This window comes from Macaca fascicularis, chromosome 19, assembly GCF_037993035.2.
Source record: "Macaca fascicularis isolate 582-1 chromosome 19, T2T-MFA8v1.1".
Taxonomy (NCBI): Eukaryota; Metazoa; Chordata; class Mammalia; order Primates; family Cercopithecidae; genus Macaca; species Macaca fascicularis.
Window position 1 is genome coordinate 45,849,538 of NC_088393.1, and position 125,463 is coordinate 45,975,000.

The following is a 125,463-nucleotide window of genomic DNA, read 5'->3' on the forward strand; positions in this document are numbered from 1 at the left end:
TGTAATCAGTGGCTGAGGCAGGAGAATCGCTTGAACCTGGGAGACGGAGGTTGTGGTGAGCCAAAATCGCGCCATTGTGCTCCAGCCTGGGTGACAAAGAAAGACTCCGTCTGGAAAAAAAAAAAAATTCAAGACCAGCCTGGTCAATGTGGTGGAACTCCACCTCTACTGAAAATACAAAAATTAGCCGGGCATGGTGGTGCACCCCTGTAATCCCAGTCACTTGGGAAGCTGAGGCAGGAGAATCACTTGCACTTGGGAAGTGGAGGTTGCAGTGAGCCGAGACTGTGTCACTGCACTCCAGCCTGGGTGACACAGTAAGACTCTGTCTCAAAAAAAAAAAAAAAAAGTAAGCACCACAATAAAACAATAAATAAATAAAATAAAATTCTGAAAAATTGCAAACATACAAATTAGTTGCAAATACAGCACTATTTTAGTAAGTTGCTAATATGAAGCCCCATGAGCTCTGAATACTCTAACGAGTATTTTTTCTTTTTTCTTTTTCTTTTTCTTTTTTTTTTTTGAGACGGAGTCTTGCTCTGTCACCCAGGCTGGAGTACAGTTTTGCAATCTTGGCTCACTGCAACTTCTGCCTCCTGGGACCAAGTGATTCTCCTGCCCCAGCCTCCCAAGTAGCTAGGATTACAGGCAAGCACCACCACACCCAGCTAATTTTTGTATTTTTAGTAGAGACAGGGTTTCACCACGTTGGCCAGTCTGGCTGGTCTCGAACTCCTGACCTCATGATCCACCCACCTCAGCCTCCCAAAGTGCTGGGATTACAGGCATGAGCCACCATGCCTGGCTTTTTTTTTTTTTTTTTTTTTTGAGATGGAGTCTTGCTCTGTCACCAGGCTGGAGTGCAGTGGCACGATTTCAGCTCACTGCAACCTCTGCCTCCTGGGTTCAAGAGATTCTCCTGCCCCAGCTTCCTGAGTAGCTGGGACTAAAGGTGCGAGCCACCATGCCCAGCTAATTTTGTATTTTTAGTAGAGACAGGGTTTCACCATGTTGGCCAGCATAGTCTCCATCTCTTCACCTTGTGATACGCTTGCCTTGGCCTCCCAACGTGCTGGGATTACAGGCGTGAGTCACTGTGCCCAGCCAAGTATTTTCTATCAAGTAGGACTAGCACCCATCAATATCAGGAAATCAGCACTGAGTCCCCACTGCCGTCATCAGGTCTTCAGACCCCATTCGAGCTCTGCCAGGCATTCCAATAATGTCCCTTGCAGCAGAGCACCCACTTCAGAAACCCACAGTGAGTTCAGTCATCCCGTCTCTTTCCCTCCATTCCCTCAGTCTGGAACAGATACCGTGGCATCCTTTGTCTCTCAAGAGCTTGATACTTTTGGAGGCTACAGGTCAGTGACGTTTCCTTAGCTGTAGATTAACTTCATCTGTAGGTTAACCATTTTCACAGAAGAACCGCAGAAGTGGCGCTGTGCACATCCTATCAAGGGGCATGCGGTTTCCCCTTGTCTCCTTACTGGTGACATTGAGATGGGTCATTTGATTAAGGTGGTACCTGCTGGGCTTCACCATAATATTAACTTTTTTTTTTTTTCTTGAGACAGAGTCACTTTGTCACCCAGGCTGGAGTGTAATGTCACCATCTCAGCTCACTGCAACCTCCACCTCCCGGGTTCAAGCAATTCTCCTGCCTCGGCCTCCTGAGTAGCTGGGACTACAGGCGCCCGCCACCATGCCTGGCTAATTTTTGTAGTTTTAGTAAAGACGGGGTTTCACCATGTTGGCCAGACTGGTCTCGAACTCCTGACCTCATGATCCGCCCGCCTAGGCCTCCCAAAGTGCTGGGATTACAGGTGTGACCCATCACGCCTGGCCCAAACTTAACTTTCTGACCTTTTTTTTTCTTTTCTTTCTTTTTCTTTTTTTTTTTTTTTTTTTTTTTTTTTTTTTTTTTTTTTTTTTTTTTGAGACGGAGTCTCGCTCTGTCACCCGGGCTGGAGTGCAGTGGCCGGATCTCAGCTCACTGAAAGCTCCGCCTCCCGGGTTCACGCCATTCTCCTGCCTCAGCCTCCCCAGTAGCTGGGACTACAGGCGCCCACCACCTCGCCCGGCTAGCTTTTTGTATTTTTTAGTAGAGACGGGGTTTCACCGTGTTAGCCAGGATGGTCTCGATCTCTTGACCTTGTCATCCGCCCGTCTCAGCCTCCCAAAGTGCTGGGATTACAGGCTTGAGCCACCGCGCCCGGCCTTCTTTCTTTTTTAAAAAAATTAATTAATTTTTTTTTTTTTTTTTTACACAGGTCTCACTCTGTCACCCAGGCTGGAGTGCAGTGGTGCAGTCATGGCTCACTGCAGCCTCAACCTCCTGGGATCAAGTGATCCTCCTGCCTCAGCCTCCCAAATAGCTGGAACCGTAGGCACATGCCACCACGCCCAGCTAATTTTTAATTTTTTGTAGAGATGGGGTCTTGTTACATTGCCCAGGCCGATCTCCAACTCCTGGGCTCAAGCAGTCCACCTGCCTCAGCCTCCCAAAGTGCTGAGATTACAGGAGTGAGCCACCACACCCTGCCAACCTTTTGTCCTTTGTGATTAGTAAGCACTTGGTGAGGAGATTCTTGGAAACAAAATACCTCATTCTTTATCACACTTTGATCATGTCTGTCAGCTCTTGGTTCACACTGATATGGACTCACACCTTCCTTATTTATTTTTTTTTTTTTTAATTTTTTTTTTTTTTTTTTTTTTTTTGAGACGGAGTCTCGCTCTGTCACCCAGGCTGGAGTGCAGTGGCCGGATCTCAGCTCACTGCAAGCTCCGCCTCCCGAGTTCACGCCATTCTCCTGCCTCAGCCTCCCGAGTAGCTGGGACTACAGGCGCCTGCCACCTCGCCCGGCTAAGTTTTTGTATTTTTAGTAGAGACGGGGTTTCACTGTGTTAGCCAGGATGGTCTCGATCTCCTGACCTCGTGATCCGCCCGTCTCGGCCTCCCAAAGTGCTGGGATTACAGGCTTTTTTTTAATTTTTTGAGATGGAGTCTCTCTGTGTCGCCCAGGCTGGAGGGGTGATCTCTGCTCACTGCAACCTCTGCCTCCCAGGTTCAAGCTATTCTCTTGCCTCAGCCTCCTGAGTAGCTGGGACTACCGGTACGCACCACCACGCCTGGCTAATTTTTTTGTATTTTTAGTACAGACAGGGTTTTGTGATGTTGGTCAGGCTGGTCTTGAACTCCTGACCTCAGGTGACCCATCCACCTTGGCCTCCCAAAGTGCAGGTGTGAGCCACTGTGCCTGGCCTCACTTTCCTATTTTGTTCACTGTTTCACCACCCATGGCTCTCCGTGTCACAGATATCACCTGGGGGAGTCCTTCAAGCTGGATCCTATATCTTTGCAATGTGCCCCAACACTGTGAACAATTTCGCATTTTCTGATCCTAGTCGTTCCAGCACATTTTGTACTTTCCCTGTTCAAGCCTTGAAGCAGCCATTTCTTTTTTTTTTTTTTTTTTTTTTTTTTTTTTTTTTTTGAGACGGAGTCTCGCTCTGTCGCCCAGGCTGGAGTGCAATGGCGCGATCTCGGCTCACTGCAAGCTCCGCCTCCCGGGTTCACGCCATTCTCCTGCCTCAGCCTCCCGAGTAGCTGGGACTACAGGCGCCCACAACCGCGCCCGGCTATTTTTTTGTATTTTTAGTAGAGACGGGGTTTCACCGTGGTCTCGATCTCCTGACCTTGTGATCCGCCCGCCTCGGCCTCCCAAAGCGCTGGGATTACAGGCGTGAGCCACCGCGCCCGGCATGAAGCAGCCATTTCTACCAGGGTCCCTTAGTAGAGACAGGCATAGCCCTGAGGAACCAAATCTGGGCACAGCGTGCTCACTGCTATTCAGGTGTCTCTACTCCCAGCCACTCCAGCACACAGAGGGGACATCTGGGAACACGTATGTGTGTCTATGCACACACAGATGCACGTATACATATTGACATCTGTAGTTATATCTCTTTCAGACAGAGATAATAGCAAGGACAGACACCGTATGATTACCGTATGATTCCCTCCTATGACACCTGGAGTGCAGTCAAATTCAAAGAGAGAGAAAGGAGCACAGTGGTTGCCAGGCACTGGGGAGAGGGGATGAGGGGTTGGTGTTTAATGGGCACAGAGGTTCAGCTGGGCAAGATGAATAAGGCCTGGAGCCGGATGGTGGTGATGGTTGTGCAACAGTGTGAATGCATTTAATCCCACAGAACTGTATATTTAAAACTAAGGAAAATGGCAAATTTTACATTCTATTTTATTTTATTTGAGACACAGTCTCACTCTGTCACCAAGCCTGGAGTGCAGTGGTGCGATTATGGCTCACTGCAACTTCTGCCTCCTGAGTTCAAGCATGAACTCGTGCTTGAACTTCTGGCCTCAAGTGATTTGCCCGCCTTGGCCTCCCAAATGCTGGGATTACAGGCGTGAGCCACTGTGCCCGGCCTCTATATATTTTATCTTTTTCTTTTTTTTTTTTGAGATAGAGTCTCCCTCTGTCGCCCAGGCTGGAGTGCAATGGTGCGATCTCAGCTCACTGCAACCTCTGCCTCCCGGGTTCAAGCGATACTCCTGCCTCAGCATCCTGAGTAGGTGGGGTTACAGGTGCTGGCCATCACACTCGGCTGATTTTGGTATTTTTGGTAGAGACGGGGTTTCACTATGTTGGTCAGGCTGCTCTCGAACTCCTGACCTCGTGATCCGACTGCCTCGGCCTCCCAAAGTGCTGGGATTACAGGTGTGAGCCACCGCACCGGCCATTTTATCATATTTTTTTTTAAAAGAGGCGGGGTGCAGCAGCTCATGCCTTGTAATCCCAACACTTTGGGAGGATAAGGCAGGAGGATTACTTGAGCCCAGGAGTTAAAGACCAGGGTAACATAGTGAGACCCTGTCTCTGAAAAATACAAAACATTAGCCGGGCATGTTGGTGCACGCCTGTGGTCTCAGCTACTCAGGAAGCTGAAGTGAGAGGATTGCTTGAGCCTGGGAGGGGAAGCCTCCAGTGAGCCAAGATCGAACTACTGCACTCCAACCTGAGTGACAGTGAGCCCCTGTCTCAAAAAGGAAAAAGAGAGAGAGAGAAAGGAAAGGAAAGGGAGGGGAGGGGAAGGGAGAGGAGGGGAGGGGAGGGGAGGGAAGGGGAGAGGAGGGGAAGGGAGGGGAAGGGAGGGGAAGGGAAAAGAAAGAGAAAGAGGAAGGAAGGGAGGGAGGGAGGAAGGAAAGGAGGGAGGGAGGGAGAAAGGAAGGAAGGAAGGAAGGAAGGAAGGAAGGAAGGAAGGAAGGAAGGAAGGAAGGAAGGGAGGGAGGGAGGGAGGGAGAAAAAATGAGAGAGGTCTAGGCAAGGTGGCTGACATCTGTAATCCTAGCACTTTGAGAAGCTGAGGCAGTATGACTGCTTGAGGCCAGGAGTTTGAGACCAGCCTGGGCAACATAGTGAGACCCCGTCTCTACAAAATAACACTAAAACTTAGCCAGGCCTTGTGGGGGTGTGCCTGTAGTTCCAGCTACACAGATGACTGAGGCGGGAAAATCGCTTGAGCCTAGGAGTGTGAGATGGCAGTGGGGCCATGATCACGCCACTGCACTGGGCAACAGAGTAAGACCCTGTTTCCAAATTTAAAAAATGGTGACAGTGGTACATTTTATGTTATGTATATTTTTATCATATTTAAAAAGAGTCCAGGCCGGCGCGGTGGCTCACAACTGTAATTCCAGCACTTTGGCAGGCCGAGGCGATGGATCACTTTGAGACCAGCCTGGCCAACATGGTGAAACCTGTCTTTACTAAAAATACAAAAATTAGCCAGGTGTAGTGGCAGGTGCCTGTAATCCCAGCTACTGGGGAGGCTGAGGCAGGAGAATCGCTTGAACCCGGGAGGCCTGAACCCGGGAGGCGGAGGTTGCAGTGAGCGGAGATCACACCACTGCACTCCAGCCTGGACTCTAAATAAACAAACAAAAAAAAACATGTTAAATTAAATAAAAATAAAAATAGTACAAACCTGCCCCACCAAATAACCCATTCCTCAAACCATTAGCTCATGCTAATGCCTCCACTTCCAGTCCAGCTCCACGGGGCTGGTGCCTGCCTCTCCCTTTCTGTATCTGTAACTGCCTCCTGGAAAAAGAAAGCAGTCCCAGTACTCATCTCTGACTCCCACACGGCACCTCCCCCACAGGCCGGCTCCAATGCCCCTCGGTCAGCAGCCACCCCACGTAGTGTCCTCTTCCCATGCCGGGAGCTCAGGCTCCCTCTCATGTGTCCTGCTGGCCCTCACTGGGCACTTACGGGCAGCCTGTGCCGAGCGCTCTTCATCCTGCTCAGCCCTGACCCCCAAACACCTCCCCCAAAGACATCCCGCCCCAATCAGCCCATTCAGGGCCACCAGGACCTTGTTCAGCCCCACATAATGGCTTTAGGGCCCAATTGTTCAGCAAAGGAAGGAAAGGAAGGAAGAAGAAAAAGCTATGCATGTATTTTACTGTTTAAGCATTGAAATGTACAGGAATCACGAGGAAACTTACAAGAATTACTTGGACGAGTTTATAGAGCAATTGAAACACTGAAAAATGAATAACCTCTAAAATTAAGCATTCAGTTTAAAATATTTAAGAGAGTTTAATTAACGAAGTTTATAAATGGAACTGAACACTAGAGAATAGCCGTTTTCTTAGCAGCAATTGGATTCTTCTATTAATATTTACTATATTTATAAAAATAGAGTTGTAGGATTTCCAATGGGCATAAAAGCTTAAGAATAAAGTGAGTTTCTGTTGTTTTTTGTTTTTGTTTTTGTTTTGTTTTGTTTTGTTTTGTTTTTTGATGGAGTCTTGCTCTGCCGCCCAGGCTGAAGTGCAGTGGTGTGATCTCGGCTCACCGCAACCTCTGTCTCCTGGGTTCAAGTGATTCTCCTGCTTCAGCCTCCCAAGTAGCTGGGATCACAGGTGTGTGCCACCACAGCCAGCTAATTTTTTTTCTTTTTTTTTTTTTTTTATATTTTTAGTAGAGACAGGGTTTCACTATGTTGGCCAGGCTGGTCTCAAATTCCTGACCTCAGGTGATCCACCGTCTTGGCCTCCCAAAGTGCTGGGATTACAGATGTGAGCCACTGCGCCTGGCCAAGAACAAAGTGAGATTTCTTTCTTTTTTTTTTTTTTTTGAGAGGAAGTCTCACTCTTGTCCCCCAGGCTGGAATGCAATGGCGCAATCTTGGCTCACTGCAACCTCCGCCTCCTAGGTTCAAGCAATTCTTCTGCCTCAGCCTCCTGAGTAGCTGGGATTACAGGCGCCCGCCACCATGCCCGGCTAATTTTTTATATTTTTAGTAGAGACGGGGTTTCACCATGTTGGCCAAGCTGTTCTCGAACTCCCGACCTCAGGTAATCCGCCCGCCTCGGCCTCCCAAAGTGCTGGGATTACAGGTGTGAGCCACTGCGCTCAGCTAAAGTGAGAATTCTAAGTGTCATTTTCATCATTGGAATGTTGATTTACAAAAAGCAGTCCCTGAATTACCTTCACTGTGTACAAAAAATAACCAAAATGTCACCAACAAAATGACATTCATGGAGCCTGAATTTTTATTTTGTTTTATTTTTTTTGAGACGGAGTCTCGCTGTGTTGCGTAGGCTGGAGTGCAGTGGCCGGATCTCAGCTCACTGCAAGCTCCGCCTCCTGGGTTTACACCATTCTCCCGCCTCAGCCTCCCGAGTAGCTGGGACTACAGGCGCCCGCCACCGCGCCCGGCTAGTTTTTTGTATTTTTAATAGAGACAGGGTGCCACCGTGTTAGCCGGGATAGTCTCGATCTCCTGACCTCGTGATCCGCCCGTCTCGGCCTCCCAAAGTGCTGGGATTACAGGCTTGAGCCACCGCGTCTGGCTGAATTTTAAATCTCTACAACCACCTAGTGTGCAATTAGTTACTTTTCATCTAAATTATTTCCTAAAAGAGGCATAAAGTCAGAAAAATCAGTCTACTCCCTCTTCTTTATTTGAGACAAATGAACTTTGGTGGCCAGTCAGCGCTCAGGAGTGGTCAGGCCCAGTGGCTCATGCCTGTAATCCCAGCAGTTTGGGAGGCTAAAGCAGGCAGATCGCTTGACTCCAGGAGTTCAAGACCAGCCTAGGCAACATGGTAAAACCCTCTCTCTGCAAAAAACACACAATTAACCAGGCTTGGTGGCGTGTGTCTGTAGCCCCAGCTACTCGGGAGGCTGAGGTGGGAAGATTTCTTGAGCCCAGGAGGCTTAAGCTTAGAAGGTTGAGGCTGCAGTGAGCGGAGACTGCACCACTGCACTCCAGCCTGGGTGACAGAGTGAGATCCCCATCTCAAAAAACAAAACAAAAAAATGGTCAGGAGTGACACTGGCCGGTGGCTTCCTGGAACAAGAAAAGAGGCCACTATCTCCTGGACACCAGGAAACTTAATTGAGGAGGTGGTTAGATAGGTCTCCACAGTTCTCAAAATCAGTGAACTATAGTATCTGCATCTTTTATTTTATGGGAAGGATACCTTCATAGAAAGGCTATTGAGAAATACATACATTTTTTATTATTATTGTATATATTTTTTGAGACAGAGTCTTGTTCTTGTTGCCCAGGCTAGAGTGCAATGGTGCTATCTTGGCTCACTGCAATTTCTGCCTCCTGGGTTCAAGCGATTCTCCTGCCTCAGCCTCTCGAGTAGCTGGGACTACAGGTGTGCACCACCACACCCGGCCTACATTAACTATTTAAAATTGAAAAAAGGCGGCCAGGTGCGGGGGCTTACACATATAATCCCAGCACTTTGGGAGGCTGAGGCAGGTGGATCACCTGAGGTCAGGAGTTCAAGGCCAGTCTGGTCAACATGGTGAAACCCCATCTCTACTAAAAATACAAAAAGTAGCCGGGCATGGTAGGCAGGCACCTGTAATCCCAGCTACTCGGGAGGCTGAGGCAGGAGAATCACTTGAACCTGGAAGGTGGAGGTTGCAGTGAGCCAAGATCGAACCACTGCACTCCCACCTGGGCAACAGAGTGAGACTCTGTCTCAAAAAAAAAGAAAAAAAGAAAAAAGGCTCATGAAAACACTACTTCAGGCCAGGCGCAGTGGCTCACACCTGTACTCCCAGCACTTTGGGAGGCTGAGGAGGGCGGATCATGAGGTCAGGAGTTCGAGACCAGCTTGACCAACATGCTGAAACCCCGTCTCTACTAAAAATACAATAATTAGCCAGGCGTGGTGGTGGGTGCCTGTAATCCCAGCTACTCGGGAGGCTGAGGCAGGAGAATTGCTTGAACCCGGGAGGTGGAGTTTGCAGCAAGCCGAGATTGTGCCACTGCACTCCAGCCTGGGTGACTCTATCTCAAAAAAAAAAAGAAAGAAAAAAAGAAAATATTGTTTCACAACTGATGAGAAAGATAACCAACACTAATGAATAAGAGCCCATCAAGGATGCATATCTCAGTTACAGGAAAGGAACCAGCCTTTTAGACTGATAACAAATTGACTACAATCATTTGGCCAATCACTTAAGACAAGTTGGGGCTTGCAGGTTGGTTGGGTGTGAAGTCATATCCAGCCGCAGTGAAGTGATAAATAAAAAGATGTTCTTGGGAAACAATAGCGAGGTACAGAATGATGCATCAAGTTACGTAAGGAGTGTCTTTTCTTTTTGTGGACTAAGGTCTCACTCTGTTGCCCAGGCTGGAGAGCCGTGGTATGACCATAGCTCCCTGCAGCCTCTGACCTCCTGGGCTCAAGCGATTCTCCTGCCTCAGTCTCCCAAGGAGCTGGAATTACAGGCAGATGTGCACCAACCCACTGGGCTATTTTATTTTATTTTTATTTTTTGTAGTGATGAGGTCTTGCTGTGTTGCCCAGTCGTGAGTGTCTTCTTTAGAATGGTCAATAATGTTAGAATGACGGAATCCACCATTCAGGGGAACGTTCTCGGGAACTAACTGAGTTGGGCTGGTGGTGTGATCAGCGGACACGCCACTGTCCTCTCTCTTCGTGCCCATGACATGTCCTTGGCACAAAGACCCCTCTGGAGCTGAGGGCCTGGCCGCTTCCTTGGCTGAGAGGTGGCCCCCTGTCCAAGCCTCAGTTTTGTCCTCTGAAAAATGGGGGTGCTTGCAGCCCCCACCAAAATGCAGCTGCCAGCCTCCCTCTCTGAGCTCATGTGCCAGAGAACTGATCCTCCAGCTTGGTGCCTTGGAGTGTGTGGGGAGGGGCGAGAGGCTGGGGGCCTGGGACACAGAGGGTGGAGGATGGTTCCGGGTCTGGTGTCTCCACCCAAACTTTCCACTGCCAGCCTGCCTGTGCGCAGCCCTCTCAGCAGCCTGCTGGGTGGGGCAGGAGCCAGAGTGGGGAGTGGAAAATGTCCAGGAGGGCTGCTGGGCTGCTAGGAGTGGTTTCTGCTCTGCTCCCACACTATCCCTGTCTTTCAGAAGCATCTTTCAGCCCTGCCCGCCCCTCCCCCAAGCCAATTCCCAAACCTTAGTTCTCTTCTAGAGTCTTAGACCCAAGGGGGCTGTTTCGGGGCTGGCGAGAGGGTCCCCACCTTGCTCTGCTTTTGATCGAGATGGTGATGGGGTGCTAGGCCACCCACCACCCCAAAACCCGCCTCATCCTGACCTGCAAACTTGGTGGCATGATGGTAGCAGTCTTGGAAGGAGGAACAAGAGAGACTTGAAGGAGACAAGTGGGACAGGAATACGCAGTAGACAGAGTTAGAGGCAGAGACGGACAGAGTGAGACAGCCAGTCCCAGAGACAGAACCCACAGGAGAGGCACAAGCAGAGGTGAGGAGAGCCAGAGGTCGGCGCAGCGGGTCCTGCATGGCTCATGCCTTTGGCAAATCACTTCCCACCCCAGCCTCAGCCTCCTCCTCTGTACAATGGGAGTGACTCATGTTCCTCCTATTGGAATGGTGGGGTCCCAATCAGTGATTTCCTGCATATCCTGGGCAGCCCAGGGGCCTAGGAAATGACAGGCATAGTCCTAGTGGATCCCCTCCTTTCACCTCTCCTGACTGAGGACTTCCATGAAGTGGGCACACTCCAGGACCCAGGGGTGCAGCACTGAGGGGATCAGGCAGGCCCCCTGTGAACCCGTGAAGCTTCCCCGTCTGTCACTATCACTCCTACTGCGGCTGCTGTTCCATTGCAGAGGCAGAAGCTTAGATTTCAGCGCCGACATCCTCAGTCCAGGCAGGAGGTTCTTAGCTGGAGAGAAGGATCTGGAGTTCCCACCCAGATTGGCCTCCCAGGACCTAATACGTCTGTGTCTAAAATAAGAGAAATTACTTCTTTCAGACAGGTTTGAAAAGAACAAATAATTACATGAAATGAAATAGAGGCTCTCCGTGCGCCAGGCAGTGGGAAGGCAGGGCTGGAGGGGCAGTGGCACGAGGAGCCTTCTCTGCTGTGAGTTTATTATTGTTAAATGGTCCCTCTTATTATCATCTCCTAGGAGGGGCAGTGCACCTGGGCCCTGGGTGATGGAGGGGATCAGGGCCCCCAAGAAGAGGTGCCACTCCCGCTTCGCCAGGCTTGCCCCAGGGCCAGGGTCTGTGCCAGGTGTGGGTGGTGGGTGGGAAGAGGTGGGGTGAGTCATCAGGGCCAGCCCCGCCCTGCTTTTATTTAAGGTCCCCAGCAGTCCCCAGCACCACGGCTGCCTGACCCTGTCCCAGCCATGTCCGTGAGTGCTCCAGAGGCCCAGGGCGGGGCCGAGTAGGGAGGGGGCTGGGGGCTCCTCTTTCAAAGGAGCAAGTGGGCAGTGGGTGCGCCATGGATGGACCTGGGCTGTGGCCTCTGGGTGACCGCCCTTCCTGATTGTCCCCTCTACCTCTTTGTGGCTTCCTCTGGGTCCCTCTTTGAGGATTTTTGTTTTTCTTTGTCGCTCTCCCCATCTGTTTCTCTGTCTCTGGTCTCTTTCCTGCCTCTCTGCCACCCTTTTCTCTTCCACTGATTTCTGCCAGTCTCAGTCCTGATCGACTCCTCTGAGGGGTGACCCACCTTCTGCCTCCCTCCTCAGTCTCACTGGCTCACAGTGGCCCCTGCACTCCACTCTTGCAGAACGCTCCCCACAAGTCCTTGCTGCCCGAGGGCATCCGCCCTGGCACGGTGCTGAGAATTCGTGGCTTGGTTCCTCCCAATGCCAGCAGGTGAGACCCCAGGCCCTAGGGGTAAAGGGTACAGGTCTCTAGGCTCAGCTGACCCCCAATTTTTGCAGTCCAGAAATAGGGGCCCTAGGCCATCTGTATCCACCAGGCTACGAGTCCGGGGCCATTTCTGACCTCAAATCTGATATATTCACTTATTTGCCCCATGCCTTTGTGGCTGGGGTCCCTAAGTTTCCCTAAGAATTTGAGGTTCCTGGGTAATCTCAGGGTTCCTAGATACAGTCCTATGACTTCCATGTCTGAGTCCCAGGGAACTCTGGGAATACTCCAAGTCCTGTAGACACCTGGACCCTGGGAGTCTTTGCCAAGCCATCCTTTGACTTCCTGGCTAAGGAACTTTGGGCCTTCTGGATTCTGGGGCACCCTGGAAATACTGGGCTTCCTGGTATTCTTCTTTGTCCTGTAGAACCTGAGGGTTCCCTGGGCATCAGGAGCGCCCTGGCCATCACCCAGACCTCCTGGGCAGCTCCCAGGCTCTTTGGAAATGAGGGCACCCTGCCCTAAGCATAGTGACTTTGGTCTGGGCAGGTTTCTGCCAAGGGCCTCATGACATTTTGGCTGCCTTGGGAATCTAAGCTCCCTGGTCATTAGTCAGCCACCTCTCCTGCTATGTGTGCCTGTCTTCAGGTCCCTGTTAATTTGGGGGTGCTCTGGGAATGGGGAGTCCCAGCCCATAAGCCTTTTGAAGGACTTTGGTCTGGGTGGTTTATTTTTTGTTTGTTCGTTCGTTTTTTTGTAAGATGGGGTCTTGCTATGTTGCCCAGGCTGGTCTTTAACTTCTGGGCCCAAGTGATCCTCCCTTCTCCACCTCCCAGAGTGCTGGGATTACAGGGTGAGCCACTGCACCCAGCCAACATTTCATTTACTTATTTATTCAAAGTGAATTGTAGACATCAGTATTCCTCACCTTCAACATTTCTTGGTCTGGGTGGTTTCTGAGCCCTGACGGCCACCAACCCCACTTCCAGGTTCCACGTAAACCTGCTGTGCGGGGAGGAGCAGGACTCCGATGCCGCCCTGCATTTCAACCCCCGGCTGGACACGTCGGAGGTGGTCTTCAACAGCAAGGAGCAAGGCTCCTGGGGCCGCGAGGAGCGCGGGCCTGGCGTTCCTTTCCAGCGCGGGCAGCCCTTCGAGGTGCTCATCATCGCGTCCGACGACGGCTTCAAGGTGCGTCTCTGAGACAGGGGCGTGGACGCCAAGACCTAGGTCCCTGGAGCAGAGGGTTGGGCAAAGCCAGGCTATTGGTAGAAGGCAGGGAGGTTGGGGCGGGGTGAGGGGGGTAGGGAAGGCGTGGCCAAGGCAGAGAAGGGTGTCGTTCGACCCTCTCTCTCGCCTAAATAACTCCCACTTGGGTCAGAGAGACAGCAGGGTCAGGAGGAGGCGAGCACCAGCCCAGTGTCCAAGGGGTGGGCGTCCTAGCGGGAAGGCGTGGCCCTGACTCGCCATTCCAGACCCTACTCCCAGTTCATTCCTTCCTGAGGTCCGGGGTTTGAGGCATGGGAAAGAATGGGTTGGAGACAGCGCCCAGGAAGTCATCCTAGCTAAAGGGTTGGGGGGTGGAGGTGGCGGCAGATCCTCCGCCACCCAGACCTTACGCGAATTCACCTCCCTCCTCTGCGCTTTAATAGCGGGTAATGGTCGCGGATATAATAATATCCATTACCAAGATTAAAAAAGCCGTTTTTTACTGCGCCATCCAGTAAACTCGTTTGATCCTCACGCAAGAGTTAGAATGAACAATAGGCCCATTTTCCTAGTGGGGAAACTGAGGCCCAGAGGGGATGAGTGATTTCCCCAGGGCCACCCAGCATGGGCCTCCGGAATCCTCACCACCGACCCTCCCTGCAGGCCGTGGTTGGGGATGCCCAGTACCACCACTTCCGCCACCGCCTGCCGCTGGCGCGCGTGCGCCTGGTGGAGGTGGGCGGGGACGTGCAGCTGGACTCCGTGAAGGTCTTCTGAGCAGAAGCCCAGGCGGGCCTGGGGCCTTGGGTGGCAAATAAAGCGTTAGCCCGCAGCGCGACTGTGTCTGTGTCCCATTCACTGAGATGAGCAAACTGAGGCCCAGAGAGGCCAAGATACTGGCTCGGAGCCTCACAGCGAACCCGATGCGGAGGCGGGTTCTGAGCCTGCCTGTGCTTAGGACACTTTCTGTCTGCGAAGGCATGAGAGTCGCTATCTGGGAAGGAGTGGGTCTGGGGCGTGTCCTGACGCAGCATTTATGCAAAGCAAGCCAGGCCGAAATGTGGTCTGGCGGATCTGCTGGCGTTCGGGACGCGGAGACGCTCATCACAGGTCCTGGTGTCCCCACTGCACATCTAAGGGGCGCCAATATGGGTCCATCTGCAAAGGGGGCGAATGAGTCCCACCTTTCTGGTCACCTGTGGGCCCCAGTCCTACGCGTGGAAAGCGTGTTCTAATATCCCCGGATCCCTGGGTCCCGTATCCCCCTGCAGCTCATCTCTCCCACCCTCTTCTCTCCTGGCCTCCCGCCCCCAGAGACGTGCCGGGTGGGGCTGGGAAGCCCGACGGGCGTCTCCGGCCTCCCACTGTAGGGAGTCGACCTGTTCCGACTCGGGACAGGTACCCGCCTGCGCACCCTCGGGGCAGACGCGATGGCAGCGGCCCCGGCTCCGCGGAGCAGCAGGGAGGACTTGAAGGACGGCGCGGGGTTTCCGTGGCGCAGCGAGCCCCATTCCCACGCGCCCTCCACTCTCCCCCACGGCCCCGACCCCGGCCCTAGCCCTGGTCACTGTGACGGGAGGGGAAGGGGACGCCAAGTGCAGCCCGACCCCAGTGTGACTTTCAGGGTTCAGTGCGTCGCTGGGGCTCCCCTTAATGGCGGGGTTGGGGTGGGAGATGCTGGGAGCACTGTGCTCCCTGAGCCCGCACCCTCGCCGAGGCACCCTCGCCGAGGCACCCTGCAGCGGCCGTGGGTCTCAGCCCGGGACCGAGGAGGCAGGCCAGGGCTGAGATCGGAAGCTGCACGTGGGTGTTCAGGGCCGGCTGTTCCGGAACCTTAGTCCCGAGCCACAGCTTGGTGGGCGCCCCAGGGCTTGGGCTTCGATCCCTGCCCTTGAACCTCCGACCCCCTGGCGTCCGCCTTCGGCATTGCATCCTGGACCGAGGCGGACGCAGGAAGCTGGGGTGGTTCTTGGCCTGGCCTGAATCCGATTCTGGAGTCGAGTGGGGACGCCAGGTTCGCTGCAGGGCCCAGGCGCGTTCAGGACCTGGGGTTTTAGGCCCCTGCGACCTTCGAGCTGAGCGGTCACTTCCCGTGACTGGCCCTGGAGTGAGTGGGCGGCGGTCAGGAGGGAGCCCCGCTCAGGCGAGGAGACCTGGAAGAGGCCGGATTCTCGTAGTTCTCCGGGGCTCCTGCTTGAATGAGTTCGCTCTTATTTCATTTGGCTGTGACGAGTGGTTTTAAAATATCAGTTTTTTCATAAAGATAATATATGCATCTGGTATACATTTCAAAACATACACTGAAATGAACACACATGATTGGCACAAGTGGTGAATGTGGTTGGGTCTTCGGATTAGATGATAGCGATCCAGCCGTGTTAATGTCCTGATTTTCACCGTTGACTGACAGTGTACATGTGGGAACCTGTCCCTGTTTATGGAAAATATAGTTAGGTATTTGGTGGTGCACCATGTTTGCGACTTATTCTCAAATGGTTCTGAGGCAGGAAAATAGGGTCTGGAGGCAGGGAACATAAGGCGGATTCACACTTCAGCTATGACAGGAAACATCCTCTCTATTTACATGGGGCGTACAGCAAGTAACCAATGGAAACCTCTAGAAGGTATTTAAACGCCAAAAAATTATGTAACCCAGCCCTTGAGCCCCTGTGTTCCCGGTGCACCCACACTGTGGGGTATATTTTTATTTTCAATAAATCTCTGCCTTTGTTGCTTCATTATTTCCTTGCTTTGTTTGTCCATTTTGTCCAGTTCTTCATTCACGAGACCAAGCCCCTGGACACCCTCCATTGGTAACAGTTCATCAAAAAAAAATTTTTTTTTTTTTGAGACAGAGTCTCACTCTGTCGCCCAGGCTGCACTGCAGTGGCCGGATCTCAGCTCACTGCAAGCTCTGCCTCCCGGGTTTACGCCATTCTCCTGCCTCAGCCTCCCGAGTAGCTGGGACTACAGGCGCCCGCCAGGTCGCCCAGCTAGTTTTTCGTATTTTTTAGTAGAGATGAGGTTTCACCAGGTTAGCCAGGATGGTCTCGATCTCCTGACTTCGTGATTCGCCCATCTCGGCCTCCCAAAATGCTGGGATTACAGGCTTGAGCCACTGCGCCCGGCCAAAAATTTTTAAATAAAAATTTTTTTTTGTTGAGGCAGGGTTTTGCTCTGTTGTCCAGGCTGAGTGGAGTTGTGGATAAGGGCTTACTGCAGCCTCAACCTCCCAGGCTGAAGCCATCCTTCCACCTCAGCCCCCCAAGTAGCTGGGACTACAGGCACGTGCCATGGTGCCAGGCTAATTTTTTTTTTTTTTTTTTTGGATTTTTGTAGAGCCAGGGTCTTGCTATGTTGCCCAGGCTGGTCTTGAATTCCTGGACTCAGGGGGTCCTCCTGCCCAAAGTCCTGGGATTTCAGGCGTGAGCCACCACACCTGGCCTGTTCATCAAAAATTGAGATTTGTACTGTAGTTACAACTTTCTGTATATTTGTTATTTCAAAGTAAATATATATTTGTTTGTTTATTTATTTAGAGATGGAGTCTCACTCTGTTGCCCAGGCTGGAGTGCAATGGCATGATCTCGACTCACTGCAAACTCCGCCTCCCAGGTTCAAACGATTCTCCTGCCTCAGCCTCCTGAGTAGCTGGAGTGCACCACCATGCCCAGCTAATTTTTGTGTTTTTGTAGAGACAGGGTTTCACTATGTTGGCCAGGCTGGTCTCAAACTCCTGATCTCAGGTGATCTGCCTGCCTCGGCCACCCAAAGCGCTGGGATTACAGGCATGAGCCACCATGCCCGGTCCTATTTTTATTTTTTTTACATTTTTTTGAGATAGAATCTCGCTGTGTTGCTCAGGCTGGAGTGCAGTGGCGTGATCTCGGCTCACTACAACCTCCATCTCCTGGGTTCAAGCAATTCTGCTGCCTCAGCCTCCCGAGTAGCTGGGATTACAGGCGTGCACCACCATGCCTGGCTAATTTTTGTATTTTAGTAGAGACGGGGTTTCACCATGTTGATCAGGCTGGTCTCAACACCTGACCTCAAGTGATCCGCCCGCCTTGGCCTCCCAAAGTGCTGGGATTACAGGCTTCAGTGACCACACCCAGCCACATATGCATTTTCCTTTTTTTTTTTTTTTGAGAGGGAGTGTTGCTGTCTCTCAGGCTGGAGTGCAGTGGCATGGTATCAGCTGACTGCAACCTCTGCCTCCTGGGTTCTGGCAATTCTCCTGCCTCAGCCCTCTGAGTAGCTGGGATTACAGGTGCCCACCACCATGCCCGGCTAATTTTTGTATTTTTAGTAGAGACGGAGTTTCACCAAGTTGGCCAGGCTGATCTCAAACTCCTGACCTCAAGGGATAGTCCCGCCTCGGCCTCCCAAAGTGCTGGGATTACAGGTGTGAGCCACGGCGCTTGGCCCACATGTGTATTTTCTACAGGCTTCCTTTTGGGAGGCTGAGAGGCAGGCCGATCACCTGAGGTCAGGAGTTTGAGACCAGCCTGGCCAACATGGCAAAACCCTGTCTCTACTAAAAATACAAAACGATTAGCCAGGCGTGGTGGCACGCGTCTATAGTCTCAGCTACTCGGGAGGCTGAGGTACAAGAATCGCTGGAACTCGGGTTGTAGGGGGAGGTTGTGGTGAGCCAAGATTGGGCCACTGCACTCCAGCTGGGCGACAGAGACTCTGTCTCAATTAAAAAAAAAAAAAAAAAAAAAAAAAAAGGCCTTCTTTCTGTTATGTTTATGAAAATGCTGTTATCCATCTTCATTTCTTGTGCATTGTTTCAAAAATCTATGTGCATTTAAACACATGCACATGTAGTTTTACTTTTTTTCCTTCCTCACATAAAGGGTAGCACCCTCTACCCACTGAACCTTTTGGGGGGTTATCCACATTTGTGTTTTGCTTCATTAATTCTCCTGGCGCCTGAGTGCCCCATTGTGTGGAGTAACAAACAAGGAATGTTACCTGAGCCCTCCTTGATGCCTGACTGTTTCACATCATTCAATACATCCAAACAGTGCTGCACAGAACGTTCTGGGACCTATGTCATCCCTTTTTTTTTTCTTGAGACAGAGTCTTGTTCTGTTGCCCAGGTTGGAGTGCAGTGGCATGATCTTGACTCATTGTAACCTCCACCTCCCAGGTTCAAGCGATTCTCGTGCCTCAGCCTCCTGAGTAGCTAGGATTACAGGCATGTGCCACCATGCCCAGCTAATTTTTGTATTTTTAGTAGAGATGGGGTTTCACCATGTTGGCCAGGCTGGTCTCGAACTCCTGACCTCAAATGATCTGCCTGCCTTAGCCTCCCAAAGTTATGAGGTTATAGGTGTGAGCCCCTACGCCTGGCCATTTTTTCTTTTTTGTCATCTCCTTTCTGATTATAAAATATATACCTGCTGTGGTGGCACAAGCTTGTGACAGAGCAAGACTTCCTCTCAAAAAAAGAAAAGTAAAATAAATATATTAGTGTGCTTCTTTCTTTCCTTCTTTTTTTTTTTTTTTCTTTTGAGACAGAGTCTCCCTCTGTCGCCCAGGCTGGAGTGCAGTGGCGCAATCTCAGCTCACTGCAAGCTCCGCCTCCTGGGTTCAAGCGATTCTCCTGCCTCAGCCTCCCAAGTAGCTGGGATTACAGGCACCCACCACCATACTCAGCTAATTTTTTGTATTTTTAGTAGAGATGGGGTTTCACCATGTTAGCCAGGATGGTCTCCGTCTCCTGACCTCAGGTGATCCACCTGCCTGGGCCTCCCAAAGTGCTGGGATTACAGGCGTGAGCCACCGCACCTGTTTTGGCCTGTTTTGTTTTTCAATATCAACTTAATTGAGGTGTAATTTACACACAATAAAATTCCTCCTTTTTAGGTTACAGTTCCGTGAATACATCCGGTTGTGTGGTCATCCGGTCAAGGTACAGGACATTTCCATACCTGTCCCAACCACACCCTTGTCACCTGGGTGGCAGCCACTGATCTGCTCTCCAGCTTCATAAATTAGTTTTTCCTGCTATAAAACTTGGCATAAAAGTGCATTACTCTTTTTTTTTTTTTTTGAGACGGAGTCTCGCTCTGTCACCCAGGCTGGAGTGCAGTGGCCGGATCTCAGCTCACTGCAAGCTCCGCCTCCTGGGTTTACGCCATTGTCCTGCCTCAGCCTCCCGAGTAGCTGGGACTATAGGCGTCCGCCACCTCGCCCGACTAGTTTTTTGTATTTTTTTAGTAGAGACAGGGTTTCAACGTGTTAGCCAGAATGGTCTCGATCTCCTGACCTCGTGATCCGCCCGTCTCAGCCTCCCAAAGTGCTGGGATTACAGACTTGAGCCACCGCGCCCGGCCTCGTTTTGTTTTTTTTTTTTCTAAATAAACATCTGACAACTGTTGCTTAGTGTAATGTTTTTGAGGTTTATTCGTGTGTTTGCATTTCTTTTTGTCTGAGTTGCAACTTCTGGGCCTCAGAAAACAGTACCCCCAAATGGGCTGAGCACAGTAGCTCATGTTTATAATCCCAGCACTTTGGGAGGCCGAGGCGGGAGCCTTTGAAGACAGGTGTTCCAGAGCAGCAGCCTGGGCATCAAGGTGAGACCACATGTTTTTTTTTTTTTTTTTGAGACGGAGTCTCGATCTGTTGCCCAGGCTGGAGTGCAGTGGCGGGATCTTGGCTCACTACCTCCGTCTCCCGGGTTCAAGCGATTCTCCTGCCTCAGCCACCTGAGTAGCTGGGATTACAGGCGTGTGCCACCATGCCTGGCTAATTTTTTGTATTTTTAGTAGAGACGGGGTTTCACCATGTTGGCCAGGATGGTCTCAGTCTCCTGACCTTATGATCTGCCTGCCTTAGCCTCCCAAAGTGCTGGGATTACAGGCTTGATACACTGCACCCGGCACCTGTCTCTTAAAGAAAGAAAGAAAATATAAATAAATAAATAAATAAATAAGAGGGCCAGGTGGCTGGGCACGGTGACTCATGCCTGTAATTCCGGTAATTTGGGAGGCTAAGGCAGGTGGATTACCTGAGGTCAGGAGGTCAAGACCAGCTCAGCCAACATGGCGAAATCCCATATCTACTAAAAATACAAAAAATTAGCTGGGCCTAGTGGTGCATGCCTTAGTCCCCACTTGGGAAGCTGAGGCAGGAGAATCGCTTGAATCCAGGAGGCAGAGGTTACAGTCAGCCGAGATCGCACCACTGCATTCCAGCCTGGGTGTCAGAGTAAGACTCCATCTCAAAAAAAAAAAAGAAAGGAAAAAAAGAAAAGAAAATGAAAATAATACTCCAAAATGAAGGCCTCAGCAGCAGCTTCAGTAGCAAAAGTTTTCCTTGGACCTTTTCCTGCCCTCCTGTCACTCAGTCCCATTGTCCCCAAGGCTAGCTATGAAAACTAGAATTTCTCTTCCCCAAAGGCAGGTCATAAAAACCAAAACCCTTTTGCCCAAAGCCAGCCATAAAACCTAAAAATATTACTTTAACTTTTCTTCCACCCTATCTGTATAAAAGCTGACCATAGGCCAGCGTGGTGACTCACGCCTGTAATCCCAGCACTTTGGGAGGCCGAGGCGGCCGGATCACCTGAGGTCAGGAGTTTGAGACCAGCCTGACCAACATAGTGAAACCCTGTCTCTACTGAAAATACAAAATTATCCGGGAAATTAGCCGGGTGTGGTAGCATATGCCTATAATCCCAGCTACTCAGGAAGCTGAGGCAGGAGAATGGCTTGAACCCGGGAGGCAGAGGTTGCAGTGAGCTGAGATTTCGCCGTTGCACTCCAGCCTGGGCAACAAGAGCGAAACTCTGTCTCAAAAAAAAAAATAAAAAAATAAAAAAATTAGCTGGGTGTGGTGGTGCACATCTATAGTCCCAGCTACTTAGGAGGCTGAAATGGGAGGATCGTTGAGTGGGGGATGTTGAGGCTGCAGGGAGCAGTGATCACGCCACTGCACTCCAACCTGGGGGACAAAGGGAGACCATGTCTCAAAATAATAATAATAATCTGACCTACCTTACTTGACTGTGAGTCATAAAACTCCCATTCCAGAGAGGATCCTGCCCCGTACCTCCACCAAAAAAATACACACTCAAAGAGCCAAAAAAAAAAAAAAAAACAAAAGCAAACAAACAAACAAAAAAACCTAGACAGAAAGGCCTTGTTGGTTCTCCCCACTCAGTGTACTCACATTAGATCATACCCTTTTTCATCAGTCATCTTTCTTTTTTCTTTTTTTTTTTTTTTGAGAAAGAGTCTTGCTCTGTCGCCCAGGCTGGAGTGCAGTGGTGCAATCTCAGCTCACTGCAAGCTCCGCCTTCCGGGTTCACACCATTTTCCTGCCTCAGCCTCCCGAGTAGATGGGACTACAGGCACCCGCCACCCTGCCCGGCTAAGTTTTTGGTATTTTTAGTAAAGACAGGGTTTTACCGTGTTGGCCAGGATGGTCTCGATCTCCTGACCTCGTGATCCACCTGCCTCGGCCTCCCAAAGTGCTAGGATTACAGGCGTGAGCAACCGTGCCCGGCCCCTCCAGTCATATTTCTGTAGGGCTGTCCATACTTTATTAAGCTAGGCCAGGTGTGGGGGCTCATGCCTGTAATCCCAGCACTTTGGGAGGCCAAGGCGGGTGGATTACTTGAGGTCAGGAGTTCAAGACCAGCCTGGGCAACATGGTGAAACCCCGTCTCTACTGAAAATACAAAAATTAGCTGGGCATTGCGGCGGGCGCCTATAATCCCAGCTACTCGGGAGGCTGAGGCAGGAGAATCACTTGAACCAGCGAGACAGTGGTTGCAGTGAGCCAAGATGGCGCCACTGCACTCTGGTCTGGATGATGGAGTGAGACTCCGTCTCAAAACAACAACAACAACAACAACAGCAACAACAAAACTTTATTAAACTAAACATAGAAGTAGACGATTTCCTCTGTATCTTTGGGTCATCATTCTAAAGACTCTCATATACACGTTATATATGAGAGTATAGAAATATAGATATATGTATATGCCTTGTCTTCTGTTAACCAACCTCATGTCAATAATTCTTCAACAAACCTTTAGGGGGTGAAGAACCTTGGCCTTCTACATAATCCATTGTATGACCATGGTTCACTTATCCAGTCACTTGTTGATGGGCAAATTTGTTATATTTATTTCCCAATTGTTTTTATATTTTCTATTTCATTGATTTTCACTTATTTATTTGAGTTCCTTCCTTTTGTTTTTTTTTTGTTGTTGTTGTTCGTTTGTTTGTTTTTTGAGATAGAGTCTTGCTCCATCGCCCAGGCTGGAGTGCAGTGGTATAATCTCGACTCACTGCGACCTCTACCTCTTGTGTTCAAGAGACTCTCCTGTCTAGCCTCCCTAGTAGTTGGGACTACAGGCACCAGCGATCACATCTGGCTAATTTTTGTCTTTTTAGTAGAGATGGTGTTTCACCATGTTGGTCAGGCTGGTCTTGAACTCCTGACCTCAGGCAATCCGCCTGCCCCAGCGTCTCAAAGTGCAGGCATTATAGGCATGAGCCACTGTGCCCAGCCCATTTGAGGACTTTCTTTTCATTTTTTTTCTTTTTTTTTTTTTTTTTTAGTGACAGGAACTTGCTCTGTCACCCAGGCTGGAGAGCTGGAGTACAGTAACGCAATCATGGCTTACTGCAGCCTTGAAATCCTAGCCTCAAGCAATCCTCCCCGCCTTGACCTCCCAAAGTGCTCAAGCCACCGTGCCTGGCCTTTCTTCCTTTCTAATACATGAAGCTATAAATTTCCCTCTAAATACTATGGTTAGCTGGATCTTGTATATCCTTAGATCCTGTGTTTTTATTTTTTATTTTTATCTCAAAATCTTTCCTAAATTCCCTTTTGAGTTTTTCTTTGACACATGGGTCATCTGGAAGTCTGTTTTTTATTTTTTATTTTTTTTTTATTTTTTTTTTTTTTTTTTTTTTTTTTTTTTTTTTTGAGACGGAGTCTGGCTCTGTCACCCAGGCTGGAGTACAGTGGCCGGATCTCAGCTCACCGCAAGCCCCACCTCCCGGGTTTACGCCATTCTCCTGCCTCAGCCTCCCGAGTAGCTGGGACTACAGGCGCCCGCCACCTCGCCCGGCTAGTTTTTTGTATTTTTTAGTAGAGACGGGGTTTCACCGTGTTAGCCAGGATGGTCTCGATCTCCTGACCTCGTGATCCGCCCGTCTCGGCCTCCCAAAGTGCTGGGATTACAGGCTTGAGCCACCGCGCCCGGCCCTATTTTTTATTTTTTTATTATTATTTTTTGAGATGGAGTCTCGCTCTGTGGCCCAGGCTGGAGTGCAGTGGCGCGATCTTGGCTCACTGCAACCTCTGCCTCCCGGGTTCAAGTGATTCTCCTGCCCCAGTCTTCCAAGTAGCTGGGGTTACAGGCGCTCGCCACTATGCCCAGCTAATTTTTTGTATTTTTGGTAGAGACTGGGTTTCACCATGTTGGCCAGGCTGATGTAAAAAACTCCTGACCTTGGGCCGGGCGTGGTGGCTCACACCTGTAATCCCAGCACTTTGGAAGGCCGAGGCGGGCGGATCACGAGGTCAGGAGATCGAGACCATCCTGGCTAACACGGTGAAACCCTGTCTCTACTAAAAATACAAAAAATTAGCCAGGCGTGTTGGCAGGTGCCTGTAGTCCCAGCCACTTGGGAGGCTGAGGCAGGAGAAAGGCATGAACCCAGGAGGCGGAGTTTGCAGTGAGCTGATGGGAGACAGCGAGACTCCATCTCAAAAAAAAAAAAAAAAAAAAAAAACAACAACTCCTGACCTCATGATTCTCCTGCCTCAGCCTCCCAAAGTGTTGGGATTACAGGCGTGGTCACCATGCCCGGCCAAAAAATATGGAATGCTTCATGAATTTGCGTGTCATCCTTGCACAGGGGCCATGCTAATCTTCTCTGTATCATTCCAATTTTTAATACATGTGCTGCTGAAGCGAGCACTATTTCTTTATCTTATTTTAATATTTTGTATTTTTTAAGAAACAGACAGAGTTTTGCTCTGTTGTCCAGGCTACAGTGCAGTGGCGTGATTATGGTTCACGGCGTGTTGAACTCCTGGGTACCAGCCAACCTCCTGCCTCAGCCTCCCTAGCAGCTGGGCCTACAGATATTTGCTATCACATCTGGCTTACTTTTTAAATTTTTTGTAGAGACAGGGTCTTGCCATGTTGCCCAGGCTGGTCTTGAACTCCTGGGCTCAAGCAGTCTTCCCACCTCGTCCCTTAAAGTGCTGGGATTACAGGCTCATGCCATTGCACCCAGCCATCATTTTATTTGCTTATCCATTTGAAGTAAATTGTAAACATCAGTATTTGTCACCCCTAAACATTTCAGCAAGTATATCATTAGGTAGAGTACAATATTTGTTTATGATTCTTTCTTTGTGGTAAGCGTTGTGGAAAGATTCTTTGTTTATATCGGTGAAATGCACAAATCTAAAATGTACAGTTGGCTGGGCACAGCGGCTCACACCTGTAATCCCGACACTTTGGGCGGCTAGGGCAGGAGCATTGCTTGAGCCCAGGGATTCGAGACCAGCCTGAGCAACATAAGGAGACCCCCGTCTTTACAAATATATATATTTTTAATTAGCTGGGCATGGTGGTGCCCACCCTGGGAGGCTGCGGTGGGAGGATCACTTGAGTCCCAGAGGTTGAGCCTGCAATGAACTGTGATCATACCACTGCACTCCAGCCTGGACAATAGAGTGAGATCCTGTCTCAATAAAAACAAAAATAAAAAGAGAATTTAATAAAATAAATAAATTTAAATGTAATAAAACAAAACAAAATATATGAGCCAAGGAGTTCTAACAAATGCACAGAGCTGTGTGACCTAAGGTATGGAACATATCCATCACTCCAGAAAGTTGCTTTAGACATGCGAACATTTAAACTTAGTTTGAGTCATGCTTATAACCGGTTTTACAGCATTTTATCCAATTAATAATATAGAGGGTTTAATTCATCACTTTGTGGTTTGTCCTGAAGCTTGCTAACCCATTACATCAGAAAGCCAACCCAGCTAATTTGAAAGTGGGTGAGTCAGTGAATGGTGAATAAGTAAACACAAGAGTGAATAAAGAATAGAGGGATGAATGAAAATGTAAAGAAATCAGCTGGATGCAGTGGCTCACGCCTGTAATCCCAATACTTTGGGAGGCCGAAGTGGGCAGATCACGAGGTCAAGAGATTGAGACCATCCTGGCCAACATGGTGAAACCCTGTTTCTACTAAAAATACAAACATTAGCTGGGCATGGTGGCACACGCCTGTAGACCCAGCTACTCAGGAGGCTGAGGCAGAAGAATCGCTTGAACTCAGGAGACAGAGGTTGCAGTGAGCTGAGATCACACTACTGCCTCCAGCCTAGGAAACAGCGCGAGACGCCTTCTAAAAAAAAAAAAAAAAAAAATCAATGAATAGGCCAGGCACAGTGGCTCATGCCTGTAATCCCAGCACTTTGGGAGGCCAAGGCGGGTGCACCACCTGAGGTCAGGAGTTCAAGACCAGCCTGGCCAATATGGCAAAACCTTGTCTCTACTAAAAATACAAAAATTAGCCGGGTGTGGTGGCAGGTGCCTGTAATTCCAGCTACTTGAGAGGCTGAGGCAGGAGAATTGCTTGAACCGGGGAGGTGGAGGTTGCAGTGACCTGAGACCGCACCATTGCACTCCAGCCTGGGCGACAAGAGCAAAACTCTGTCTCAAAAAATAAACAAAAATAAAAACAAAACAAGAAATCAATGAATGATGAAATCAGCAAAAGAGTGATTTGATGAATGCATGGTTGGGTGGATAGATGGAGAGATGAAAAGATAGATGAGTGGATAACTTTCCAGCTTGAGTTGGAAAAGGGTAAAAAAATAGACAATGAAGAGATGAATGGATAATTGGATAGAAAGAGATGGAAAAGTGATGAATGGCTGAATGGAGGGATGAATGGGCATATGGAGGACAAATGGATGAGTGTGATGAAAGCAGAGAATTACATGGACAAATAGAGGGATGAAGAAATGAATCGATGGACGAAAGTTAGATGTAAGGATGGCTGAATGAATAGACAGATGGACTGGTAGATGGTTAGATGTTTGGATGGATGGAGAGGATGACGGATGGTTAGATGCATGGGTGATGGATAAAGTGTCGAATGAAAGAATGGTTGGATGTTTGGATGAGTGGGTGAACATATGGTTGATTGGATGTTTGGAGAGATTGACCATGAGATGATGAGTGCAGAGGTAAATGGATGGGTGGATGGGTAGGTGGATAAAAGGTTGGATGAAAGATGGTTGAACCATCTGATCAATGGATGGATTGATGAGGTCTAGATGTTGGATGTTTGATTGATGGATGGTTGGATGGACTTTTGGTTGGATACATGGAGAGATTAATAGATGTTGGGATACATGAGTGGAGAGATGGATGCATGGATGTATGGAACGAGAGGCTGTATAGTGGTTAAGTGTGCAGATCCTTGGGAGCCAGACCAGCTGGATTTAAATCCTCCTTCTGCCATTTATGCACTGTGTAATTTGGGCAATTTGTTTCATTTTCCTTTGTTTCCTCATCTGTTACAGAGGGATGATAATAATTGTTTCTACCTCTTGGGGTTGCTGTGAGAAATGAATGAGCCCTAAATCAGTGCTTGGGGCATAATCAGGTTTATGATGATGGGAGGATGGATGGTCAGATGACTGGATGAAGGATAGATGAAGTGCATGACTGAATGAAGGAAGGGAAGAGTAGTGGGGGAGCAGATGGAGACACACACTCATGAGACACCCTCAGACATTTTATTAGGGGCTTAGAAAGGAGTCCTAGGGGATCATTCTATTTTCCCATGAGTTATGGCCCCAGGAATAGATTAGATCTGGACATAGGACAAGGTAACATCACCCTGGATTTCCACCGTGTCTACCCTCTGAAAGGCCAAGAAGCGATGGGCGAAGTCAAAGAGGTGCTGGCCATTGGCGAAAACCTTGAAGCGATCCAAGCCACAGCGAATGGACAGCTGCAGGGAGAGTGGGGGGCGTGAGGCCAGGGCCAGGACCAAGGCCCTGGAAGGAAGTGGGAAAAGAGAACCCAGACTCACATCAAAGAACTGTCCGGGACCAAATGGGTTATGCGTGATCTTCCTCTCCTCGGATCCCCACGAGCCTTTCAGAAGGCTGTTCCGGACCACGGTACCGTCGCCCATGCGGGGATTAATGTGCAAAGCTATGTCCCCCGTGGAGCCCACCTTGAAGTTGATGGCAAAGCTGGGGACAGAGAGGGAGCAGGGAGTCAGATGGAGTCCAATGGGGAGGGGCCTGTGGGCTGGACCTCTGAGTCCCTAAAGGAGGAGGGGACAGAGGGTCTAGACTGTTGGGTCTGAGGAGGGAGGAGGGGGCTGGGGGTTCCCACCTAGTCTACGTTATACCTCTTGCCTGTGGGGGGCACATAGCCCTTGATGATGATGGTTCTTCGAGCCGTGAGCCCTCCTTGCAGCCTCCCGAAATATGGCACAGGCTGTAGGAAGAGAATGGGGGGGTCCCATTCTCTCTCAGCTTAGCAGAGCCAGATGTGGGAATAAATTTTATTTTTCTTTTCTTTTCTTTCCTTTCTTTTTTTCTTATAAGAGATGGGGTCTCACTCTGTCACCCAGGCTGGAGTGCAGTGGCATTATCAAGTCTCACTGCAGCCTCAAACTGCTGGGCTCAAGCAATCCTCCCATCTCAGCCTCCCGAAGTGCTGGAATTACAGGCATGAGCCACCACGCCCAGCCTTGCAGGAACAAATTTTGTTTTCTTTTAGGCAGAGTCTCCCTCTGTTGCCCAGGCTGCAGTGGCACAATCTCAGCTAACTGCAACCTCTGCCTCCCGGGTTCAAGCAATTCTCCTGCCTCAGCCTCCCGAGTAGCTGGGATTACAGGCGTGTGCCACCACACCTGGCTAACTTTTGTCATTTTAGTAGAGATGGGGATTCACCATGTTGACCAGGCTGGTCTGGACCTCCTGACATCAAGTGATCCACCTGCCTTGGCCTCCCAAAGGGCTGGGATTACAGGCATGAGCCATCATGTCGGGCCAAGAACAAATTTTCTTCCTTTTTTTTTTTTTTTTTTTTTTGAGACAGAGTCTCGCTCTGTCACCAGGCTGGAGTGCTGTGGCACAATCCCAGCTCACTGCCACCTCTGATTTCCTGGTTCAAGTGATTCTCCTGCCTCAGCCTCCTGAGTAGCTGGAATTACAGGCGCCCGCCACCACGTCCAGCTAATTTTTGTATTTTTAGTAGAGACGGAGTTTCACTATGTTGGCCAGAATGGTCTCGCTCTCCTGACCTCGTGATCCGCCTGCCTTGGCCTCCCAAAGTGCTGGGATTACAGGCGTGAGCCACCATTCCTGGCCCAAGAACAAATTTTCTGAGAGGCCCTACTCCTCCTGGAAAACATCCCCAACCCCTTCCGCTCCCTAAACCTGACCACCAACTCCATCTACCCTCTCCCCACCTCCCACCCCAAACACCCTCAGCCCACTCTCTTTCTGGCTGTCTCAGGTTCCCCAAGGATCCGTGCCCCCCCGCCCCCACTGACCATCCATCTCTGTTTCCCCTAAGCCATACCGGGTTGAAGGTTGGGGGTCCTTCCATGGTCTGTGAAGTGAGGAAGAAGCGATATTATTCTCCAAGAGTCAACAGATATCTATGACACACCCATTAGACTCCGGCGTTTCTCCAGGTGCTGGGTTAGTACACCTGGGACTGCAACCCCTCTTAGCTTCCCCCACCCCAATTCTCACCGTTCCCACTCCCCACCCGGGGGCATCTCAGCCCTCCCACTCACGGGCAGGCTGTTCAGCTGTTGATGGCAATGTCCGGGACCCTGAACGATGGACAGAAGGCGGGAAGGGTGAGGGGGCTGAGGGACCCCCACTAAGGGGGAAGACCCTCACCCGTCAGCAAGTACTTACAGGGTAAGGTGGCATCATTGGGGGTCCCTGTGGGCACAGAAAGAGAAAGCGGTTATGAGAGGGTCCCCACATTTGGGACTGAAAGATGTCGAGGGTGCCTGCCCTGGGGTCGCCCACCACCACCACCACTGTGCCAGGGAACTCTGGCATCAAAGGGTGGCACCCCAATCACAGATTCATGGAGAGGGGCACCCCATGTTGAGGGATTGCTGATGCCCAGTGAGTCACCCCAAAGTTGTAGGGCAATGCCTGGTCCATTCCGTTCTCTGTACCCTTCCCCATGCTGTTCTCCTGCCGTCCCGGGGCCCTCACTCGCTGACCTTGATCTCATTTTCCGCCTCTGTCTCTGTGTTTCTGTCTCTCTCTCTCTGTCTTGGCCACACCTCAGCGCAGGGGCTTCCTTCTGCCTAACACCTTTATTTATTTTATTTTATTTATTTATTTATTTGAGATGGAATTTTGCTCTCGTTGCCCAGGCTGCAGTGCAGTGGCACAATCTCGGCTCACCTCAACCTCTGCCTTCCGGGTTCAAGCGATTCTCCTTCCTTAGCCTCCCAAGTAGCTGGGATTACAAGCATGCGCCACCACGCCCGGCTAATTTTGTATTTTTAGTAGAGACAAGGTTTCTCCATGTAGGTCAGGCTGGTCTCAAACTCCCGACCTCAGGTGATCCGCTCGCCTCAGCTTCCCAAGTCTAACACCTTTAACTTTTACTCTCTGTCTCTCCCTTTCTGTTTCCTCGTCTTTTCTCCTCCTTGTAATCAACTCCTTTCTGTCTTGACTTCTATTCTCAGCCAGCTATCCCAAAAACCCTTTAAAAGTAGCTTTATATAGCCGGGTGTGGTGGCAGGTGTCTATAATCTCAGCTACTTGGGAAGCTGAGGAAGGAGAATTGCTTAAACCTGGGAGGCGGAGGGTACAGTGAGCTGAGATTGCGCCACTGCACTCCAACCTGGGCCACAGAGCAAGACTCCATCTCAAAAAAAAAAAAAAAGTAGCTTTATATGCCAGGCACTGTGTCTCACGCCTGTAATCACAGGACTTTGGGAGGCTAAGGTGGGTGGATCACCTGAGGCCAGGAGTTAGAGACCAACCTGGACAACATCGGGAGATTCCTCCCCTCTGTCTTTACAAAAAATTTAAAGAGGCCGGGCGCGGTGGCTCAAGCCTGTAATCCCAGCACTTTGGGAGGCCGAGACGGGTGGATCACGAGGTCAGGAGATCGAGACCATCCTGGCTAATATGGTGAAACCCCGTCTCTACTAAAAATACAAAAAAAAACTAGCCGGGCGAGGTGGTGGGCGCCTGTAGTCCCAGCTACTCGGGAGGCTGAGGCAGGAGAATGGCGTAAACCCGGGAGGCGGAGCTTGCAATGAGCTGAGATCCGGCCACTGCACTCCAGCCTGGGCGACAAAGCGAGACTCCGTCTCAAAAAAAAAAAAAAAAAAAAAAAAATTTAAAGATTAGCTGGGGATGGCGGCGTGTGCCTGTAGTCCCAGCTACTCAGGAGGCTGAGGTGGGAGGATCACTTGAACCCAGGAAGTCAAGAATGCAGTGAGCTGTGATTGCACCACCACACTCCAGCCTGGGTGACAGGGCCAGACCCTGCCTCAATAATAATAATAAATTAAATTAAATTGAGAAACTTATTTTAATTGCTTGTTATTTATTTTTAATGATGGTGTTAAGCCACCTCTTGGGAATTCATTCACTATCGTGTATTCTTTTCCCTTCCTTATCCTCACTTCCTGACTCACCTTACACACTTCCTCCTACACCAGGAAGCTCTGCCTTCCTGACCCATGGCTAGTCAAGCCCTTCCTTCACGCTCCCAAAACCTCCTGCATACTCCACATCCCAGCCCCGACGCCTCTGCCTGTGCCCTCCCTACCACAGCCCTGACCATTTCTGATGCCACGTCTGTGAGCCCGGTGAGGTCAGGGCCCAGAGATATCTCAGTCATTCCCGTCTCCAGCCCTGCCTAGCCCAGGGCCTGACCCCTCTGCCTGCCCCCACCCACCCCCTATCCTGGCCCTGATCCCTCTGCCTGGGACCCAACCCAACTGCAACCCTTCAGCCTGGGCCTCCCCTTCCTGGCCCTGATCCCTTGCAGTGATGGGTCTGTCTTCCCAGTGGGCTCCCTTGATCATCACTGGGCTCTTGGCATCACTCAGCAGAGGGAGATGCTTGGGAAATAAATGAATGTGGAACCTGGCTGGGCACCATGGCTCAGCACTCTGGGAGTAATCCCAGCACTCTGGGAGACTGTAGCCAGTGGATTGCTTGAGGCCAGGAGTTCAAGACCAGCCTGGCCAACATGGTGAAACCCCATCTCTACTAAAAATACAAAAATTATCTGGATGTGGCCGGGCGCGGTGGCTCAAGCCTGTAATCCCAGCACTTTGGGAGGCCGAGACGGGCGGATCACGAGGTCAGGAGATCGAGACCATCCTGGCTAACACGGTGAAACCCCGTCTCTACTAAAAAATACAAAAAACTAGCCGGGCGAGGTGGCGGGCGCCTGTAGTCCCAGCTACTCGGGAGGCTGAGGCAGGAGAATGGCGTAAACCCGGGAGGCGGAGCTTGCAGTGAGCCGAGATTGCGCCACTGCACTCCAGCCTGGGTGACAGAGCCAGACTCCGTCTCAAAAGAAAAAAAAAAAAAGAAAAAAAAAAAAAAAAAAAAAAAAAAAAAAATTATCTGGATGTGATGGTGGGTGCCCATAATCCCAGTTACTTGGGAGGCTGAGGCAGGAGAAATGCTTAAACCTGGGAGGCGGAGAGTGCAGTGAGCCAGAATCATGCCACTGTACTCCAGCCTGGGCGACAGAGCAAGACTTCATCTCAAAAAGAAAAAATAGGCCAGGCCCGGTGGCTCACGCCTGTAATCCCAGCACTTTGGGAGGTTGAGGCGGGCAGATCACAAGGTCAGGAGATCGAGACCATCCTGGCTAACACGGTGAAACCCTGTCTCTACTAAAATATAAAAAAATTAGCCGGGTGTGGTGGCGGGCACCTGTAGTCCCAGCTACTCGGGAGGCTGAGGCAGGAGAATGGCGTGAATCCGGGAGGTGGAGCTTGCAGTGAGCCAAGATTGCACCGCTGCACTCCAGCCTGGGCGACAGAGTGAGACTCAGTCTCAAAAAAAAAAAAAAAAAAAAAAAAGAAAGAAAAATGAATGTGGAACTGAATTTAGAAAGGAAGGACACAAGAAGGGATGGGACCCCTCACACCTGGGGCGGGGGGAGCTGGCCTCCGATGAAGTTGATTGATTGAAGTTGCAGATCCCCATCCACTTGCAGGTGGGTGACCATCTGCAGGGGAAGCCGGTGCCCATACTCATAGAAGGAATTTCCATTTACCACCACCTGGAGGGCAGAGATGGGAGGTCAGGAGTCAGCACCCATGATCCTGGGAAGGTAGAAACAGGAAGCAGGGGCATGGTGCCATGGCTCATACCTCTAATCCCAGCACTTTGGGAGGCTGAGGTGGGCGGATTATTTGAGATCAGGAGTTCGAGACTAGCCTGGCCAACATAGTGAAACCCCGCCTCTACTAAAAATACAAAAATTAGCCAGGTGTGGTGGCATGAGCCTGCAATCCCAGCTACTCGGGAGGCTGAGGCAGGAGAATCGCCTGAACCCGGGAGGTGGAGGTTGCAGTGAGCCAAGATCACGCTGCTGTACTCCAGCCTGGGCGACAGAGCAAGACTCTAAAAAAAAAAAAAAAAAAAAAGCAGGGAACAGGGATCTTTTTCATTGGGAGTCGAAAGTCTTGGGGATGAGCTGGGACAGCCTCAGCATCAGGAACCTTGGAGTCCACAGCTCAGAGGCCAAGCTAGGGTCAAAAGTCAGCTCACTGGCCAGGTGCGGAGGCTCATGCCTGTAATCTCAGCAGTTTAGGAGGCCAAGGTGGGGGGATCATTTGAGATCAAGAGTTTGAGACCAGCTTGAGCAACATAGCAAGACCCTGTCTTTACAACATAGCAAGACCCTGTCTTTACAAAAACATACAAAAATTAGCCAGGCATGGTGGTGTGCACCTGGAGTCCCAGCTACTCCGGAGGCTGATGCAGGAGAGTCACCAGAGCCTGGGGAGGTTGAGGGTATAGTGAGCTGTTTGCATCACTGCACTCCAGCCTGGGCAACAGAGCGAGACCCAGTCTCAAGAGAAAAAAAAAAGTACATGGTTTGCAAAAAACACAAACTGGTAGGAGGAAATACACATGAAATGTATTACAAGGCTCTCAGCAGTAGGGTAAAGGGACTAAGGGAAAGTTAAAAGAGGATTTTTAAAAATAGGCAGGAAAGGGCTGGGCGCGGTGGCTCAAGCCTGTAATCCCAGCACTTTGGGAGGCCGAGACGGGCGGATCACAAGGTCAGGAGATCAAGACCATCCTGGCTAACACGGCGAAACCCGTCTCTACTAAAAACACAAAAAATTAGCCGGGCGAGGTGGCGGCGCCTGTGGTCCCAGCTACTCGGGAGGCTGAGGCAGGAGAATGGCGGGAACCCGGGAGGCGGAGCTTGCAGTGAGCTGAGATCTGGCCACTGCACTCCAGCCTGGGCGACAGAGCGAGACTCCGTCTCAAAAAAAAAAAAAAAAAAAAAAAAAAAAAGGCAGGAAAGAAGGAAAAGAAAAGAAAGAAGTTGACATAAAAAGTGGGGATGGAACAAGGAAAGAAAGGAAGGAGGGAGGGAGAGAGAAGGAAGAAGAGAGGAGGGAAGGGGGGAAGGAAGGAGGGAAGGAAAGAGGAGAGAACGGAGAAACAGGAAGGAAAAAGAGGAAAAAGAAGGAAGAGGCCGGGCATGGTAGCTCATGCCTGTAATTCCAGCACTTTGGGAGGCCAAGGCGGGCAGACCACCTGAGGTCAGGAGTTCGAGGCCAGCCTGGGCAACATGATGAAACCCTGTCTCTACTAAAAATACAAAAATTAGTTGAGCGTGGTGGCACGCGCCTGTAGTCCCAGCTACTCGGGAGGCTGAGGCAGGAGAATCTCTTGAACCCAGGAGGTGGAGGTTGCAGTGAGCTGAGATGGTGCCACTGCACTCCAGCCTGGGCAACAGGGTGAGACTCTATCTCAAAAAAAAAAAAAGAAAGAAAGAAAATGAAGGAAGGAGGGAAGGAAGGAAGGAGCCGAGATGGTGCCACTGCCCTCCAGCTCAGGAAACAAGAGAGAAAGCACGCAAACCTTGTAGTGCTCAGCCAGGACTAGGAAGACCAGCTCGAAGGCGGCGCCCTTTTTGAAGGGCATGCTTCTCTTCCTCTCTTCGCTGCCCCACTTCCCGCCCTGCAGGGTGTTGAAGACCACCTTGTCCCAGCCGTCAAACCGCGGATTGAAGTGGAAGGCGATGTCTGCGCCCGGGTCCTGTCCCACCGCAAAGTTCACGAAGAATCTGGCGGGACATGAAGGGCTCGTTCCCCTGGTGCCACCTCCCTGTGCCTGGGGGCCCCCTCTAGGAAGCCCTCTCCCCGCCGCCCTGTCCCAGGGCTCCCTGGTCTGGACCTCAGCACCTGCTCTGAGGGGCGACCTTGGCACTGTGGGCTATGGTGTGGAGGGGGCGTGAATTCTGAGGGGGGCAGATTCCCACCACCACCACACCTTCGCTCACAGCCTTTCCTTTTTTTTTTTTTTTTTTTTTGGAGACGGAGTCTCGCTCTGTCGCCCAGGCTGGAGTGCAGTGGCGCAATCTCGGCTCACTGCAAGCTCCGCCTCCCGAGTTCACGCCATTCTCCTGCCTCAGCATCCCGAGTAGCGGGGACTACAGGCGCCCGCCACTGCGCCCGGCTAATTTTTTGTATTTTTAGTAGAGACGGGGTTTCACCATGGTCTCGATCTCCTGACCTTGTGATCCGCCCGCCTCGGCCTCCCAAAGTGCTGGGATTACAGGCGTGAGCCACTGCGCCCGGCTTTTTTTTTTTTTTTTTTTTTGAGATGGAGTCTTGCTCTGTTGCCCAGGCCGGCGTTGGAGTGTCACAATCTCAGCTCACTGCAACCTCCACCTCCCGGATTCCAGTGATTCTCCTGCCTCAGCCTCCCAAGTAGCTGGGATTGTAGGTGTGCACCACCACATCCAGCTAATTTTTGTATGTTTAGTAGAGATGGGGTTTCACCATGTTGGCCAGGCAGGTCTCGAACTCCTGACCTCAGGTGATCCACCTGCCTCGGCTTCCCAAAGTGCCGGGATTACAGGTGTGAGCCACCGTGCCTGACCTTTGTTTTCTTTTTTTGAGACAGGGTCTCACGGTCTCGCCCTGTCCTCCAGGCTGGAGTGCAGTGGCCACGATGGCAGCTCACTGCAGCCTCAACCTCCTGGGTCAACTGATTTTCCTGCATCAACCTCCCTAGTAACTGGGACTACAGGCTCATGCCACTATGCCTGGCTTTTTTTTTTTTTTTTTTTTTTTGTAGAGACGGGGTCTCACTATGTTGCCCAGGCTGGTCTCAAACTCCTGGGCTCAAGCAATCCTACCACCTCGGCCTCCCAAAGTGCTGGGATTACAGGTGTGAGTTGCTGTACCCAGCCCACCTTGCCTTCTTAGACCACCTCCTCCAGCCTCTTTCCAACTTCCAGTTTTGACTGCTACGAGTCTGCCACGGGCCAGGCTCTGTCCTATGCATTTGGGTCTCCCTGCTCTGCTCCTGGCCCTGAAGATCATTTCCCTGATGCAGCCAGAGGGCCCCTGTGAACACCCATGCCACATCACATTCTGCACCCCTGGGCACACCAGCATCCTTGAAATTGCTCTCCAGGGCAGGCACACACCTGTCTCAGGGCCTTTGCACTGGCTCTTCCCTCTGCCTGGACGGCCCTTCCCTCAGCTGTCCCCGGGGATCCCTCTCTCCTTCTGTTCTTTGCTGAAATGTTTCCTTCCCAGGCAGACCTTCTCTGGCCGCCTTTTTAGTTTTTTTGAGACAGTCTATCTTTGTCACCCAGGCTGGAGTGCAGTGAAGTGATCTCAGCTCACTGCAACCTCTGCCTTCAGGGCTCAAGTGATTCTCCCACATCAGGCTCCCAAGTAGCTGGGATTATAGGCACCTGTTACCAGGCCTGGCTAATTTTGTATTTTTAGTAGAGATGAGATCTTGCCGTTTTGGCCAGGCTAGTATCCAACTCCTGACGTCCTGGCTTAGCCACCCAAAGTGCTGGGATTACAGGCGTGAGCCACAGCGCCTGGCCTGGACTTCTTTTTTATGTTTTCCCTACTAGGACGTCAGCTCCATGAGGGCAGGGGTCTCTGTCCTGTTCACTCCTCCATCCCTAGTGTCAGGACACAGAGTGGGCACTCACTGAAGAAGTAAACAATAAATAAATAAACAACAGGCTGGGTAGAGTGGCTCACACCAGTGCCTGATCCTCCCAGCACTTTAGGAGGCCGAGGCTAGAGGATCGCTTGAGCCCAGGAGTTCAAGACCAGCCTGGGCAACATAACAAGACTTTGTCTCTACAAAACAAATAATAATAATAAATAAAAATTAAAGCTGGGCGCGGTGGCTCACGCCTATAATCCCAGCACTGGGAGGCCGAGGCAGGCGAATCACCTGAGGTCAGGAGTTCGTGACCAGCCTGACCAGCATGGAGAAGCCCCATCTCTACTGAAAAATACAAAATTAGCTGGGCGTGGTGGCGCATGCCTGTAATCCCAGCTACCGGGGAGGCTGAGGCAGGAGAATCACTTGAAACTGGCAGGTGGAGGCTGCATTGAGCAGAGATCGCGCCATTGCACTCCAGCCTGGGCAACAAGAACGAAACTCCGTCTCAAAAACAAAAAAGTTAAATATTAAATTAGCTGGGCGTGGTGGCGCATATCTGTAGTCCCATCTGCTTGGGAAGATGAGGTGGGAGGATCCCTTGAGCCCAGGAGTTGGAGGCCGAAGTGAGCTATATTGTGCTACTGCACTGCAGCCTGGGCAACACAGCAAGACCCTATCTCTAAGGGAAAAAAAAAGTCATATGAGGCCAATTATTGTCACCGTGTTAAGGCCCTTTATAAAAAGCTAAGACTGGGCCAGGCACAGTGGCTCACGCCTGTAATCCCAGCACTTTGGGAGGCTGAGATGGGCGGATCACTTGAAGTCAGGAGTTTGAGACTAGGGGACCCCCCTGGCCAACATGGTGAAACCCTGTCTCTCCTAAAAATACAAACATTAGCCGGTATGCTGGCACGGGCCTGTAATCCCAGCTACTCGAGAGACTGAGGCAGAAGAATCGCTTGAACCTGGGAGACAGAGGTTGTAGTGAGCCGAGATCATGCCATTGCACTCCAGCCTGGGCGACAAGAGCAAAACTCCATCTCAAAAAAAAAAAAAAAAAGAAAAGAAAAAAAAGAAAAGAAAGTGAAGTACAGAGAGTTATAGTCAGTTTCACCCTTTCACCAACATAGAGCTGGGGAGTGGCAGAGCTGGGATTTTAACTCGGGCACCCAGGCCTGAGCCTGTGATCGCAATTCCTGCTATTGCACCCATTGGCTTCAGTCTAATGTCCAACTCAGGGGCTGCCTCTCAAGGTGAGCCCTCCCTGAACCTTCCGGCCCCCACATACCCACTCCTGATCTGCCCCAGGCTCATCTCTGGCTATTGGGTGGGGCAGCAAAAGAGTCCCCTCCTCACCAGGGTGGGGTAAGGCAGAAAGCCCCCAACAGCCAGGCCCAGAGCACTCTGTGGGAAGTCCCCTGCCAGCCCGGCCTGGCTTGGGGAGGGTCTTACCTCCTCATGTGCTCGTTGGCTACTCCTTGGATGTAAACAGACATTCCCACGCTGAGCCCGCCCGGGATGGGCTTGTAGTAAGGCAGTGTCTGGAGAAGAGGCCTGGTGAGGGGACTCACAAGCCATCTGCCTGTTGCAGCCTTTACCCCTCCCGGAAAAGCCCCCCAGTCCCTTAAGCAGGGGAGAGGAAACCACGGGTGAGGACCAGGTTGAAGATGACGAGGGCCGACAGTTAGACGTGGACACAGACAGCCTGAGGGCAGGGTGGGTGTAAATTGAGGGTCTGGGTCAGCTTTGGATAAATTAAACCACAGAGTTAGATGGGCCCCCCCAGGATCAGGGTAGGGAAAATTGGTGTGAGGGCTTATGGACGGAGCTGCAGGCAGGGTGGGGCCTGAGTCGGCGTCTCACCGGGTTGTAGGTGGGCTGGTAGCCCGGTGCAGGGACAAAGGCCATTGCTTGAAGTTGCGCTAGTGGCTGGTCCTGTGAGAAGAGCTGCAGAAGTGGGAGATGGTGGCGGATGGCAGGCGGTGGTGGCTCTTATACCCAGGGTAAGGGCGTGGCTGGCAGGGGAGGATCCATAGGGCTCGTCTTCTGGGACTGTCAGGCTGTCGGCTTCTCCTAGAGCGCACCCTAGTCTCCCTTCCCTTGCCAGCTTACCTGGTGACCAGCCAGGACCCAAATCACCTGGATCCCCTCCCCTATCCCCCCTGCAAAGAGGAAGTGCTGATGAACTTCGGCCCTGCCAGGGCCTTATCAGAGCCCATAAAACCCTGCCCAGAATTCTGTTGGCAGAGGGAGGGTGAGAACAGGCAGGGCAGGGCAGGGCTGCAGGAATGACCCAGGACAGGTGGGCAGCGGAGGAGGAGAACTCAGAGGAACTGCAAATTCCTGCCTCTCCCAGCAACTGTGAAGGGACCTACATTGATTACGTGCCCACCACACGGCTTTACCACGTACGTTGTAGTGTAGTGAGAGTGGTTTAGATTACTAGTGTGTGGAGCCAGAGGTTCTGGGTTCAAATCCTGCCTTTGCCACTTCTCAGCTGTCTGATCCTGGGTCAGTGCCTTACCCTCATTTTGCCCATATGCTTATCTGTAAAATGGGGATAGTAGTAGTATCAGCTGGGTGCAGTGGCTCATGCCTGTAATCCCAGCACTTTGGTTGGCTGAGGTGGGTGGATCATCTGATGTCAGGAGACCAGCCTGGTGAAATTCCAGTCTCTACTAAAAATACAAAAATTAGCCAGGCATGGTGGCGGGCGCCTATGATCCCAGCTATTTGGAGGCTGAGGCAGGAGAATCGCTTGAACCTGATGGTGGAGATTGCAGTGAGCCGAGATCATGCCACTGCACTCCAGCCTAGGTGACAGAGGGACACTGTATCGAAAAAAAAAAAAAAAATTATAACAGAGGAAACAAGCATTGAGTAGCTTTCAAAAAAAATTTTTTTTTTTTTTTGAGACGGAGTCTTGCTCTGTTGCCCAGGCTGGAGTGCAGTGGCCGGATCTCAGCTCACTGCAAGCTCCGCCTCCTGGGTTCAGGCCATTCTCCTGCCTCAGCCTCCCGAGTAGCTGGGACTACAGGCGCCCGCCGCCTCACCTGGCTAGTTTTTTGTATTTTTTAGTAGAGACGGGGTTTCACCGTTTTAGCCAGGATGGTCTCAATCTCCTGACCTCGTGATCCGCCCATCTCGGCCTCCCAAAGTGCTGGGATTACAGGCTTGAGCCACCGCGCCCGGCCCAAAATATTTTAAACATGAATTTGTGATCCAGTAATGCCTGTATGTCGTTAATCTACCAAATAAGAAGATCTAGCAGTGGGTCCAACAGTTACTCAAAAAAAAAAAAAAAAAAGAGTAGTATCAACATTGGGCTGGGTGTGGTGGCTCATGCCTACAATCCCAGCACTTTGGGAAGTTGAAGCAGGAGGACTGCTTGAGCCCAGGAGCTCAAGACCAGTCTGGGAAATATAGCGAGACCCCATGTCTAAAAAATAAAAATAAAAATTAGCTGGACACGGTAGCACACAGCTGTATGCCTAGCTACTCGGGAGGCTGAGGCAGGAGGATTGCTTGAACCCAGGAGTTCAAGGTTACAGCGAGCTATGATCATGCCACTGCACTCGAGCCTGGGTGACGGACTAAGACCCTGTCTCTAAAACTAAAAACAATAATAGTCATATTAATAATAATAATAGTATCAACTTCATAGAGTCCTTGATCATTAAGATAATAAATGCTCAGAACAGGACTTGGCATATAGAAGTCATTATATTAATGCTTGGTCTCTTGCAGTCATTCCAAACGTAAATCCAAAAGATTGGGAAGATATACGGATAAAAAGCCCTGAAGTTTTTGTTTGTTTGTTTTGTTTGTTCATTTTTGAGACAGAGTCTTGCTCTATCACCCAGGCTGCTGTGCCGTGGCACCATCCCGGTTCACTGCAACCTCTGCCTTCCGGGTTCAAGCGAGTCTCCTGCCTCAGCCTCCTGAAGAGTTGAGATTACAGGCATGCCCCACATCCGGCTAATTTTTGTATTTTTAGTAGAGACCAGGTTTTCTCATGTTGGCCAGCCTGGTCTCAAACTCCTGACCTCAAGTGATCAGCCTGCCTCAGCCTCCCAAAGGGCTGGAATTACAGGCATGAGCCACTGCACCCGGCCAGAAACCCCAAAGTTGTTTGTCGTTTTTTTGTTTTTTTGAGACAGTCTCGCTCTGTCGCCCAGGCTGGAGTGCAGCAGCATGATCTTGGCTTGCTGTAACCTTACCTCCCAGGTTCAAGGATTCTCCTGCCTCAGCCTCCCCAGTAGCTGGGACTACAGGCACCTGCCACCACACCCAGCTAATTTCTGTATTTTTAGTAGAGACGGGGTTTCACCATGTTGGCCAGGCTGGTGGCGAACTCCTGAACTCAGGCGATCCACCTGCCTCAGCCTCCCAAACTGCTGGGATTACAGGTGTGAGTCACCGTGCCCAGCGCTCCAAAGTTTTAAAGAAATGAGGCTCAAGATTTGGTAACAAGGGAATCCCAGCCAGATGCCAGCACCAGATCCCATGTGCTGTGCAGTGAGAGGTGCCAGGCAGGGCACGAACGCCACCCTCAACCCCAGGGCAGGCAGGGAGACCGGGAAGCCTTGCAACCCAGGGGGAGCCCAGCGACTTGCTCACTCCCTCCTTCCCTGGCTCCCTTGTGCCCCTCGCCTGCCCGCTGCCAGTCTGAATGGCCATCACCTCCATGCCACCCAGTCCCATGCATCCAACCTCTAGCCCCAGCCTTCAGGACTGCGGTCTCTGGAGCCCCCAGGGGCATCCCAGCCCCTCCCACCTCTCCTCTTTCCAAGAAGATCACCGGGTTCTTTACTTTGCTTTATTGTTCGTGGGGTGAAGATAAGGCCTTGGGCTTGAGGAAGTCATTGTCATATAGTTATAAACTGGGAGACTGGGTGAGAAGGCATAGAGACAACGGTCATCGCCCATCCTCCCTTTCTGCAGATGAGGTGGGACAAGGCCAGCCCCCTGGCTGGGAAACGGGATGCGAGAGCTCTCAGAGCTTGGAGAAGGTGACGCTTTTCAGTTCCTTGTTCTCAGTCACGGCTTGGACCGACTTGGTGATGTCCTGGGTCTGCAACATGCTCATGTTCCAGGACGCCTGGTACCGAGGGTGTTGGGAAAGAGGAGACAGATTAGCAGGGGCCAATCAGGATGAAGCATGCGGCACCCTGAGCCTTGGTTAGTCCCTGGGGTTAGAGGAGGGCTGTGACTGGTTGGAGCAAGCGCCTTACCACATAGTTGAGGCTCTCGGCCACCGAATGGTTGCGGGAGTAGAGCAGGTTGACCTTGGTGCTCTGCACCGCCACGGGGCTCTTGCTGGAAATCTCGGCCGCCAGCGCTAAGGCAGCATCGAGCATGACCTCCTTGTCTGGGAACACCCGGCTGCAGCCAAAGAGATCAGGGACCGGGTGGGCTGGGAAGGGCTCTCTCCCCCAGCCTCCCGCAGATGAAGAAGTGGCCACTCACAGAGGAAGGCCCAAGACCCCAGAGAAACAGCCCAATGGGAGCAGGGGACTGACCCCACACTAAAGAAATGACCTCGCCAAGAAAGGATGCCACTTGGAATTCTCGAGCGAGGAGGCCTCCACCCCTCCAGGCCTGGCTGCCCCCAGCACTGAGCCACCAGGGCCATGGCCCTACCTGACCAGGCCACAGCCCAGGGCCTCATCAGCCATCATCTTGCGGGCGGTGAAGGCCAGCTCGTTGACCAGGCTGCAAAGAGGAGCGTGCATCAGGAGGTGGCTGTCACCCCGGGGCTGCGAGATGCTCTGGGGTGCCCCGCCCACACACCCACACCCCCTGCACCCACCTCTGGTTCCCGATGACCTTGGGCAGGCGCTGCAGTGTTCCTACATCGGCAGCCAAACCCACGTCCACCTCCTGGGGGAGGAACCGGGTCAGTGTTTGGTTTCTGCCCAATACTGTGCCCCTCGCAACGGCAACGTCCATGAAATTTCATGTTTACTGGAGAGTCCCGTCCCACCTTCACCCCAGTGACTTTCTCCAAAGTCCCACTCCATTGCCCAGGCAGCTTCCTGGCTCAGGCAAGTTCCTTCAACCTAGAATAGAGCCCGCCTTCCCACTCACACGCCCTCCCATCCCTTCAGGGCAGCTCCATCTGTCATGAGAGAGGCGCCCTCTTCACCCTACCTGAGACCCTTTTACTGTGTCCGCGGCTCCATCCTGCCTCCCACCTTCATCCGTATGGCCCCAGGAGCAATCCCTGCCTCTGGCACCTGCCAGCCTCAACCCCACCCCATATCTAACCCATTCACAACTTCACCTCTTGACTTCCTCTACGGGCAAGTCTTACTTTGTCAGGTTCAACTCCGACTCTTCCATGAAGCCCTCGGGGCTCACTCCAGGCCCCCCAACCCCACCCCACTGCCCAGCTCTAAGCAGGAGCTCAGGAGGATGGCTCACCTTCACCTGGAAGAAAGCGTCCTGGGCACAGTACCGGATGTCACAGGCGGTGATGAGGTCCACACCTAGGAGGTAGAGGCCAGGGACGCTGAATGACCACCAGAACCAACCCCGCCCCCCAGGACATGTGGCTGCCTCTTGGGACAGAGTCTGGCCCATGACAGAGCTGAGGCTGGAGGCCAGTGGCCGCAGCACTGGGGCAGCAGCCCGACCCGGGGAGCACCCGAGCAGGAGGACAGCCACAGACTCACCTCCGCCAATGCAGCCCCCGTGGACGGCAGCAATCACAGGCTTGGGGCACTGAGAGGGAACAGGAAGAGTGGGGTCAGGGCTGGCCCAGGGGAGGCGGGCATGGAGGGGGATGCCCTCCAGCCCCCTAGAGTCACCTTCTCGATGACGCTGAAGGTCTCCTGATATCGAGTGATGATGTCACGGAGGTACCAGCTGATCCGGGCCACATCATCTCCTTTGGGCTGCAGGATGTCCGAAGCCAGGTCCATCAGGTCAATACCTGGTGAGAAGGCGTGGAGAGCTCACCCAGGTCCCCAGTCCCCACCCATTGCCCCAACCAGGGGTCAGAACCCAGGTGCAGCAGGTTCGAACCCCCAAACCACCAAGGCAGAAAAAACAACTCACATAGGACTTGGTGAGGGATTGCATGTGGAGTGGGAAGGAAATAAAAGCCAGCATTTGTGGAGTCATAACTCACTGAATCCTCACAACAACCCTACCAGCTAGGTCCTATTACTATTTGTGTTACCGATGGGTAAACTAAGGCACAGAGAGGTTAAACACTTGCCCAAGGGGTCACACTGGCTGGTGAGTAGTGTGAATTATTTAAATTAACTCATTAATGTTTTTGGAGACAGGGTCTCACTCTGTTACACCAGCTAGAGTGCAGTGGCATGATCATGGCTCACTGCAGCCTCCAACTCCCAGGTTCAAGCAATCCTCCCACCTCAGCCTCCTGAGTGGTTGGGACTGTGCCCAGGCTGGTCTTGAACTCCCGGGCTCAAGTGATCCTCCTGCCTCGGCCTCCCAAAGCACTGGGATTACAGGCGTGAGCCACCATGCCGTGCCAGAGTGGGATTTTAAAATCTGGACCATGCAGCTGGCTCCAGAGACCATGCTCTTCCCCAAGATGCCAGACAACCCGGGACTCAGGGTCTGCGGCGTGAGCGATGCAGTCAATGGTGCTGCTGTTTCCTGAGATGAGAAACATCTCAGGATGCAGCAATTTCTGTGGCTCCAACTTCAAGATGATCCCGAATCTGACCTTTCCTCCATCAGTTGTTCTCCATGAGCCCGCCCTGCTCTCCGTTTCCACCTGTGTCCCCAGTCTGTCCCCACACGCAGCCAGGGGGAGCCAGGGGACACCTTCTTGGGTCAGATGCTCTTGTTTTTGAGACAGAGTCTTGCTCTTGTCGCCCAGGCTGGAGTGCAGTGGCATGATCTTGGCTCACTGCAACCTCCACCTCCCGGTTCAAACGATTCTCCTGCCTCAGCCTCCGGAGTAGCTGGGATTACAGGCGCCCACCATCACGCCCAGCTAATTTTTGTATTTTTAGTAGAGATGGGGTTTTGCCATGTTGGCCAGGCTAGTCTCGAACTCCTGACCTTGTGATCCACCCGCCTCGGCCTCCTAAAGTGCTGGGATTACAGGCCTGAGCCACTGTGCCTGGCCCAGACCCTCTTTTTCCCTCCTGTCGCTATTAGAACAAAATGGAACATCCTTGTTATGACTACCCTGCGTGAACATCGTTCACAACCTAGTACTTTGGGCACACTGCCCTCCAACTGTGCGTGTGTGTGTGTGTGTATGCACATGCATGCGTGGACAGGGCTGCTGCAGTGTTACAGGATCTTCTTGGTGAGTAGGTGACCTGGAGTAATAGGAGGTGACCTGGAGTAAATATCCAGAGGAGGCCGGGCGCGGTGGCTCACGCCTGTAATCCCAGCACTTTGGGAGGCCGAGACGGGCGGATCACGAGGTCAGGAGATCGAGACCATCCTGGCTAACACGGTGAAACCCCGTCTCTACTAAAAAATACAAAAAACTAGCCGGGCGAGGTGGCGGGCGCCTGTAGTCCCAGCTACTCGGGAGGCTGAGGCAGGAGAATGGCGTGAACCCGGGAGGCGGAGCTTGCAGTGAGCTGAGATCCGGCCACCGCACTCCAGCCTGGGCGACAGAGCGAGACTCCGTCTCAAAAAAAAAAAAAAAAAAAAATATCCAGAGGAGGAGAGGGAGGGAGCCAAGGACCTTTGGGCTGACAACTGTCCCTCCCTCTTCAACAGCCACACACCGACTCCTTCACTTCCTTCAGCCACAGCTCAAAGGTCACCTCCTCAGAGAGGCCCTCCCTGGCCAACCTAGCTAAACAGTGGCAGCATCCCCTGCATCCTGATCCCGCCTTACCTCTGGGCTGCATGGCTCCCTATCTTATCGCTATGTCCGTATCTGCTTGAGGGCCTGACTCCCTTTCTAGAATGTGAGCTCTGAGAACACAGGAGTTTTTGTCTTTCTGTCCACTGCTGGATCCTCTGTGCCTAGAACAGGGCATGGCACACATGAGCTGCTGAATAGGTTACCAATATAGACAACAGTCCCCGTCCTCGTGGGGAGGCAAAGGAATAAACAAATATTGTGGGGCTGGGCTTAGTGGCTCACACCTGTAATCCCAGCACTTTGGAAGGCAGAGGCAGGAGGATCGCTTGAGGCTAGGATTTTGAGAACAGCCTGGGTCAACATTGCAAGACCTCTTCTCTACAAGAAATGAAAAAATTAGCTGCACATGAGGCTGGGCGTGGTCGCCTGTACTCCCAGCACTTTCGGAGGCTGAGGTGGGTGGATCGCTTGAGCCCAGGAATTGGAGGCTAAGATGCGTGAGCTATGATCGCGTCACTGCACTCCAGCCGGGGCGACAGAGCGAGACCCTGGCTCCAAAATAAAAAGTAAAAAGAAAAGAATATGGCAGGACAGAGAGGTGAAAAGACAAGCGGTGGTAGGAGCCAGATCACTGCCTGAGGCCAAAGTCCCCCTTACTTTTAACCAGCATGCCAGCTACTGAGATGACAGACATTGAGCAGTTAAAGAGCAAGGACTCTATGGCCAGGCAGCCTGAGTTCCAAAATCCCAGCTCTGCCACTTACAAGCTGTGAGAATTGGGTAAGATTTTTGCTCTCTCTGGATCTGTTTCACCTTTAAACGGGGCTTATAGCGAAACCTGTCTTGTGGACTCTGATTGGAATTAATTGATATGTTTAAAGTGCTTAGAAAGGGGTGTGAGGCCGGGCGCGGTGGCTCAAGCCTGTAATCCCAGCACTTTGGGAGGCCGAGACGGGCGGATCACGAGGTCAGGAGTTCGAGACCATCCTGGCTAACACGGTGAAACCCCGTCTCTACTAAAAAATACAAAAAACTAGCCGGGCGAGGTGGCGGGCGCCTGTAGTCCCGGCTACTCGGGAGGCTGAGGCAGGAGAATGGCGTAAAAACCCGGGAGGCAGAGCTTGCAGTGAGCTGAGATCCGGCCACTGTACTCCAGCCTGGGCGACACAGCGAGACTCCGTCTCAAAAAAAAAAAAAAAAAAAAAAAAAAAAAAGAAAGGGGCGTGACACACCGTGAGTGCTGCATAATTGTGGCCAACTTTTTCTTTCTCTATTTAGTAGTTCTACTCTATTACTGGGTCATGGCATGACCCGCTGTTTCTTCTTTCTGGCCTTCGGAGTCTTGCTGCTTAAAAAAAAAGACGAGACGGCCGCATTCAGCTGGGAGCTGAAAGATGGAGAACCTGGGACCGGCACAGCCAGAAAAGAGCCTCATCTTTCTGTTCTCGGACATGACCTGTATGAGAGCAAGGGGTCAGGAATGGGGGCTGCCTCCCGATTCCACATCTCCAGCACCCGGGAGGGGGCTCTGGCCCTGGACTGTGTCACTGAATGTTTGTCAAATGAATGAACAAATAAACAAAAGGAGGAACAGAGCAAGATGCAGAAAAAAAGGAGGAGGCTGGGCGCGGTGGCTCATGCCGTGATCCCAGCACTTTGGGAGGCAGAGGCGGGAGGATCACTTGAGCTCAGGGGTTTGAGACCAGCCTGGGCAACAGAGCAAGCCCCGCCTCTACAGAAAATGAAAAAACTAGCTGTGCATGGTGGTGCACACCTGTGGTCCCAGCTACTTCAGGGGCTGAGGTGGGAGGATGACTTGAGCCCAGGAGGCTGCAGCTGCAGTGAGCTGAGATTGCTCCGGGTGACAGAGGGAGACCCTGTGTCAAAAAAGAAAGAAAGGGAGGGAGGAAGGGAGGGAAAAAGAAGGAAAGAAGGAAGGAAGGAAGGAAGGAAGGAAGGAAGGAAGGAAGGAAGGAAGGAAGGAGGAAGGAAGGAAGGAAGGAAGGAAGGAAGGAAGGAAGGAAGGAAGGAAGGAAGGAAGGAAGGAAAGAAGGGAGGGAGGGAGGGAGGGAGGGAGGGAGAGGAGAGGGAGGAGAGGAAGGAGAGGGAGGGGAAGGAGGGGAGGGAGAGGAGAGAGGAACGGGAGGGAAAGAAAGAAAGGGACCTGGGAAGATGTTAATGGACAAAACAGAAAGAAAGAGTTGACTGTCTGTCTTCCCCACTGAGTTGGGAACGCCATGACCGCAGGGCCTGGGACTGTCTCAGTCACGACTGGGTTCCCAGCACTGGGCTCTGGGCCCTGTGCAGAAATCAGTGTGGGAAATATTTTGCTTCTGGTTCACTCCTAAAGGGCCGACCCTCCCACGGACAACTACATACTCTGGCTGGACAAGACACAAACAATTATCTGAAGGCACGGGGCAGATTCTGGAGGGAGTGGCGCTTGGGAGAGGGGCAGAACACTCCCTCGGTGTTTTTGAAAACGGTTTTGAAAGCTTTCAGCCTGAGGCCAGACTGAAGTTGGGCTTGAAGAGCCACAGGATAGAGTCCGAGGGGACCACAGCTGCCGGGAAGTGAGGGGGGATATTCCAAAAAGGGCAGAGCCAGAGCGAGGAGTCCCGAATTCTGTGTATCACCTCTGTCCTAATCTCTTGCTGGGAGATTTATGTTTTTGTTGTTGTTGTTTTGAGATGGGCTCTTGCTCTGTCGCCCAGGCTGGAGTGCAGTGGCAGGATCACAGCTCACTGCAGTTTTGGCCTCCCTGGCTCAAGCCATCCTCCCACCTCAGCCTCCAGAGTAGCTGGGAGTGTGGTCATGCAGCACACCCAGCTAATTTTTGTTAGAGACGAGGTCTCAGTTTGTCGTGCAGGCTGAAGAATTATTTTTTTAATCTTTTGCTGGGGGTGCACGTATGGTTTGTAAATCAGCAAGAGGCCAGGCATAGTGGCTCACGTTTACAGTCCCAGCACATTGGGAGGTCGAGGCAGGAGGATCGCTTGAGTTCAAGAGTTCAAGACCAGACTGGGTGACATAGCAAGTCCTCACCTCTACAAAACAATAAAAATAAAAAGAGAAAAACCAAAAAAACTCATTCCAACTAAGCTACCAAAACAGGAAATTCAACATTCTTTGGACTTATATGATAGAATCCAGAATATCCACATCTTATTCTTATATCCCAACATCCAGGAAACAATCCAAACTAATTCAAAATAAAAAGAAACAGAGAAGTGAAGCCATTTTCTTTTTTTTTTTTTTTTGAGATAGAGTCTTGCTCTTGTCAGCCAGGCTGGAGTGCAATGGCGTGATCTCAGCTCACTGCAACTTCCGCCTCCTGGGTTCAAGCCATTCTCCTGCCTCAGCCTCTCCAGTAGCTGGGATTACAGGCACGCACCACCATATCTGGATAATTTTTGTATTTTTTAGCACAGACAGGGTTTCACCATGTTGGCCAGGCTAGTCTTGAATTCCTCCTGACCTCAAGTGATCCACCTGCCTCAGCCTCCCAAAGTGCTGGGATTACAAATGTGAGCCACTGAGCCCGGCCTGCCATTTTCAAGAAAAAAGATAATAAGGAGACTGACCCCAAGATGACCCAGATGTTGAGATTAGAAGACAAGGATTTTTTTTTTTTTTTTTTGAGACCGAGGCCTGCTGTGTCACCCAGGCTGTAGTGCAGTGGCGCCATCTCGGCTCACTGCAACCTCTGCCTCCTAGGTTCACGCCATTCTCCTGCCTCAGCCTCCCGAGGAGCTGGAACTACAGGCGCTCGCCAACACGCCCAGCTAATTTTTTTGTATTTTTAGTAGAGACAGGGTTTCATCATGTTAGCCAGGATGGTCTCAATCTCCTGACCTCGTGATCCACCTGCCTTGGCCTCCCAAAGTGCTGGGATTACAGGCGTGAGCCACGGCGCCCAGATTTTTTTTTTTTTTTTTTAAGTAGAGATGGCGTTTCACTGTGTTAGCCACCGCGCCCGGCCAGAAGACAAGGATTTTAAATCAGTCATTATAACTATGCTCAATGGCAGGAAGAAAAACATGCATGAGGCCGAGCGCGGTGGCTCAAGCCTGTAATCCCAGTACTTTGGGAGGCCGAGGCGGGTGGATCACGAAGTCAGGAGATCGAGACCATCCTGGCTAACATGGTGAAACCCCGTCTCTACTAAAAATACAAAAAACTAGCCGGGCGTGGTGGCGGGCGCCTGTAGTCCCAGCTACTCGGAGGCTGAGGCAGGAGAATGGCGTAAACCCGGGAGGCGGAGCTTGCAGTGAGCCGAGATCGGGCCACTGCACTCCAGCCTGGGTGACACAGCGAGACTCCGTCTCACAAAAAAAAAAAAAAAAAAAAAAAAAAAAAGAAAAACATGCATGACAAAAAATAAATAAATGACCAGGTACAATGGATCACTCCTGTAATCCCAGCACTTTGGGAGGCTGAAGTGGGCAGATCACTGAAGGCCAGGAGTTCAAGACCAGCCTGGCGAAAACAGTGAGAACCTGTCTCTACCACAAATATAAAAATTAGCCGGGCATGGTGCCGGTTGCCTGCAATCCCAGCTACTCGGGAGGCTGAGGCAAGAGAATGGCTTGAACCTGGGAGGTGGAGGTTGCAGTGAGCCGAGATTGTGCCACTGCACTCCAGGCTAGTCAACAGAGTGAGAGTCCTTCTACAAAAAAGAAAAAAAAAATTAGCCAGGCCTGGTGACAGGCACCTGTAATCCCAGCTACGCAGGAGGCTGAGGCAGGAGAATTGCTTGAACCCAGGAGGCAGATGTTGCAATGAGCAGAATTGTGTCACTGCACTCCAGCCTGGGTGACAAAGCGAGATTCTGTCTCAAAATAAATAAATAAATAAATAATGAACCAAATGGGAATTGGAGAATTGAAAACTACAATATCTGAAATTTAAAATCAGTGGGTGGTACCTGGGCGCAGTGGCTCACACCTGTCATCCTAGCACTTTGGGAGGCCTAGGCGGATGGATGACCTGAGGTCAGGAGTTTTAGACCAGCTTGGCCAACATGGTAAAACCCCATCTCTACTAGAAACACAAAAAATTAGCTGGGCGTGGTGGCAGACGCCCGTAATCCCAGCTACTCGGGTGGCTGAGGCAGGAGAATCACTTGAACCCAGGAAGCAGAGGTTGCAGTGAGCTGAGATTGCGCCATTGCAACAAAAGCGAAACTCTGTCTCAAACAAAACAAAACAAAACAAAAAAATCTGGGTGGGCTTTACAGGAGGACAGAGATGAGGAAAGAGTCAGTAACTGTGATCAGTGGAAATTCTCCCATCTGAAGAACAGGTCAGTGGGTCAATCCAAAGATCCAACTGACCTGTAACTGGAAATCAATGAGTGAGTTGCAGAGTTGCATGAAAGCATGTTATTATATTATATGCTGACACAGCTATAGACTGAGAGGTTAAGCATATTCTTCATGGCCATAGATCCAGGATGGAAACCCAGACTTCAGAGCCTATGATCCCGTCATGTTCTGTTGGACTAATTTTCATATTTGAATGTTTTAAATTAGGCCTTTAAAAAAAAAATGATAGGGCTGGCCATGGTGGCACCTGCCTGTAAACCTGGCACTTTGGGAGGCCGAGGTGGGAGGATGGCTTGAGCTCAAGTATTTGAGGTTACAGTGATTTATGATTAGGCCACTGCACTCCAACCTGGGTGACAGAGCAAGATCCTGTCTCCCAAAAAAAAAACCACACACACACAAAAAACAGATAAAACTGTAAGTTAGGGGTCGGAGTGGTGGCTCACGTCTATAATCCCAGCACTTTGGGAGGCTGAGGCAGGCAGATTATGAGGTCAGGAGAGCGAGACCATCCTGGCCAACATGGCGAAACCTCGTCTCTACTAAAAACACAAAAATTAACTGGGCGTGGTGGCCCGCGCCTGTAGTCCCAGGCAGGAGAATTGCTTGAACTCGGGAGGCAGAGGTTGCAGTGACCTGAGTTTGCGCCACTGCACTCCAGACTGACAACAGAGCAAGACCCTGCCTCAAAACAAACAAACAAACAAACAAACACAACAAAACGAACAGCAAAAAAAGTGTAAGTTAGAAGCTGCTTAAAATCCTAATTAAGAAGCACTGCTCCACTGTCTATTGCCAGGAGCTGGGAAGGCTGGTAGGGTGTGTGAAGAGCGTCTGGTACCTGCAGTGAACATTTTTCCTGCACCAGAGATCACCACCGCCCGACAGTCAGCGTCTCTCGAAATCTTGTTGAAGCACTCTACCATCTCTCTGTGAAGCAACGAGTGAAGGGCTACAAATGGGGTGGGAATACCCTGCCCTCATGTCCATCTCCCCACAAGGTTCCACTCTGGCTCAGTCCCGCAGCCCCCGCCTCCCCCAGCAGGCAGGCCTCCAGGATCTGCAGGTCACACCTCCAGAAGGCCTTGTTCATGGCATTCCTCTTGTTGGGCCGGTTGAGCTGGACATGCAGAACGTGTTTCTGCGCAGATGTCACACGAAGGGACTCATAGCTGTGGTCTGGGGCTTCCTCTTGTGCAGAGGAGCCAGTGAGGCGAAGGCTAATACTGAGGCCCGAGTAGTTGGAGGCTGTCAATCCTGCGGAGAAAGGAAGAGCCTTTGATGACCCCAGACTCCAAGACACAGGCCTATAGAATTAGGGAGCCCTTCAAAAGGGAGCACACGCACCCCTGAATTTAGGGGACTCGGGCCCTTCGTGACCCCGGATGGGCCTCCCCGTCCTACAGCTGCTATAACAGCACGACAGCGCGATACACCACCATAAGTCAAGAGGTGACTCACGTCGGCTCAGTAGGTCGCGGAGTCTGCGAGAAGCCACTATCCCCGCCGCCATCGCCGCCGCCTTCGTCTACGGCGTTGGGACCGAGTAACCCACCAGTTAGCGGAAGGGGCGGGCACAAACGGCCGCCATGTTGAGCGAGGGCACCGATGCCGCAGCCTGACAGGCAAAGACGCCGTTCTCCCCGCCATCTTTACTAAGGGCAGCCGAGTTCCGGTTGCCTTACATAGTTAGAGCCAAGCTCAGAAAAGGACCCTTTGCCCCAGTGGGAACCTGGCCTGAGAAAATAGCTCCTGCAACGGTGTGAACCCGGGAGGCGGAGCTTGCAGTGAGCCGAGATAGAGCCATTGCTCTCCAGCTCTCCAGCTTGGGAGACTCAGTCCAAAAAGGAAAAGAAAATAGCTCCTGCTAAAGTTCATGACACCTATGTTTCATAATGGTGGAATAATTGGCGACAGCTGAAACGTCCAAGGACATAATGGCAGCAGAGCTTGTCATCATGCATGTGTATATATCATGTTAACTAAAAATAAAACTTGCATTACTGTGAGTTTACCCACGTAAAGGAATGAGTACAGACGGGCCAACATTAAGCGCTGACTGTATATGAACTCCCACCGGGAGGTCGTACTGTTTCCCACTATATGCAGAGGAAACTGACTCAGGCACGGGAAGACACGAGGTTCAAGGTCTCTGGGCTTCGGAAGGGCTAAAGTAGGATTACATGGTTCCAGAGTTCATATTCTTAGGCCGGCGCGTGGTTCACGCCTGTAATACACTTTGGGAGGCCGCGGCAGGCGGATCACCTGAGGTCAGGAGTTCAAGACCAGCCTGGTCAACATGGCGAAATCCCGTCTCTAGTAAAAATACAAAAATTAGCTGGGTGCGGTGTCCGGCACCTGTAATCCCAGCGGGAGGCTGAGGCAGGAGAATGGCTTGAGCCAAGGAGGCGGAGATTGCAATGAGCAGAGATTGCGCCACTGCACTCAAACCTGGGTGACAGAGCAAGACTCCGTCTCAAAAAAAAAAAAAAAAAAAGTTCATGTTCTTAAAAAAAAAAAAAAAGCGAAACTCCCTTGGTAAAAGCCAGCTATCCGAAGGCATAAAAAGTACTTTAAAACTGCTGGCCGGGGCCGGGCGCGGTGGCTCAAGCCTGTAATCCCAGCACTTTGGGAGGCCGAGACGGGCGGATCACGAGGTCAGGAGATCGAGACCATCCTGACTAACACGGTGAAACCCCGTCTCTACTAAAAATACAAAAACTAGCCGGGCGAGGTGGCGGGCGCCTGTAGTCCCAGCTACTCGGGAGGCTGAGGCAGGAGAATGGCGTAAACCCGGGAGGCGGAGCTTCCAGTGAGCTGAGATCCGGCCACTGCACTCCAGCCTGGGTGACAGAGCGAGACTCGGTCTCAAAAAAAAAAAAAAAAAAAAAAACTGCTGGCTGGGAGCGGTGGCTCACGCCTGTAATCCCAGCACTTTGGGAGGCCGAGGCGGGTGCATCACGTCAGCAGATTGAGACCATCCTGGCTAACACGGTGAAACCCCGTCTCCACTAAAAATACAAAATATTAGCCGCGCGTGTTGGCGGGCGCCTGTAGTCCCAGCTACTTAGGAGGCTGAAGCTGGAGAATGGTGTGAATCTGGGAGGCGGCGCTTGCAGTAAGCCTAGATAGCGCCACTGCAGTCCAGCCTGGAGACAGAGAGAGACTTGGTCTCAAAGAAAAAAAAAATTAGCGGGGCGTGGTGTTAGGTGCCTGTAATCCCAGCTACTTGGGAGGTTGAGGCAGAAGAATTGCTTCAACCCAGGAGGCAGAGGTTGCAGTGAGCCAACATCATGCCACTGCGCTCCAGCACTTCAGGCTGGGTGAGAGAGTGACTCTGTCTTTAAAAAAAAAAAAAAAGTATAGCTGGACATGCACAGAATACGGCATATGTATATAATATCTCTGGAAGAAGACTCAAACTGTTAACAGGAAATGAAATTGGATGCTAGGAGAGAAACTGGTAAAATTCACTTTTTTTTTTTTTTTTTTTTGGAGACAGAGTCTCGCTCTGTCGCCCAGGCTGGAGTGCAGTGGCCGGATCTCAGCTCACTGCAAGCTCCGCCTCCCGGGTTTACGCCATTCTCCTGCCTCAGCCTCCCGAGTAGCTGGGACTACAGGCGCCCGCCACCTCGCCCGGCTAGTTTTTTGTATGTTTTAGTAGAGACGGGGTTTCACTGCGTTAGCCAGGATGGTCTCAATCTCCTGACCTCGTGATCCACCCGTCTCGGTCTCCCAAAGTGCAGGGATTACAGGCTTGAGCCACCGCGCCTGGCCTAAAATTAACTTATCACCTTGACTGGCTTAAAAACAATAAACCCTACTTGATTTTATTTATGGCTGCAAGATGATTGTAGTTTTTCCTTGTCTAGAGATTGAAAGTTCCATAGTGAAGCAAAAGTTGTTTATCTGCTAAATGACGCTTTTGTGACGTCATTAAATGTTAACAATGTAAGGCCGGGCGCAGTGGCTGACGCCTGTATCCTAGCACTTTGGGAGGCCGAGGCCGGTGGATCTCAGGAGTTTGAGACCAGTCTGGCCAATAGAGTGAAACCCACTCTACTAAAAATACAAAAGTTAGCCAGGCATGGTGGCATGTGCCTGTAATCCCAGCCACTTGGGAGGCTGAGGCAGGAGAATTGCTTGAACCGGGAGGCAGAGTTTGCAGTGAGCTAAGATCGTGCCAGTGCACTCCAGCCTGGACGACACAGCAAGACTTTCTGGGGGAAAAAAAAAATTCCCAACTACTTGGGAGGCTGAGACAGGAGAACCACTTGAGCCTGGGAGGCGGAGGCTGCAGTGAGCCGAGATTGTGCCATTGCACTCCAGCCTGGGTGACAGAGCAAGATTCCATCTCAAAAAAGAAAATTTTATTCACAGTAAATTCCCAATGTGGGTTATTCTGAAGCACATATGCATAAACTTCAAGGTTTGTGAACTGCTCCTCTGCAAGTCACCTGTTCCCTCCAGTAGCAGTCAAAATCCTTCAACCAGGATCCTTCCAGGTGGTACCCCCCATTGCAAGGCATCTTCACCGGTTTGCATCTATACAAGTGGGAAGTTATCTACCATATGTTGCAATTATATAGATCCTTTATGTCTTGAGACATGGTCTGGCCCTTTCGCCCAGGATGGAGTGTAGTTGTGCCATCACAGCTCAAGCGATCCTCCTGCCTCAGCCCCTATGAGTAGCTTGGACTATAGGCACAGTGCATGCCACCATGCCCACATTTTTTTTTTCTTTTTTTGAGATGGAGTTTCACTTTCATCGCCCAGGCTGGAGTACAATGGCACAATCTCGGCTCACTGCAACCTCTGCCTCCCAGGTTTGAGCGATTCTCCTGCCTCAGCCTCTTGAGTAGCTGGGACTACAGGAACGTGCCACCATGCCCAGCTGATTTTTATTCTTTTAGCAGAGACAGGGTTTCACCATGTTGGTCAGGCTGGTCTCGAACTCTTGACCTTAGGTGATCCGCCCACCTCAGCCTCCTAAAGTGCTGGGATTACAGGCGCTTGCGCCACCGCGCCCGGCACACTTTTGTATTTTTTGTAGACAGGGTTTTGCCATGTTGCCCAGGCTGGTCTCAAACTCCTGGCCTTAAGTGGTCTGCACCTTGGCTTCCCGAAGTGCTGGGATTACAAGCATGGGCCACTCAGCAATTCCACTGGCACGAATTTACCTCCTGATCAGTATCAGTGAAGTTGACCAAGATATTTGTATAAAGATATGTGTTACAGTGCTGTTTACAATAGCAAAAATAGACCTGGAAATTACCCTTTGGGATCAGGTTGAGTAAATCATGACACACCCACACAATGACACTGTAAGGGCAAAGACAAATCACTCTGAAATGATACAGAACACCAAGGTTGTGGGGTTTTTTTTGACACCCCGTTGCCCAGGCTGGGGTGCAGTGACGCCGTCACAGCTCACTGCAGCCTTACCCTCTCGTTGGGTTGGGGTGCTCCACCTCAGCCTGCCAGGTAGCTAGGACTACAGGGACGCGCCACGGTGCCCAGCTAATTTTTGTGTTTTTAGTAGAGGTGGGGTTTCACCATGACGGCAGGGCTGGAAACTTTTATTTTTGAGATAGCATCTTGCTGTCACCCAGGTTGGAGTGCAGTGGTGTTATCACTGCAGCGTTAACCTCCCAGGCTCAACTGACCCACCTGCCTCAGCCTCCTGAGTAGCTGGGACTACAGGTGTTCTGCAAAACCCACCTCAACTTTTTTTGTAGTGACAAGGTTTCACCATGCTGCCCTGGCTGGTCTTCACCTCCTGAGCTCAAATTATCTGCCCCGCCTTGGCCTCCCCAAAGTGCTGTGATTATAGGTGTGATGACCCACTGCACCCGACAGAGCTTGCCTGGGCAGGGCCCACTAAGAATGCCACTAAGCCTGCTGGATTTTCCTCAAAGACTCAATTGCTAGCACCATTCTCAGTCTGCAGCCCACCCTACTCCTCTCAGGTCTCTGTATGCCTCCAGAGGGCCTGCGACTGTGCCCAGGCCTGCTCATGTCTCTTCAGGACAGACAGGGAGGAAAGCAGACATCCTGGAATGCCAGCAAGTGCTGTGTTTATTTTCCAAACAATTTTATTGAAATGTGTGTGCCAAGAGTACATGGGCAGCACAAATGAATGAACAGGAAAAAGAAAAAAAAAAAATCACATGTACAGTAATTTTTTAAAAGTGAAGGTTAATCTTGGGAGATATCAGTTCCCTTCTCCCTCCCCCTGCAGACTTTCAGCGTTTCCATTAAGGTTAAGCCTCTAAGAACCTAGCATTAAAAAAACAAAACAAAACAAAAAAAGGAATACAAGATCTTTTGCAAATAACAAAAACAAAAAACAAAAAATGGCATAAAGGAAAGAGAAATGCCTTCCTGCTCAGATGGGACTCTTCCTAGGCACCTAATTAAGAGGCGTGCTGAGCGGTGGAGAAACACAACTTCAGAGTGTAAGGGTATGGACCATCTGAAAAGGAGAGAGAAGTTTGGTTGGGTCCCGTCTTTGGAGGCTCCCCAAACCCAGGTCCCCTCAATTTTGCACCCATCTCCCATTTTCTGCAGGTCAACTGCAGGGGTCTAGGAAGTGACTGCCCAACGTAAGGCTTCAAGATGAGCCAATTTTATTATCAATTATGCACGGCATTTCTCCTTCTCTTCCCTCATTCCCATAGAGAATTCCATTCCTATCTCCCTTGCCAGCCCAAGGCAGTGGGCCTCTCCCAGCAAGTAGGTGGGCAAGTTTTACCTGCTGGATAGTGTTGCCTCTTTCCTAGGTAACAAAGTGGCTTTCCTACCTAAGCCAGTCTCTGATGCAAAGAGAGAATGCCACCTCCCTGGAGGACAAGCCTGAGCAACTCCCAAGCTGGCAGAGTGGCAGCAGGTAGTCACGCTGGCTCTCTCCCATGAGGAGCACAGGCTGCTCTCCAGGTGAGCAGGTCCCACCTGCCCGTGTCACCAGCAGTGAGAAGATCCCCGGGGTCCTATCTTAAGGGCAGGAAAGACATCCCTGGCCTGAAGCCAGCCAACCCATTAGGTCACCAGGTTGATGCCTGCAGGACTCACAGATACTCACTTGGGTTTTTCATCTGGTAATGGTTCAGGAAGCCCAGCGTCTCCAGGGCATCGCTCTTAGATTCCCACTCCAGCAGTCCAGAGGAGCTGCGCTCACCTGATTGCAAAGGGGAAAAGCAACGGTTTTAGACTGACCCAATGGGAACTAGGCAGCTGCCCACCAACCACCAAGTAACTAGGGGAAGGATATGGGCACACTCGACTCACTTTTGCCTGAGAATACTTTCACAGAAGATGGCCGCTTCACTCCCAGCTCATCGCAGATCTGCAAAAGAAATAGGTAGTAAATGAACTCTGGAACAAAAGGGCCGTCACACAGGATTCAAGCAGACCAGGCCCTGCATGACTCAGTATTTGAAGTTTTCAGGAGAAAAGGCTTGTAGATTTTATCACACACCCTAAAGGCATCCCAGCAACAATGCTCTTTAATTATTAAATTGCCTGAGACTGCAAGGCTGCTTTTTCTTTTTTTCATCTCCCATTCTCAACAGCTATCTGGGCATCCTCACCGGGCTATTTGCTGAACGCAAGGCCAACGTTTCACACCACAGCCAGATCCACTTGAGTTCCTCCTCCCTTCCTGCTGCCTCAGTTGCCTGACTGAGCTTTACAGGGCCCCACCTTCTGATGGTATCAGGGTGATGATGGCACCCCAAGGCTCTGCCAATGCGGTTCTTGTGAAACTGGGCCCTCATCACTGGGCCTAGGAAGCAGCTTTCCCAGCAAATGAGGAGTTGCTCTGCTTGCCAAAAATGCAAGGAAGGAACGCGGCAAACGGTATTGCTAGGAACTTGGTGCCATTCTCACCCTTTTCAGTTTCAGAGCAGGGATCTGTATCTGTCCTGGCCTCTGCTGTGTCCCTAGCACTCAACCCAGGGCCAGGCAGCACAGGAGTTCAACAACTCTGCAAATAGGAGCTAGTTGCAGAAAAAACTGAAATGAATGGCCTACTCAGGCGGCCGTGGTGAGGACCCGACTGCCTGCGTAGTTCCACAGCACAAACCTCAAAGAAGTTCTCCTCGGTCACCTCCAGCGGGGCGTTGAAGAAGTGCAGCACATTGCTGGGGTGCTGGATGCGGTTCTTGGCTGCCTGCTCTGGGGTGGAGAACCGATTGTTCCGGGACTCACTGAAGTCTTTGTAACTGCAAGACCCGTCTTCCAACCCGTATGACTGACCGGGCATGATGGCTGGCTGCTTGGAGACACTGCAAGAGGGAAGAAAGGGGAGCCTTTGTCATACCCAAAGTTGTCCCCCAAGCTTTCCCCTGTGGCCTCCAGAGGCTCAGCTTGCCCTGTGTGCCTTGGGGCATTGCTCTACAGCTGAGGCAAGGCTGACCCACTTTCTCCTGTGGTGTCAGAGAAACATCTGGGAACACACCTGCCACATCCCATTTCTGTGTGAGTCAACACCTTGGCCTCACCGTGCTCCTCTGCTGGGCCCCGTTCCCCTCCTTTTCCCCTGTACCTCTGCCACCCTCCCTAGCCTGAGCACCTACCAGACATTCAGCTTCTGCCCAAACATAAAGTTGTTGTTGAGGTGGGTAATGGCCCGGTCCACAGCGTAGCCATCAGCCATCTCCACCATGGCGGCCCCTGGCTTGCTTTTCATGAATTTCACCTTGGGGAGAGTAGCTGCCGTCAGCACCTCCGTCCAGCTGCCAGGATCCCCTCTCCTGCCCCTCCCAAGTTAGTAATAATAACCCCTGCTCTAGCTCTGGGCTCCCATGTCCTCACAGTGAATCGGGACCACTAGAAAAATGTGCCTGGCCCATACCAAGTACTCAGCTCAAGGTGAGCAGCAGAGCCTGGGTCATGTTTTTAACTGTGGGACATAACCCAACACCAAGTCATTTAGTGGAGCACGACAAAAAACTGCAGGAATGAGAAATCACATCAGCCATTTTCACCATTCTGCCTGTTACACACACGTGTGATCTATGGATGGCTGTGTCTACGGTCACAAGGTCAAATACTCCTTCAGCTAGGTTACAATGGAGCAGTGCCGGCTCTGGAGCCAGGCGGTCTGACTCTGAGTCCCACTTCACTTAAAGGCTATGTGAACCCGGGTGGGTTATTTGAGGCCCCCGTCCTCCACTTCCCGCGTCCATCTCATTAAGGACTAATGTGAGAAATTACACAGGTCACTACATGTAAAGCACCTTTAACAGTACCTGGTAACTAACAACACTTCACCTGTGTTATGAACTACTCTAAGTAACGGGCCAAGTCAGGAGCTACACAAAGGCTCCCAAGACCCAGATGGGTTTAATATAAGGAAAACGTCACATGGTTTCAGGTAGACACTTAGCCACCACCAGCCACAGTCAACTATCCCATGGGAAGGCAGAAGGCCTAGTGTTGCCAGGTCTTCAAGTTTTCAGGAGGAAATCCTTAAACGATAAGTGTTTCACTATGATGGGTTCATTTTTATGTTTTATAAATCTATACTGATGTACTAGTATTAGTACTTTTATGTGATAAAGACATTTTTTTTAAAACATTCGTAATTCAAAAACAAAACACCCACATGCAGTGAGGACCAAACAAAGCCCATCTGCAAGCAGGCTGCCTGGGCTCACTAAGTCACTCACTCCGGGCCTGCCCGCCCGGCGCCACACCAGGCTCCCCCTGGTTCTTCCCCCTGTGCTGACTGGCAAGATACAAGGCTCAGCGAGGAACCCAGCGGGCCTGGCAGCAGCTCACCTTCTCCACATTGCCATACAAGCAGAAGACATTGAAGACTCGATCACAGTTCATCTTAGATTGATCCAAGCCATAGACCATGAGCACAGGGCTGTCGGCGTGAGGGCCATACTCGGGTGGTGGGGGAGGGGGTGGGGGGTGCCCATACTGGGGGCCGTAGCGACTTGGGCCCCGACGGTGACCCCCCACTGGTGGACCCATCCTTCTCCCTTCGTAGTGAGGTGGGGGGGGCCCGTAGCCCTCATCATGGTAATGGCTGTGGTACCCACCGTGGGGCCCTCCTGGGGGGTGGGAAGGAAAGAGAGGGAGGACGGGTGAGAATTTGCACGGCGGGCGGCGGGCAGGGGCACATGAGCCACGGGAGTCCACGGAGGGGAACCCCCTGCCCTCACCATATTCTGCGGGGTGATCTCCCAGGAGAGGGGGCTGCCTCTGGCGTTTGTTGGGGTTGCTGCCAGGGTCACCTGTGGACAGAGAAAACAGTTAGGAGTCTCACTCAGAAATTGGCCTCTCTCCCTCCCTCCTGACTGCACAGGCTGATGAGAGTCCCCCAGCTCCTGCAAACTGCAAGCCCCCCCTTCCTCAAGGGCTGCGGGGCCTCCTTTTGTGATCTGACCTATGGCGGGCATGAAGCCCGAGCCTCAAAGCTGGTGCCCACTCCTTCCCCCGCTCACACCAAAGGGTTGGTCTTGTTCTGTGAAGGACAAGGCCAGGTTCTGTGCTCTCACCTGCCCTGACCCTGGGAGAAAGCCTAGCTCCCAGGCCCTCTGGGGAACCTGCAGCTGCTACAGAAGGTGATATATTATGGAGAACCAAAAGCAGCTTTCTAAACTGACTCCCAATAAAGGGAGAGTAGATTAAAAACAGGAAAATAACCCAGGAGGGAAGCAAGCAAGCTTGCCCCACAAAGCCCCCCAGGTTTTAGGAGCTCCAGACTGTCTCTGTAGATCCCTTCTTTCTTAATCCCAGTCCCCCCTCCCTCCCAGTCCCGCCAGCCCAAGACGGACTGACTGTAGGAGCTGACAAGCAGGGCAATGGCAAAATCAGTTCAAAGAAGCAATCATGTACAAGGTACCGACATTCCCACACCCAACAATGGCGCAGATCCACCCGACCCCAGCAGTTTGTAATCACTGCCGTTAACTTAGCGCTTAAGTGGCAGGCACTGGGCTAAGCGCTTTACAGACATCACAGCTTCTCAAATTCCTCACAACAACCCTATGAGGTAGGTTCTGACATTTCAGCCCCATTTTACAGATAAGAAGACTGAGTCATTAACTTTTAACTGAGCAGTTAAAAGACGCTTGGCCCAAAGTCACAAAGCAAGTCAGTGACTGAACCAGATTTGAACCCAGGTCTGGCTGACTCCAAAACCCAGGGCTCGAAACCACTGCCCTTTCCTGCCACCCGGCCTGGGTTTTGTTACCAGTCATTACAAAGATGGAAAAGGACTACTTACAGCAGAAGTACAGAGTACAATGTCCATTTGTCACAAAAAACAAATCTGTATTTTCTCTTACCATTGGACGCTTCAACAGTGAGTTAGCACAGTTCTGAAAGATGGCGTCCCATCAAACATACACTGCGACCCTGCATCACATGGTTTTACAGTCATAAATACAAGTCACGGTACACATCCGCTACAATTTTTTTAAAGAATTGTTTTAAAAGTCAGTATTTTGATTAAATCAAAAATGGCTCACAGATGTTCTGTCCTCAGAAGATATCAGAAAAGTGGAAATAAAGGTGTATGAAGTGGGTAGTGTCCCTCCGTGTTGTCACCTCCTCACATATGTGCTGCAGTGCGGTGGTGCGGTGCTTCTGGCTGTGTAGCGCTCCGTGTGCGTGTCTCCTGGTATGAGGTGTGCCAGTGGCCCCACTACGCTCGCGCTTTTGGCCTTGGGAGCGCACCTGGTTACCCGGCAGCAGGTAACTGTGTGCCTCTGAGCTGTTTGGCTGTCTGGTTTTAGGTCTGTTTTTTTTTTTTTTTTTTTTTTTTTTTTGTTGTGGTTAAATTTTTTTGTTTCTGATCTCCAGTTGGTGCAGATTATGTTGGCAGCCGGTGACTGCAGAAAAAATAAAAATATCAAAACAGAAAAAAAAGAAGGCCCTCCCCAAACCAAAGGACTTAAAAAACAAAACCCATATGGCGAGGAATGGAGAGAGGATCCTATTGTCTTGGAGGCCCATGGAATCTACTTCCGTCTATGAAACGTTCTCCGAAAAGAGCACCGCTCGCTGGCTGGCTGGGACAGCTCTGTTCTCTGTGTTTCCTACTTCTGTGTACATTCTCGGGTTCAAGTTTGCTTGGATTTTGACTTTTTTAATGTTTAATAAAAAAAGCAGTGTCTGCTGCCATGTTGCGTCTCTTTCTCTCTTTGTCTCTGTATGCCTCTGTCTCTGTGCTTGTAGCTGTTCCTTGGAGCGCGGTGTGGTGTTCTTGATGTAGTGAGCTCAAGTCTGCAGCTGTTTCTGGGGACGTGGTGGAGGCTGCATGTTCTGTTCTCTCCAGGAAGAGCTAGTGGTTTTCTACCCTGTGTGTTGGTGAGCAATGTGCAGAGGCAGAGCCGCTGAAGTATGGTTCCTGAGGGGTGGCGAAGCACCGCCCTCACTCCAGGTCACCTCATCAGCCCTCGTTTTTTTTTGGGCCCCAGCCTTGGGGCTGCCAAAGCTGAGAGGCATCAAAACCAATGCACAGCCAGCCCCCTGCCACTAGCCCCTGCCGGTCTGCACATCTTCTATTTATGTTCCTTGGAGAAGAAATGGTTGTTGCCATGTTTCTGTTAGCAGTCATGTAATGCCATTGCCCGCTCTGGTACATTCACTTGGTCACCAATTTGCCTCTGACCTTTGGAGGGAGCAGCCAGGCCCACAGGGCCCACTGTGAGGATCCTGGGGAGAGTCTAGCCCACCCTGCCCACTGCTTCCCAGATGCAAGGGCAAGCAAGACAGGCCTGCCTATGAATGGGGGGCTTTGGCCTCTCAGGGCCTGTGCGATGTCAGCATCGAGCCTCCTCCCTCAGCCCATGGTCCGACGTATCAGACCAAGAGACACAGAGATGGATGGTCTTGTTGGGGGGCTGCCGCTGTTTCTCACAGGCAATCCTCCACCTCTCCCTGCTACCAAAGGCAAACCATTCTTGACAGACACTAGGAAGGGGGTTGTCCATTTGGGCCACCTGCAGAGATGTTGCGTCCCCTCTACAAATGATGTGAGGCATGTCCGCCCTGGTCCAATCCAGAGTGTCTCACCTCCACAGGGTCAGCTTGCTCAAAGGCTCGCTGCAAGAGCCCGGGAGATCTCATTGCCCCCCACACTGCCACTCCCCCAAATCAGACCCTCTCAACAACGCAGAACAAGAGGACAATTCCTGGCCCAGCAAGAATGGAGTCAGTGACCCTAACCAGACTCTCAAAGGAGCCACTGCTGATTTCTAAGGCCACCCCCATGCCTCATCCTCAGTGAGGCCCTGCTCCCCACCCGTCCAGGCTTCTGCCTTGCCTCTGTATCCTGGGCAGCACCGGAAGGCCCCAAGCAGCAGTGAAGACCCAAGGAGGCCTCTCACGCCCCTTATCCCACTAGGATGTCCAAGAGCTGACCCCAAGGCCCTCCCATGTCCATGGGGAGCCCAATGGCATTACATAACCCTGAGCCCAGACCTATGAAGTGCACTAGTCGAGTGAAGGCAAGGCAGGTATGTTTAGAACAAAGTGGCCATCAAGATTACCTTGTCCACTGAGATTGGGGTTTGTGTAGTCCCAAGTATCCTGATCATTCTTGAACACATTCAAGCGTGTAGGCTGCAAGGACAAGACAAGGCTTGAGGTCAGCCATGCCCCAGCTCACCTGGAAGCTGACGAGGGGGAGTCAGTCACCTCCCAGACGTACCTTTGCATATTCGATCTTCAGGGTGCAACAGCCAGAATAGATATCAGCCCCATTGAGAGAGGCTTTGGCCCGCTGGGCACTTTGAACAGAGTCAAATGTGAGTCAAGTTAAGGAAAGTCGCATCACAGGAGATCTTGGAGAAGGACTTCAAGTTACCCCAGAGAGGGATAAGGACAAGGTGGTATCCTAAGACTGTGGTACAGGTGGAGGCTTTGGGATTAGCTCACTGCCCAGTCACTAGCCTCAGGTTGAGAGACCAAAATGGCGTTGATGGACTCAATGCTGCCCTGGATGAGCAGTTACTGGCCAGAGTTCTCTCATAATCTGCACCCCCACCCACGGCTACTAGCAACCTCTTCTGCCACACCACCTTCTCCATCTCAGCCCTCTGGCCCTTCAACTAAATCTGAAACCACCACCCAACTACAGCTCTGCCCTGAAAGTCCATCAGTGGCTTTTTCCTGCCTCTGCCCCAAGCATCATATCGCTGTCTAGGATGCCCTAAAAACTTCTTCCAAACCCATCTGCTTGCCAGCTACTCTGCGATCCTCAGATCTTTCAGTTTCTCCATCCAACACAAGCTCCTTCTGACTTTACCACCTTTGCAGAGGCTGTTTCCTTCACCTTGAGTATCAGCTCCTATTTGCTCATAGAAATAGGACATCACCTCCTCAGAAATCTTCACACATGCTGCGCCTTTTTTTTTTGGGATATGGAGTCTCACTGTGTTGCCCAGGATGGAGTGCAGTGGCACACTCTCGGCTCACTGCAATCTCCGCCTTCCAGGCCCAAGCGATTCTCTTGCCTCGGCCTCCAGAGTAGCTGGGATTACATGCATTCACCACCATGCCTGATTAATTTTTGTATTATTAGAGACAGGGTTTCACCATGTTGGCCAGGCTGGTCTCAAACTCCTGACCTCAGGTGATCCGCCCGCCTCAGCTTCTGAAAGTGCTGGGATTGCAAGTATGGGCCACTACACCCGGCCCCACATCCCCTTTTAAATAAATTCCTTTTCCCAAGGGTACATTTTCTCACGACCTCTTGAGACTACGTTCCCCATATCTTGGTCACTCGTATTTGGCTTAGAATAAACATCTTTAAAAATAAATTCCTAGCCTGGCGCGGTGGCTCACGCCTGTAATCCCACCACTTTGGGAGGATGAGGTGGGTGGATTGCCTGAGGTCAGTTCGAAACCAGCCTGGCCAACATGAAACCACATCTCTACTAAAAATACAAAAAACTAGCTGGGCATGGTGGTGGGGGTCTATAATCCTACTAGGGAGGCTGAGGTGGGAGAATTGCTTGAACCTAGGAGGCAGAGGTTGCAGTGAGCCAGTATCGCGCCACTGCACTCCAGCCCAGGCAACAAGGGCTAAACTCCATCTCAAAATATAAATAAATAAAAAAAAAGAAAACAAAAATAAATTCCTTTGTATCTCCTAATACATGCTCTCTCTCCTAAGATCTGCACGTCCACACAATATGCCTCATTCTTTAACAGCCTCCCCACTCAGTCACTGGGCTCTGTGAAGGTATCTGGTACATGGCAGCCACTCCCATGGTCAGTAGACACATGCTGGCTCAAAGAATGACCACTGTCAAGCCCTGCAAGAGTCCCTACCCTAAGGAATACCTATTTTCCAGCAAAGGATATTCCACCATCGCCTGAACTCCATTCTTCCTGAAAATGACAATTCTCTGGACAGGGCCACAAGGATTACAGATAGTGTAAAGAACATCCTGCGAAAGTAAACACAGGCAAGATGAAGAGGCACTGCCAGGTCAGTCTGGCTTAGGGGAGGGAATGAGGGGAGAAAAGGAAGAAGGGACACCTCACAAGAAATGCCTGCTGGCACGCACCGTGGTGATCGAATAAATGGGGTTCAGGATGGTAAAGAGAAGCACACTGTTCACGCTCCGGGAGTCATCCGAGTCCCCGGGGCGGGAGATCTTCTGGCTGGTAGAGTAGTTGACAAAAGCTGGGTGACCGGCAATGTATATTTGGTTGTCGGCTGCGTAGTTCACTGCGTTGCAAGCCCCCAACACATCTTCAAACTCCACCAGTGCTTGTCTCTTTTTAGGCATTACCACCACATAGCTGGCAAAGAGAACACAGGTTTCAATCCTCTCAGGAAAATGGGGACAGGAGGAGGGTATCATTTGATTTTTTGAGAACTGACTCCTCCACAGCCTCTGGACTCCTCTGCGGCCCTATCATGGTTATGGTTCCCCAACCTGAACACCCCAAGACACAAGTAGTACCAAAGGCCAAAGAGGTCTAATTGAGCTAGACCTCCTCTGGGAAGCCTTCCTGACCTCTCCTCACCACACTAACAGATGCTGCCCATAGGATGGCTTCTTGAGCTTACGCTCTCACAGTGTAAATCACTCTAGGAGAGCAACTTTCTAAGAGAAGGAATCCAGATACAGCTCACTACTGTATCTGCAGTATATAGCATGCACCAAATATTCAGTAACTACTTGCTGAATGAAAGAACACTGGCCAGGAGCAGTGGCTCATGCCACTAACCTTAAAACTTGGGATGGCTAGGTGGGCAGATTGCTTGGGCCCAGGAGTTTGAGACCAGCCTGGCCAACATGGCAAAACCATGCCTTCACAAAAAAATATAAAAATTAGCCAGGCATGGTGGTGCATGCCTGTAGTCCCAGCTACTCAGAAGGCTGAGGCAAAAGGATTGCCTGAACCTGGGTAAGACTGCGCCACTACACTCTAGCCTGGGCCATAGAGCGAGACCTTACTCTGTCTTAAAAAAATAGAACACTGACGAGAAACTACAAGGCAAAGGAAAAAGGAAGGAAGGAAAAAGGATCATGGAACTTGCTGTAATCTGACAAAAAGTACAATGGCCAACCCAAAAGCAGAGGGGCCACAGAACCCAGACCAGTATGGCAACGAAATCACTACTTCCAACCAGAAATCGTGGACACACAAGGGCACCAAGAAGTCAACTCTGGAAGCCCAACTCCTGGCCTCCAAGCCCAGTACCTGATGGGTCCAAACTCCTGCAAGGCCTCCACAAGGTCAGCTTCCACCACACCGTCAATCAGGCCCCTGATGTGGACAACTGGGGAGGCAGGGGTTTTGTGCGGGTCATCGTAGTTCTCCTAAGAAAGGAAGCAAAAACAAGAATTCTTTTCTTGCTGTACAAGATGACGGCCCACTGGCCTTTGTGCTGTTGAAGACCCAGTCAGATAAGACAGTTGGATGTCATCCAGGAAGGATGCACAGAACAGACGAAGGGCAGCATTGAAGTCAATCAGCCCAAAAGGATTCTGGGTCAGCAGAACAGTGGTCCTGAGTGGGTGGTCACTTGCCCTCCGGCTCTTGCTGTAGCTTCTGAGGAAGGCAGATGGAGAGAGGACCACACAAGTTCCAAATATTACGTTCTTCCAGGGACCCCCCTCTCTTCCCACTGGTCCACTTGACCAAGGAAACATGGGAAAAGAGTAGCTGGAGAAGGAGACACACTGGGAGGAAGGGCTCTAACGGCTATCTGCTACAGTTTGAATGAGGACATCCCCTTTGCATGTGCCCCAAATTCCTTGCTCTTTCACTGGCTCAGCCACCATCACCTAGCTAAGTACACCTGTTCGCCACCACTCACACCTAGGTTCAGTCAGGGCAAAAAACAACACGTGCCCCAGAAACTGGGGCAGCCAGGCCAGTCTTGACCCCTTCTAGTCTTGAATCACCCTCCCACCAAAATCTGCTTTGGAAATTACTGCTTAGGTCAGACCAAGGAAAAACAGGACAAGAAAGGTCTCTTTTTTATTTTCTGAGATGGAGTCTCACTCTGTCACCCAGGATGGAGTGCTATGGCGTGATCTTGGTCTACTGCAACCTCCACCTCCCAGGTTCAAGCGATTCTCCTGCCTCAGCCTCCCAAGTAGCTGGAATTACAGGCCCCTGCCACCACACTCGGCTAATTTTTTTGAATTTTTAGTAGAGATGGTCTCTACTAAAACAGCCATGTTGGCCAGGCTGTTCTTGAATTCCTGACCTCAGGTGATCTGCCTGCCTCAGCCTCCCAAGTGATGGGATTACAGGCATGAGCCCCCACACCCAGACGGAAGGTCTTTTAGAAAGACCAGAAACTCCAATCCATACCATTAAGAACCAAGACTGCTCCTTCCTAGAAGTATCTTACACTCATCCACAGACAAAAGCCTCTGGTCATCAGGAGGAAAATTAACTCTCTTTCACCTCTCCTGGGCTCTGGGACCAGCCCCCTGTCTGAGAATCACTGGGCAGAAGAGCGTGGAATGGAGGTAGAATTGGATTCTATTTCAGGAATGAACCACCCGAACCACAGGGGGAGGCACTCCCGCCAGGTTAGCAGCTCCCACAAATGGGAGTTCTAACTCCAGCCCTGCCCCTCACTAGTTGTGCCACCTACAGTAATTCACCTCATCTCTCTCTTGGCCAATTTCCTCCTCTGTAAATCGGGAATCCCAGTACCTCTCCCAACCTCACGGAGGAGCGTTAAGGACTTTCAATTAAGATGTCTTTAAAACGTGTGGGACAAGGCCTGACAAAGATTAAAACGCTAGCAACTCATAACCCCTAAATCCCAGAAAACCCTGCAAATGGGCTGCACTGGAAGACTTCAAGATCTTGGAAGGAGTGGGGACTGGGCCCCACTCCAAAAGCAACGACTAGTGTTTTCGGAGAGAGTGATTACAAGGGATCGAAATTCCAGCACGGCCAGGGAACAGTTTCGTTTATCAAATCCTCGGTACCCAATGAATCCCCGGAACTTGTGATAGTTTCAAAGCTTCGCTCAACTCCTAAAAGGCTGAAAGTGCATTTAACAAATCCTCTTCCCATTTTCAATGTCTACAAAAATAACGGAGATACTCTGTTCTAATATTTAAACTAAACACATCCATTGCTGTATAGAAACAAGGCTGCGCCTCAGAGATTAAGCTGCCATCGGACGTAATTCCCCACTCCAGAGGACAAGGCCGCCGCCCACCCGTTCCCGCTCACGAGGCGCTCCCCCAACCGCCCACGAGGCCGGGCGGGAGAACTGCGCCTGCGCATGGGGCCAGCGAAGAAAAGGGGAAAAAAACCGGCCCGGCCTCGTGCCCGGCCCCCACACGCCAGCCCGCGGCGCCTGCGCCCTGGGCCGCTCGCCTCACGAGCTACTTCCTCCGCGCCCCCCCCGCCCAGCTCCGGACCGCGCGCACGCGCAGGCGCCTGTCCTCGCGCAAACCCCGCCGTTTGCCCAACGGCCGCCCCTCCCCCACACCGTCAACGGCGCGATGGCCTGAGCGCGTGCGCAGAAGCCCCCTAAAAAAATAAAATGCCCTCAAGGTGGGAAATTGTCCCGCACTTTCCGGCCTTCCCGGCTCCTAGGGCCCTGGCCTCACCCCGCCGCCGCCGCCGCCCGCCGCCCCGGCTCCTCCACCGCCACCGCCGCCGCCTCCGTGCTGGTCGCCGGCGTTGTCAGTCTTGAGCCGCTTAGGGGCCCGGCCGCCCTCACTGCCGCCGCCGTAGTAGCGGCCACCGCCGCCTCCGCCGCCCGCCGCCGCCATCTTCACCATCGCTCCCGACCGCCTCCGCTGCTCGTCCGGCTGCTGCCTCTGCTCCAGCCGCCGACGCCGCTTCTCCGCCCGGGGCAGCAGCCTCCGCGACATGGCGGCGCAGAACCCGCCTCCCCCCGCCTCTCATTGGGGGAGGGACACGCCCGTCACCCGCCGCCCCCACCCGATAGGGGGAGCCACTGGTCCCGCCGCGGGGGAAGGGTAGGCCTCCACACGCCTTGCGCGCTTATTGGACATTGCCCACGCCGTTCTGCAGGAGGACCCGCCCTTGTTTGTCTGAGACACTCTTTATAGGTGATCGCTTTCTGCCAGTCATTCCGTCGACCCCGCCGCCTTAAAATAAAATCCAATTTCATAGGTCGGATTTCTGGCGCGGGTGGCCTCCCTAAAAGCACCTGATAGGAGCGGCGCTCTAAACCTCCCAAGAATCCCCGCCTCCCTCCCACTTTCATTGGTCTCTTCACTAATCCGTCAGTACCCAGTCACAAAGACTACCTTCCCGCGCCACTTCGCAAGGAGACAAGGAAGCCCCGCCCTTTTTTGGTCTCTCTCCAGTGGTTACTACAGATGCCCATTCTTCTGCGTCTCCATTGATTGGTCAATGGAGAGTGGAGCGCACCCTCTCACTAGATGGTAGGACTACTGATACGCTCTGATTGGATAAAATGGGGAGCCCCACCCCAGGGTAGGCGCTCTTTGGTGCGGTCTACGAAACCAGCGAAGGCGAGAAGGCATGCGCAAATATGCTTTCAGGCACCGCCCAGAGGCGGGGCCACCCCTCTAGAGAGTGACGGCCTGGAATACTCGGAGTATTTACCGAGCGGCCACTGTGTATGCGCCGGAAGGCTAGACCAAGATTGACAGGAACTCCCAGGGTATCTCTGTCGCCATCACTATACCCTGTTCCTCTCTACCTCTAGGAAGAATTCTTAAAATCCCAAATCTGAGCCTTTTCCTCAGTATAAAACCACTCGCTGCTGCCGACTGTCTTCGGACCCTATCCAGTTCTAAATTCAGCCGCAACGCCTTTCGGTTTCCCTTGGGAGAAGGCTCTTCCGAGCACTCTCGATCTGTGCCCGTGCAGTCCCTTCCACCTGGGATAGTCCCTCCACTACCCCTCCTGCAGGAGCTAAGGGCCAAGTCATCTAGTCTGTGCGATCTAAATTCACAGGCCCCTGCCATCCCAGACCCCCAGCCGTAACTCGGGCCAGTGATTTTTACCTGACAGCTCGACCCCTATGAGCACCACAGGAGGCCCTGGCCCCGACCTTGGAGAGGGTGGCCACCTACCAAGCGCCCAGTGCAAGCCCCCTGCACAGGGGAGGCGTTCTTGTGATCTGTGCTTGCGTCAGACCTTTCTTCCTCAAGGGCGGGGTAAGACCACCCGCACTGCCCCGAGAGAATGTCGGAGGGTATCTCGACTCCAACTAAACCCAACTGGCGAAGCCTGGGGGTGGGGGAGACAAGCGCCCCAGTTATCACGCGCAAGCGGAGGGGTCAAACGGGGATTAACCCGGGATCCTGTCCTACGGAACATAACATTATGGGGCTGCCCGCGCCGGGCTGGCGGGGGGAACACCTTATCGAAGCTATTGGCAAGTGACGATGTCGCCAAAGGGGGAAAAAAATAGCGAAGCTAGCGTCGTGAGAAATGCGGGGGGCGCCTCAAAAGTGCTCCAGGACCTTTCCGCCTGGCTGATGGGGGCTTTCGAGTTGAGGTCCGGGTGGAAACTAAGTTTGAAATGGAGGCCGTGTGTGGTGGCTCACACCTGTAATCCCAGCACTTGGGGAGGCCGAGGCGGGAGGCTCGCTTGAGCCCCGGTGTTCGAGGTTGCAGTGAGCCGTGATGGCGCTCCTGCACTCCAGCCTGGGCGACGGAGCGAGACCCAATCTCAGAAAAAATGGGGTCTATGGCAATACAAGAGGGGGACAGGCGTGGTGGCTCTGCTGGCGAGGGAAAATAAAGTTGGGGGAGGGGGCCCTGCTGGGGACCTCGGTCAGCTCTCCCGGACGCCGGGAAGATCCGAACACGCTGACTGAACAGAGACGGAGGCGGGGCAGCGTCTGAAGCACGTGACCCGCGTGACGGGAGGAGGCGGGGCCGGTCGCGACGAAGGGCGGGGTCGCTCGGTCTCAACGTCAGAGGAATGCGGTGGGGGGAGGGGGAGAGAGGGGGCCCCTCCCCTCCCCGCCCCCGCGCCCGGCCCGGACGCCCCTCGCGCCGGCGCGCACGGCCGGAGCGCGGCGGTACGGTGTCCCCTGCGCCGCACGTTCCAGGCCGCCCGGCCGGCCTGGTGACCCGCAACCCCAGCGCTCCCGGCCGCCGCCCCGCCCCCACCCCGCTGCTCGGACCCCGGCCCCTGGTCGCGCGCGGCGCCGCCCGCCAGTGCCCCGGTCACCCTCCCGCACCCCTCGCCCCCAGCCCCTACCAGCTCGGCGGCGAGCCTGACCGGCCGTCCCGGATCGAAAAGAGCAGACACTGGGAAGTTTTGGGAGAGGGAGGGGCGGGCCTTAAAGGGACCACGACCTTTTTTCAGCACCGTGGGAGGAAGAAAAATTGGGGGCAGGGGGCGCGGGAACGGGGACACGGTAGGAGACCGAGGGTCGCCCCGCGGGGGAATGGAGGAAATCAGGCAAGAAAGGAGCGGGAAGACCTTGGAGCCGCGGTGTTCGGGCTCCGCGTCCCTTTTCCCCAAAAATCCACCCCCGCCCCCCGCAGACGGAAAGTCACGCAGTTGTTTGAGACTCGCGCATCTTTCCTCCTGGTCAGGCAAGTGTTGTTTTGGCTGAGGCAAGTGTTTGGGGTGTACATTGCTCACATAAGGAAATGGGCTGAAGGGACGCAAGTGACTAACCCAGGATGCCACAGCTTGCAAGTGGCATGGCGGGGCTGGTCTGACGCCGGAGCAGACGCATCACCACTGCACTGCAAGGCCTATTAGGGTGATGGGGTAGGCTGTAGAGTTGGGGGGTTCAGAGCAGGGGACTGGAGCCACCCTACCGGGGTTCCAACGTGGAAGCTGCATTTACTGTCTGTGGCCTTAGGAAAGTAACTTAGCCTTCCTCATCCGTTGGGATGGCGGTAGCAGCTTTGTCTGGATGGTCATGAGGAATGCAGAGAATGGAAACGGGACCTTAGAGGCCTACCCGCATTTCACAGTTGAAGTAAAAATGACCCAGAGGGTGGAAGAACCACGGAAAATTACCACAGCTGGGCAGCCTCTGAAAGAGCAAGTCGCTCCTGTTCTTAATCCACACAAAGCTTAATCTGACCCTTGCAGATCCCTGTAAACCCATGCCAGCCGGGCACGGTGGCTTCCCCTGTAATCCCAGCACTTGGGAGGCCGAGGTGGGCAGATGGCTTGAGGCCAGGAGCTCGTGACCAGCTTGGGCAACATGGCGAAACCTTCTCGCTACATAAAATACAAAAAATTAGCTGGGTATGGTGGCGTGCAACTGTATTCCCAGCTACTGAGGAGGCTGAGGCGGAAGGATCACTTGAGCCTAAGAGGTGGAGGCTGGCAAAGCGAGACCCTGTCTCAGAAACAAACAAACGACACCAAAAAAAAAAAAAAAAAAAAAAAAAGACTGGGCACCGTGGCTCACGCCTGTAATCGTAGCACTTTGGGAGGCCGAGGCAGGAGAATCACTTGAGGTCAGGGGTTTGAGACCAGCCTGGCCAACATGGCGAAACCCGGTCTCTACTTAAAATACAAAAATGAGGCTGGTGTGGTGGCAGCCGCCTGTAATCCCAGCTACTCAGAATGCCGAGGCAGGAGAATTGCTTGAACCCCTGAGGTGGAGGTTGCAGTGAGCCGAGATTGTGTGTGCCACTGCACTCCAGCCTGGGCAACAGAGTGAGACTCTGTCTCAAAAAAAGCCGGGTGCGGTGGCTCACGCCTGTAATCCCAACACTTTGGGAGGCCGAGGCGAGCCAATCACGAGGTCAGGAGATTGAGACCATCCTGGATAAAACGGTGAAACCCTCTCTCTACTAAAAAAAAATACATAAAATTAGCCGGGCGTGTTGGCGGGTGCCTGTAGTCCCAGCTACTCGGGAGGCTGAGGCAGGAGAATAGCGTGAACCCGGGAGGCGGAGTTTGCAGTGAACCGAGATCATGCCACTGCACTCCAGCCTGGGCGACCGAGCCTGGGCGACGGAGCAAGATTCCGCCTTAAATAAATAAATAAATAAATATAATGCTGCTGTGAACATTCCTAGTGATATCTTCTTGTGTCCATGTGTGAGAGTTCTCAGGGCATGTAGGTAGGAGTGGGATTGCTGGGTCACCTAACATATTTTAACATTATTGGGTAGTAACAAATTGTTTTCCGATGTATCTATACCATATATTCCCACCAGCAGTATATGAGAAGGTCTCATTCTTTTTTTTTTTTTTTTTCTTTTGAGACAAGAGTCTCAGTTTGTCCCCCAAGCTGGAGTGCAGTGATGCATACACAGCTCACTGCAGCCTCGACCTCCTGGGCTCAAGTGATCCTACCACTTCAGCCTGGTGAGTAGCTGAGACCACAAGCACATGCCATCAGCCCTAATTTTTTTTTTTTTTTTTTTTTTTTTTGAGATGGAGTCTCACTCTGTTGCCCAGGCTGGAGTGCAGGAGGGTGATCTCCACTCACTGCATCCCCTGCCTCCCAGGTTCAAGCGATTATCCTACCTCAACCTCCTGAGTAGCTGGAATTACAGGTACACGCCACCACACCAGGCTAATTTTTGTATTTTTAGTAGAGATGGGGTGTCACCATTTTGTCCAAGCTGGTCTCAACTGCTGGCCTCAAGTGATCTGCCCACCTTGGCCTCCTAAAGTGCTGGGATTACAGGCGTGAGCCACAGTGCCCAGCCACCCTAATTTTTTTTTCTTTTTTCTTTTTTTTTTTGGTAGAGGCCGGAGTCTCACTATGTTGCCCAGGGTAATCTTGAACTCCTGGGCTCAAGCAATCCTCCCACCTCAACCTCCCACAGTGTTAGGATTATAGGTGTGAGCCATGGCACCAGGCCTACGTTTCTCCTGCTGTTCTTTTCCAAAACTTCTTAAATTTTGATAGGTCTTTCTCCTTGTCCAATATAAGCACTGAGGCTCTCAATTTCCCTCTCCATTTTAATTTGGCTGCATTTTACAGAAAGGTGTTTTGGAACTTCCATTCTAATTTCTCTCAAACAGATGGCATTTTTAACTTATCTTGTTGTGGATTGCTAAAATACTTTCAAGTTGGTACATTTTGCATTTTGAAAGATTTCGCCAAATTACCCTCCATTAGCACTGTAACAATTTGAGTTCTCAGCATTTCTATATAAAAAAGGAATTTTCCCCACTATCTCAAAATACTGCACATTTTTTTTTACATTTGTCAATCTGAGGTAAAAACTGGTTTTAATTTTCATTTACTTTATATTTTCCTTATTGAATGACTCGTGTGTGTGTGTGTGTGAATGCATACCATATGTGCTCACATGGGAATGGGAACAGCTAGAGAAAAAACATCCCAAGGAGAAGAAACAGCAAATGCAAAACCTCTGAAGTCGGCCGGGCGTGGTTACTCACGCCTGTAATCCCAGCACTTTGGGAGGCCGAGGCGGGCAGATCACGAGGTCAGGAGTTCAACACGGTGAAACCCCGTTTCTACTAGAAATACAAAAATTAGCTGGGCGTTGTGGTGGTTGCCTGTAATCCCAGCTACTCGGGAGGCTGAGGCAGGAAAATCACTTGAAACCAGAAGGCTGAGGTTGCAGTGAGCTGAGATCCCACACCACTGCACTCTAGCCTGGGCAACAAGAGTGAAACTCCGTCACAAAAAAAAAAAAAAAAAAACCTCTGAAGTGAGAACTGAAGACCTTTGTGGCTGGGCAGAGGGAGTTACAGGGTAAGTCTGAGGGGACAAGGTCAGAGACGTGATGGGGGTACGTTATGTGGGGCCTGCTGGGACAGGCTGAGGATGAGGACTTTGGTCTTACTACTAAGTGAGAAAAGAACCATGAGAGAGTTAAAAACCAGAATGACAGGCTGAGCATGGTGACTCAAGCCTGTAATCCCAGCACTCTGGGAACGTTAAGGCAGGAGGATCCCTTGAGGCCAGGAGTTTTGTTTTTTTGTTGTTGTTGTTTTGTTTTTTTTTTTTTTTGAGACGGAGTCTCGCTGTGTCGCCCAGGCTGGAGTGCAGTGGCCGAATCTCAGCTCACTGCAAGCTCTGCCTCCCGGGTTTTTACGCCATTCTCCTGCCTCAGCCTCCCGAGTAGCCGGGACTACAGGCGCCCGCCACCTCGCCCGGCTAGTTTTTTGTATTTTTTAGTAGAGACGGGGTTTCACCGTGTTAGCCAGGATGGTCTCGAACTCCTGACCTCGTGATCCGCCCATCTCGGCCTCCCAAAGTGCTGGGATTACAGGCTTGAGCCACCGCGCCCGGCCGAGGCCAGGAGTTTTAGATCAGCCTGGCTAACATAGTGAGACACCATCTCTACAAAAAAAGTAAAAGGCCGGGCGCAGTGGCTCATGCCTGTAATCCCAGCGCTTTGAGAGGCCAAGGCTAGTGGATCGCCTGAGGTCAGGAGTTCGAGACCATCCTGGCCAACATGGCGAAACCCTATCTCTACTAAAAATACAAAATTATCTGGGCATGGTGGTGGGTGCCTGTAATCCCAGCTAGTTGGGAGGCTGAGGCAGGAGAATAGCTTGAACCTAGGAGGCAGAGGTTGCAGTGAGCCAAGACTGTGCCATTGCACTCCAACCTGGGCAACAAGAGCAAAACTCCGTCTCAAACAAACAAAAAAAAAAAGTAAAAATATTAGCTGGGCATGGTGTAATGCCCCTAGTCCCAGGTCCTCAGGAGACTCAGGCAGGAGAATCACTTGAACCCAGGAGTTTGAGGCTGCAGTGAGCGATGATTACACCACTGCACTTTAGCCTGGGCAACAGAGTGAGAACTTCTTTCCAAAAAACTTCACAAAAAACAAAGGAATGATAAGATCAGATTTTTTTTGGATTAAAAAATATAACATCTGGCCAGGCACAGTGGCTCATGCTTGTAATCCCAGCACTTTGGGAGGCCAAGGCAGGCGGATCACGAGGTCAGGAGATCAAGACCATCCTGGGTAACACAGTGAAACCCCATCTCTACTAAAAATTAGCCGGGCGTGGTGGCGGCGCCTGTAGTCCCAGCTACTCAGGAGGCTGAGGCAGGAGAATGGTGTGAGCCTGGGAGGCAGAGTTTGCAGTGAACCGAGATCGAGCCACTGCACTCCAGCCTGGGTGATAGAGTGAGACTCCGTCTCAAAACAAAAAAGAAAAAAAAAAAAAAAAAATATATATATATATATATATATATATATATATATATATATCATCTTGACTGGGCGCGGTGGCTCACGCCTATAATCTCAGCACTTTGGGAGGCCGAGGTGGGGGGATCACGGTGTCAGGAGATGGAGACCATCCTGGCTAACACAGTGAAACCCCGTCTGTACTAAAAATACAAAAAAGCAGCGGGCATGGTGGCAGGCGCCTGTAGTCCCAGCTACTTGGGAGGCTGAGGCAGGAGAATGGCGTGAACCCGAGAGGCGGAACTTGTAGTGAGCTGAGATTGCGCCACTGCACTCCAGCCTGGGCGACAGAGCGAGACTCCGTCTCAAAAAAAAAAAAAAAAAAAAAAAAAAAAAAAACAAAACAAAAAAAACTTTATTAAGCTAAATTTATTTACCATAATATTAAGTATTTATTTATTTATTTATTATTTTTTTGAGATGCATTCTCACTCTGTCACCCAAGCTGGAGTGCAGTGATGCAATCTCAGCTCACTGCAACCTCCGCCTCCCAGATTCAAACAATTCTCCTGCCTCAGCCTCCGGAGTAGCTGGGCTTACTGGCACCCACCACAATGCCCGGCTAATTTTTGTATTTTTAGTAGAGATTGGGTTTCTCCATGTTGGCCAGGCTGGCCTCGAACTCCTGACCTCAGGTGATCTGCCCACCTCAGCCTCCCAAAGTGCTGGGATTACAAGTGTGAGCCATCATGCCCAGTCAAATGTTAACTCTCTTAAAGTGTATGATTGGCTGGGCTGGTGGTTCACACCTGTAATCCCAGCTATGTGGGAGGCCGAGGTGGGCAAATCACTTGAGGTCAGGAGTTTGAGATCAGCCTGGTCAACATGGCAAAACCACATCTCTACTAAAAAAATTAGCCAGGCATGGTGACGCATGCCTGTAGTCCCAGCCACTCTGGAGGCTGAGGCACCAGAGTCACTTGAATCTGGGAGGAGGAGGGGTTTTTTTTGTTTGTTTGTGTGTGTGTGTGTGTATGATTGAGTGTTGAGTGGTTTTTAGTATGCTCACATAGTCATGCAACCATCATCACTGTCTAATTCTGGAATATTACCCTCAAAAGGAACTCCATACCCTTTATTTTGTTTGTTTTTCGAGGCAGAGTCTTGCTCTGTCACCCAGGCTGGAATGTAACAGCATGATCTCGCCTCGCTACAACCTCCGCCTCCTGGTTCAAGTGATTCTCCTGCCTCAGCTTCTGTAGTATCTGGGATTACAGGCGCCCGCCACGCGCCCGCCACCACACCCAGCTAATGTTTTGAATTTTTAGTAGAGACGAGGTTTTCCCACGTTGCTCAGGCTGGTCTCAAATTCCCGAGCTAAGGCAATCTGCCCACCTCAGCCTCCCAAAGTGCTAGGATTACAGGTGTGAGCCACCACACCCGGCCTCCATACCCTTTAGCAGTCACTCCCCTCAGCCCCTGGCAGCCACCAATTTACTTTCTGTCTCTATAGATTTCTCTATTCTGGACATTTCATATTATAGGGTCCAGTCCTACGGGACTTAGCGGGTGTTCTCCTCATGTGCGGAGATGAGGGATTGTAATAAATAAAGACACAAGACAAAGAGATAAAGAGAAAACAGCTGGACCCGGGGAACCACTACCATCAAGACGTGGAGACTGATAGTGGCCCCGAACGGCTGGGCGCACTGTTATTTATTGCATACAAGACAAGGGGGGCAGGGTAAGGAGGGTGAATCTTCTAAGTGATTGACAAGGTGAAGCAACTCACGTGATCATAGGACAGGGGGCCCTTCCCTTTTAGGCAGCCGAAGCAGAGAGAGAAGGCAGTGTATGCCAGCGTTTTCTTCTATGCACTTACAAGGAAGATCAAAGACTTTAAGACTTACTATTTCTTCTACCACTGTCTACTACGAACGTCAGAGGAACCAGGAGCATGGGAGGAACATGAAAGCGGACAAGGAGCGTGACCACTGAAGCACAGCACCACAGGGAGGGGTTTAGGCCTCCAGATGACTGCGGGCAGGCCTGGATAATATCCAGCCTTCCACAGGAAGCTGGTGGAGCAGAGTGTTCGCTGACTCCTGCAAGGAGAGGAGACTCCCTTTTGCGGTCTGCTAAGTAATGGGTGCCTTCCAGACACCGGCGTTACCGCTTGACCAAGGAGCCCTCAAGCAGCCCTCATGCAGGCATGACGGAAGGCTCACCTCTTGCCTTCTAGCTCACTTCTCACAATGTCCCTTCAGCACCTGACCCTATACCTGCCGGTTAATCCTAGGTTATATTAGTAATTCAACAACGAGTAATATTAAAAGCTAATGATTAATGTTTATAATAATGATTGATAATTGTCCATGATCATCTCTATATCTAATTTGGGTTATGACTATTCTTATTTTAACTATATTCTTTATTATACTGAAACAGTTTGTGCCTTCAGTCTCTTGCCTCAGCACCTAGGTAATCTTTCGCCCACATTATATAAATGGAAAAATATAGCATGTGGCTTTTTCTGTCTGATTCTCTTAGCATGTTTTCAAGGTTCACCCATGTTTTTTAAATTAAATTAATATTTTAAATTTATTATTATTATTATTATTTTTGAGACGGAGTCTCGCTCTGTCGCCCAGGCTGGAGTGCGGTGGCCGGATCTCAGCTCACTGCAAGCTCCGCCTCCCGGGTTTACGCCATTCTCCTGCCTCAGCCTCCCGAGGAGCTGGGACTACAGGCGCCCACCACCTCGCCCAGCTAGTTTTTTGTATTTTTTAGTAGAGACGGGGTTTCACCGGGTTAGCCAGGATGGTCTCGATCTCCTGACCTCGTGATCTGCCCGCCTCGGCCTCCCAAAGTGCTGGGATTACAGGCATGAGACACCGTGCCCAGCCTGCTTTCTTCTTTTTTGCTGTTAAGCCTCCTCCCGCTCCAAGCAGAAAAAGCTTCATTGTCTACTGCGCTTCAGATTGAAAACTTAGACACCCTCAGGGACCAGTGGGGAAAGCCACCCATTAGAGGAAAGTTTCTCATTTGCATTACACAGTTCTGATCCTTTCCCTACCTTTCCCCACCCCCAGCTTAAATCAGGTCTAACTCATACACAAGAAACCAGACCTTCAAAGTGTGCAATTGATGAGTTTTAACTTATATATACACCTGGGAAACCATCACCACCAATAAAGAGAGTGACCACAAGGTAAAAACAGTATTCATCATCCCCAGGAAGTTTTGTTTGGTTTTGTTTTGAGATAGTCTTGCTCTGCTATCCAGGCTGGAGTCCAGTGGTGTGATTATAGCTCACTGTGGCTTAGTCCCAAGTAGCTGGGACTACAGGTTCCTGCCACCCCACGGCCATTATATATATATAGAGAGAGAAAGAGAGTTGTTTTTTTGTTTTGTTTTGGTAGAGACGGGGGTCTTGCTATGTTGCCTAGGTTGATCTCAAACTCCGGGCCTCAGGCAATCCTCCTGCCTCAGCCTCCTAAAGTGCTGGGATTATAGAAGTGAGCTACCACACCCACAGAAGTTTTCTTTTTGTTTTTGAGCTGGAATTTTGCTCTGTCGCCCAGGTTGAAGTGCAGTGGCATGATCTCGGTTCACTGCAGCCTCCACCTCCTGAGTTCAAGGGATTCTCCTGCCTCGGCCTCCCTAGTAGCTGGGATTACAGACATGCACCACCATGCCCAGCTATTTTTGTTTGTTTGTTTGTTTTTTGAGACGGAGTTTCGCTCTTGTTGCCCAGGCTGGAGGGCAGTGGTGCGATCTCGGCTCACTGCAAACTCCATCTCCCAGGTTCAAGCGATTCTCCTGTCTCAGCCTCCTGAGTAGCTGGGATTACAGGCATGTGCCACCATGCTTGGCTAATTTTTTTGTACTTTTAGTAGAGACGGGGTTTCTCCATGTTAATTAGGCTGGTCTTGAACTCCCGACCTCAGGTGATCCGCCCGCCTCAGCCTCCCAAAGTGCTGGGATTACAGGTATGAGCCACCGCGCCCAGTCACTAATTTTTATATTTTTAGTAGAGACAGGGTTTCAACATGTTGCCCAGACTGGTCTTGAATGCCTGACCTCAAGTGATTCACCTGCCTCGGCCTCCCAAAGTGCTGGGATGGGTGCAAACCACCACGCCTGCAGAAGTTTTCCTAAGCCTCCTTGTAAACCCTCTATTTTTCACTGTTCCCCACACAGTGTTACAGACCACAAGTTCTTGGGACCTGAATGCAACTGAAATTGACTTGAGGCCAAAAGAGTTTTCCCAGACAAGACCTCATTGGAGTTTATGCCTGGGTATTGAGGGAGACAGCACAAGAGAAAGGGAGCGAATTCGCTGGCTGACTCTTGGAAATGAGCCAGTAGGACTTTTTTTTATCAGGCAAAGCTCTGGAATTGACATTAGCGGGAGGATATACAGGCTGGGCTGGGCAAAATATGTGAGGAGCAGGGCACTCAGGTGGGCACTTGTCTGGCTGCGATGGTTATCTTGAGTAATGGGCCACATGGTGTTCTGGCCCGTGCAACAAGGCTGTAAATCAATCGTTCAGCTTTCCTTCCGGAGTTGGGACACTCACATCCTTGGTTACTTCCTAAGGCCAGTTCCTGAAATTCTTTTCTTTTTCTTTTGTTTGTGACAGAGTCTTGCGCTGTTGTGCCCAGGCTGGAGTGCAGTGGTGCGATCTCGGCTCACTGCAACCTCCTTCTCCCAGGTTCAAGCGATCCTCTTGCTTCAACCTCCCGAGTAGCTGGGATTATTTTTAGTAGAAATGGGGTTTCACCATGTTGGCCACGCTGGTCTCAAACTCCTGACCTCAAGTGAGCCATCCGCCTAGGCCTCCCTAAGTGCTGGGATTACCGGCGTGAGCCACCGCGCCTGGTCTCGTTATTGATTCTTTTTGCTTCCGCAGACAACTTTTGATTTGCTATCTTCCATCTGAGGGTATTCAGGGCTTTTGGGCCTTTGTGTGTAGACAGTCAACTCTGTGGAGCTGAGATCCTGGAGAATATGGCCAGAGAGAAATATGAACTGTACTCCATTTGCAGCCAGCAAAACTTTCCTTTCTTTGAGCTGTCTTTGGAGCGGTTCTAGATTTTGGGAGGACGGCTGTAGATCTCCTGCATCCTTGGTTAAGTCATAACCTTGGGGCCGGGTGCGGTGGCTCACGCCTGTAATCCCAGCACTTTGGGAGGCCGAGACGGGCGGATCACGAGGTCAGGAGATCGAGACCATCCTGGCTAACACGGTGAAACCCCGTCTCTACTAAAAAATACAAAAAACTAGCCGGGCGAGGTGGCGGGCGCCTATAGTCCCAGCTACTCGGGAGGCTGAGGCAGGAGAATGGCGTGAACCCGGGAGGCGGAGCTTGCAGTGAGCTGAGATCCAGCCACCGCACTCCAGCCTGGGTGACAGAGCGAGACTCCGTCTCAAAAAAAAAAAAAAAAAAAGTCATAACCTTGGTTAAGGCTTATAGATTTCACTTGAGAGAGTACTTGTGGTAAAGAAGTTCAAAAGCCAGGAATACCAGCTCTTTGTCTCAGCTAAAAACTGGTAATATGGCTGGGCACTGTGGCTCATGCCTGTAATCCCAGCACTTTGAGAAGCCGAGGCGGATGGATCACCTGAGGTCCGCAGTTCAAGACCAGCCTGACCAATATGGTGAAATCCCGTCTCTGCTAAAAATACAAAAATTAGCCGGGCATGCTGGTGTCTGCCTGTGGTCCCAGCTACTTGGGAGGCTGAGACAAAAGAATTGTTTGAACCTAGGAGGCAGAGGTTGCAGTGAGCTGAGATTGCACCACTGCACTCCAGCCTGGGCAACAGACTGAGACTCCATCTCAAAAATAAAACAAATAAGGCCGGGCGCGGTGGCTCAAGCCTGTAATCCCAGCACTTTGGGAGGCCGAGACGGGCGGATCACGAGGTCAGGAGATCGAGACCATCCTGGGTAACACAGTGAAACCCCGTCTCTACTAAAAATACAAAAGCTTAGCCGGGCGAGGTGGCAGGCGCCTGTAGTCCCAGCTACTCGGGAGGCTGAGGCAGGAGAATGGCGTGAACCCGGGAGGCGGAGCTTGCAGTGAGCTGAGATCCGGCCACTGCACTCCAGCCTGGGCGACAGAGCGAGACTCCGTCTCAAAAAAAATAAAATTAAATAAAATTAAATAAATAAATAAATAAAACAAATAAATAAAATCTGGTAATAATAAGTTTAAGAGTATTTATTTTAAAGAGCTCTATAGTTAGAAGTCAGCTTAATCAAAAGCTGATATCTAAGTTATATATATATTTAAAAGGCCTTTCTGACTTTTCTCTTTGAATCTTTTTTCATGGACTAGAACTTTTTTTTTTTTTCCGAAAATAAAAATCCCCGTGTGCTTGGTATGACAACTTCCTTTGTTCACTTCCTCTCTTTTACTTTTTTTCTTCTTTCCTGAGATGGGGTCTTGCTCTGTAGCCCAGGCTGGAGCGCAGTGGCGTGATCACAGCTCTGCACCTTTGACCTCCTGGGCTCAAGCAATCATTGCACCTTGACCTCCCAAAGTGCTGGGATTACAGACATAAGCTTCTATGCCCAGCCCACTTCTTTTATTAAAAATTAGTTTTCCATGATGGGAGTGAGAGCCCAAGGGGAGCCCTCTAGCATGAAGCCCAGAGTGCCACAGCAAACAGGAGCTCGAGTCTGACCCTAAGCCCTCAACCAGTGATAACCCAAACAGCTGACATTTAAGTTTCACTTCCCATTGTTTTTTTTTTTTGCCGCACATTCATGCATCACCTGTCCACTTCGCTGCTTAATAATTTTCTTTAAATCAACCCATTCTTTTGTTTTTAATTCAACACATTTATTTAAACAGGAAATGTCATTTCACTCCAGGAAGTGGAAAATCAGTATCGGTTGGCACACACAGACTCTAATAGTACAAATAAATCCAAAGATTCAGCAACAACAGAGAAGTGCTAAAAGCACTGGGTGAGAGGTGTTGGGGAACGTGTTGGTCACCAGGTCTCAAGGTGACACCCACAGATGATGCAAGAATTCAAAGGCTCACGCCTGTACTCTCAGCACTTTGGCAGGCCGAGGCGGGTGGATCACTTGAGGTCAGGGGTTCAAAACAAACCTGGGCAACATGATGAAACCCCGTTTCTACAAAACATACAAAAAATTAGCTGGGCATGGTGGTGGTGTGCACCTGTATTCCCAGTACTACTAAGCTGAGGTGGGAGGATCACTTGAGCTGGGGAGGTGGAGGTTGCAGTGAGCCTAGATCACACCATTGCACTCTAACCTGGGTGACAGAGTGAGACCCTGTCTCAAAAACAACCCAACAAACGACAACAAAAAATAAAACAAAAAACAAGGGGAGAACATGGCCACCTGCAAGCCAAGGAAAGAGGCCTCAGAAGGAAGTCTACTGTGCTGACACCTCGAACTTGAACTTCTGGCCTCTGGAACTATTGTAACCATCCAAGGGGTTCACCTTTCCTGCTACCTAGACAGAGCCCATACATCAAAACAGGGGAATTGCAATAGAGAAAGAGTAATTCGCCAGGTGCGGTGGCTGACACCTGTAATCCCAGCACTTTGGGAGGCTGGGGCGGGCAGATCACGAGGTCAGGAGATCCAGACCATCTGGCTAACACGGTGAAACCCTGTCTCTACTAAAAATACAAAAAATTGGCCGGGCGCGGTGGCTCAAGCCTGTAATCCCAGCACTTTGGGAGGCCAAGGCGGGTGGATCACGAGGTCAGGAGATTGACACCATCCTGGCTAACACGGTGAAACCCCGTCTCTACTAAAAACATAAAATTAGCTGGCGCGGTGGCGGGCGCCTGCAGTTCCAGCTACTAGGGAGGCTGAGGCAAGAGAATGGCGTGAACCCGGGAGGCGGAGGTTGCAGTGAGCCGAAATCCGGCCACTGCACTCCAGCCTGGCAACAGAGTCAGACTCTGTCTCACACACACACACACAAAAGCAGGAGGTCTGCTTTGGGAGAGGGCTGTTATCATCTTTGTTTAAACTATAAACTAGGTTTCTCTCAAAGTTAGTTCAGCCTGCATCTAGGAATGAACAAGGACAGCTTGGAGATTAGAAGCAAGATGGAGTCAACTATGTTAGATCTCTTTCACTGTCTCAGCCATAATTTTGCAAATGCAGTTTCACTGTGAAGAAATAAATTTCTGTTGTTTAAGCCGCGCAGTCTGTGATCTTTTTTTTTTTTTTTTAAGACGGAGTCTCGCTCTGTCACAATTCTCCTGCCCCAGCCTCCTGAGTAGGTGGGTAGCTGGGATTATGGGCACACATCACCATGCCAGACTAATTTTTTTTTTTTTTGTATTTTTAGTAGAGACAGGGTTTCATCATGTTGGCCAGGCTGGTCTCGAACTCCTGACCTCGTGATCCACCCGCCTCGGCCTCCCAAAGTGTTGGGGTTACAAGCGTGAGCCACCGCGACTGGCCATCTGTGGTCTTTTTGATGGCAGCCCTAGCCGACTAGCCTATCTCCTTAGCTCAATGGTCAAAGTTAGCATTACCAATCTCGGCCCCTGATGGGATTCAGGTACCAAGAAGGACACAGCGTCCCTGCGGAGTATTCTTCCCCACAGCTGCAAGACCAGATTTTAATCATGAGGAAGCAGCAGACAAGGCCAGAAACTGGAACTGTCCACAGGACAACTGGCCAGGGCTCTTCAAACAGACAGGGCCAGTCCAGCTGCTACAGATGCGAGGTAAGAAAAAAAAAAGCCAACATCAGGAGCCTCTCTGAACCTATTTTGGTTTGGAGGCTGTCCAATTTATTTACAAATCAAAAAAGTTATATATAAAATTATTATACTATATTATCATTTTATATTTATATTATTTTATAAATTAATATATTATATAATTATAAAATAATAAATATTTTAATATATATACATTATTATTGTTGTACATTATCTATCTATCTATATAGATATAGCTATCTCAAATGTCAGGTCAGGCATATGCCACTGTGCTCAACTTGAATTTTATATCATTTTATTGTATTTTATTCTATTTTTTGGAAACAGGGTCTTGCTCTGTCACCCAGGCTAGAGCGCAGTGGCATGAACACAGCTCATTGCAGCCTCAACTTCGACCTCTTAGGCTCAAGTGATCCTTCTGTCTCCACCTCTTGAGTAGTTGGGACCACAGGTGCTCACCACCATGCCTGGCCAATTTGACAGAGTGACGGAGTCTCACTCTGTCATCCAGGCTGGAGTGCAGTGGCACTATCTCGGCTCACTGCAAGCTCCGCCTCCCGGGTTCACGCCATTCTCCTGCCTCAGCCTCATGAATAGCTGGAACTATAGGTGCCCGCCACCACACCCTGCTAATTTCTGTATTTTTAGTAAAGACGGGGTTTTACCGTGTTAGCCAGGATGGTCTTGATCTCCTGGCCTTGTGATCCGCCTGCCTCGGCCTCCCAAAGTGCTGGGATTATAGGCATGAGCCACCACCCCTGGCCCATCCAGCAAGTATTTATTGAACTGTGTACCAGGCACTGGTCTAGGCACTCAGGAAGATGCAGCTGTAAACAAAACAGAGATCCCCAACCTCCTGGAGCTGACATTCTAAGGCTGTGCCGTCCAAAATGGTAGCTAGAAACCTCATGTAGCTAGTGCGCACTTGAAATGTGACTAGTCCACACTGTCATGTGATTAAGTGCAAAATGCACAGTAAATTTCAAAGCTTTAGCACGCACACATACAAACATACAAAGGTTTAAATATCTCAGTAACTTTTTAATATGGATACATGTTGAAGTGATAATATTTGGGATACACTGTGTTAAATCAAATATATTATTATTAATGTTAACTTCATTTGTTTTTTTTTTGTTTTTTGTTTTTTTTTTTTAAGATGGAGTTTCACTCTTGTTGCCCAGGCTGGAGTGCAATGGCGGGATCCCGGCTCACCACAACCTCCGCCCCCCGGGTTCAAACGATTCTCCTGCCTTAGCCTCCCAAGCAGCTGGGATTACAGGTGTGAGCCACCATGCCCGGCTAAATTTGTTTTTTTTTTTTTTTTTTTGAGACAGAGTCTCGCTTAGTCGCCCAGGCTGGAGTGCAATGGCGCGATCTCGGCTCACTGCAAGCTCCGCCTCCCGGGTTCACGCCATTCTCCTGCCTCAGCCTCCCGAGTAGCTGGGACTACAGGCGCCCGCCGCCTCGCCCGGCTAATTTTTTGCATTTTTAGTAGAGACGGGGTTTCACCGTGTTAGCCAGGATGGTCTCGATCTCCTGACCTTGTGATCTGCCCGCCTCGGCCTCCCAAAGTGCTGGGATTACAGGCGTGAGCCACCGCGCCCGGCCTAAATTTGTATTTTTAGTAGAGACGGGGTTTTTCTGTGTTTGTCAGGCTGGTCTCGAACTCCCGACCTCAGGTGATCTGCCGCTTCGGCCTCCCAAAGTGCTGGGTTTATAGGCGTGAGCCACCATGCCCGGCCTCACTTGTTTGTTTTTACTTTTTAAAATTGTAGTTACTATGAACAATGAAATAAATAAATATATGGTATGTTAGCGAGTGATACATTCTTTGGGAAAAACCATCAGGACTGGGCATGGTGGCTCGCACCAATAATCTCAGCACTTTGGGAGGCCGAGATGGGAGGATTGCTTGAGATTAGGAGTTTGAGACCAGCCTGGCAACAAAGAGAGACCCCATCTTTATAAAAAATTTTAAAACTTAGACAGGTATGGTGGTAGGTGCCTGTAGTCTCAGCTACTTGGTAGGCACAGGCAGGTGGATTGCTGGAGCCAGGAGGTTAAGGCTGCAGTGAGCTGAGATCATGCCACTGCACTCCAGCCTGGGTGACAGAGAGAGACCTTCTTTCAAAACAAAACAAAACCCCTGTTCCTCAAGCAAGATGCCAGATGTACCTGGGTCAGTCCAGACTCCTGACCCATGTGGTTTAGGAGCAGCAAGGAGGAGGGAGGGGTCCCAGGAAAAGGGAACAGCCTTCCTCTGGGCCTTTGCACTGGCTCATCCTGCTTCCAGAATGCTCTTCCTAATATCCATTCTGCTCCTCCCCTCCCCTCCTTCAGGCCTTTCTGCAGATGTCACCTCAGTGAGGCTTTCTCTGATACCCCTGTCTAAAACTGCAAAGCCTCCTGAGTAGCTGGTACCACAGGAGTACACCACCACGCCCTGCTAATTTTTGTTTATTCTTTTGGTAGAGTTGGGGGGTCCCACTATTTTGCCCAGGCTGGTCTCAAACTCCTGGGCTCAAGCGATCCTCCCACCTTGGCCTCCCAAAATGTTGGGATTACAGGCAGGAACGGAGGGATGTGCGGAGCGGTGTGAAACCCCTAATCGTCATTGGTCCCTGGCACAGTCTCTTCTGCCCATGGCTCCTTAAAGGGCAGGCTGGCCTGTGGGGAGAGGCGGGAGCTGGGTCAGAAAGGCGTCAGGTCTCACCCTCCCTTCTACTCGCAGCCAGATGGGCAGTCACCTGGGCTCTAGGATGATCCTTTCTGTGCAGAGTCCGCCTGCGGTGCCACTGGTGCAGGGAGGCGCGGGCCTCGGAGCTGAGCCCCCGGGGAGCACGGTCTGTTTCGGGCTGGTAGTGGGCAATGTGGTGCAGCGCCCCAAACCACGTGGTCAGGTAGTACCCAGCTGGGGACAGAAAGGGAGGTCAACTCGGCCCTCTAGGCTTCCCTGGTCGCCTCAAATACCCCTACAGTTTGCCTGCCGTTCCTCCTGCTGCGGGGGGAGGCTGTTTGGGATCCCGGAGGTACTGGATCGTTGGGTTCCAGCATTCTGGAGTTAGGGGCTCACCCTCTCCCCGCAGCTCGTCTGGATCTAAGAGCTCCATAAGAAACTCCACATCCAGCTGTGTCTCCCCAATATCCGGGCTCCAGATGAGTTCCTCAGTCAGCGCCGGCAGGAAGGCGTCGGCCCCCAAGGGATCTGGGAAAGCCCGAGGAAAGATCCTGAGATGGATGCGGGTGCGCAGACACCTTCCATCTGATCCCCAGGACCGTGAGGGCTGGCTGCTCCTCCACCTTATCGGGCATGACAACGCCTCCTACCAGAATCCCCAGGACCGCGTAGACGACTCCCACCAGTGCTGCCCCCTCCCTCGAAGTGCGCCTGCATACTCGCTTGCTGTCTGGTTCCCCCAACCCTCAAGGTGCTCCCCACTACGCTAGATGTTGACCCCTCCCTTACCTTGGTTCTCGCCCCGAGCCAGGCCCGTGTAGACATCTCTGCACACCTCCAACAGAAGCGCCACCTTGCGGCGCGGGGCGCAGGCAGCGTGCAGATGTGCAAGGCGCTCGTGGATGCGACTCCGCAAGGCGGGGGCGGGGCTCTGCCCCTCCGGCCCCGCCCCCTGTGCTCCCGGAGGCCCCGCCCCCGCCCGCAGGGCTGTTTGTCGCCGCCGCAGCAGTCGCAGCTCTGGTGCTCGGAGTGTGCGGAGTCGCGTCCACAGGGCCGGCTTCAGGGGCGCCAACACCGCCTGGCACACGGCCATCTCCAGCGCGGGGCCTGCGGGGGGTGGGGGACGGGTGAGCACAGGGCTGCCAAGTTGCCCCACGCCCACCTATGGAATCCACTCACCCTGGCACACTGCCACCCCTGCCTAGCTATGATCCCCCGTGAGTGCAGACATGGGTGTGAACACATGTGGAAGAGTGAGCCTGGGTGTGAACTTGCGCGCACATGTGGGCGATAGAAGGCGTGGGATGTGTAGGAAGGGCATGTGGGTGCAGAGGGAAACGTCTGGGCGCCGATGGAGAGGACGAAGTTGCACACTAGAACCCGTGGGGGCTCCCTTCCCGTCCTCCCATTACCTGGATCCTCGTCCTTCTTGGGGACCCCAGGACCCCTGCTCCCAAAGACAGCCCTGATGTAGGAGTCCTTTGCCAGGTGATCCTGGAGGTCAGTAAGGAGGTGCCGCACATCCTGAAGCAGCTCCGTGGCCGGGTCCCCAGACCCGTGGGGACCCCCAGAATCTGAGGCGATGCGCACCCGAAGGCTTCGGTACTGCCTGGCCACGTAGCTGCTCCGGGCCCTGACCAGAGACTGGATGTGAATGGTGAGCACTTCCTCCGGGCTTTCCTCTTCAGGGTCGTCCTCCCTTCCTTCCTCCCTTCCTTCAGGGTCTTCTTCCTCCTCCTCCAGGAGGCTGTCGAGAGCCGGCCCAGGATGGTCCACTTCCGGGCTGAGCGGGCCTTTTACCCAGGAGACCCCGTGAGGTGCAGGGTTCCTGGGGGCTGGAAGTGAGGAGGGGGTTCGGTCCCCTAGAACAGGGCAGCAGCTCCCTCCTCCCTCAGAGGTCCAGGGCCCTGCCCAGCTAACCTGGATCATGTCTCTGCGCAGCCTCTGACTCTGTTTCTTGAGGGGTCTGCTCCCTCCCCCAGCCTCTGTGGGTCTCCAGGTAGAGCTGGTTCACAATGCAAAGCACCTTCCCTGGGGTGTCCTGTTGGACCCTGCCAATCTGCAGAGGATCTGAGGCCAGCAGAAGTGAGAAGGTGTCCTAGGTATTCAAGGGACCAACTCTGGTCCCTTCAAGGCACCAGGAGACTTACTTCCCAGCTTCACTGCTGGAGGTGCTGAGGCTTAGCTCATGGCCCCTCCTCAGTCACACCCAGGAGTCCAAGTCCCCAGTCGCCTTCTCACTTAGACCCAGGAATCCGGTCCCCCTAGTTCCTTCCACCTCCAATCCTCTCCTCTGTTAGGACCTAGGAATACAGGCCCCCATCCCCTCTTCCCTCTGGGACTACAAAGTCCAGACCCCGAGCTCTCTCTAGCCCCCAGTTCTATATTCCCCTCCAACCCAGTAGTCTGGGCCCCAAAGCCCCATTCATTCCCTTGGAGCAAGGAAATTGGCAGGTTGGCTGTGCCCTCTTTAGAGAACCATGCCTCACCTGTGTGTTCATCTCTGGGCCCTAGGGTGGGAGGGGGCAAGAGCAGGGTTCTGGGCAGAATGTCCCTGAGAATAGAGAGGTGGGAGCCCCAGTGTCAGTGGGGTGTCTTAGGGAAGGGTCCCCCTTAGTGCTTCAGATGGGTGACCTGTACCTGCTAGCTGATAGAAAGGCCAGGAGATGGGGTAGGTCTGGCATGCAGAGGTTGGAGGATTCCAGGGACACACCTGGGGTGGGGGAGGAAGAAGAAGAAAGTAAACTTGAGTGGTGGCTGTCTTCTGTCCCCTGGGATGCTCTTGCTCCCCCATTCCTTCAGAATCCCCCCAGGGACCTTCAGAACAGGGAAGCTCCCACTCCTTGGAGTCCCCATCTTTACTCTTGCATACCACTTATGCCACCAACAAGGATTCATTCATTAGACAAACACTTACTGAGCCCTTAGTCATTTCCAGGCACTGGAGATACAGTTATCAAAAGACAGACAAGTTCACTGCCTTCCTGTAGCTTACCTTCTAGTGGGGGGCGGAGGGGGAAAAGGCAGAATATAAATGAGTAAACAGTCAGGGCACGGTGGCTCACGCCTGTAATTCCAACACTTGGGGAAGCCGAGGTGGGCGGATCACCTGAGGTCAGGAGTTTGAGACCAGCCTGGCCAACATGGCGAAACCCCGTCTCTACTAAAAATACAAAAATTAGCCGGGCATGGTGGTGGGCGCCTGTAATCCCAGATACTTGGGAGCCTGAGGCAGGAGAATTGCTTGAACCCGGGAAGTGGAGGTTGAAGTGAGCTGAGATTGAGCCATTACACTCCAGTCTGGACAACAAAAGTGAGACTCTTATCTCAATAAATAAATAAATAAACAAAATGTTAAAAAATGAGTAAACAAAGTGGATATTGTATTGAGTGCTATGAAGGAAATGGAGTGATTAAAAGTGACCAGGAGGCCAGGTGTGGTGACTCATGCCTGTAATCCCATCACTTTGGGAGGCTGAGGTGGGTGGATCACTTGAGGTCCAGAGTTCAAGACCAGCCTGGCTAACATGGCAAAACCCATCTCTATTAAAAATACAAAAAACCAGGGGGTGGCGGCCTAGGGGAGGGATAGCATTAGGAGAAATGCCTAATGTAGATGACGGGTTGATGGGTGCAGCAAACCACCATGGCACCTGCATACCTATGTAACAAACCTGCACGTTCTGCACATGTATCCCAGAACTTACAGTATGATAAAAAATAAATAAATAAAAATAAAAATAAACAAAAAAATTAGTCGTATGTGGTGGCGTGCACCTGTAATCCCAGCTACTTGGGAGGCTGAGGCATGAGAATTGCTTGAACCTGGGAGGTAGAGGTGGCAATGAGTGGAGATTGGGCCACTGCACTCCAGCCTGAGCGACAGAGTGAGACTGTCTAAAAAAAGAAAAAGAAAAAGTGACCAAGGGACCATCTTTTAACTATGATGGTCAAGAAAGGTTACATTTCTGCAGAGGCCTGGAGGATGGAGACTAAACCAGCCCCTTCAGGGAAAGCATTCATACAGGAAGAACCCAAGCAGAGGTCCTGAAGCTGGAACACACTTAGCATGCTAAAGACACACAGAGGGCCGGGCGCAGTGGCTCACGCCTGTAATCTCAGCACTTTGGGAGACTGAGGTGGGCAGATCACAAGGTCAGGAGATTGAGACCACGGTGAAACCATGTCTCTACTAAAAATACAGAAAAAAAAAAAAAAAAAAATTAGCCGGGCGTGGTGGCGGGCGCCTGTAGTCCATGCTACTCAGGAGGCTGAGGCAGGAGAATAGCGTGAACCTGGGAGGTGGAGCTTGCAGTGAGCCGAGATCGCGCCACTGCACTCCAGCCTGGGGGACAGAGCAAGACTCCGTCTCAAAAAAGAAAAAGACACACAGAGGGGAACAGTGTGTCTCGGGTGGAGTGAATAAGGGGTAATAGATGGAGAGACAGGCAGGAACTACATCACACAGCACCTTATAGATCATGACAAGGAGTTTGCATTTGTATCTAAGGGTGTTGCATGTTCTTTGCGGGATTTGGGGCGGGGTGTATAACATCTAATTAATATTGAAAAATACCTTGGGCTCAGAATGGATTGCGGGAAGGAAAGGGAGATAGGATTAGAAATATTCATCAGATATTTTGGAAGCAAAGCTGACAGGTGTTTTTGTTTTGTTTTGTGTTTTGGCAGGGTTTCCCTCTGTTGCCAAGGCTGGAGGGCAGTGGTGTGATCTTGGCTCGTGGCAACCTCCGCCTCCTGGGTTCAAGCTATTCTCGTGCCTCAGCCTCCCAAGAAGCTGGGATTACAGTCGCGCGTCGCCAAGCCTGGCTAATTTTTGTATTTTTTGTAGAGATGGGGGTTTTGCTGTGTTGGCCAGGCTGGTCTCAACATCCTGGCCTCAGGTGATCCACCCGCTTTGACCTCCCAAAGTGTTGGGATTACAAGCGTGAGCCACCGCGCCGATCCAGCTGACAGTTCTTAGTGATCAATTGACTCTGGGCTAGAGACTCAGGGGAGGTGCCTTACCTCTGGCAATCTTCTGGATCTGGTAGCTGTTGACTTCTCCTGGTAATAGTCCTGTCCTCAACACCAGGACCTGGCTGGGGTCATGTCCTATGACCAAGAAACTCTGGGGATAGAGATAAAGGCCGGCGTGACAAAGGTGCGCACAGATATCTGTCACTTTTGCCTGACTAGCATCCATTTCCCTTATTTTGGGTTCCACACCCCAAATTTCCTTTAGGGGAACACTTTCCCTACTGTCAGTCCATGTGGATGGGGCTGACTTCCCCCAAGCCCCAAGGGTGGGCCCATGACCTGATCTAGCCAATAGGAGGACGGTGCTCTCGGCCCACTGTTTGGTTCAGAGACGGTCATGTGACTCAAGTTCAGCCAGTGGACATCTTCCACAGGATTTTTTTTTTCTTTTTTCTTTCTGTTTTTGAGATGGAGTCTCGCTCTGTTGCCCAGGCTGGAGTGCAGTGGCACAGTCTCTGCCCACTGCAAACTCCCGCCTCCTGGATTCAAGCGATTCTTCTGCCTCAGCCTCCCAACTAGCCGGGATTACAGCACCTGCCACCATGCCCGGCTAATTTTTGTATTTTTAGCAGAGACAGGGTTTCACCACGTTGGCCAGGCTAGTCTTGAACTCCTGACCTCAAGTGATCTGCCCTCCTCGGCCTCTTATAGTGCTGGGATAATAGGCGTGAGCCACTGCATGCCGGAGCTCTTTTGGAAAGAGTTCATCTGTTACACTGGTGTTGCTAAACTGGTGGGAGACAGGTCTGAGCTGGGAAGGGCAATACCCTCCTGAGGAGGAAGCTGTGGTAGCCCCTGTTTGCTGTCCCCTCAAATCTATTCCACATTCGCTGCAGAATTCCTTGTTCATGGCATTAATATACCCAGCCATGAGTATGACTGATATATGGATTATGATTGCTATAGGTGGTGGTTCTTAGCTCTGGCTGTGTACGTCCCAAGAGAGCTGTTAAAAAATATTGCTACAGCCAGGCACGGTGGTTCACGCCTGTAATCCCAGCACTTTGGGAGGCCGGGGCGGGTGGATCATCTGAGGTCGGGAGTTCGAGACCACCCCGGCCAACGTGGTGAATCCCGGTCTCTACTAAAAATACAAAAATTAGCCGGTGTTAATGGTGGGCACCTATAATCCCAGCTACTCGGGAGGCTGAGGCCGGAGAATCGCTTGAACCTGGGAGGCAGAGGTTGCAGTGAGCCAATATCGTGCTGCTGCACTCCAGCCTGGGTGACAGAGGGAGACTCCATCTCAAAAAATAAATAAATACATAAAACATATATAAAAATTTTAAAAAATATTGCTACCTGGGCCCCATCCTTTTTTTTTTTTTTTTAAATAGAGACAGGGCCTTGCTGTGTTGCCCAGGCTGGTCTTGAACTCCTAGGCTTAAGCGATCCTCCCACCTCAGCCTCCCAAAGTGATGGGATTACAGGCATGAGTCACCGCACCCGGCCAGCCATCTATATTTTCTGAATCAGTTGTGAAAACCTTTATTTTGGCCGGGCACGGTGGCTCACACCTGTAATCCCAGCACTTTGGGAGGCCAAGGTTGGTAGATCACCTGACATCTGGAGTTCAAGACCAGCCTGGCCAATATGGTGAAAACCCATCTCTATTAAAAATACAAAAAATTAGCTGGGCGTTGTGGCAGGTGCCTGTAATCCCAGCTACTCAGGAGGCTAAGGCAGGAGAATCGTTTGAACCCTGGAGGCGGAAGTTACAGTGAGCCGAGATCATGCCATTGCACTCTGGCCTGGGCAACGAGAGTGAAACTCTCAAAATTAAAAAAAAAAAAAAAAAAAAAAAAAAAAAGAAAACCTTTATTTTTCCTGTAAAATAAACAGATGCAAGTGGTGCCTCCGTGCTTCCGGCCTGGAATGCACACAGGTGCTTGGGCCTGGGGCAGCCCCAGGGCAGGTGTGAGGGAAGTCCAAGAGAATTATAGTTATGCTGGCCTTGATGTCACTGAGCTGCTGATCTAAAGCCAGCAGCCACCGTTTTGGTTATGTTAGGAAGATAAATTCCTATTTGTTTAAGCCACTGTAGGACAGGTGTTTGTTATTTTCTGTCCCAAATACCCAAAATTCCCCACAGTTGAAAGCAAAGCCAAGAAATGGGATGAAGAGAAATTTCTAAGTGTTCTGAAGTTCAGCATCCAGACCTTCTTAAAACTACATTTTTTTTTTTTTTTTTAAACAGGGTCTTGCTCCATCACCCAGGCTGGAGTGCAGTGGCATGATCTCAGCTCACTGCAGCCTTGACCTCCTGAGCTCAAATGATCCTCCCACCTCAGCCTCCTGAGTAGCTAGGACTGCAGGCATGAGCCATTACACCTGGCAATGAATAGCCTTTTTGGTTTGCCCAATTTGTGTCGTGTTTGTTGCTAGTAACCAGCAGAGTCCTAATCTAGGGTGTCATGGGGGTCAGGACGGGCCCCCAGCTGTGAGTACTCACCCCCATTGGCCACAGCCCCACGAGGGCCTCCGCATCCTGGATATCCAGCTCTGGCACATGCCATACCCCCGATGTTCTCTGCAGGCGAAGAAGTGGCTCTAGGGTGCTGAGGACCCCTAGAGGGGTCCTGTCTGCTTTTTTCACCTGTGGTGGGACCAGCCTGGGATGGACAGTGTCCAGGGGGTCAGGGGTCAGAGGTGGGCAGTGGGACATTGAGGTGAGGTCAAAGGTATAGGAAGGGGCAGGCCCAGGACAGAGGCTCAGAGATGCGATTCAGGGTTCTGTAGTGAGGGAGGTTTTGGATGGAAAGGGTTTCTAGATGTAGTGGAAGGAGGGCATAGCCTCAGCCCCAGTAGCCCTCACCTCTCCCCCTCTGTGGGGACTTCAGGTGCCTTGTCCTCTGGCTGGGCCATCCTCAGGATGCAGGAAACCAGTGAGTCATGACCTGGCCTCTGGCAGGGAGAAAGGTAAGACTCAGGGAGAAGGCTGCTCCAGCCCCCCGGTCATGTTCAAGGTATTTACAATCAATATGGCAGAGACCCCGACCAGTCAGAATGGACCCCAGAGGCCGCTTGCTGTGGCAGGGGTTAATTCTTTATTTTTGAGACGGAGTCTCACTGTATTGCCCAGGCTGGAGTGCAGTGGCACAATCTCAGCTCACTGTAACCTCTGCCTCCTCGGTTCAAGCGATTCTCGTGCCTCAGCCTCCCGAGTAGTTGGGAATACAGGCGCGCACCACCACGCCTGGGTAATTTTTGTATTTTTTAGTAGAGACAAGGTTTCGCCATGTTACCCCAGCTGGTCTCAAACTCCTGACCTCAAATGATCGCCTCACCTCAGCCACCCAAAGTGCTGAGATTACAGGCGTGAGCCACCACGCCTGGCTGGCAGGGGTTAATTCTTTAGTACTGGATGGTGGGGAATCTGGGGGTCCCAGGAGACAGACCAGTGTGTCTTGTGGTGCGGGGAGACGACTCAAAACAATAGCTCTTTACTAGGTGGTAGGAAATATTTTTAAGATTTTAACAGCCATGGCAGCTGTGTGAATGTGGACCAGCCCTTGGCAAAACCCAGTCAGTGCCTGGAAAAGTTCTTGGCCCACAGTAGGCAGTCCATATATCCGGAAAGGTAGTAACATCCCCTCTTCCTCCCTTCCCACACCATGGAGGGGCCGCTGAATCTCTTCCCCAGTGTTTTATTATGAAAAATTTCAGACATAGAGAAAAGCTGAAAGAAGCATACGGGAAACATCCATATGTCCACTCCTGAGATTCTACCATGAATATTTTACTCATCTTGCTTTATCACACATCTGTTCCTCTATCTCTCCATCCACCCATCAGGCCCCAGCTCCTAACCAGGTACAGAGTCCTATGTAGGTTATCATTTTGGGGTGGCACTTGTCCCTGCAGCAGTCCCAGGAGCAGGAGGCCTGGGTCTGGGGAGGACCCTTCCTTTCTTCCTTCCTTCCTTCCTTCCTTCCTTCCTTCCTTCCTTCCTTCCTTCCATCCATCCATCCATCCATCCAATATTTATTGAATACAGGCTGGAATTAGGTGCCTGTGCCCTAGAGAGAGGGCGATGAACAGGACAGGCTCCTCCCCTCAGGGCCTGCCATTCTTGTTTGGGACAGGTATAGCGTATGAATAATAAGCAGCTAAACAAATACATTAGCCCATTGACCAGAAGCCCAGGGTGCTATTAGGAGGGAGGGAGGTGGGGGAGGGAGGCGCAGGTGCCCTGCCCAGGCAAGAGCAGGAAGGAGGGGAGGGGAGGGGAGAGGGAGGCAGATGCCTGCTTGGGTACCGTGGCAGGGGAGGAGGCTGTGGGCAGTGCATGGCAGGGGTGGTTCAGGGCAGCTGCCTCATACCAAAGGAAGGCAGCAGGGGCTGAAGATGCCAGATGCTCGGTCCCCGGGGGCCCTACCTGTTCTCGGAGGAGAGGCCTGCAGTAGCAGGAAGTGGAGAGAGGAAGCTGGGCAGGCAGGGGGAAGAGGCGGGGCTGGGGCATCTGAAGTCAACTTTCCTCCCTCTTTCTGGGGCCTCAGGCCTTCCTAGGGCTTAGAGGAAGGGACACTGGCAGGCTGGAAGTCCAGGGGTCAGAGCCATGAGGGGCCCCTGTGAGGACCCTCCTGTCACCCCTCACTCTGGATCCTGGAGACTTTCTGGTTCCTTAGTGGCCCAAGATCTAACCCCCTCCCTTCAGAGATTTCCCTGGGTGCCCACAGAAAGAAACAGGAGGCCAGACCGGATTGTTAGTTGTTTTTGTTTTTAATTTGTCTCCAATAAGCAATGTCTTCTGCTCAGTGTGGGAAGTGGGTCCTATGTGAAGGGGGCCCGCCAGCCACTTTGGGAGCTGAAGGCAGAGCCTCGGGAGCCCTTCCGGCTCAGACTCCCCCTATGCTGGGTGTGGGTTATATTCAGAGGCCCACACCCACACTGGGGTAGGTTAGGTTTGGTTTACTTAGCCACAGGCCCCTGGGGGCAGGAGACAGAGTGGGGGCCCGAAGCTCCCTGTCCTGGAAGAGTTAGAAGTTCTGGGGTAGCCCTGGCCCCGGGGGGGGGCAGTTAGAGATGAGGGAGGTTACTCCTTAGCCCTGGTGCGGTTAGAGATAGTGGGGCTGGTAGAGATGCCTGTTCAAGCCTTGGTCTCTAGGAGGTGTTAGAGATTTGCTGGGGTTGGGGGGGCAGGGTTGCTGGAACCCCAGTTTTGGGGAGGGAGTGGTAAGATATTGGGGATGTTCTAAGCTCCCCAGATAAGAACTGCCGGTTAAGACGGGGCCAGGCCTGGCTGGGGCTCAGCTGTCCCTGAGGAGCTTGGTGTCGCATCTGGGAGATGCAGCTGTCACTGTGGTTTCTCCCTCTCTGTTGTCCTGGCCTCGTCCTTGGCAGGTGGCGGGGACTTCCTGGGGGAAGCTGAAGTGCTGGGGTTAGGGGCCTCCGCCCCCGACTGGGCATCTATGCTGGCGTGCTCCCTCCGGACAAGGTCCTCCAGCTCCTTCTGCAGGAGAAAGGTCACAGAAGTCAAAGGTCACTGTGCATCATGGGGTCTGAGGATCCGTGGGGTGGGGAGAGGGTTCAGGGACAGGGCTCAGGACAGGCTGGGGTCGCCCGGCTCCTTACCTTCCATCCGAGGAGCTCAGCAAGGGCCAGGCAGCCCTGGTCGCAGTCACCCAGCCAGGCCACGTCCCTGCGGTGCGGCAGGAGATCAGAGTTCCCAGGCGGGCTCGCCCCTGCCTTCGTGCCCTCCCTCCCACCTCACCCTGTCCCTTCTAGGCTGCCCCCAGCCCCAGGCGGAGCCTCACCTGTAGGCCTTCTTGGAGTCAAAGTCCATGCCTCCTCCGAGGCCCAGGATCATCCCCAGGAAAGGGTCCGACTGCCAGGAAGGGGGTGGGGCAGGGAAGGGAGAGCTAGGAGCACAGACCCTGGAGCCAGGTGGCCTGGGTTTGTATCCTAGCGCTGTGACTTTGGGGATTTTTTTTTTTTTTTCTTTGAGACAAAGTTTCGCTCTTGTTGGCCAGGCTGGAGTGCAATGACGCGATCTCGGCTCACTGCAACCTCCAACTCCTGGGTTCAAGTGATTCTCCTGCCTCAGCCTCCTAAGTAGCTTGGATTACAGGTGCCAGCCACCATGCCTGGCTAATTTTTGTATTATTAGTAGAGACGGGGTTTCACCATGTTGGCCAGGCTGGTCTCAAACTCCTGACCTCAGGTGATCCACCCTCCTTGGCCTCCCAAAGTGCTGGGATTACAGGCGTGAGCGATCGCGCCCGGCCAGCTCTGTGATTTTGGTCAAGTGACTTGTCCTCTCTGTGTCTTAGTTTCCTTATCTGTAGATTAGGGTGATCACAAAACCGCAACGGGGTTGTGGCATCAGTGGGTTCACGCAGGCTAAGGCTTGGGACAGTGTCTGCCTACAGTGTGTGCTGCTTGCCTGGTGACCCTGCCTATTTCCCCTGAGGGGAACACCCAGGAGGGAGCACCTACCCTAGAGTGAGGCTGCCTGGGAAAAAGAGATCGGAGAGACCCGGAGTGTGGACCCACCCACCACCCCCTGCACTGCCTCCCCTGACCCCCCGCACCTCCTCCCACCTCCTCAGTCCCTGGAAGCCTGGCCTTCCTATCTGGCTTCAGCTGGTTTGAATTGAAATTCTATCACTTGCTCAAAAGGGCGGTGAATGTCTCAGAGGCCTGGAACCCCACCCCTCTGGATTCCAGAGCTCCAGGGTCTGAGCCCAGGAATCCAAAGTGCTGGGGTTCCACAGTGGGGGTTCCCTCTGAGGAAGCTGGTGGGAGGGAAGGGGGAGCCTGTGAGGAGGGAGGCGTGAGGAAGGGCTCTTACCTGGCCAGCTTTCTCCTTGTTGATGAGTAGGCGAGGGGTGGAGAGGGGTGCCCTGGGGGAGGGGGAGCTGAAGGGTCAGGGTCTGTTCTGGCCCTGGGTGCCCAGCCACCCTCCCAGCCACAGCCCCCAACCTACTTGCTGATAAGGGAGGCAAAGGGCTGCACCTGTAAGGAGGTGCCCATGACGAGGAGGAGGTCCACCTTCAGGAAGTCCTGTGGGGAGGGGCGTGAGCTTGGGAGCCTCTGCCCAGGCTTCGCCACCGCTCCCTCCCCCGCCCCCCAGCAGCAAATCTCCCTTCCGCCCCACACAGCTGGGGAGGTTTTCCTAAGGCAGGCCCCAGGCTGCCCCATGGGGCCCAGCACAGGTGGAGGCGGTGGTTGGGGATGCGGGGAGGGCAGGGGGCCACTTACTGACTGCATACAGGAGAAGAAACGCGCTGGGAGGCTCTCACCAAAAAAGACGATATCTGAGGCGGAGACAGATGGACGGACAGAGACAGTGACATGGGGAGGCAGAGAGGACAGGTGGGAGCAAGGGCAGACCTGGAGGCTGCGGTGGGAGTTGGGAGCAGTGGGGACCGGCCAAGGGCACAAACCCAATTCTCCCCAGGATGGATCTGGGGCACCGTTCAGAGAGACAGAGGTGGCCAGATGTGTGGGGGTGTGGCCTTTCGGAAGGGGCTGGGGGAGGAGGGGACCCCCACCCAAATCCACCCGGGCAGGTCCCTGGCCCGAGGCTCACCAGGCTTCACCAGGCTCTGACAGTCCTCACACTTGGGCGTCACCTCAGAGAAGATCTTCTCTGGGTGTGGGGAAGGGGAAGAGACAGAAGGTGGTAAGAGGATCTGGGCTGGAGTCTGGAGGTGCAGCACCCCCATCCCTGTTCCACTGTTAACATGAACACACCTGTGTCACTGTCACTCGGAGTGTGACGGGTGTCTCCTAGGGTGTCCACTCTGCTCAGAAAAGACCTCTCTTTTTTTGTTTTGTTTTTTCTGTTTTGAGACAAGGTCTCACTCTGTTGCCCAGGCTGGAGTGCAGTGGCACGATCATGGCTTACTGTAGACTCGACCTCCCAGCTTCAAGTGAGCCTCCTGCCTCAGCCTCCTGAGTAGCTGGGATTACAGGTGCATGCCAGCACGCCCGGCTAAATTTTGTAGTTGTTGTAGAGACAGGGTTTCGCCATGTTGCCCAGGCTGGTCTCAAACTCCTGGGCTCAAGCAAATCTGCCCACCTTGGCCTCTCAAAGTGCTGCTATTACAGGTGTGAGCCACTGCGCCCGGCCTTATTGGTTTGTTTTTTTGAGACAGGGTCTCGTTCTGTTGCCTAGGCTGGAGTGTGGTGGTGCAATCATGGCTTACTGCACCACCGACCTCCCAGGCCACGTGATCCTTCTGCCTTAGCCTCCCGAGTAGCTGGGCTCACAGGCATGCACCATCACACCTGGCTACATTCTATTTTTTGTAGAGATGGGATCTCCCTATGTTGCCCAGGCTGTTCTCAAACTCCTGGGCTCAAGTTATCCACCCACCTCGACCTCCCAAAGTGTTGGGATTACAGGCATGAGCCACTGTGCCTGGCCTTATTGCTTATTGATTTAGGAAGCTTGAAAGCATTTCTGGCCAGGCGTGGTGGTTCACACCTGTAATCCCAGCACTTTGGGAGGCTGAGGCAGGTGGATCATCTGAGGTCAGGAGTTTGAGACCAGCCTGGTCAATGTGGTGAAACCCTGTCTCTACTAAAAATACAAAAATTATGCAGGGGTTGTGGCACGTGCCTGTAATCCCAGCTATTTGGGAGGCTGAGGCAAGGAGAATTGCTTGAACCCGGGAGGCGGAGATTGCAGTGAGCCAAGGTTGCACCCCTGTGCTCCAGCCTGGGCGACAGAGCAAGACTCCGTCTCAAAAAAACAAAACAAAAACAAACAACAAAACAAAACAAAAAAAGAAAGCATTTCTGTCACTTGCAACCCACTGAATTCTAAGTCATTTGTTCAACTGTTCATTCATTCATTCAGTACCCATTTATAGAGCATTGTTTCAGTGTCAGTAGTTGGTAATTTTTAAAAAAATATTTCTGCATGGACAGCATGATACCGTGGGTGCTGTCTGTGACGCTGCTGTCAATGACACATAATGGGGGTAATGTGAATTGTACACTGCCCCCAGCTGCTTGCAGTTGGGCTATTCAGGAATCCTCAGCCTAGGGGCGCTCAGCTGGCATTTTATCAGAACGGCCACACTCCAGAGGCCCTTCTGCAAATGCTGCAGCTGTCCTTATCTCACAGGGACACCAGAGGCTTTGTTAAATCAGCATAAAGAATGTCAGAAATGGCTTTCCATGAGTGGAATAAGTGACTTCTTGTTTTTTTCTTTTGTCTGTTTGTTTGTTTGAGACAGAGTTTTGCTCTTGTTACCCAAGCTGGAGTGCAATGGTGCAATCTCAGCTCACTGCAACCTCCACCTCCCAGGTTCAAGGGATTCTCCTGCCTCAGCCTCCTGAGTAGCTGGGATTACAGGTGCACACCACCATGCCCGGCTAATTTTTTTGTTTGTTTTTATTTTGTATTTTTAGTAGAAACAGGGTTTTACCATGTTAGCCAGGCTGGTCTTGAACTCCTGACCTCAGGTGATCCGCCCGCCTTGGCCTCCCAAAGTGCTGGGATTACAGGCGTGAGCCACCGCTCCTGGCCTACTATCCTCTATTAAAAACAGCTAAAGATAGGAGATCAGTCAGGCAGTTGGGGCTGCAGTGAGCCATGATCACCCCACTGAACTCCCTGCGTGGGGGACAGAGTGAGACTCTGTCTCAAAAACAAACAAACAAACAAACAAACAAAAAACAAAGACTTGAGCGGGACAGAATGGGTGCCCACTGCATGGAGACACTGCTCCTGGTGCTGAGGGGAGGCCTGCCCTTGGGATGGCCTCCAGCCTCACCTTTCATCCAGCTTAGCGGGTATTCGTGCCGGCAGCTGGCACTGACGCAGTGCGACGTGTAGAAGGTGCCGTGGGCCTCCACCAAGTCCTCTTGTTCCAGCCCCGCTATTCGCTCCAGGGTATCTATATTCTAGAGGGAGAGATGAAGGGGAGAGGGGTGAGGAGTGAGCCACCCCTTGTAGGCCAGAAGGTACAGTAGGGAGTTGAGGCCATGAGAAGCAGTGAGGTGGTGGGGACAGGTGGAGAAGGGAGGGAGGAGAAACAAGTGGCAGGGTGTATCTGAAGACGTCTGTTCATCCCAGTGGTGCCACTCAAAGGGTGACAGTCAAGGCTGCTTAAAGGCAGGGGCCAGGCTGGGCGTGGTGGCTCACGGCTGTAATCCCAGCACTTTGGGAGGCTGAGGTGGGAGGATTACTTGAGGCCAGGAGTTCAAGACCTGCCTGAGCAACATAGCAAGACCCCGTCTCTAAACACACACACACACACACACACACACACACACACACACACAAAAGCAAAAAAAAAAAAAAAAAAAAGGCCCAAACCTAAATATCTATGAGGCCAGGCCCACAGCCACTCCTAGCCCGTGTAGCTTTTATTCTGCAAATTCAGGCCATTTGCTTCAATTTTTCAGAAAAAAAAAAGTTGTTTTATTAGAGTCAGATGCTTTATTGCCATCTGTCATTAATTATTGAAATTAACATAAATTTACAATGTCTGTGTTGTAAATGGAGCCCCCCCCTCAGATGTGGCATCCTTGTGCAGTGCGCACCCTGCACAGCTGCATGTGGCAGCTATGGGCAAGCATTAACATAAATGAATCAGGAGGGCTCACTTGTTTTTTTTTTTTTGGAGATGGAGTCTCGCTCTGTCACCCAGGCTGGAGTACAGTGGCACAATCTCGGGTCACTGCAACCTCCGACTCCCAGGTTCAAGAGATTTTCCTGTCTCAGCCTCCCAAGTAGCTGGGATTACAGGCATGTGCCAACATGATCGGCTAATTTTTGTTTTAGTAGAGATGGGGGGTTTCACCATGTTGGCTAGGCTGGTCTCGAACTCCTGACCTTGTGATCTGCCTGCCTCGGCCTCCCAAAGTGCTGGGATTATAGGCATTAGCTACCGCGCCGGCCATGTTTTTATAAAAAACATTATTTGAGACAAGGTCTCACTGTGTTGCCCAGGCTGTAGTGCAGTGATTCAATCATAGCTCCCTGCAGCCTCCAACTCCTGGGCTCAAGCGATCCTCCCGCTGCAGCCTCCACATCTGGCTGATTTTTAAAATTTTCTGTAGAGATGGGGTCTCACTATGTTGCCCAGCCTGGTCTAGGGCTCCTGGGCTCAAGCGAGCCTCCTGCCTCAGCTTCCTAAAGTGCTGGGATTACAGTGTGAGTCACCATGCCTGGCCCTTCCTTGACTTTAATCACTGTCTCCCTCTTTAGTAGCCAGGGTCCTTTCTTACTATGGCCTGTTTCATAGATGGCATATTCACCTGTATTCTTTTCTTTTTTTGGAGGCAGGGTCTTGCTCTGTCACTCGGGCTGGAGTGTAGTGGTCTGATCATGGCTCACTGTAGCCTTCTGTAACCTCCTGGGCTCAAGCTATCCTCCCACCTCAACCCACTGAGTAGTTGGGACTACAGGCAAATGCCACCATGCCCGGCTAATTTTTTATCTTTTTAATTTTTTTTGTAGAGATCGGGGGTGGGGTGGTCTATGTTGCCTGGGCCGGTCTTGAACTGCTGGGCTCAAGTGATCCTCCCACCTCAGCCTCCCAAGCGTCGGGATTATAGGCGCGAGACACTGTGCCCAGCCACCGTTTTCTTTTCTTTTTCTTTTTTATTTTTTCGGATGGAGTTTCACTATTGTTGCCCAGGCTGGAGTACAATGGCGCGATCTCAGCTCACTGCAACCTCTGCCTCCTGGGTTCAAGCAATTCTCCCTGTCTCGGCCTCTCAAGTAGCTGAGATTACAGGCACCCGCCACCATGCCTGGCTATTTTTTTTTTTTTTTTTTTTGAGACAGAGTGTTGCTCTGTTGCCCAGGCTGCAGTGCAGTGGCGTGATTTCGGCTCACTGCAACCTCCGCCTCCCGGGTTCAAGTGATTCTCCTGCCTCACCCTCCTGAGTAGCTGGGACTACAGGCGCCCACCACCACGCCCAGCTAATTTTTGTATTTTTAGTAGAGACGGGGTTTCACCATGTTGGCCAGGATGGTCTCGATCTCCTGATCTCATGATCCGCCCGCCTCAGCCTCCCAAAGTTCTAGGATTACAGGCATGAGCCACCGTGCCCGGCCACTGTTTTCTTTTAAGACAGTGATACTTTCCATATTAAACAGGTGGGAATGTTCTTTTCTGCACAGACATTTGTGCGCCCTCATTTTTCTTAAAACAGCCAGCCCCTTTGGAGCAGCTTTTGTTTGCCTGCGAGGAACGCTGCTAAAGCTGGTGCTGACAGAGGACACCGGCAGAGGTTACGCACAGATGGCTCAAACTGACGGCGTTTCCCAGAGACTCCAGGAAGAACAACGGGAAGGGTTTGTTTCCCTTCAAGGGCAGAATGAATGCTCTGCCTTCTGGGCTCCCTACCAACAACCATCTTATCTCCAAAACCTACAGACAAGAGTCTTTGTCACTGTTCCTACACGCCCTGTAACTTTCCTCCCTTGCCCTCTATTCTAAATCTTGGTTTTGCCTTTGGTACTTGATTCAATCTACCCACTGACTCCCTCACATGTGAGTAAGGAATTTGCAAATAGCTGAACAGTAAGCAAATAACAGCATGGAAGAGAACCACCGAAGTACCTCTGCATTCTGTGTTATTCTTTGACAACACAGTTTTTTTTTTCTTTTTTCTTTTGACAGGATCTTGCTCTACTGTCCAGGCTGGAGTGCAGTAGCTTGATCATAGCTCACTGTAGCCTCGAAATCCTGGGCTCAAGCAATCCTCCCTCAGGCTCCCAAGTAGCTGGGACTACAGGTGTGCACCACCATGCCTGCCTATTTTTTTTTTTTTTGAGATGGAGTCTCACTCTGTTGCCCAGGCTGGAGTGCAGTGGCACAATCTTGGCTCACTGCAACCTCTGTCTCCCAGAGGTTGATTCTCAAGTCATTCTCCTGCCTCAGCCTCCCAAGTAGCTGGGATTACAGGTGTCCACCACCATGCCTGGCTAATTTTTTTGTATTTTTAGTAGACATGGAGTTTCACCATGTTGGCCAGGTTGGTTTCGAACTCCTGACCTCACGTGATCGGCCTGCCTCAGCCTCCCACAGTGCTGGGATTACAGGTGTGAGCCACCATGCCTGGCCCATGCCTGGCTGATTTTTAAATATTTTTTGTAGAGATGGGATCTCGCTGTGTTGCCCAGGCTTGATTTTTATTTACTTTTATTTTTAATTATTATTATTATTTTTTGAGACAGGTCTCCTTCTGTCACCTAGGCTGGCATGCAGTGGTGCGATCTTGGCTCACTGCAACCTCCACCTAACAGGCTCAAGTGATTCTCCTGCCTTAGCCTCCCAAGTAGCTGAGATTATAGGTGCCCGCCACCATGCCCAGCTATTTTTGTATTTTTCGTAGAGATGGGGTTTCACCATGCTGGCCAGGCTGGTCTTGAACTCCTGACCTCAGGTGATCTGCCCGCCTTGGCCTCCCAAAGTGCTGGGATTACAGGCGTGAGCCACTGCACCCAGTCCAGGCTTGATTTTTAAACCTTAGCTTATTTTTTGTCTTGAAGCATTGTGCCGCCAACAGAAAAACCATCACTGGCAGGGTGGCCCCAGGCCTAATGGTGCATGGGTGCAGATGGAAGGTGGCACTTCCTCTGGGTGAATGTGGCCGCCCCATATCAAGGCACACAGCTCGGCTCATGGCCCTGGGCTGGCTGATGCCCTGGTGGGTCCAGCCTTCTACAGGACACCCAACCCACGAGCTGCCATTCACAACTTCCTGAGTACATTCTCTGTATAGTTATAAAAATAAGTATGTTCCTCTCAAACAATGCTTTCTTTTCTCTTTTTTTTTTCTTCTAACTGAATTATCTTTTTTTTTTTTTTTTTTTTTTTTGAGACGGAGTCTCGGTCTGACACCCAGGCTGGAGTGCAGTGGTGCCATCTCGGCTCACTGCAACCTCCGCCTCCCCGATTCCAGTGATTCTCCTGCCTCAGCCTCCTCAGTAGCTGGGATTACAGGCGTGCACCACCACACCCGGCTAATTTTTGTATTTTTAGTAGAGACAGGGTTTCACCATGTTGGTCAGGCTGGTCTTGAACTCCTGACTTTGTGATTCGCCCACCTCAGCCTTCCAGAGTGCTGGGATTATAGCCGTGAGCCACTGCACCCGGCCTCACTGAACTATCTTTAAGCTGAGAAGAGTAAAGTGGTGGTGAGGCAGGCTGGGGTACACTATCCAGCTGTGACATTTATATTTAAACCTGAAAACGAAAGTGAAGTCCCTACAATAGAATCAGACTAAGCTTTTAAAAAGTATGAAGAGGGCCAGGCGCAGTGGCTTACGCCTGTAATCCCAGTACTTTAGGAGGCTGAGGTGCATGGATCACCTGAGGTCAGGAGTTCGAGACCAGCCTGGCCAACATGGTGAAACCCTGTACTAAAATTAGCCAGGTGTGGTGGTGGGCACCTGTAACTACTTGAGAGGCTGAGGCAGGAGAATCGCCTGAATCTAGGAGGCAGAGGTTGCAGTGAGCGGAGATTGCACCATTGCGAGGCTCTATCTAAAAAAAAAAAAACCCAAAAACAAACAAAAAAAAAGCACGAAGCTGAGATATGGATGTGAGATGGAAAGTCTTCCAGATAAGGTTAAGTTTAAAAAAAAAAAAAAAAAAAGCCAAATACAGAACCTCTTGTATAGTATAAATATCATGAATATAATTTATTTATTTATTTATTTTTTGAGACAGGGTCTCACTCTGTCACCCAGGCTGGAGTGCAATGGCACAAACTCGGTTCACAGCAACCTCTGCATCCTGGGTTCAAGCGATTCTCATGTCTCAGCCTCCCACGTAGCTGGGACCACAGGTGCGCACCACCATGCCCAGCTAATATTTGTATTTTCTTGTAGAGACGGGGTTTCACCATGTTGGCCAGGTAGGTCTCGAATTCCTGACCTCAAGTGATCCGCCCACCTTGGCCTCCCAAAGTGCTGGGACCACAGGCGTGAGCCACTGCGCCTGGCCTAAATATCATGTATATAATTTAAAAGAACTATAAGCCTTTTTGCTGTGGACACTACAGCAACTTGAGTGACAAGACAACTATCCAAATGTTTGAATGGATACTTGTATCTTAAGAGAAAATAGCATCATACATAGCTTCAAAAGTGCTGCATCCTCACAATTCAAAAAGGAGCAAAGACAGTGTGTTCCCCAAAACTGGGTCAGTAACAAAAAGTGGCTAAGGTTGAAGAACAGGGTGACAAGTTTGAATAAAGTGCTTTCATGAGACATGAGAGTGCAACATTTTTTTCCACCTTTATATTGCATACAATATTCCTTTTTTTTTTCTTTTGAGACAGGGTCTCACTCTGTTGCCCAGGCTAGAGTGCAGTGGTGCGATCTCGGCTCACTGCAACCTCCGCCTCCTGGGTTCAAGCGATTCTCCTGCCTCAGCCTCCTGAGTAGCTGGGATTGCAGGCACATGCCACCACGCCCAGCTAGTTTTTGTATTTTTAGTAGAGATGGGGTTTTGCCATGTTGGCCAAGTTGGTCTCGAACTCCTGACCTCACGCGATCCACCTACCTTGGCGTCCCAAAGTGCTGGGATTACACATGTGTGCCACCACACCCGGCCCATTTTTTTTTTTAAACAGGATCACTCTGTGTCACACAGGCTGAAATGCAGTGGTGTGACCACAGTTCACTGCAGCCTCGAACTCCCAGACTTCAGCAATCATCCTACCTCAGCCTCCCAAGTAGCTGGAACTACAGGTGTTTTTCACCATGTCCAACTAACTTATATTTTTGGTAGAGACAGGATATCACCATGTTGCCCAGGATGGTCTCAAACTCTTGAGCTCAAAAGATCTGTGTGCCTTGACTTCCCAAAGTGCTGGGATTACAGACATGAGCCACCTTGCCCAGCCAGCAATATGCCATTTTCAATATGTATGTGTAGTTAAATCCATACATTAAATATCACAAGTAGCGGAGAGATGCCTGGGTACTTCACGTTGACCCCAGAACATAGCTATGTTGGTTTTGGTGTGACAATGGCTCACTGTTGAAGCACCATCACTGTTAAGGGCATGGGTTTTTCTTCTGACAGACTTGGACAGTGACCACGGTGAGCATCCTGCCAGAGTACTTCTTCCCAGGCCTAAGTTTCTCATCCTGTCTGGTGAGTTTAATCATCATCTCACAAATTAGCAACAAACTCACACAGGAACGGAGCTGGGATCTTTCTGCTCACCGAGTGGATGGTGACCCTGCATGAACGCACAACCTTTTTGTGCCCCAGTTTCATCCTCTGTCCAGACTCCTGAGTCCAGCTCTCTCCTTGGTCAACCAGGCCTCTCAGCCTCCACAAGACAATTCCTCATGCACCCCCAGCACCATTCCCTGCCCCATTCCCCCCATCTCAGAACAAAGCAGCCGGCACCAGGCTGCGAGCTCTCAGGTGGTCCTGGGCTCTTTCTCTCACGGCCACGGCCCCTCTATCCGGAAGTCCTATTGCTCCATCTTCAAAACAGATTCATAACCTGACCACTTCTCCCCACGGTGATGACCCCTGCCCTGGTCCAGCCTCCACCCTCTCCTGCTTGGACCGTCGTGGCTGCCTCTTGTCTGGTCTCTGTAGCTCCCTCCTCACTGCCCCCATAGTCTGTCCCCAACACGGCCAGAGGAGCCTGGGAATGCCTGAGTCAGGTCACATCCCTCCCGTGCTCAGAACCCACCCGTGGCTCCATCTCACTCAGCGTAAAGGCCAAGTCCCTCCCTGTGGCCTGCAAACGCCCTGTAGGATCCATCTTTGTCACCTCCCTGACCTTGGCTCCTCCACTCTCCCCTGCAGTCTCCTCATCGTTCACTCACATCCTGCTTCTTGGGATTCTCTGAACTAGCCAAATACAGGCTCAAAACTAGCGGAAAACAAGCTCGTAACTAGCGGAATACAGGCTCCCTTCAGCACCTGTGCACTGACCATCCCTTTCCCGGAACACACTCTTCCCCCGAGGTGCTCTCCCTCTCTTCCTACAGGTCTTTGCTTAAATGTCACCTTCTCAGAAAGGCCTCCCCTGACCAAGACACCTGTTTAAATGTCTGAATGGATACTTGTGTCTTGAGAGAAAAATAGCATCCTACATAGCTTCAAAAGTGCTGCATTCTCACAATTCAAAAAGGAGCAAAGACATTGTGTTCCTGAAAACTGGATCAGTGACAAAAGTGGCTGAGGTTGAAGAACGGTGTGACATGTTTGAATAAAATGGTTTCATGAGGCCGGGGGCGGTGGCTCACGCCTGTAACCCCAGCACTTTGGGAGGCCAAAGTGGGCAGATCACGAGGTCAAGAGATCGAGACCATCCTGGCCAACATGGTGAAAGTCCGTCTCTACTAAAAATATAAAAAATTAGCCGGGCATGGTGGCAGGCGCCTGTAATCCCAGCTACTTGGGAGGCTGAGGCAGGAGAATTGCTTGAACCCAGGAGGCAGAGGTTGCAGTGAGCCAAGATCGCGCCATTGCACTCCAACCTGGTCAACAAGAGCGAAACTCTGTCTCAAAAAAAAAAAAAAGGTTTCATGAAATATGAGAGTGGAACATTTTTTTCCACCTTTATATAATATATTGGTTTTTGTTTTGTTTTGTTTTGTTTGAGATGGAGCCTTGCTCTGCCACCCCAGATGGAGTACTGGAGTGCAGTGGTGCGACCTCGGCTCACTGCAGCCTCTGCCTCCCAGGTTCAAGTGAACGTTGTGCCTCAGCCTCCCGAGTAGCTGTGATTACAGGCGCGCCACCACACCCAGCTAATTTTTGTATTTTTAGTAGAGATGGGTTTCGTCATGTTGTCCGGGCTGATCTTGAACTCCTGACGTTGACTTCGACCTCCCAAAGTGCTGGGATTACAGACGTGAGCCACCGTGCCTGGCCTTTATATAATAGTTTGTATGCAATATGTCATTTGTGTTTCTTTTTTTGAGACGGAGCCTCTCTGTCACCCAGGCTGGAGTGCAGTGGTGCAATCTTGGCTCACTGCAACCTCCACCTCCCAGGTTCAAGCAGCTCTCATGCCTCAGCCTCCCGAGTAACTAGGAGTACAGGCACATGCCACCACGCCTGGCTAATTTTTGTATTTTTAGTAGAGATGGGGTTTACATCAGCACCCCCTTTCCCAAACACATACACTGTTTCTGACTCCCCTTCCAGCCTAACTGTGTTCCAGGGTCCCACGGCCATCTTATGTACTCGGTATGTGGCGTCTCCATCTCGTCCATCATCTCCCTCCCTGCAACAGGGAATCAACTCAGTGAACATTTACTTTGACACAAGCTGACAAACAAGGGCCAGCAGGGTCTTGGGGTGGGTGTCATGACATCAACCACAGAAAGCACTTGGCTTCGAGTTAGCTGTTATCATATCTGAGCCATGTCCTGGAATAATGGTGACTCTCTGGGAAGAAGGTTTATTCTGAGCCCGGAGTCTCCCTATGTTGCCCAGGCTGGTCCTGAACTCATGGGCTCAAGCGATCTCCCACCTTGGCCTCCCCGAGTGCTGGGATCACAGGACTCCTCCTCGTGGAAGAAGGAGGCCTCCCCTGCCCTCTGCCTCCCAGCAGCCCCAGGCGGGAACACCTGGCCCACCTGAGAACTCTGAATCTAAAGCGAGTTGTTCCTCCCTCTGGTGGTAGCTTTCGGGGCTGCAGGTGCCGAACTGCCAGGTGCAGGGAGAAACACTAGAACACTTATTTATGTTCAATGTTACCCCTCTGGTTTTTTTTTGAGATGGAGTCTCGCTCTGTCACCCAGGCTGGAATGCAGTGGCACAATCTCGACTCACTACAACCTCCGCCTCCCGGGTTCAAGCGATTCTCCTGCTTCAGCCTCCCGAGTAGCTGGGGTTACAGGCGCCACCACGCCCAGCTAATTTTTGTATTTTTAATAGAGACGAGATTTCATGATGTTGGACAGGCTGGTCTCGAACTCCTGACCTCGTGATCTGCCCACCTCAGCGTCCCAAAGTGCTGGGATTACAGGTGTGAGCCACTGTGTCCAGCCACCTGTTTTGTAATTCAGGGTTCTGAGGTGTGATCTAGAGCTTGAATGAATACTGTTGTAGTGCATCATGTAATTTCTATACATATTCATAAAACAGGTAGAGGCAGCAACATTTTGTTGTTGTTTTGATTTGTTTTTTGTTTCTTTCAAACCAGGTCTCCCAGGCTACAGTACAGTGGCACCATCACGGCTCACTGTAGTCTTGACTTCCTGAACTCAAGCAGTCCCTCCACCTCAGCCTCCTGAGTAGATGGCACTACAGACACACACTACCCTGCCCAGCTAATTTTGGTATTTCTTGTAGAGACAGGGTCTCCCTATGTTGCCCAGCTGGTCCCGAACTCCTAGGCTCAAGTGATCTCTCGCTTTGGCCTCCCAAAGTGCTGGGATTACAGGTGTGAGCCACTGTGCCCAGCCCATCAAGATTTTTTTACTGTTAGGGTTTGTGAGACTCTCCAACAATGTGAGCCATCCTTGCTTGAATGCCCCAGGGAGAGGCCCTCGGCTAAGCACCTGACATGTCCGAGCCATGTTTATAATTGGGCAAAGCACAAAAAAAGTATAAAAAGGTGCCCCTTCCTTAAGGCAGACATCTACTTGTTGGACGCCTGTCATAGTGTATGGATTTTCTTAGATGAAGTCACTTTGGAAACACCCTCATAACCAGTGTGAAATCTGGGGTGCCTATAGTGCACACAGAGTCCCTTCAGCCATGGGCTCCTTTCACATCACACACGGGATGGCCCTGAGAGGAGGTCACTGCCACTTCACTGCAGACCTGAGAGGGCAAACCCTGTTTGACAGAAGGGGAAACTGAGGCAGAGAAGACCTGACTCACTGCAGGTCATGCAGCAAGGACGCAGTAGGCCAAGCCCTGGCCCTGCATTGCTGGAGTCCCTGCCTGAGCTCTTGGGCACGCAGCTCTGCTCCTCCGCTGAGGACACCATGCCTGTTCCACCCGCCCATCCTCTTCCCAGGATGCTCGCATCCGCCTACCTGCGTGTAGCAGCGCAGGAGCAGCCCCTTGTCCTTCAGCAGGCGCATAAAGTAGTGACAGATGGTCGGCTGCAGGGAAGAACGACAGCACTGCTGATCATTGCAGGGAACAGCCACAGGCCACTACCATGCGCCAGGAACTGTTCTAGGCACTGCGACTGTCTTACCCCCAGGGAATAAGCAAAGCAGCCGTGTTGGGGAGAGACCACCACTATCCCCAGATCACAGATGAGGAAACTGAAGGACAGGGAAGGGGACTGTGTCGCCAAAGTCACATGGTGGGTAAGCTGCAAAGCTGCGATTCGCACCCAGGCAGCCTGGCTGCAGGGTCCCGGGCTCTCCACCGCATCATGGGTGCAGCTAAGCCTTGCAGCAGCCCTCTTCAGACAGTACCATCAGCTTCGCTTCACAGGAGGCAAATCGGAGGCTCAAGGTCGTAAGATGAAGACATGAGGAACCAGGACACGAATGCAGGCAGTCTGGGCCCAGCACCCATGTACTTAATGGCTACATAATATTTGTCTGCAGGGCCCTGGGGGCGCTTCCCATGCGTGCCCTCCCCCAACCTTTCCTGTTTTGCCCCCTGCAAAAAAAAGATCTCACCTTGAACTGCCCAGGATAGAGCTCCTTGGCGAGGGCGAAGAAGGGTTCCGGATGTTTCTGTAGGAGAGACAGCCAGAGGGCCAGATGCCCCAGGTAGGACGAGGGTTGGAGCCAGGTGACCCCCATCCCACCCCTCACAGACGCCCCTTCCTGGGGGAACACAAACCTTGAAATAGCTGATCTCGAAGATGGCCTCTGGGTAGGGAAGATGGTACTTCTCTAGGTTGTCATAGAGGCCAGTGGATGGAGAGCGAAAGTCGGGAATGCCCGCAGCTGGGAGAGGGGGGTCAGGGAGCAGTTGGTCTATACCCTACTAACTCTCCCAGGACAGGCCTCAGACAGGGCTCCTCCCCAGCCCTTGGGAGGGACTCCCCAATTCCTGGGGGTGGTTGCTGGGGAGTAGGGTTACTTACATGTGGAGATTCCAGCACCCACCAAACAGATGACTCTGCGACCTGGAGGAGAGGAACTTATGCACCATATGACACTGTTTGCTCAGTCCCTATAATAGCACCACCCATCACGGCCCCTGACACCGTTTACTCCATGCCAGGCCCTGGGGCAAGCATCTCAGATGCATGATGGGCCTTCCAATCATCTAGAGAGGGATGGTGTTAACATCCCCATTCTATAAACGAGCAAACTGGGGCTCAGATAGGGGAAGAAGTCACACAATGGACTGCGGAAGAGCCAGCCAGAGGATAAAGAATCCAGTGTTTGGCTGGGTGCGGTGGCTCATGCCTGTAATCCCAGAACTTTGGGAGGCTGAGGTAGGCGGGTCACCTGAGGTCAGGAGTTTGAGACCAGCCTGGCCAACACGGCGAAAACCCGTCTCTACTGAAAATACAAAATTAGCTGGGAGTGGTGGCACGTGCCTGTAATCCCAGCTACTTGGGAGGCTGAGGCAGGAGAATCACTTGAACCCAGGAGGTGGAGGTTGCAGTGAGCCAAGATCATGCCATTGCACTCCAGCCTGGGTGACAGAGCAAGACTTCATCTCAAAAAAAGGGGGAAAAAAAAAGAATCCACTGTTGGAAATTATACCAACTTAGACTTGAGAAAAGGCCACTTGAGGATAAGAGCCCAGGGCTAAACAGAAATAGCTGGTGGCTGGTGATTAGCCACCAGGCCATAGTACTCTGGCATCTGCCCGTCAGCTGATAGACAGGCACAAGTGTGACATGCTGTGGGTCAGATGCCTCTGGGATACCCTGTCCAAGGGAGGACAGCAAAGGTGAACAGAGCACAAAGCCTGCCACAACTTCAGCCCTGAGCTTTAACTCTGAGATGCCATCGGGCCAGGCCTGGTTGAATCCAGTGGTGGCTATATATGGTCTGGATTCAGGGGACCTGGGGTCAAATCCTGCCTCTGCCACTTGGCAGCTGTTTGACCCTGCACTGAGTCACTACCTTTTTGTGCCTCCGTTTCCTCCTGTGTCCAGATCACTTCCATAATGGTCTTACGGGTATAATGTGAAGATCAAATAATAGGACACTTGTAAAGTGCTGAGCCCAGTGCCTGGCAAATAGTGAAGGCTCAATTAAGTAGTTAAAAAGAAATTTTTAGGGCTGGGCCTGGTGGCTCACACCTGTAATCCCAGCACTTTGGGAGGCCGAAGGGGGTCAGATCACCTGAGGTCAGAAGTTCAAGACCAGCCTGGCCAATATGCTGAAACCCTGCCTCTACTAAAAGTACAAAAATTAGCTGGGCGTGGTGGCAGGCGCCTGTAGTCCCAGCTACTTGGGAGACTAAAGCAGGAGAATTGCTTGAACCTGGGAGGCGAAGGTTGCAGTGGGTCAAGATAGCGCCACTGCATTCCAGCCTGGGCAACAGAGTGAGACTCTGTCTCAAAAAAATAAATACATAAATAAATAAAGCTTTAGAGCGGTTAGGTGAGGGTTGGAGCCTCACCTTTATATTTTTGCAGAGAAGGGGTCTTGCTTGTTGCCCCAGCTGGTCTTGACCTCCTGGCCTCAAGCGATCTTCCTGCTTTCTACCTCCCCAAATGCTGGGATTATAGGCCTGAACCACCACGCCCAGCCTCAATTAATTGTTATTGTTCATTACTATCTCCTCATGGGCACCCTCATGAGCCAATTACCCCAGAATCCAGGAGCAGGAGGACACAAGGAACAAATGCTTTGTAGCCACTGCCTGTGTTGTCTTTGGGGCCTGCCCATGCTAAAAGATGGCTGCAGACAGCTGCTCGCCTGCCGCAGGAGAGGGAGGCTCAGGGCAGCAGGCCTGGCTGCCCGAGGAGAGAGATGGTGGCAGCTGGAGGACAGGGACACTGGAGAAGACGTCCTCAACAAAAGGCTGCTCAGGAACCACAAAGGGTCGATTGTTCTAGTTGAGGACTGCTGAGGGCCTGGTTTCTCAGACTTCGGTGACCTCAACTCGTGGCAAGAAATATAAATTTCAGGCCAGGCGGGGTGGTTCACGCGTGTAATCCTAGCACTTTGGGAGGCTGAGGAGGGTGGATTGCCTGAGCTCAGGAGTTTGAGACCAGCCTGGGCAACATGGTGAAACCCCGTCTCTACTGAAATAAAAAAATTAGCCAGGCGTGGTGGTGTGCTTCTGTAATCCCAGCTACTTGGGAGGTTGAGGCAGGAGAATTGCTGGAACCCAGGAGGCGGAGGTTGCAGTGAGCTGAGATTGTGCCACTCCACTGCACTCCAGCTTGGGCAACAAAGCAAGACTCCATCTCAAAAAAAAAAAAAAAAAAAAAAGAAATATAAATTTCATGGTGACTCAGTAAGTAGACACCTATCCACCAGATCTGAAACAAGCCTCCTGTAGTAATAACCACGGCACACGCTGCCACAGCTCTCGCTATGTTCCAGACTCTGCTCTAAGCATTTGCATTTTTATTAATTTATTTTTAAAATTTTATTTATTTATTTATTTTTTAGAGTCAGGGTCTCACTGTGTTGCCCAGGCTGCAGTGCAGTGGTGCCATCATAGCTCACTGCAGCCTCCAACTCCTGGGCTCAAACAATCCTCCCTTCTCAGCCTCCTGAGTAGCTAAGACTACAGGCAACGCCCCCACATCTGGCTATTTTTTTTCTTGTAGAGATGGGGGGGTCTCACTATGTTGCCCAAGCTGGTCTTGAATGCCTGGTGTTGAGTGATTCTCCCGCGATGGCCTCCCAAAGTGCTGAGATTACATACATGAGCCACTGCACCTGGTCCTATATTAATTTATTTAGTCCCCCAATAACCTTATGAGTTAGATACCATAATCATTATCCCCATTTTATGAAACAGGCCTGGTCAGTCAGCGTACAGTAATTCACTCAGCAATGGAGAAGCGACCCAGGTCTGGCCAATCGGAGACTTGGGGGCAGGCACGTGACTCAACCTGGCTCAGTGGGAGCGAATCTCTGCTGTTTGGTTTGAACTACTGGGAAAAGGTGCTCTCTCGGTGGCAGCTCCTAGGTTGGTGGAACCTGCATTTGGAACTGCCAGGAGTTACCTTTACCCCGACACAAGAAAAGCAGCATCAGAGAGAGTTACGATTTTTAACAAAGTGGAAGCACCTAGGCCCAGCCGTGCTTCAAGCTGGATTAGAGCCAACACACTCCTCTTTGGCTTAAGCCGGTTCCAGTTGTGTTTCTTGCTACTTGTAAAGAAAAGGTTTCAATACATGGTTCAAGTGGCTGGGGATGGGAGGTCACTTGAGGCCAGGAGCTGGGCACAGTGGCTCAATCCTGACAGGGGACTCACAGCGTTCGCTCTGCATGTACCGGGCCACCCCTTCCAAGGTCAGTTCGTCCAGCAGACGCTCCTTCTGGCTGCCCAGGCTGAGCGTCTGGGAGAATAAGTTCCGCAGGAAGTCCACTGGCCAGAGAGAAGAGACACAGCGGCAGGACCGGGCATTCAGCCAGGCGGCATGGATGTCTCCAGCACCCTGGCCCCAGCCCTGGGGTCCCCGGCCTCCCCACATCTAAAGGCACGAGGCCTGGCCCAGCCAGGAGCCTCCAGGAGCCTGCTCTGGCACTGGTACCCGACCCACTGTTACATACTTTGAATGTCACTCCTGATGGAGTTGAGGAGGTATCACCCACACCCCTGCCCTGAAATCCCCCCGCCCCCCAGAACCCTGCTCCCCATCCTTCGAGGAAGATACTCACTGTCTGCTTCTCCACCAGCGGCTCCTCCCTCAGAGTCTGAATCTGAGTCCTGGAAGGGGTGAGGTGGGGTGGCCAGGCCCGAGAGGTGGGATTAGGGAGGGAGGGGAGGGGGTGATACCAGGTTTGGGGAAAAGGCTGTGGCAGGAAGGTGGCCTGAGGAAGTGTGGGGTGGTGGAGAGACTGCACTGGGGCTAGCTCGAGGGCTCTGGGACAGGCTGCTTGGGTTGGAGTCCTGGCCATGCCAGTCCCCAGGAGCACAACCTCATGGGAGTGGCTTCGCTTTTCTTTTCTTTCTTTCTTTCTTTTTTTTTTTTGAGACAGTGTCTCGCTCTGTCACCCAGGCTGGGGTGCACTGGCGCAGTCACAGCTCACTGCAGCCTCAACCTCCCAAGTTCAAGGGATCCTCCTACCTCAGCCTCCCAAGTAGCTGGGACCACAGGCGCATGCACTACGCCAGGCTAATCTTGTTTTGTTTGTGTTTTTGTAGAGACAAGGTCTCCCTGTGTTGCCCAGGGTGGCCTTGAACTCCTGGGCTCAAGCAAGTCTCCTGCCTCGGCCTCCTAAAGTGCTGAGATTACAGGCGTGTGCCACTGTGCCTGGCTGTGACTCTGATTTTCTAAGTCTGGGTGTCCCTCACCTTGGAAAGGGAGTGTGGGTGCTGGGTGCGGCACCAGGAGCGGGGAAGGTGCTCGGTAAGCGCTGGCTGTTGCTGTTAATATTATCACAGCCTGGGGTCTTCCCTTTGTCCCTGGGTCCCCTGGAGCATGGGCCTGCTGTCCCTTCCCAGCAGCTCTGGGGACCTCTGAATAATGTCCCAAGTCACTCTGGGAATGATTCCAATGCAAAGCCTCAGTGCTCACTGCAAGGACCTATGTGCCCCCTCCTGCTCCAGGCCCCAGACACTCTCTGCCAACCTCTCCAGCAACCTTTGAGTCCTTCCTCAAAGCCTGCCCTCAGCCCAGCTCTGGACTGGCAGGTCTCTGGGACTCTGTCCAGGGCCTCTCTGCTTTCTTTTTCCAGCTTCCTGGGGCTACCTGCCTCATCCATGCCAATGGCCTCTGCCTCGTCACTCATGACACCATCTCTCTGCCCCCAGATCTGGGGTTCCCTGGCTTCTTGGACACCTTGCCCTAGGTGCCCCCCAGCCTCTCACTCCTACCATGTCCCAAACGGATCCTGGCATCTCCCCCAAACCCATCTTCCTCCCAGGCCTCATCTCAACGCGATCGTCCTGTCCCCCAGTCAGCCAGATGTTTCGTGCCCCCGCCTCCCTCCTCACCCTCCGGCTGCAGTGCTTCAGGTCTAGAGCACGTACGCTTAGTCTCCTAAGGGGCTGTCCGCCAACTCCTTTTCCCTCCCCGGGGCTCCACCTGGTCCAGCCTGTCCTCTCCTCTGGGGGTCCTGCCCCAGCCTCCTCCCCCAGCCTCTCAGCCTCAATCTCCACCTCCCATCCACCCTGCTGCCCTGCATGTGAGGCTGTCTGGGTCAGCTCGCCCCGCTCCACTTGAAAGGCCCTTCTCTCTGGCTTCTCCAGTTTTCCCGGACATCTATGGAATTGCCAGGATGTCCACAAGGGCAGGGACTTTGCCTGGGTGCCCAGCACTGAGAACAGGGTCTGGCTCCTGGCAGGAGCTCCAGGAGCTCCTCCACCTCGGAATGAATGCCTGCTTCAGGCTGGACCACGGCTGGGCCCTGCAAGAGATTTCACCAAAATGCAGTTCTGACCAAGCCACCACCTCAGACAACCCCTTCCCCGGCCACTCACTGCTCTGCGTCCAAGCCTTTTTGAATAAGACCCTCCTTTCCAAACATATGACAATTTTAAAAATTGCTTTTTAAGACTGTGCAACTCCAGATGGGCGTGGTGGCTCATGCCTGTAATCCCAACACTTTGGGAGGCTGAGGCAGGAAGATTGCTTGAGGCCAGGAGTTCAAGACCAGCCTGGGCAACACAGTGAGACTTTGTCTCTATCTAAAAAGAGAGAGAGAGGCCGAGCGTGGTGGCTCAGGCCTGTAATCCCAGCACTTTGGGAGGCTGAGGCGGGTGGATCACGAGGTCAGGAGATCGAGACCATCCTGGCCAACACGGTGAAACCCCATCTCTACTAAAATACAAAAAATTAGCCAGGCGTGGTGGCAGGCGCCTGTAGTCCCAGTTACTCAGGAGGCTGAGGCAGGACAATTGCTTGAACCCGGGAAGCGGAGGTTGAAGTAAGCCGAGATGGCGCCACTGCACTCCAGCCTGGTGACAGAGTGAGACTCCGTCTCAAAAAAAGAGAGAGAGAATAAAGAGAGTGAAAATGAGAGAGAGAGAGAGAGAGAGATTGGACAACCTCTGCAAAAACCTTGACCACACTCGCGCGTACTTCAACAACATATGACTTGGGGCACATGCCTTGTAATTACCCAAGCCCACCCTTATAAAGATAACCACTGTTAGCTAAGCTTAATGGTAATTACTCCAGTTTCCTCTGCATAAAACTAATTATTTCTACAGAAATAGGTCATAGTACAACATCTTGAGTTTTCTGCAGAACGATATGCTACAGACCTACCTAATTTTAAAGATAATTTTTAAAAAAGAGACGGCATTTTGCTATGTCGCCCAGGCTGGTCTCGAACTCCTGGGCTCAAGTGATCCTCCTGCCTCCCAAAGTGCTGGGATTACAGGTGTGAGCCACCGTGCCCAGCCTCACCTCATTTTTCAGAGCAGCTACATAGTATTGGATTGTATGGATGAACCATAGTTCATTTAACCCATCCACTAACAGCCATTTGGACTGTCTCCAGTTTTGCCCTGTGACGGACAATGCTGCATTTTACATCCTCGCATCTCTCTCTTTGGGACTGAGGATCCTTTTTAACATTCAACCTTTTTATCTGACGTTGGTCGTGCTTTGGGGGCCAGGCGAGTGAGTTGCCACAGCCTAACAGGAGGCTCTTATATCCTCAGCAAGGCTCCACTGTGCATTTGTGAGGTATTCTGATGCCCGCTTCTGCACCACCCCACGTCTGACAGGCAATCTTGGGGGTGTGGGTGGGCTGGCACTCTTGCAGGCTGTACAGAGTGAGGCTGTGTGGAAGGCCTGTGCCCAGCATGTATCGGCAGCTTGGCCTAAGGGAGAGCTGGAGGTGCTGATGGGGGGCCTTCAAACTCCTGTGAGACTGCCTGTCCACCTCTCCTGGCAGCCTCTGGCAGGCGGTGTGCCCAGTGCTGGGGGACTCAAACCTTTCCCTGCTCCTCTAGCCGAGGGACAGGGGACAAGTGACTTAACACCTCTGTTTCAAATTCTGCCTCTGTAAAATGGCCATGATAGGCATTTCTCTTCACAGGGATGCCAGGAAGATGAAGTGAGATGAGGCAAGTTTGGCACTAAACAGTGTGCACAGCTGGAGTAAGCCATCAGTAAATGTTAACCGTGACTATAACGAGCTGACCCCTACCAGCCACCCAGTTACGGAACACATCACACTCCTTCATGCCCCCAGGTCTTTGCACAAGCGATACCTGTCGTGTGGATCACCTTTTCTCACCTTGTCTAAGAAAATTCTAAGTCACTCTTCACTTATACTGTGTCTGTATCTTGGTCTGACAGCTAGACCAGCCTGTGGATTCCTCCAGGGAATGGCCTGGCTGGAATCTTCTTTGACCCAGAAAGTTTTTCTCTGTGCTCCCACAGTGCCCTGAGTTTCTTTACTTTTCTTCCTTTTTTTTTTTTTTTTTTTTTTTTGAGACCGTGTCTTGCTCTGTCGCCCAGGCTGGAGAGCAGTGGCACAATCATGGCATGCTACGGCCTTAAACTCCTGGGCTTAAGCAATCCTTCCCCAACTCAGCCTCATGAGTAGCTGGCACTACAGGCATGTACCACTGCACATGGCTAACTTTTAGATTTTTTGGGGCCTCCCTACGTTGCCCAGACTGGTCTGGAACTTCTAGGCTCAAGCGATCCTCCTACCTCAGCCTCCCAAAGTACTGGTATTACAAGCATGAGCCACTGTGTCTGGCCTGAGTTACTTTCTTTCTTTTTTACTTTTTAGAGAAAGGGTCTTGCTGTTTTACCCTGGAGTGCAACGATGCAATCATAGCTCACTGCAGCCTCAAACTCCTGGGCTCAAGCGATCCTCACGCCTCAGCCTCCTGAGTTATTGGAATTACGGGCATAAGCCACTGCACCTGGCCCCCTGAGTTACTTTTATCATCACACTGTGAGATAATTTTTTCCCATCACTTGTCCACGAGATCTGTGCGTTCCAAGACCAAATGGGATACCTGTCTCTTCCAGGCCCAGGACAAATTTGGTTCAGAAGGGATGGCAGGCAGTGGCGAGGAAGGAGGAAAGTTTGGGAGGGCAGGCCTGGACTTGAGGCTGGAAACGCTTCTCTGACAATCCCCAGAATCCGCCTTTCCCCAGAAAGCTGTACTGGGTGGTGTGAGGGATTGGGGCAATGAGCCGAGGGCCGTGGGGTGACTGTCTCCCCTTTGCCACCTCCCCCCCTGCGGGCTGTGGAACAAGTCCATCTCTCTCCTCCCCTCCACCCTTTCGCCCATCTCACCTGAGCCTCCTGCACCTTCCCTGCCTGGGTCTCCAGAGGGTGAGAGGCTGAGGGAGGGGAGCAGAGGTGGTTACAGTGGGGAGAATGATTAAGTGGGGAATAAAGGGATTCAAATGGTCAGTGAGGGGCCAGAACACCCACCAACCGAGTTACACTGGGATGGGATGGTGGTAAAAATGGAGCACGGGGAGGGAGGGGGCGGAGAAAAAATCTTATCAGCATGCAAAGTGATGCCAGGAGAGGTGATTAGTGAGGGGCAGAGAGGCTGGAGAGGAAGATTTAGAAGGAGAGGGAGAAAGTAGGGGCTTTTGCCCAGGCTGATCTTGAACTCCTGGGCTCAAGCGATCCAACCACCTTGGCCTCTCAAAGTACTGGGGTTACAAGCATGAGCCATTGTGTCTGGCCCTGACTTACTTTCTTTCTTTTTTACTTTTTAGAGAAAGGGTCTCGCTCATGTCACCCAGGCTGGAGTGCAATGGTGCGATCATAGCTCACTGCAGCCTCAAACTCCTGGGCTCAAGCGATCCTCCTCCTCCTACCTAAGGGATTCAGGGCATGAAGGAACACTCAGGAGGAGTTAGGAAGGACACGACAGTGTGTCAGTGTGTGTGCGGGAAGGGTTAGATTTACAAGGCAGAGGGAAGTTTAGAAAGGAAGAGAGAAGGGAAGGGACGCTTTGGCTGGGAGGCAGGTTTAGGAGGGAGGTGCAGTGGTGCAGTGGAGGCGGTAGGTTTAGGAGAGGCGCGGAACAAGGGGAAGCCATAGAAGGGGACAGCAGGGGTCCCTCAGCATCCTCTGGTTGCCTCTAACAATCAGGTACCCTTAGCAGCCGGGACCGGGGCAACTTATGTTCTTTGCAGCGAGGGTCCTTAGCAACCAAGGTGTGAGAAACACGCGATCATTGGCAACTTGGCAAGTGGATGTGGTAAACGAACCCTGAACACCCTGCGACCCAGAAACCCACCAGCCTGGCGATATAGATCGCTTAGCAACAACCCTCAGAACCCCACTCCCCGAGGCGCTCCCTACTTCCCGCCCCACTGCGGCCGCCCTTGGGCCCCGGGGCCTGCAGCCTTCAATCAGGCCCCGGCGCGGCCCGACCCTCCCACCCGGATTCCCGACTCACGGTCCGGCTCTGCCATGGGCGCGGTGCTGAAGCCCTCGAGGCTGTCACCGACCGCTCTGTCCCGTCACCGACCACTGTGTCCCGTCACCGACGGCTCTGTCCTGTCACCGACTGCTCTGTCCCGTGACGGCACCAGAAATGGGAGTGGCCGGAATAGGGCACTGAACTACAACTCCCAGCAGACATTGCGGCCGCAGACGCGCTTTCCTACGACACCCGGAGCGCCCCAGTTAGGTAAGAAAGCGCGCGAGGACCGGACTACGAGTCCCAGAAGTCATGGCGTCAGCAGCCATGTTGGTAAAGGGCGCCCGGAAAATGTGGGAACGGCTAGAGAGTCGTAGTCCTCTCGAATACTCTGATTGGTCAGCATGCGGCACGGGGGCGGGGTGTGAGCGATTCAGCATATTATCATTGGATGAATCAGGGGGCGTGGTGGGGAATTTCCCGCAGGGCGGAAGCGCCAGAACTCCCGGCAAAGCCCAGCTACAGGCGGGCCACTGCGAGGGGCCCCTGAGGTGGCGGGGGCCATGGCTGGGGTCGCGTGCTTGGGAAAAGCTGCCGACGCAGATGAATGGTGCGACAGCGGCCTCGGCTCCCTGGGTCCGGACGCAGCGGCCCCCGGAGGACCGGGATTGGGCGCGGAGCTGGGCCCGGGGCTGTCGTGGGCTCCCCTCGTCTTCGGCTACGTCACTGAGGATGGGGACACGTGAGTGAACTTTAGGCTGCCAAACGGAGCCTTAGGACCCGGCATCTGATTCCCCATTAGTGTCCCTGAGGCTTCCTAACCTCACACTCCTGAATCTGACTTCCGATGCTGAACTTCCTGACCTCTAACCCCCGAGTCCTAACTTTTAACAAAACCAATCTTCTTTCCAGCTATGATCCTCACCCAATCATTTCTGACCTTTTCCTGAACTATGATTCTCAGCTCCTGGAATCCACGTTGTATCCACTGATACCCAAACCTGACTCCAGTCCTGAGACTTTTGTTAGAACTGTGGCTTCTCCTGACTTCTAACCTCCAAATATGATCTTTGATTCTTAGTTCCTGATTTGAGCCTTAAAGTTTGATTTCCAAAATTAATGCTTGGTCCCTTACTCTAAGATCCTGTCATCTGAGCAGTGTTCTTCAAATCTTAAATTCAAAGAGAGAGAATGTAAGCTCTTCTATGTTGAATTCCTAATTAAAGTAAAAAAAAAAAAAATAGGAAAATAGAAAAAAAGAATGTAAGCTCCACGAGACCAAGGATCCATCTGTTAAACAAATATTCTTTACACAGTACAACATTCCAGGCTCCGTTTTAGGTGCTAGTGATAAAGGCAGTGGAGAAAACAGACAAAAACTTAAGCGCTTGTGGAGCATACATTTTAGTGGAGCTAAATAAACAGATAAGACCGCAAGGAA

At 51.6% G+C, this 125,463-nt stretch overlaps 7 protein-coding genes, 1 long non-coding RNA gene and 1 other non-coding gene across 27 annotated transcripts in view; 2 read left to right on the top strand and 7 right to left on the bottom strand.

Moving 5' to 3' along the window:
- The first annotated feature begins 11,667 nt into the window (after positions 1 to 11,667).
- LOC102130333 (galectin-7) lies at positions 11,668 to 14,238 on the top strand. Its single transcript, XM_045380036.3, has 4 exons — positions 11,668 to 11,698; positions 12,076 to 12,164; positions 13,151 to 13,352; positions 14,034 to 14,238. The coding sequence occupies exons 1-4, from the start codon at positions 11,693 to 11,695 to the stop codon at positions 14,145 to 14,147; spliced, it is 411 nt and encodes a 136-aa protein (XP_045235971.2). The 5' UTR covers positions 11,668 to 11,692; the 3' UTR covers positions 14,148 to 14,238.
- On the bottom strand, positions 13,039 to 14,098 carry LOC135968687 (uncharacterized). The gene is made up of 2 exons (XR_010583627.1): positions 13,849 to 14,098; positions 13,039 to 13,395 (listed from the first exon to the last, which is right to left on the bottom strand). It is a non-coding gene; the product is annotated as an uncharacterized lncRNA (long non-coding RNA).
- Positions 14,239 to 24,217: 9,979 nt separating the features above from the next.
- Positions 24,218 to 24,325, bottom strand: LOC123570408 (U6 spliceosomal RNA). Its single transcript, XR_006694590.1, has one exon. It is a non-coding gene; the product is annotated as a U6 spliceosomal RNA (small nuclear RNA).
- A 2,835-nt stretch (positions 24,326 to 27,160) lies between these two features.
- LGALS4 (galectin 4) lies at positions 27,161 to 38,553 on the bottom strand. 2 transcript variants are annotated; one of them, XM_005589130.5, is made up of 10 exons: positions 38,450 to 38,553; positions 38,039 to 38,127; positions 34,523 to 34,727; positions 32,565 to 32,699; positions 29,333 to 29,359; positions 29,206 to 29,244; positions 28,986 to 29,015; positions 27,805 to 27,893; positions 27,478 to 27,643; positions 27,161 to 27,396 (listed from the first exon to the last, which is right to left on the bottom strand). In XM_005589130.5, the coding sequence occupies exons 1-10, from the start codon at positions 38,492 to 38,494 to the stop codon at positions 27,250 to 27,252; spliced, it is 972 nt and encodes a 323-aa protein (XP_005589187.1). In that variant the 5' UTR covers positions 38,495 to 38,553; the 3' UTR covers positions 27,161 to 27,249. The 2 variants fall into 2 exon arrangements, with proteins under 2 accessions (XP_005589187.1, XP_065392649.1); XM_065536577.2 differs by having other exon boundaries at positions 38,039 to 38,291.
- Positions 38,554 to 41,394: 2,841 nt separating this feature from the next.
- ECH1 (enoyl-CoA hydratase 1) lies at positions 41,395 to 52,272 on the bottom strand. Of its 3 annotated transcripts, none has more exons than XM_005589131.5 (10): positions 52,186 to 52,272; positions 51,798 to 51,981; positions 51,566 to 51,654; positions 43,399 to 43,523; positions 43,264 to 43,312; positions 43,013 to 43,077; positions 42,399 to 42,469; positions 42,230 to 42,301; positions 41,821 to 41,971; positions 41,395 to 41,687 (listed from the first exon to the last, which is right to left on the bottom strand). In XM_005589131.5, the coding sequence occupies exons 1-10, from the start codon at positions 52,235 to 52,237 to the stop codon at positions 41,583 to 41,585; spliced, it is 963 nt and encodes a 320-aa protein (XP_005589188.3). In that variant the 5' UTR covers positions 52,238 to 52,272; the 3' UTR covers positions 41,395 to 41,582. The 3 variants fall into 3 exon arrangements, with proteins under 3 accessions (XP_005589188.3, XP_005589189.4, XP_073879558.1); XM_005589132.5 differs by having other exon boundaries at positions 52,072 to 52,272; XM_074023457.1 differs by lacking the exon at positions 51,566 to 51,654.
- A 4,522-nt stretch (positions 52,273 to 56,794) lies between these two features.
- HNRNPL (heterogeneous nuclear ribonucleoprotein L) lies at positions 56,795 to 72,454 on the bottom strand. Of its 4 annotated transcripts, XR_012427574.1 has the most exons (14): positions 69,795 to 70,082; positions 67,408 to 67,526; positions 66,261 to 66,498; positions 66,053 to 66,140; positions 64,397 to 64,491; positions 64,236 to 64,308; positions 62,028 to 62,097; positions 60,900 to 60,971; positions 60,508 to 60,788; positions 59,301 to 59,422; positions 58,808 to 59,009; positions 58,012 to 58,069; positions 57,806 to 57,901; positions 56,795 to 57,199 (listed from the first exon to the last, which is right to left on the bottom strand). XR_012427574.1 is itself a non-coding variant. In XM_065536580.1 (13 exons), exons 1-13 carry the CDS (start codon positions 70,059 to 70,061, stop codon positions 57,141 to 57,143), a joined length of 1,770 nt encoding a protein of 589 aa, XP_065392652.1. In that variant the 5' UTR covers positions 70,062 to 70,082; the 3' UTR covers positions 56,795 to 57,140. The 4 variants fall into 4 exon arrangements, 3 of the variants coding, with proteins under 3 accessions (XP_065392652.1, XP_065392653.1, XP_065392651.1); XM_065536580.1 differs by lacking the exon at positions 62,028 to 62,097; XM_065536581.1 differs by lacking the exons at positions 62,028 to 62,097; positions 69,795 to 70,082 and adding an exon at positions 72,398 to 72,454 and having other exon boundaries at positions 60,508 to 60,971.
- Positions 72,455 to 87,282: 14,828 nt separating this feature from the next.
- Positions 87,283 to 98,112, bottom strand: RINL (Ras and Rab interactor like). Of its 5 annotated transcripts, XM_015441436.4 has the most exons (13): positions 98,071 to 98,112; positions 96,508 to 96,596; positions 96,145 to 96,304; positions 93,681 to 93,783; positions 91,296 to 91,368; positions 91,145 to 91,209; positions 90,576 to 90,725; positions 90,246 to 90,490; positions 90,068 to 90,149; positions 89,445 to 89,762; positions 89,052 to 89,183; positions 88,726 to 88,889; positions 87,283 to 88,645 (listed from the first exon to the last, which is right to left on the bottom strand). In XM_015441436.4, the coding sequence occupies exons 2-13, from the start codon at positions 96,555 to 96,557 to the stop codon at positions 88,583 to 88,585; spliced, it is 1,605 nt and encodes a 534-aa protein (XP_015296922.3). In that variant the 5' UTR covers positions 96,558 to 96,596; positions 98,071 to 98,112; the 3' UTR covers positions 87,283 to 88,582. The 5 variants fall into 5 exon arrangements, with proteins under 5 accessions (XP_015296922.3, XP_015296925.3, XP_015296921.3 ...); XM_015441439.4 differs by having other exon boundaries at positions 90,068 to 90,490; positions 96,145 to 96,222; XM_015441435.4 differs by having other exon boundaries at positions 90,068 to 90,490.
- A 283-nt stretch (positions 98,113 to 98,395) lies between these two features.
- Positions 98,396 to 124,171, bottom strand: SIRT2 (sirtuin 2). 6 transcript variants are annotated; one of them, XM_065536584.1, is made up of 17 exons: positions 124,059 to 124,171; positions 123,347 to 123,471; positions 122,933 to 122,979; positions 118,379 to 118,427; positions 117,972 to 118,085; positions 114,658 to 114,699; positions 114,411 to 114,517; positions 114,245 to 114,301; positions 113,642 to 113,710; positions 103,424 to 103,553; positions 101,227 to 101,286; positions 100,896 to 100,951; positions 100,621 to 100,697; positions 100,486 to 100,537; positions 99,449 to 99,519; positions 99,267 to 99,333; positions 98,396 to 99,144 (listed from the first exon to the last, which is right to left on the bottom strand). In XM_065536584.1, coding segments are annotated over exons 4-17 (1,059 nt in total). In that variant the 5' UTR covers positions 118,380 to 118,427; positions 122,933 to 122,979; positions 123,347 to 123,471; positions 124,059 to 124,171; the 3' UTR covers positions 98,396 to 98,988. The 6 variants fall into 6 exon arrangements, with proteins under 6 accessions (XP_065392656.1, XP_005589202.1, XP_065392657.1 ...); XM_005589145.4 differs by lacking the exon at positions 123,347 to 123,471; XM_065536585.1 differs by lacking the exon at positions 122,933 to 122,979.
- A 321-nt stretch (positions 124,172 to 124,492) lies between these two features.
- Positions 124,493 to 125,463, top strand: part of NFKBIB (NFKB inhibitor beta) — a 12,098-nt gene continuing 11,127 nt past the window's right edge. For all 4 annotated transcript variants that reach the window (XM_005589143.5, XM_045379579.3, XM_015441440.4 and 1 more), the window contains exon 1: positions 124,493 to 124,764. In XM_005589143.5, coding sequence (XP_005589200.2) covers positions 124,586 to 124,764 — 179 coding nt within the window. In that variant the 5' untranslated portion in view covers positions 124,493 to 124,585. The remainder of the gene's footprint in view (positions 124,765 to 125,463) is intronic.

What these genes read in the sequence shown, in the direction of transcription:
- LOC102130333 (XM_045380036.3), top strand. An exon ending in GTTCCTCCCAATGCCAGCAG is followed by an intron (nt 12,165 to 13,150) that starts GTGAGACCCCAG and finishes CCCCACTTCCAG; the next exon opens with GTTCCACGTAAACCTGCTGT. An exon ending in CGTCCGACGACGGCTTCAAG is followed by an intron (nt 13,353 to 14,033) that starts GTGCGTCTCTGA and finishes CCCTCCCTGCAG; the next exon opens with GCCGTGGTTGGGGATGCCCA.
- LGALS4 (XM_005589130.5), bottom strand. Translation starts at nt 38,494, where the DNA reads ATGGCCTTTGTCCCTGCACCGGGCTACCAGCCCACCTACAACCCG. An exon ending in GCCAACGAGCACATGAGGAG is followed by an intron (nt 34,728 to 38,038) that starts GTAAGACCCTCC and finishes ATGTCCCGCCAG; the next exon opens with ATTCTTCGTGAACTTTGCGG. An exon ending in AACAGCTGAACAGCCTGCCC is followed by an intron (nt 29,016 to 29,205) that starts GTGAGTGGGAGG and finishes CTCACTTCACAG; the next exon opens with ACCATGGAAGGACCCCCAAC.
- ECH1 (XM_005589132.5), bottom strand. Translation starts at nt 52,237, where the DNA reads ATGGCGGCGGGGATAGTGGCTTCTCGCAGACTCCGCGACCTACTGAGC. An exon ending in CGAGTCCCCTAAATTCAGGG is followed by an intron (nt 51,982 to 52,071) that starts GTGCGTGTGCTC and finishes CTTTCTCCGCAG; the next exon opens with GATTGACAGCCTCCAACTAC. An exon ending in AGGAAAAATGTTCACTGCAG is followed by an intron (nt 43,524 to 51,565) that starts GTACCAGACGCT and finishes CCTTCTCACCAG; the next exon opens with GTATTGACCTGATGGACCTG.
- HNRNPL (XM_065536579.1), bottom strand. Translation starts at nt 70,061, where the DNA reads ATGTCGCGGAGGCTGCTGCCCCGGGCGGAGAAGCGGCGTCGGCGGCTG. An exon ending in AGTTCAGGCGATGGTGGAAT is followed by an intron (nt 64,492 to 66,052) that starts ATCCTTTGCTGG and finishes CTTGACTCACAT; the next exon opens with TTGACTCTGTTCAAAGTGCC. An exon ending in CCCCAATCTCAGTGGACAAG is followed by an intron (nt 60,972 to 64,235) that starts GTAATCTTGATG and finishes CTCTGTCCACAG; the next exon opens with GTGACCCTGGCAGCAACCCC.
- RINL (XM_015441435.4), bottom strand. Translation starts at nt 96,557, where the DNA reads ATGGCCCAGCCAGAGGACAAGGCACCTGAAGTCCCCACAGAGGGGGAG. An exon ending in GCCTTTCTATCAGCTAGCAG is followed by an intron (nt 91,210 to 91,295) that starts GTACAGGTCACC and finishes CTCTATTCTCAG; the next exon opens with GGACATTCTGCCCAGAACCC. An exon ending in GCCCAGAGATGAACACACAG is followed by an intron (nt 90,726 to 91,144) that starts GTGAGGCATGGT and finishes TGCTGGCCTCAG; the next exon opens with ATCCTCTGCAGATTGGCAGG.
- SIRT2 (XM_005589145.4), bottom strand. An exon ending in GGAAGGTGCAGGAGGCTCAG is followed by an intron (nt 118,428 to 122,932) that starts GTGAGATGGGCG and finishes CACCCCTTCCAG; the next exon opens with GACTCAGATTCAGACTCTGA. An exon ending in TCCTGCGCTGCTACACGCAG is followed by an intron (nt 103,554 to 113,641) that starts GTAGGCGGATGC and finishes CTCTCCCTCTAG; the next exon opens with AATATAGATACCCTGGAGCG.